A 144,179-nucleotide genomic window follows, 5' to 3' on the forward strand; every position below is an offset into this window, starting at 1 on the left:
GAATCGTAGTACTAGCAATCGCGATTTATCACTATCAAATAGGCTTAGTGGCCTTCTACTAGAGGATACGGATGTTGTGAACCGACTTGAGCCAGTCAAGCTTCTAACGATTGTGTTTTACGGAATGAACGACGTTCATTCCGTTCATTTTTCCGTTCATTCCGACGTTCATTTTTTAGTGCTGAAGGTTTACGAACTACTGGAAGCGGCCGTGTGCAAGAGTGATTACAACATTCGACTGGTTGGAGGTAAGAAGCTAAGATTAATTTCTAGGGACATCGAGGCGTACAAGAAGATTATACATGTTGTTTGAAAGCACGGTCTGATAGGTCATACTTTCACACGATAGGATCAATGAGCCTTTCTTGTTGCAATCAAAAATCTGCACCACTCTGGGGATGATAAAGGACGAAATCGAAGGCCACGGCATCGGGTGAAGGTCTTGATAAATGCACGCCACAGGATAACTAAGGAGCTCACATCGACCTTCTTCGTGAACCTGGTGCAACAGGAACAAAAATATCATCTTTTAATCAGAGTATATTGCAAATTGCAGAGTATCATTCGAGATGCCATGGAAGCCTACAGGCCTCGTGCAGTGCATGAGGTGTCAGCAATATGGACGCACTAAGAACAATTGTATGAGACCTTTCCGCTGCGTGAAATATAGAGAGGGCCATCGGACAGCTAACTATCACAGGAAGGACAGTAGCACTCCTGCTACCTGCGCCTTGTGTCAATCAGACCATCCGGCAAACTACCGAGGCTGCAGAGTATATCAAGAGATATTGGGGAGGAAGCGTAGGCGGAAGGAAAATTGGAACTCGCAGCTTGCTCAGACAGTCCAACCCGCTAGCTACAAGATGGCTGGCCCCGCGCTTGATGATAAAAACTTCCCTTGGTTGGGTCGTGGGGTGCTGAGGACAGTCAACGCGAAGCCTGATTCTTTCCATAAAACGTATGCTGCGGCAGCTGGGCGTGCTAGTGAGGGCAGTGTGGACAAGTTGGACAGGCTTTCATCAAATATAAACTTCCTGGTACAACAGATTGAAAGTTTCATAGCCTTGCTCACTCAGGTGCTCTCCAAAATTTGTTGATGTCCAGATTTCTACGAATCGCTGCATGGAACTTTAACGGCCTACTTTTTAAGCGAGAGGTGCTAGGGGTTATGGAAGGGTCCAATTCCCTGGACGTAATTTTGTTATCGAAAACGCACTTTACTGGCCGGAACTACCTCAGGATTCAATGTTATTCTGTATATGTGACGAATCACCCAGATGGGAGGGCCGGTAGAGGAACCGTGATTCTGATTTGGTGTTCTCTGGGGCATCACAAACTTTCAGGCTTCCGTACTGATCAGATTTAGGCAACCACGGTTGAAATTACAGACTGGTTGGGGGTCTATTAGGCTGTCCGCGGTGTACTGCTCACCGCGCCATACTGTAAATGACGAGTTGTTTTCCGATTACTTTTCGACTCTGGTTTCTAGATTTATTGCCGGAGGAGACTGGAAAGTAAAAAACCCATTGTGGGTTTCCCGGTTAACCAGCAGGTGGTAGATCGCTGAGGAGGTGTGTCCAAAATCTGCGCCTGGACGTGATGTCGGGATTCCAGCTGATGTACTGGCCTAAAAACCTGACTAAGATTCCGGATTTTCTTGACTTTTTTGTCACCTCGGGTATATCATGTACATACACTCTGGTAGAGAACAACTATGATTCATCATTGTTCCAGTCGTCCGTTCTACTTACATTGAGCACGACGGTGATAAGGAGGAAAGGGAGGCCTATTCTCCGTACGAGACGAATGGATTGAGTTTCTTACCAGGACTTTTCTTTTTCCTGTTTAGCTTCCTGTTATTACCATTCAGATAATACTTCAGAGGATGTATGAGGATGATATGTATGAGTGTAAATGAAGTATAGTCTTGTACAATCTCAGTTTGACCATTCCTGAGATGTGTGGTTAATTGAAATCCAACCATCAAAGAACACTGGTAATGTTCCGGTGTTTCCACTCCGTGTAAAAATAACGGACTTTACTAGGACTTGAACGCTGAAAATCTCGACTTCCAAATCAGCTGATTTGGGAAGATGCGTTCATCTAGTAGATGCGTTGGTCTAGTAGACCAACCCGGTGGGTTTTCTTACCAGGGCTGGATCGAAGAGAAACTGACTGACCCATTTCCACCCGATATCCCTGGGGATATTGATTACGGTCGTATCTTTTGACGTCGGTAATGCAGAAGGGAACATGGCGATCTACACCTGAAGATTTACACTCAGCCAAAGACAATACCTATCCGAGGGAAGTAACAAAACTAATTGTCTCGAAGCGGCGTCTGCGGCGGAATTGGCAGTATTTCAGAAGGCCAGAAGACAGCATTCTCAATAGGACGGCGTGGAGGCTGAGAAGGTTATTGAGGGCTATCAGGGACGAGCCATTCAAGGAGCACATAGAAAAACTTTTCACCTGAATGGGGACGGATGCTCCTTATTGAAGGCTACGATGAGACCGCAACGATCAGCAGGAGCACTCCCCACCCTACAGAGGCGTATTAGATCGTGGGCGAGGACTGAGAAAGGGAAGGCCGATCTGTTTGCCTCACACCTAGAGGTAACGTTCCCACCCCACGATGAAGAGTGCCCCGGTGATGAGGATGTTAACGACTTCCTTGAGAGCCCGATGACAATCAGCTTTCCGGTTAAACCGAGCTCTACAAGGGAGGTACTGAAATTAGTCAACCAAGGAAGACAACTAAGGAAGGCCCTGGGCTTTAACTTAGTGACGCACAAAATGCTTATCACGGTACCCACTTAAAGGCATCGAGTACATTAGTAATCTGTTTAACGCTGTTCTGCAGACGTTTTACTTCCCAGCGGAATGGAAGGTGTCGAAGATAGTGATGATTTGAAACCAGGGACGCCTGCACTGGAAGTTTCTTCTTACAGACCAATTAGCCTATTGTTGGTCTTATCTAAATTGTTTGAGAATCTACTACTACACAGGCTTTGGCCAGTGTTAGAGAGTAAGGGGTAATTCCGCACCAACAGTTTGGGTTCAGGTGTGACCATTCCACAATCGAACAATGCCGTAGAGTCATCAGTGCGTGTCTCTGGAGCAGCGAAAATTCTGTTCGCTGGCGTTCTTAGACATTCAACAAGCCTTTGATAAGGTATGGATACCTAATTTGCTATAACTTCCTCAACCCTACTTCCTAGTCTTGCAGAATTATCTTGAGGAGCGTTTTGTTCAGATGAAATGTAATGACGAATTTTCAAGATTCTTTGAGATTAGGTCGGGTGCTCCTCAGGGCTCTGCGCTTGGTCCTGCGTTTTATTCCACATTCGCTGCGGACATTCCGGTCCTGAATGTTTGCATCGTCGCCATGTTCACCGATGACACTGCTATCCTGACCGTTAACAAAGACCCTGGCCTTGCAGAACCTACCAATGGCGCTAGACCGAGTCTGCGCGTGGGAGAAAAAGTGGAGGATTAAAGTTAATCAAGGTAAGTCGAGACACGTCATATTTGCCATGCGGAGGGGCGACTGTCCCGGTGTGTACTTCGATGGTGTTTTGATCCCGCAAACGGTGACTGTGGGGTACCTATGACTTCACCTGGATCGATTTTTGACCTGGAAGTATCACCTGAGAATGAAGAGGAAACAGCTGAACGCAAGGTACAGGGAACTTCATTGGCTGCTACGGAGGAACTCAGGCCTCACGTTATCCAACAAGATCCTAATGTATAAGGCTCTCCTGCGCCCAATCTGGATGAACGGTGTAGAATTGTGAGGAACGAGCTAGGACTAGTAACGAAGAAATAATACAAGGATTCTAGAACAAAGTAGCGAGGGTAATTGCCGAGAATGAAGAGGAAACAGCTGAACGCAAGGTACAGGGAACTTCATTGGCTGCTACGGAGGAACTCAGGCCTCACGTTATCCAACAAGATCCTAATGTATAAGGCTCTCCTGCGCCCAATCTGGATGAACGGTGTAGAATTGTGAGGAACGAGCTAGGACTAGTAACGAAGAAATTATACAAGGATTCTAGAACAAAGTAGCGAGGGTAATTGCCGAAGCGCCATGGTTCACGTGGAATGATGAGATTAACGATTATCTGGAGCTCCCGTCGGTTCGTGACATTGCATAACAGCGCAGCGTCAAATACCTGCAGAGGCTTGAGAATCATGTAAACCACTTTGCAATTAATCTATTCAATATCAGCAGGGACGTCCGGCTGTTGAGATGTGTCCATGTACTCGACTTGGAGTCTGCGTAACAGTTTGGAATCTAACACCGTCAAGTTTAGCGGTGTTGTATCTAACTTTTTTTTTATATGGTGCTAAAATTAATGTTTTTGTGATTTATGACTGAGCTTGAAATTTCATATTGGACTTGCAACTGTTTATTGTGTATTATTTATTTTGGGGATTCCTTTAAAACTCCCTTATCATGTGCTTTTATCAAGAAACTTACATATGGCTCCACAAGAAAGCCGATTGTAGTTATAATTGTTATTGAGGAAAAATATTTTTTCATAAATAAAATTCAGATTTGTACGGTTGGTATGATTATTGTTCCGAAAATTACTGTTTGAGAGTAATTAATAGGCATTTTTAACCTGTTGATTATTTATCCAATTAATTTTCATAGGACGAATGCGTAAGTCGTTATCTGGTAACATACTGATCACCTAAGTTTTTCTACGGGTCTTCTTTTAGAGTTTGTATTATCAACTCCTATCCATAAACATAATTGGAAGTAATAACAGCGCGAAAAGGTCCCTCAGTTTAACAAAGCTACATTAGATATTTGTAAACTTTCAAATGTCGATTCAATCAATCAAACTCATTTATAACTAATTATTGCATTAGGAAACAAGTTAGTTGCATAGTGAAACTATAACTTACAATAAAAATAGGTTATTGGGAAGGTAAATTAAGGAAACACGAAAATTCGTTTTAGTTCTGGTCAGATTAAAAAAGGAAAAACTCACAACTTATGAAAGTTTTAAACAGAATATCATACATTCCTCATATTCAATTTATTTACTGACTTATTGATATTAATTGACGGAGACAACTGAAATAGCCTATTGTGCTTAAAGTGTTATAATACCTAAGAAATAATTAATCATATAATGTCAGCTTCGTAACTGAATTGATAGAAATATTGGCTGACATATAGTAGGACCTATGTTCTATTCTCGGTTCGAACTTTATTGTCCTCTACGAGTACTATCCCAATTAGTTTAATTAGGATAAGTTTTCATGAAGTTCCATTAAACTTGAAAGATTTTTCCCTCACGTAACAAATGACAAGTGACTAAAAGTAAAATATTGTTATCCTTTTAAAACTTTTGTTGTGATTTTAGATTTAATCGGATGAACATATTTTAGCTTTGAATTTAAAATAACTCGGAAATTGTTTCCAGAACACGCTGGATAGTCTGGCTGGATGTTTATCCGTCTTGAGTTGCTTTACTCTCTCTTATGAAAACAAAAGTTTTCTTCTCATAGATTAAGATCCTGATTAAATTTATCGTTATTTATAAGAGAAATAACTTTATTAGAATTCGTAGTAGTTGTTTTGTTTTCTTTTTTTAATAATATTATAGAGGCTTATAATCTTCGACGAAATTGATTAAATTTTATCATTTGTGAAATTTATTTCAATGTAATGCTGATATTACCAATTTCTACGATAATTTATATTGAATGAAGTCATTTTAAATGGAAATAAAGGAAATAAAATTATTTTGAAAAAAATACGAATATACCCAGGGTTAAACATATAATAGTAAATTTTCCATTGTTAACGTATTTAGAAGTAGAACGTCTTTATTTACTTATTTGCTAATGGACATTTCAAATAAAAAGAAGTTTCACTGATGTGAAATTTAATTAAATTTAATGATGTTAGTCGATTAAATTTGCGTTTAATTAACAAAATAATCCAGTCCTTTGGAAAATACAATAGTTATTAGTAGTAAATAATTCGCTTACATTTGGAGGAATAAATTTCATTATCTTGCAAAATCATGAAATAGTGATTATTAATATTGCAATTGAAATAACGATAACATTTTCATAATGAATTTTTTATCACTATCTTATTTTTATGGTTAGAAAATGAACTATTCCTTAAAACAATCTTAAAACTAAATTGTATCCAATGCTTTCAGATTTGCATAATAGAAATATTCAACATTTTAAAATAATTCAAGGATAGATTTTAAGACTAGGATATCGCTTAGACTAATTTTTAAACAAAGAATAATTGTGATTCATTAAATTTATTGTTAAGTTAGATGTTTAATTACTGTCCGTGGTTTTTTAACAATTGAAGAAAATCTTCTAAAAATTGTTAAATCGCTTTTTTTAATAAAACCACTTAACGCTACTGGATGCTACTTAAAAGCAATTGATCCAATCTAGAATTTAAAAAAAAATCTGTTTCCGTAAATAAAAATTAAGAAAAAGGGGGAAAATCTGAAAGATCATTAAAAAATTGGTATCAGTACATTAAGTAGATACCTCCATAGAGTACCATAATTCATTTCAGATTCGCTGCTGAACTTCTTTTCTTTTTCCTGTTTAGCCTCCGGGAATTACCGTTTAGATAATACTTCAGAGGATGAATGAGAATGATATGTATGAGTGTAAATGAAGTGTAGTCTTGTATAGTCTCAGTTCGGCCATTCCTGAGATGTGTGGTTAATTGAAACCCAAACACCAAAGAACACCGGTATCCACGATCTAGTACTCAAATCCGTATAAAATTAACTGGCTTTACTAGGACTTGAACGCTGGAACTCTCGACTTCAAAATTAGTTGATTTGGGAAGACGCGTTCACCACTAGAGCCTCCAGTGGGTCCGCTGCTGTACTTAATTTTCATTAGACGACTCATTTGTCGTCTTGATGTTCTTATTTTGCAGAGAATCTCTTTTTATCCCGTTTTTTCCTGTCATGGTTATCAGCTCTTTATGTGAACCAGGGAACAAATCTAGGAAGACTATTGATTGAAAATGAATGGTCTGGACTTGAATAAATGCAGTCTACATTCTTAATTTTATTTTGAAGAAATCAACTGAAGGGGTTTCTCACGATTCTAGTCAGTGTACGTAGTACACTGACTAGAATCGACTAGATTTGAATTTTATCACAAAAAAAAGTTTATCGGGTTGAATAGGTCACTATTGTGAAATAAAAAAGTTACATATTCAATGTTTGTGGAAAATTAGACAGGGGATTATTCTCGCAATTCAGATATTAACTAAAGCTGTCCTAAAAAAACGTCTTGATCACTGTGTATTATGGATATATTGGGTCACTCACCGATTTAGTAGAAGTTTATGGAGTTCATGTAGTATTTTTTTAACAAAATGTTTTCACACCCAAAAGCGTAACCCATTAAAAGTGACTATAAGAAGTATAAATATTTATACTAAAATAGTAATTTATTTTAACATTTGTTCAGTAATTAAATAAAAATAATATAATATTAAATATATTTTTAATTTCACCGATTTCTAGTACCAAACAACAAACTAAAACACAAAACATTGTATTCTCTAAAGCTTCTTGATCCTTTATATTATTTGGTAACAAATTGTACACCTATGTATCCAAAAATAAATAATAATATACAGTTCCAATTTTTGCAAAGGTATCATATATTTATCATTCTTACTTAAATTTATTCTTGACATATGTGTGCGTTACTCTACACGAACTAAACCTTTCATAAAAAAAAATGTTACAACTCTAAAAACATACAAATATTTTAAGGGCAATATGCTAAGTTTTTTAAAAAGTGGAAAAGATTCGCTATTCTATTTTTATGAGAAATCGTTTTTATTAACATGTTTTTGTGCTACGAATATTCTTTATATTAGAATAATACGTACCTTCCCGAAAAGTTGTACCAATTCTATCAAGGACTGATACAACAACAGCTTTATTATCTTTGTTGTACAAAGATTTTTTAATATATATGTATACTTAATCCGATTTCTTTTTTTATCTTATATTTTCCTTCCATGACAAATTCACGTCTAAAATTACTCCCAGATACTTAATTGTATTTACTTGCGGTATAGTTTGGGTATGTACAATTCAAATTTATATACAGTTTAAATTGTGGCATTTTATGCTGTATAACATTTCTGGGAGACATTTTAGTTGAAAAATTATATAATTCGACTTCATTACATTTAAACTTAGGCCGTTTTTGATTTACCCCCACCTAATCCTCATAAGGTCTTCCTCAATATTTTCCCTTATTTCGTACACGCTCTGAGCTTCATATTCTAATGCTGTGTCATCTGGAAGTGTTGTCACTCAACCATTAAAATTTCCACTACAGAAATCATTTATGTATGTAATAGAATTATAATTTATGCACTTGAAAATAGTTCCAAATACAGAATCCTGTGGGATACTGTACTTACCAGTAGTGCCTTGGGAACCCATTTCTTTCCCTAATTTGATGTGTGGAGATCTTCCCTTCAAATACTTTTCGAACCATTTATTGCATTTAACTCTTATTCAAGCCTTCCATAGTTCGTCAAGCAAAATATTATGATCAACACAGTGAAGGCCTGTTTCAAATCGAAGAACAAACCGGCTACTTGCTGACCAGTGTTTTACCTTATATTTATGAAAATAAAATTCAAAAGATCTCAAGTTCAGTATTTTTCCGTTTGCAAAACCCATATTGATTTTTACTGAGAAATTTTGTTTTTTCAAGAAAATCTATTAACTTAATTTTTCAAACTTTTCTAGAATCTTTGAGACCACAGGTAATAATGTTATAAATCAATAATAATTAATATTTTGTCTATCACTGCTCTTAAATGCAGGTACAAAAAACAATTTTTTAAATAAAGAAGGAAATCTACCTTTACTCAACTCAAATTAAATAAATAAGTTTAACATTACTAACAATATCGCTTAACTTCTTTTATTCTTTTAATCCCTATTCCATCGATTTCCGTTGACATTTTATTTTTCATGCTTTCACTAATACTAATTATTTTCTCATTACTTGTAGGTATCAAATTAAATGACTCGTTTGGTCCTTCAGAGAAAAAATAATTTTTAAGTTTATTATCAGAATGCGCGTCATTTGTTTCTGTTTCTTTCTTAATCTCCTCCGTTATCGTAAAAAAGTAATTATTACATTTTCCCGCAATTAAGCATTTGTCTCTTACAACCTCATCATCAATAAGTGTTAATTAGAGTTAATTTAATTATTTTTGAATCTGGCTATTTCTAATAAATTATTTATACACATCCATTGTTTTTCATTAGTTTTGGATATCCAAGTAAGATCACTAAAATATTTTTCTTTAACGATTCCTAAATCAATTTTTAATTTATTTTGTCTTCAGTCACTTGATTAGTTTGATGCAGCTCTTCAAGATTCCCTATATAGTGACATTCGTTTCATTTCGGCATACCCCTTACATCCTATATCACTAACAATTTGTTTTGTATATTGCTTACCTGCACAATTTTTCCCATCTGCATGTCCCTTAAAAATTATAGCATCATTCTAGAATTTGTGACCTATAAGTCTGTCTCTTCTTTTAACTATATTTTTCCAAACGCTACTCTCATCATCTATTTGTCGCAACATTTCTTCATTTGTCACTTTATCCACATATCTGATTTTAACATTCTTCTACAGTACCACATTTCAAAAGCTTCTGTTCTTTTTTTCTCAGGTACTCTGATCGTCCAAGTTTCACTTCCATATAAAGCTAAGTTCCAAAGAAATACTTACAAAAATATTTTCCTGACATTTAAATTAATTTTTGATATAAGCATATTATATTTTTAAATTTAAATTTATTTTTATATTTTACATAATAGTTTTTGATATGTTTATTACTTGGACTTCAGTCTTTTTGTTCACATATCCCTTTTTTCAATTCTACGTACTAGATTAAAGTTTATCCATGACTTTAAGGTATTATATTCAGTTTTACATTTACATAAGAGTATATGTGTTTTTATAGAATTTAAACACTCGGAAAAGACATTAAAAAATAAGTTAAACGCCTTGTCCACGTCTTCTGATTCCAATCGTTACTCCTATTTATAATGTTTTACTTTCAGCTTATCAATATTCATATAAATTTTACTAACTTTATACTTAATTATATTATTTGTTAGACAAAAACTATGAAATATTACTCTAATCAATGAATTATCTGTGTCTACATCAAGAATTTCCAAACCATAATTTCCACAAGTTTTAATGGTTTTCTGATAGCATTAGGTTTTCAGATATAAGCCTTGTAGGACTGTTAGTAATAAAACTATAACCATGTGACCTTGCATTAGCCTATTGCATAGTGCACACTATTTGTTTCATCGGCATATATTACATTTTCATTTTCAGTCGCTTGAAAATAATTCTCTAATTTCTGTAAACAGTTATCTTTTGATGCCGAATTAAATCCGTAGAAAGCGATCACTATAACCTTAAAATTATTTTGCTGAATTTCAATTCGTATACCATCGGCGGAATTAAAATTTATTTTAGAATAATTAATTCAATTTAGGTCTATCCAAATCATTTTGATATTTACAAATCGATCCGTATTTTTAAAAATCCGTATTTTGTAGGCATTTTTCCTAGTAATGAATGGGAATTCATTACTAGGGAGTAAATTACATAATTATCAGATAATATTTTTTTTTTATTTTAAATTTTAGTTTTTATCTTATTTATTTCTCATATTTTATTACGTTTTACGATTACCTAATATAGCGATTATCAAATGCACTTTATATGTTACTAGCCTTCATCAGAAAAGTTTCTGGACGATTGAAATGGATGAATTTCCTCCAAAAAGGCCAATAGTGGAAGGATTATCATGAATTTCAAACATTATTATTAGGAAGTTGAAGCTTTATGAAAGTGTAGTTTTTACTTCATTTAAAGAGATTAAAACTTATTTTTTACAAATCTGAAATATTAATTATTAAAAATTTGACTGAGGTAAAGTAGAATAAATGAAATCAGTTCGATTATTATATATTTAACAGCTAAATTAGAAAAAACCAATAATTCCAAAACAAATGTGCGCCATTTTTAAGTAAAATCTTCAAGGTTATTCAATTGTAATATTTTTTATTCGGTGCATCTGAAATCCGTTTTTGTTATCACAGCAAATTAATACATTTAAGAAATCAAATAATAAATTTAAGAAATGCTTTCCATACCGAAAGTATCTGTGTAATATATGAATGGTTCTTTAGATGATCGGCTTGATGGCAAAGTAATTTACCAAATAAAATGAAACTAAAACCAAAATGTTAGTTTACCTTAACTCTTTTACTTGATACTTGTACTTATAGATTTCATATTATTTAAGGGGATAATAACCGCCTATGTTATTATGCATCAAGTTTTTAAAAATTTTCTTAAGAACCATTTAAAATAAAGCTCTAATTTAAAAAAAAGTAAAAACATTAAACTTCAGCTTCTTTTTTGTCCACTATAGAAGCTTTATTTCTTATTTTGTATTTTGAATTTTTTAAGATTTTTTTATAAAAATAACGAATTTTTCCCGAAAAAAAACGAAAAAAATTGTAATTTTTTCTGTGAATAATTTCCAAATAATCCTGTAAACTAGCACATAATGAGCTAAAAGTGACATGAAAATTTCTTATCGATACCTCGAACGGTTTCTGCGAAAACTCGCATCACAATTTAAAAGTCTAGTTTTTGGTAAATTGAATTTAAAGATATGACTTTGTTTAGTACAATATACCTTAACAATAAAATTATTGTTAAGGTATATTATTATTATTATCAAAGTATTATAATATCCAAAATCAAATTTAGCCATTCAGTCTTTTCTGAACCTTGGCAGAAACGACTGAAATTCCAATTGGAATTTTCCTGTCAGGTTTTACGGGTGGGCTGCCATTGCCTTCTCAATGCGGTTAATTGAAACCCAACTACCAAAGAACACCGGTATCCACAGTCTAGCATTCAAATTCATATAAAAGCAACTGCCTTTACAAGGACTCGATTCGAATAGAACTCTCGACTTCGAAAATCAGCTGATTTTGCGATGACGAGTTTAACCACTAGATTAATTCGGCGGACTGATATTATTATTAATAAAGTAAAAATCTTGGGCTACAAGTTCTAAAACGAAAAGCGACGTCATATAATAACTTAATGTTCATGTGCGTAAAAATCAAAATACACCCAATATTAATATACTAAAACACTCAGAAAACTACGCAGTTTCATAAAACGCAAAAAAAACATAAAACATTTTTTTCTCCAGTTACGGTTCTTTTAAAAGTAAGATAAATATGTCTATTTTCATTTTACCAATTTACCAACCAGTACAAAAACCAATTATTATACTGATTTAGGTCGGGCAAGTCATACAGAAAATTACGACGATTCGAACGGTATACTATATTCTTTATGCATTGTTTCATTCAGCAGTTACTAATTTACTTCCTAAAAATTACAAATTGTAAATTGTTACGGGTAGAAAATAACAGCTGATTTTTAGAAAATAATTTAAAAATAATTTTCTTATATAGGTCGGCAAACAAGTGTCGAGGAAGTGGATTTGTGCCTGTAGTGTTTTATTGTAAATCACTATTATATAGAAATAATTATAAACAATCTTTTTTTGTTTGGCTTTTTCTGAGTGAAAAACTCTTCGGCGTTATCATCACCCGAACACGATAAAGATGATCTTTAACTAAATGTTAAAAATTCACTACTAAGAACAAAAAAATGTTTTAAAACAATTAAAATACACCTTAAGTTGAAAAAACCTGTAGCGTATGCTAAGTTCAAAATAAAAACACAATGATATATCACGCCATACATCTGATTAAAATAATAAAATTACAATCTGCTTTACGGAAAGCAGTATAAATAGCTGAAACACAGTAATTCAAATATTTGAATACAAACGGACGGCCCCAAGGAATCGTAAAACGTAAGATAACTTCGTTTCATTATCCCACAGAATAGTTCGCATGTTAGTCTCTAGTTTAAATTTGTGACGGAATGCCGCATAACCGATACAATTCACAAGAATGTGAGCACTGTTAGTTTGCAGTCACAGCGAGCATAAACTGGTGTATCTTGCCCCAGTCATCAGATATTCATGAGCTAGTATGCTCCACTCGCAAACGGCAGATAATAACCTCCTTTCGACGGTTACTTCTGCATAAGGAGCTCCACGGTGAAACACTGTCCTTAATTTGGAGAAGTTTATTGTTCATGGTAGCGTCCCACTCGCTTTGCCACTAATCATGAACTATCCTTTTCAAGAAAGAGACAAGATCGTTAGAAGTAACGCGACTGGTAAAAGGAGGCTGAAAACAAGCCTCTTTTGCCGCACTGTCTGGGCGCTCATTGTCTGAAATTCCTGTATGGTTGGGGATCCAGCAGAAGCTCACTGTTGTATTACGTCTAGTCATTTGCGAAGTGACATTAATTACTTGTTAAACACTCATGGAATCTGAGCAAACAAGAACATATCGAAATTCTGGGCTAACCAAATATTAGGCCTTATAATTGGTATACAGTTCTACAAGAATTAAAATAAACCAGCAATTGTGACTCCTCCGGAGTAGGGGTCGCATTGCTCCCTCCTGATAGTTAGTGCCCCGTTGTGGCGTATTCCTGCTAGCCTATGAAGCGTTAGCACCGAAAGGACTTCAGTAGACGGTCTGAAGGGGAATTACGTCGGGAGGACAGGTTTCATAAGCCTAGCCTTCCGCGGTCGGCCCATAAAATGGGTTCGATAACGGTGGTCTAACAACGGATTGGAATGCAATTAAATCCGTCCTTAAAATACTAAAAAATAAACAAAACTTGAAAAATTAGACCCGCCATTTAAAATAACATTTAAAAAAAAAACACGCCCGATTAGAATCATCCAGCAGCAAGGGACTCTGTCCAGCTTCTGCGATTTGTAGGGAGAAATAAACTCCCGCCAACTTTGCATTCCATTCCATTCCAGTTCTACAAAGAAAATACTGGTTTGCAGGGAAGACCAAACAAGTATATTCTGTTGCCAATCACAAAACCACAACCAACAGAATTAATGTTTCTAGAACCGTCTGTATAAACTGTAATATCAGGATTTATTATTTATAATAAAAAATTCGTTTTGCAGGATAACCGGATTTGTGTTCTTTTTATTGGTCTGACAATGATCAAAGCGGTAATTAACGAGAGAAGGCTGCCAAGGAGGGTAATAACATGGAGCAGCAGTAAGGACTGGAGGTAGTTGTATAGTTATAGCTGAGACGAGGCGTTGAGCTCTGATGCCTAGCGGAGCAGTAGATATTCACCGTTCCTGGTATCGATTAGCATGCTGGTTCGAGAATACCACAACAAAAGTTGGATGGGTTGGTTGTGCTTTAATTGCTAACCATGTAGGAGCATATTTGTGCTTCCGTCTGTTACAAAGGTTGGCTGATCACTGTCCACCAGCAGGCTTAACACGGGGCTAGAGCGAAAAGCACCCGTGGCAAGACGGATGAGTGAGTGATGGACTGCATCAAGAATTTTTAGTGCGGTGGCCCGCGCGACGAATAAGCCACGCAGCCGTAGTCTAATCGGGAACGGATTAGAATTCTGTAGAAGCGCAACTTGCATATACGATCTGCTCCCCAACGGGTATTAGATAGAACCCTCATCATGCCCAACAGTTTTGGACAATTTACCTTCAGATCCTTCAAATTCACCCACATTAGCCGTTGGTCTAACCATATTCCTAGAAATCTAACCCGCATGTATCCCTCAACTGGTTCACCATGTAAATACAGTTGAAGGTCTTCATGTCCCCTCAACCTGGAAAAGTAAATCCAATTCGTTTCTTCCGGAGAAAAAGTGAATATCAATTCAGTAGATATACAACACGATTCTAAGCGGGTTATTGTGTTTTGAAACAGCCTCTAACAAAAAAAAAAAGGAAAAATTGTAACAAATTTAAAAAAAATATAAAATAAAAACTGTTGGAATTGTGTTTAGAAATTGATTATAAAATAACAAATTTAATGATACAAAAAACAAATTGGATATAAAAATTTTCTCTTATGATTGTGAACCACATAAACCTACATTCTTAGAATTCATTATTTAAAATGACTGAAAGAGTTTTTCCCTTATTTCATCCTTGTAAACAGTGTACTGTAATTATAAGACATTTATGTCTCATTCTCCGAATTTTTTTTCTTTTTTGAGACATCAAACTGTCTCATTTTTTTTTTTTTGTTATATTACGCAGAAGATAGAATGACATTTTGTATAAAAAATTTATAAATTGAAAATAAAAAAAAAAAATAAAAACGTTTGTTGCCGTGTAGTCAAGTATTGCTATTTTTGGTGTTGTAGGTAATCTGTTAAAATATGGCTGTAGCATATCGCGAATAATAAAATGGTAAAATAAAAGATAATTTTTTCTAATTACTACTTTATTGTAAGTTGAACTCAATTGTATTACATCAATTGTATTGTACATCAAGTTTTACTGTAAGTTGAACTCAATTGTTATTTTAGGTTTATGCATTCTACAATTCAAACATTGTTGCAACAAATTTGTTCTGTAATCTTTTTTAAACTAAATTCAATTACTCTCGTTACACATAAACAAAACTACTAAAGAAAGAGCAGAACTAGAAATTCGGGAAATTTCTTCAGTTTTCTATAAAAAAAAAATTGTTAAAAAATGTATTACTTTGAACAATGTACAATAAAAGATTCAATAACGATCAATGTAAATATGCATTTTTATAAATTTATATTTATTTTATTTTTACATTAATTTTTTAATGTAAAGATCTATAACTAATATAAACGTTTATTGATGTATAATGCTAAATTTACGAATTGTTATTAAAATAAAAATTAGGTTTAGTCGTCCCTCAAGCTAAACCTTGTACTGAGAGGTATATTTTTAAATCGAGGCGTATTAAAAATATTCTTTTTCTTAAAGACTAGAAAAGAGTTATTATAAAGTTATACTCGTATGTTAGCATTTAAAAACTATATAAATTTTTACTTATTTTTATTTTTTATTTTTTTGTCTTAAGTCATTTGACTGGTTTGATGCAGCTCTCCAAGATTCCCTATCTATTGCTAGTCGTTTCATTTCAGTATACCCTCTAAATACTACATCCCTAACAATTTGTTTTACATATTCCAAACGTGGCCTGCCTACACAAAATTTTTTCCTTCTACCTGTCCTTCCAATATTAAAGCGACTATTCCAGGATGCCTTAGTATGTGGCCTATAAGTTTGTCTCTTCTTTTAACTATATTATTCCAAATGCTTCTTTCTTCATCTATTTGCCGCAATACCTCTTCATTTGTCACTTTATCCACCCATCTGATTTTTAACGTTCTCCTATAGCCCCCATTTTTTGTTATTATTATAATAATTCTCTTTGTGTATAAAATTTAATTTAAATGGTACTTCTGTAGAAATATTAGAAAAAATACTTAATTCACTACTTGATGATATTTTGACAGTAATTCTGGAACCCACTAAAATTCTTTTCTGAGACTTGTATACTGCTTTTCAGAATGAAATAGATTCCGAGAAGAGAACTTATATTCACATTTATAGCTGAAATATATTGAAAATCAAATAATCTGGAAATAAAACACATCGATGTGACAGAATGTTGAGCGAGGTGTTGTTGAAATTTTCTCATCGAATACCGTCTATGTAGTGTACTATAATAGCAATAATAATGTTAAAAGGTCTAAATAATCGTAATTAAAGTTGCAAAAATGATCTCTTTAGACGAAATATCACAGTATATGAATGTTAAAAGTATTTAAAAGTATTGTTTCACAAACCCAAAAAGCTTAAAATGACCAATGCCGAACATCAGAGCGTCGACCTCTTGCCTTAAATCAGTTACTTTTCGAAATCATAAAAAGTTGTAAATAAAGTCTTGCTTGAATCATTTAACTTGTGTAATGAAAATCAATAAAGTTTTGTGCTTTTTAAAACTAAATTTGTTCACTTTCTTTATAGTACATTAGCGATCTTTAATCATACGTGATCTACTGAAGGTTATAAAGGTTTACGGCCGTGGTTCCTTTTTTCTAGCATCACTTTAAAGTAAAATATTATCTTTTGTTAATCTCCCTTCTGTAAACCCCGCTAACTCCTCTCCTTGAATACCACCATTTTTTCTCTCAAATAACGTTATTTAAAGGTTTTTACTACACTCTGCCCATAAATGGGTATAACTAAATCACTGTAATTCGTTGGGTGATCTAATGCGACGTTTTTATGTATAGGTTTATACGACATGATCTCCATTCTGAAGGGGTATCCACATCATTTACACATTTTTCAAACAACAGCGTTATCATCCCAGATAATCTTTTATAATCATGTTTAATCTGGAAACCCTGATTCCTTGAATATAATTTGTGATACTACAATTTTTTGAATTTAAATTTTATTTGGTGTTTAAATATAATTTCCCGCGAAAGTTTTAGGTAAAAAAATCGACTCATAATCTACAGGTTGTTTTCAAGTATTATTTTTAAATAACATAATTACGTTTAATGTACTTCTGTAGTTATTAGGTCAAAAAATGTTAGTTTTATTTGTATTTCAGGTAGGGAAATTTAACAGTAGATGACAAAATATTATCTTATACAGTCAGACATACACGCAATTTTATGTACGTGTTACTTTTGTATAAAATTTTACCATTCTTTATTTAACAGCTAGTGCGAGGGTAACGTAAAGAAAGGGATTAATGTACCTTTTCTTTGGTAAGCAGTGTATTATTTACAGTTATTACGATGTTATATAAGTTGAAGTTATTTATTTAAAAAAATTATTTTTCATTTTGTAGGTTTCTTATTTTCTACAGCTTAGTGTTTTTATCATCAGTAAAACATTATTCAGAGTGATTATTTAAAAAAAAAAATTAGTTTTAAATTAAAATATAAATATTAAAAACAGTCAAAATTTTAGTGTTCATATTTCCCTTTCACTTAAAATACTTAATTCGGAAAAATTTGAAAGTTATTATGTATCGAAAGCGCCATTGCATTAAAACTGAAAAGGGAGGAATAAATAATTTTTTTAATAATTTTAAATTTGTTATTACCATGTAGATAATGTGTGTATGTGTTTGCGCGCGCGCGTACGTGTGTAATAATTTTCTACGAGAACGATTTAATATCTCAGAATATACTTAGAATGTTATTGAAAACAAATTACACTACATTTTGAAATAGAATATCAAAACTAATGAACAAAAATAAATATATATTTATATAAATTCAATTTAGTTAAAATTACAGAATAAAACTGATTGGAGAAACAAAATGACAGATATCAGAATTTCTTTTATGCTTATTTAAAGCAATGGGTGGGTGGTTGCTTACGAGATAAAGGGAAAAAGTAAAAAAAAAAAGAAGAGAACACAATAGGATAAAGGGGAAAAAAGCAAACGATGAAACTATGAACTACAACGAGCTGCAATTGGTGAACGTTTTTGTGACGTCATTCATTGAGTTTAGTAAAGATGACGTCACAGTAACGACGTGCACATATAATTCGGCGTCGCGGCGTATCGGAACTTGTTGACGCTCTTCGACGCTGCACAAAGTACTTGCTCCAGCCCGGTAATACCGCTTAAAAAAGTTAAGGTGAGATTTTTACTTAATAATAAAACACATAAAATGTGTCTTAATTTTAAATGTATTTTATCCATTTTTGAGAATTAACAACAAAATAAAGTTTTTTTTTATTAAAGTTACATACGAAAATATTTCTGACGCAATTTTTTTAACGTATAAATATCGGGTTATCTTTAAATAATTATTGACATTAAGAGTTATAAAGATATTCTAAAATTAAAACTAGTAATTATTTAAGTAATTAAGAGTATATTTTTATATAAACATACTTCATTTTAATTTAATAATTTCTCCATTAGTTTTTATTTTTTGCTGTAGAACAAAAATTTACTATCGGTTTCTCTTGACGAAACCATAAGTAAATAATATTTTTGTAAATTAATAACTATAAATAAATTCTACATTAATTGAACATTTTCTTGAACCCCAGTTACAGTAATATAAAAGTTGAAAAGAATCTTTCAGTAAAAAAAAAAAAAAATGTATTCTGTATTCATATTCTACGGTTAGAGTAGAAAGAGTCGATGATTTTTTTTGATTTTTGATTTTTTTGACTAATATCTATATAAAAAATTCCTCCTTTTTTAATACTTGCAATCCTATAAATGAATTAAAAATGTATAAAAAGGTTAATGTTGCAGAGAACATTCATTCAAATGTTAATAATTTATCATTACTATCTACAGTATAAATATTTTATTATTTTTATTATTACTATTACGAAAAATTTAATATTCAACGCCTTTTTTATTTATTACTCTTTACATATCTCTTTCGGTTTTATGTTTATTTTTAAGTGAAATTTACGAACAGATCTTTTATTAGAAATTATTGTTTTTTTTTCTGTTAATATTTTGAAACTTTTAAAGTTAATGTTTTATTTTTGGGCACGCAATTTTCTATAGAAACAATATTCAAAAATTAATTTTAGTTATATTTCTAAACTGATTTTTTACCTTTTTTCTGTGATATCAGCTTAAGTATTTTCCTAAAGGATTTACAATTATTTAAATTTATTCTAAAATAAAATTTTACAAGTTTTTTTAATTCACTAAATTATTTTTGAATATATTTTAATTTTAATTTTTGTTAATATATTCAAGACTATTTTGACTGAGTATTTTTAAATTCATAACCTCTGCTTCCAAATTGTTACAAAATAACCAATCAAACCGGTTGTTAATTCAATTTTTAATATGAGGTCTTTTATCTTTGCTTATTTATAGCATTAAATATTTTTCAAAATAATTATCAACGATACCGTTTAAAATTCATCTTATATTATTTATTCATATAATATTTAATCGATTGATAATTAATAAAATTTCTTAAGTATTTTCAAATAATTTTATTATTTTATAATTTTTTGTAATAATTTTATTATTAAATATTTCCATAATTATTTTTTATTAAATTATATACTTCTTAAAACTATTTTTCATGTATATTATTACTTTAGAATCCAGTAATAATTAAATATTTAAAATCCGCCTTATAACCAAGTTAAAAAAGGAAATTTTCAGTTAGATTCGCTTTTGGTGACGTTTTTATAATGTAAATACAACTGTTAGCTATCGGGCCAATAGTCTTTAGTTACTTTATAAAAGATGTTTTTGTTCCTCTAGTAGATATCCGTTTCAAGATTTTTCCAGAAAACTTTAGGTAAAGAGTTTTTTATTAAAAAACAATTACAAGGTAATAAACGATTACAAGGTATAAAGATTGAAAAAATTTCATAATATTAATTTTTTTTTATTATAAATGAAATTCTGTTATAGATTAAAATTTAATAAAATATTATGTAAAAAAAGTATAAGAATTTCGGAAATATCTATAAAAACTTTTAAAACATTTTTATTTTGGAATTCCTCTTGTATTGATCAATCAAAAAGTTTAAAGAATAATCTGTTTAAAAATAAGTTTAGTGAAATTGATTTTTCAACTTCATATAAATTTTTTGATCTGTAACCAATAAAAACTGAATTTTTCTTTTTATGTCATAGAAATTATCTCACTGTCCTTTAATATAATCGTTTATTTTAGACATTCATTCTATTTTAGAGAATTTTATCTTTTGTTATTCGAATATGGCACCGTTTGGTATAACAATTTTTTTTTTTTTTTTTTTTTTTTGCTAATTTTTACGGGCATCAACTACTAAGGTCATTAGCCCTCGTCACGTTCTTAGAAAGAAATTAGTATCACCATCAGGATCGTCATATGTAAGGGTGTAAAGGGCCCTTACATTTTATTTAAAAGCAGAAACTACACAGAACATTAAAACACAAATAACAAAGACAAGCACAACACTTACGGGGTGTAAAGGGCCCCGATATTAAAATTTGAGATAAGGTTCTCAAAAAAACCATGAAATTAAAAATACAAGTTATCAATACCATTATCTTCTTCTACCTGTCTCGATTATTTGTTAATTTTAGCACCCCCGGGGCTACCAGAACCGCCGTTGAGAAGTATATCAGTCGCGCCAGGGTGCCGTGGCAGTTGACTCCTCTTTATAAACAGGCTACAGGCATGCACCGCGCCACACCCATAGCCTCGCGCCCTCAACCCACCCTTGAGGGTCCCCTATGCCATCGTCGGAACACCCCGACTCACTGCTCTTGAATGCAGACGAGCCAGGGTGGCCTAGGCAAGAGGGCTACCTCCCGTCACTACATGTGCCACGCTTCCAGACTTCCACATTTAAATGAAACTACCTCTTAGAGATTCTTTTATCACAGCTTTAAATTTTCATTTTTATAAATTTTTAAGAAGTCCACTGGCGTGTAAAAATACAACTATCTTTTCTTCATTTCCATTATCCAGATCAGCAGTAATATCATTTCTAAGACAGAACCTCAGAAAGAGGTTCTGTCTTAGAAATGGTACACTCTTCTATTAGATTCTTGATTGCCAGTGTTTTATTACAAACACCGCACATTAGTCTCTCTTCGCCGGTTAACAAATATGAATTTGTCAATCGCGTGTGACCGATTCTAAGTCTGGTCATAGCTACTTGTTCACGGCAAGTCAACTTAAAGTCGCTTTTCCATTTATATGGAGAAGTTTTCACTCAGTTTAATTTTCTATTTAAACTCCTCCAATCAGTACTCCATTTGCTTCTTACTATGTTAGTTAGACGGTTTGTAACATCTGCCACTCTCACAGGAAATGTATCCAAATTATCGCAGACTGTTGCCTTTCTGGCAGCTTCGTCTGCGCTTTCATTACCTGTAATACCAGCATGCCCTGGAGTCCATACAAATACGCATCGCTGTCCTCGTTGATTTAAAATATAAAATGGACAGGATGTTTGCAATTAGGACATCCTTAATGTTCTTTTTCCGAATTGCAACAAGTGAACTTAGAGAATCGGAACATATTAGCACTCTCTCTTCGCAATAATGTTCTATGTAGCGAAGAGCTTGCTGAATGGCAGTAAGTTCTGCCGTGTAGACACTGGCCATATCTGGCGGTTTCCAACAATGGGTTTCTCCATTTATATATATGGAGCATCCAACACCATGTTCGGTTTTAGAACCGTCAGTATAAATTCTAATATATTCTTCGTAACTACTGGCGGTTGCCAAAAATTCCTGTTGGATGATAACTGCTGGCTTCTTTTTTATTTCTCCCTGAGAGAGATCCAATCTTGTATTTACCGTTGGCAAGAGCCATGGCGATATTTCTCTAGTGGAAATTGCTAATGTCTCTGGAATAGCAATTTCGTATTTCCTTTTTAATTCGTGGTACCTAATTCCGGCTGATCTGGAATAGGTAGCACGACGTTCGTATAATGCAGCCATAGGATGTTTGTTGAAAAGTTTGTTATTTATATGGGCAGGAAAAGCCGATATATTTGCTGCGTATCTTAACAAAAGGATCTCTCTTCTATAATGTAGTGGTATTATTCCGGCTTCAGACATTAGACTAGTCGCCGGACTTGTGAGGAAAGCGCCTGTCGCATTATATATAATAACTATTATATATAATTTTAAAAACAGCTTACCAAATTCCAATTTGATTTTCTCGAGCGCTTTCGGCTATTCTGCCATCTTCAAGAGAAATATAATTATGATTAACATATATAAAACTATAATCTTACATATTTCGATTATATATATATATATATATATATATATATATAGAAAACAATTGATCGTCATTTTGTTAAAATTCGTTGAAAGTTACATTTTTAAATCTAAGTGACCATGTCCGTATTGTAACAGTTTATCAATTGTTGCCTTTAAAATTTTATTTTTTTAAGCGATTATTGAATTATTAATCAGTTCAAATAAACAAAAAAACTTGGACTCATCATGGTTTAGCGTTTGCTGATAATTTATATCTGGTCACTTCTTTATAAGTAGCGTTTTAGTAGATAAATATTCAAGGTATTTGGTTTTTTTAGATTACGTTATTAACTTCATTTTTTCTTGTGTAAGACGGTTTCTCCAAGCATTGTCGATCGACTATTTGAAATAAATTAGCACTTTTTTACTGTTGTTAGCTTTTTACAGAAGAGAAAAATTAGTTTGTTTGTTAAAAAGACAATTTATTATAGAAGACATTGGAGAAGCAACAGTAGAATTAATTACTGTAGATAATTATTAACATACAAGGACTATCATACAGTAGATTGGAATTGATATAGTAGGCTAATTTTATTTAGTTTTAAATGAAAACCTAAGGCTAACAATTAAATAGAAGAAAATTACGTAAATATGTTACAAGAAGGTGAATATTTTAATTTTTTGGAAGGTTTAAAAATCTTATATGAAGAGTGTTTGTATATACAAAAATTGTTAAGATTAAATAGTTTAACATTAGCGCATGCTTTCCTGAGATTTTTGAAATGAACTTAAAAAATAATGAAAAATAAAATTTTCATTAAAAAAGAAGAAAATATTTAATAAAATTACAGCAATCATAAAAAGCAGAAACTTTTGAAACAGAGCTTTTTCAATTCATCTTTAAATTTTGACTCTTATAAGTCATTGCCAAATTAAACAATCTGATGTGATCATCACATTACTTCCTTGTACGGCTATTAAATTACATATACACATTTTTTAAAATGAAAAGTACATAAAATTTTATTTCATTAATATTTTTTTATTTCTTTATTGTTATTACTAAATTATTATTTATTGTAATTTTTTTTTACAATCGGAGGTTAATAATTGTTAATAAATCAATATATTTAAATTAAAAAAAAAGTAAAAAAAAGGAGATGAAATATGATTCGAACTGATGTGCCTTCCCCTTGTAAGAACCAAATATTTAATTAATTAAAATTTTATTTGGCTATAACTCTGGAACCGAAAAAAGTAAGTACCGCTTGTGATATATCGTTGAAATGACCTCAATGACAGCATATTACTGCAGTCAAGAAAAAGTCCAAAATCCAATTTTTTGGGATTTTGGGTTTTTTTTGGAGACTTTTGGTCCAACCGTTTACAATTAAAAGAGGAGGTGTACAACTTTCATGTTAGAACTGTCCTAAATCCAAAATTTCAACATCCTACGGCTAATTGTTTCTGAGTTACGCATCATACATATGTACGTACAGACGTCACGTCGAAACTAGTCAAAATGGATTCAGGGATGGTCAAAATGGATATTTCCGTTGAAAACCGAAATTTTTTACGATCACAGTACTTCCTTTATTTCATAAGGAAGTAACAATTACTAGCAATTGCTTCTTTATTAACCCTTAATTTTTTTTAAAAATCTAAATGTTAAAATGGAAACGTATTATTATTATTATTATTATTATTATTAAATATCTTTTAGTGGTTTACAAAGTTTGGTTTTATTTTTTTAATGATAGTTTTTTGAATTTTGTTTAATATTAACTGATTTTGTAAAGAAGAAAAATGTGCGACTAACCGGAACTTTGTATGAAATACAGAGGCGATAACAATTTGCCAAATAAATCGGAGTAGGGCTACATAAGTTCTACAAAAACGGTGCTGCCTATAATTACCGGTATGATAAAAAAAAAACATTGGTAAGAAAATCAAAAGTGATAAACTTGGAACTTGGTAAAAATGAGAAATTAGAAATCTTGTTAAAAACTATGAAACTATGAAATTATGAAACAATGAAAATACTACCGCGCGTGAGGTGAGACGCTCTGGAATTTGTATTATTTTTACTTTTTTCTTGAATTTTTATTACGAAAATTCTTTGAAAATCAAAATATTAGTAAATGTTTTTGAAAAACTTTATTATAATAAAAAATAATTATATTGTTCTTGTAAACATATATAATTTGTCGTTTAAAAAGTTTCTGTTTTAGTATCTGAAAAAAATTTCAACAGGACCGTCACAGGAATTTGCTGTGAAATAACAATAAATCATAAAATAGTTTGCTGAAGATTAAGTCTTGAACATACAAAAAATAGTTCTTACTGGTCGATCTGTGAATACTTTTTTGAAGTTGACTAGATAGTCAGTTTTATATAAGACACATAAAAAAATTCTTGCGCAGTACTGCACAAGACCGACTTTTCGTTATTCTATTTTGTATAATTATTTTGTGTAATTTTTGTGCAAGAAATATCAAAACTTATTAAGTTAAATGATAAAACTACGAGGGACAATTTTTTTAAATTTAATGTTAAAATATATTTTCTTTTTATAAAGAAATTAAATTATTATAACCATAATTTGATGAAATAATTAAAAATAACGAGTAAACCCAACAAATAAGCATCAAGATAAAACTAACTCACTAATGTAAATCACCGCATAAACGCGTATGAAAAACCTCACTTTAAACGTATAATCTCACTTGGAGGTTTTATTGACTGTCAATAAACCTCAAAGGGAGATTGTGTAGTATGTTGTCGACCATAAATTGGGCGTAATTCAGGAACAATTCAACCGATATACAAAATATGCAGAACTTCAGATACGCTACTACAGTATATCTAAATTTCAATGAAATTGATCAAGTAGTTTTGGAGATTTTCGAGCCATCAATTTTATACGCAGGCCTACATATAAGGAAATTAAATTTTAAGGGAATTATGTTTTCGCATTTCTAACACCTAAACGGAAAAAAATCAATTTCACCCCAAAATTCCATCGTGTGACTGAAAGTGTTATCGTACTTTTCTTCGAAGAGTAGGTAAAAAAAAAAAAAAAGAAAAAAGTTAGTTACTAACACTTTTAGCCTATCAAATTTTAGAAATTCTACATAAACGTAAATTGTTTCATAGTTCTCTTTCAGAATTTATTAAAAAATAATAAAATATCTATAATTCAAAATTATTTAATGAAAAAGTTAAAAATTCTTTTAAAAATTTTAATCCAGAGAATATCCCTGTAATTATGAATTTATTATTTTTTAACATTTCGCCTTCGATATTGATTTTTGTAGTATAAGAAAAAACAATTTTTATTAGAATATTTATATTAATGTTGGCCTTAAATTGTTATTTTATATATTCTTTTATAAAAAAAAATCTTTTCTTAATATTGACTTAAAATGACAGAATACTTCAACTAATTAATACGGTTTCTTTTGTTCCTTTTTCTCATTTGCAACTACCGAACAACGTAACTTCAACAAAAAAATTTTGTAAATTATATACCTTTTAAAAAATGGAAGTTATCTTTGCGTTCATCAAATTTCAGGTCATTCTGTATTTATTCTGCTGGTGTTGTTTTATTAATAAGATTGTCTCTTTTTCTGCCATAATTTTATTGAATACCTTTCTTGACAATAATTGTAACCTAATTACGGTAATTTATTTAAAATACTTTTGTCTAAAAAGTAAAGATTAAAAATTGTTTGTAATTTACAAAATTGTATTTTTTTAAACATTAAAAAAATTAATGAATTCGAATCTTAAATAATATTTTATAAAATTCATAAACCTTTTTTTTAGGGAAGGTATTTTTAAAACACTGGTCCAGAGTTCTTAAGTTGATTAGTAAGAGTGTTTTATTAGGTTACTTTTAAGCATCCTTCTCTTTGTTAATTGACGAATTGTAAGTCACCTACCACTAGGGTTGAAGTAAAACAGAAATAAAATCTGCTGGTTTCAATCTCTCTTAATTTCTACATCTTTTGATTCTGCTCTGCTGAAGTACGTACCAGCATTAATTGATATATTTTTTCCAATAAATATAACAATTATGAGTTAAAGTATTAATATTATTGATTTTTTTATTTATAAAAAATTAAATTTTATCGTATTCATTCTAACTGAAAAATATCTAAATAAGTATTTAGCGAATCTAGATGAGGAAAAATAAATAACTATAAAAATTTGTTTCTTGCAAGACAGACAGACCATATTCAGTAATCTATCTTGGCAGTTTTATTAACATGCAGGAAATACTCTGAAGCCACTCTTCACAATACTGACAAAGTTTCTGTACACTTATTTCAGAGGAGCTTATTTCTTTCGTTCTTAATTGTATCTATAATATCAAACGAAAAATCAGTAAATCTGGTACTTTATCCAGCATGTTTAAAAAACAATTTTGCATTTCTACTATGACAAAATATACGTAAACAAAAGTAATATACTAATTTACTTTACTATTTGTTTAAATGCAAACATATCATGAGTATGAAAAGAATTTTGTAATGTTTTGTAAATGTTATTATTCCTAAATGATATGTGTGACAATTATATTATGTAATTCTAAAAAAGAAAGTAAAGAAAAAATTACTAATAATGAAACAATCGTATATTTTATTTTCTAATATTTATTCGATCTCTAAATCTTCTAACTATAGAACTATAAGTATTTATTTATCTATAAATATTACGCGATATTATAACCGGAATTTAAACTATTTTGTCAATGGATTAGGTAGGATGTGATTTTGTAGCCAATTATTCTGAGTTCAGTAATATTTCTTAAATCATGTGCTGTCGAGCAAAATTGGGTTAATTTAATAAAAGTGGGTTAGTATGTAACACTCATACATATCATCCTCATTCAACCTCTGAAGTAATACCTGACGATGATTCCCGGAGGCTAAATAGGAAAAAGGAAAAGTTAATTTAGTAAATTTGAGTGTTCATCGTAGTTGTTTAGGTTAGTAACCCTCAGTTGGGTTACTAACTAAATATTCTAACCTGAGGAATTTGAACATTTAAAACATTTTATTAGAAAAAAATAGAAGCGCTGACCTATTACAAGAGTTGTCTGACGGCATCAATCATCATTGAATTCTTTATATGTAAAATATATCAAATTTATTCATTCGTACAACTTTTGAATACTTACCAAGAAATAAGAGATTTTTTAGAATTTTTTGTAATCAATTATTTTGTATCATCATGATGATTTCCAAGATGAAATAAAACGGTATATAAAAAAAAGGATTCAGATTCTGAAGGTTTTGTTGTGTTGAGTGAGAAATTTATGATCTAAGAATTTCATTTAATGGCTTAATTCATACGATATTATTGAAATTTCATGATATCTACTGAAGCATTCTTGATTCGGAATCCGAAGGCAGCTAGGATCCTTGTTTTTACAAATGAAAATACCTGTAGTTAAGAATATTTACGTATTACCAAATGAAAATGTTCTATTATTTAGAACCCAGTAACAAAATGGAGGTAACAAGGAGCCATTAGTATTAAAATAAATATAACTGGTACGGCTGGACCTCAAATATACAAACTTCCAGAAGAGTAGGCTAACTTTAACCGTCTGATACACTCCAAAAAACCTTAAAAATGTATAATGTATTAAAATATCAAAGTTCACAGTTTAAGATACAATTTAGATAGTCTGCTTAGATCAACGATAAAGCAGATGCTTTATAATATAACGGTTTTGGTGTTTTAAATCCACTTTAGGCTAGTTTACATCTTTAACGAATGCATGAGTTGTCACTCAACCCAGCTGTATAAAAAACTCATTTTCATTATCTAGTAAAGTTAAAGTGACTGGATGTGTTCCCACAATCACCACGTCAGTCTCAGTAATGTTGGCTATGTAACGTTAAATTACTTACCTTATCTTTTAAATTCTTCATGGGATAATCTTCTGTTCAAAAGCACTTCTGTATCTACATGTTGAAATTTACATTAAAAAAATCATATTACCCTTATACGAGTAGAAAAATTTTAACAAAATGATACTAATATATTTAGTATTACTACTAAAAAATATTATATAATATTATTAAATATTAGTAATATTAAATACTTAATATTAATTTAATTAAAGTTAATTTAATTAATTTATTAAACATATAAAAGGAGATGAAAATTTAATAATAGTTGGAGATTGGAATGCAAGCATTCGAAAAGGCAAAGAAGGAAATAAGAAGGAAAGTGGGTGAATACGGGCTGGGCAAAAGGAATGAAAGAGGAGACCGACTTATAGAGTTTTGCACGAAGTACAATTTAGTAATTGCTAACTCCCAGTTTAAGAATCAGAATAATATACACATGGAAAAAGCCAGGCGATATTACATGGTATCAGATAGATTATATTAATCAAAGTTAAGCAAAGATTTAGAAATCAACATGTCGACTGCAAAATTTACCCTGGAGCAGATATTGATAGCGACCATAATTTAGTGATAATGAAATGTAGATTGGGGTTTAAAAACCTGAAGAAAAGGTGTCAGATAAATCGGTGAAATTGAGAGAAACTTGATTAAGAGGAGGAAAAGAAGATTTTTGAGAAGGACATCGCAAAAGGTCTGAGTAAAAAAGATTAAGTAGAAAATGTAGAAGAAGAATGGGAGAATGTTAAAAAGGAAATTTTTTATCAGCAGTAACGAACTTAGGCGAAACAAGGAGAACTGGTAGAAAATCTTGGATTTCAGACGATATATTGCAGATGATGGATGAACGTAGAAAATACAAGAATGCTAGTGATGAAGAAAGTAAAAGGAATATAGACAATTAAGAAGTACTATAAACAGGAAGTCCAAACCAGAGAAGAGTGGATTAAAGAAAAGTGTTCAGAAGTGGAAAGAGAAATGAACATTGGTAAAAGAGACGGAGCATACAGGAAAATTAAGGAAAGTTTTGGTGTATATAAATTAAAATCTAAAAATGTGTTAAACAAAGATGATACACCGATTTATAATACGAAAGGCAAAGTCAATAGCTGGGTGGAATATATTGAAGAGTTATACGGAGGAAATTAATTAGAAAATGGTGTTATAGAGGAAGAGCTTTTCGGAGTATCTCTATTCTCAAAACTACTTTAATTTCACAATTTAAAATTTTTAAATATTACATCGGATTCAGTGTTTATTTTGTCATTAATTATCTCCTGTTCTTTTAATTTTAGCTTGAATATGATTATTATTTTTGAATATTTCAAAGTAAGGAATCAGAAGAATTAGTTTCAAGATATTGTATAACCGTTAGAGTGCGAGGGACAAAACGGAGTGCGAGGGATAGTAAAGATGGGAAGTGGAAGTAGCTTAACATTGATATTTAATCGTCAAACCCAACTCAGGAAGTTTTAATTCTAAAGGAGCTTTGGAAAATTGAGGTACTCTGAAAAGCGTCATCTACAGATGTTAGAATGGCAATACTAGGAAGGGCAAAAAATAAAAGTCAAATCAAATTTATATTTTTTAAATAGTTTTTTAAAAATTTTTATTAAAAATACACCAGAATGCATTCAGTTTACCTGACTGATGTAGTTTTAGCTTTCTGTATATTGGATACAAAAGAATATCTGATTCAGATTAATTAAAAATGTAACATAATTCAAACTTAATCTTCTGAATTAAGAAAGAATAGACTCATCTACTCTGGTGAAAAAATTTTAAAATTTCCTGTGAACTCAGAAATTGATTTATATTCTCTCTATTTATAGGGATTATTATTGGGTGTGGTGTTACCCATATCATTTCCTTGCGTATGGTTTTTTTGATGAAATGAGCTAATACTACCATCTCAGTCTTTCGTATAACTGGCTAGAACATGGATCATCAGTTTGTTTGGTTGAAAGAAAATTTATTCACTATTATTATATAATAATAGCGAGCAAATAATAATAATTAATAATAATAATAATAATAATAATGCCCCGGATAAGTCCAATCCCACGTCCCTGCAACAATATCTACGCAAACGTCCGGGGCGGGCAACTTCATGGTACTTCGGTACCTGCACTTATGTGAGCTCACGGGGAAATGGTCTTGCTCAGGAGCTCCCTGTGGAGTACGGTCTCGAGCTGTTCGAGCTGGTTGCGGTTGTGCTTCTCGGTTTCGTTGTTTGCAGCGGGGGAAGAGGCGTGACCGTGACCTGTTTGCAGATACTGGGCGGAGTGTGGATGTGGAGTGCCCATCCCTCTTCTCGGTTGTGGAGCCGGGTTGAGGGTGGGATGCTGTCAACTTGCTCTGCCGAGCACTGTCTGTCTTGCGCTGTCCAGTGTGAGTCAGTCGCTTCGGCCCTTGGCAGGGATTATCCTACGAGTAACGATATCGGAGCCTTTACTGCTACGTGCGTGCCCTAGGATGTCGGTATCGTGGGTCAGGCAGTACCTGACTCCCCGGCCCGGGTTAAATTTGTGGGAGGAGGTGACTTGGGGAACCCAGGTAGTGCCTATGATCCGGGGCATGGACAGTCTCTCCGCCAGCACCTTGTGACATGTCGACTGGCGACAATATAGGCTATGAATTCCTCACTTTCCATAACATCCGTGGCAGAGGGTCCACCTAAAATCTTTTGTTGTAGAGAGTATCTTCGCAGGCAAAGAGAAGGAAGAGTGCAGAATTTAGTGATAAGAATGATGTTATAGATCTGATAAAGAAGAAGGGAAATGGTAAATTTAGACGGAAGAATAGTGGTCCAGTACAGAAATATTTAGTCATAAAGAAGAAGGACGGCGATTTGTCGAAAAGTAACCCTTTCGTGATAGCTCATGGAATCACCGAAGCTGCTGGTGGACTGGTAAAGGATGTAAGAAAGACTGCAGTAGGACTCTTTGTTGAAACGGTCAACGATTTACAATCCTCACGTTTGTTAATCGCAAAGAAGATTGGACTACTAAACGTTGAAATATTATTCCATGGAACCTTAAATACGTCGAAGTGTGCTGTTGTGTGCAGGGATATGTTGAATTGCACCGAAGAGGAGCAGGAACTGCACTCAGTGAACAGGGAGTTATAGCTTGTCGTCGATTGAACACCCGGCGCAGTGGAGAAGTAAAACCCTCCGCGTCGCACGTATTAGTATTCAGCAAGCCAAAATTCCCAGAAGAGATAAAGGCTGGCTTTCACAGACTAGACGTTCATCGTTTATCCCGACACCAATGCGATGCTTTGGATGTCAGTGGTATGGGCATACAGCGATATGTGTTTGTGGTGAACCGCTCCATCCTGACGACCCATGCATGGATCCACCTATCTGCGTTAATTGTCAGGGAAATCATTCAGAGAGGTTTAGAAATTGTTCAAGAAGAGGTAGAAATCCAAGAGATTACGACCTTTTAAAAGATGAGCTACGTAGAAGCGGAGAAAATAGTAAAAAATAGATCGCCGAAGACAGTGTCATATGCACAAGATGTGTCATCTCCTGCAGCTTCCTTCAATGCAAATTATATGATTGCGGAACTGGCATCAACGTTAGCAAATATGGTTGAACGTATCGTCGTTAACAAACTTAGAAATCGTCCGACTAGACAGGGTAGCTTAAACCAAAAGAAGAAAACTCCAGCTGTTAAGGAAAAGTGTTCTTCTCCTTTGAGAAACGAACGTTTGAACACAAAGGACAGTGAATGCAGGCAAGAAAAGAAGACTGAACAAAAAGTCGAAATTACTAAAATCTTCGTGCAGGGTAGTAATAAGAGAGAGGTGAAAATCTTAGAAAAAAAAGATTTCGAACAAACAGAAATGGAGCCTTTAAAATCTCCGAGGCCTTTAGCAGAGAGGGTGAGGAATTTGGACGCTCAACATGTTCTGGCGATGAGTGCGTCCAGTAACTGTGATGTGCTTCTCACCGCGCCATTGGAGCCGGTGTCGTCTGATGTCGGCAGTAGAAGATCCTCCGCGATTTCCACGGACGGAAGGATCGATCTTAGAGCCTCAGATCCTTCAGAATTTGACATCGAAGCCTTCAGAAAAACGGAGAAGAGGAACAATAAGAGATGGTCTAAGGGAAACCTAGGCGATAGGCATTAAGATGAAGTTCGTTTTATGCCTTGACAATTTTTAAGGAATGGATGGATATTTTAATTTTGCGTAATATTATTTTTAATTTTTTTATTAATATGATAATTTTGTTGTGTATTTCTTGATGTTTTGTTGTAACTGTTCTGTGTGATGTTAAATAGCAAGGGCCCTTTACAACTATATCATATTGTGTTTAATAGACCTTTCAATGTGCGGTTTCATTTTCATCACACAGAATTTTGTTTTGACAGTTTTGACCAAATTTCGTAAGAAATGGCTAAAAGGTTTTTAAAATGGAAAGGGTCTTTACACCCTTGTTATGTTGTGTTTTCTGGGTTTTAATAACCGTTGAGATGTCTATTTTGAGATGCTCCTTTTGACAAGTCTAGTCTTTGACTATGTCACATGTGCTTTATTTTTAAGAGGAAAAGATACTTTTTCTATTTTTTCTTTTTGTTTTGATGTGGAAGAGGCTAATGGTCATAGAAGTTGATGCCCCTAAAAAATAAAAAAAATAAAAAAACTATAATAATAGTGAATAAATTTTTCTTTTCATAAATATAAAAAAATGTTCTGTTCATAAATATTTACCCAATTTTCTTTTCTGGAGTTTCTCATTTAAGGTTTTAAATAAAAAATAAGAAAAGTAAAAATGGGTAGATTTGTGTAATGATAACTAAAAGCGAGTGGTTTTGCTAAAACCCACTGAGTTGGTCTATGGTGAACGTGTTCTTTGGTGGTTGGGTTTCAATTAACCACACATCTCAGGAATGGTCAAACTGAGAATATACAAGACTAGACTTCATTTACACTCATACATATCATCGTCATTCGTCCTCTGAAGTATTATCTGAACGGTAATTACCGGAGGCTAAACAGGAAAAAAAAAGTGGTTTTGCTAAGAACTTAAAAAGTTGTATCAAAGGTTTTTGGAAATAAAGATGGGAATTTGTGGATAGATGGTAATCGAAATAGATATCAGTAGATTAACTTTATCTCATATGACATTTTTTATTATGAAATTTTTTTATTAAGAACCCTCAGATTTGAAAAAATAATATTTTCATTGGGTTTTTAATTAACAGCAAAAAATTGAAGTAATATGACACAAGCATTGTACACAAGTACTTTATTCGGATTCTCTTACCAAAGATCAGCTTTTCTATCTCATATACATTCCTGTTACCCGGTGATATTTTTTCACATGATATCACCTATACCTTTTTCTTTGCTAAAATTGTAGCTTGCTCGGGATCGAATAATGTAAAGGATACTTTGAGTTACACTATTAAGTATAAATATTGAAAAAAATGAACCTTTACCATAGATTAACTTAAAATAAAGTATTACTTTTTCGTGTAAATAAAAGTAAACTTTTAAAAATAATTATTTTTCAGTATTTGAGAAAAAAAGTTCCCAAACTTTTCCGAGTCGTGGCGCCCTTTTTCAATTAAAATTTTTTCATGGCGCCCTACCCTAAGTAAAAGTATGACTACTCGTAAATAAGAGATAAAAATGAATAAAACTTGTATATCTTTATTATTTAACTTTTTTTTATTAATATTAAATTAATAATTAATGAGATGGATGAGCCTACAAATCACTGCACATTTTCTCAAATCGTGGAATTAAACTGGACAAGGCCACCCTCATTTCCTTTACAAAAATTACAAAACTATTTTTCAAAGGCAACAAATAAAAAGTAATAGTAAACTAACTATACTGCATGAACTAATTTGTATCACTGTTTATTTATATAAAACGCTGATTTTAATTTCACTAGACTTAGACTAAAAACCGATTGAATGGATCGAGCCGGCAACGCTTGTTTATATGTTTTCCGTCAGATCTTTCAGAACAGTCCAAATCTCTTGCGAAGGGTCTACACACCTCGCTGTCTAGCGCGATCATAAGGCGCGATGGAGAAGGCGCAGCGTTGCCGGCTGGCGTTCGCTAGAATATTCTGCGCCGGCGACTTTACTTTTATATAGAGTAAAAAAAAAATCACACAAAAAATCAAGATATTTTTAGCTTCTCACTTTGATTTTTGTTTAGTTAGGCCAAATGTAAATGTCTTGGTTCAATTAATTATGAAGCTTTTACAATATTTTGCGGTGCCACTGTGAAGAGGCCGCGGCGCACAATTTGGGAATCACTAGTCCGAGTTTAAATTTTTTGAATTTCACATACTATTAATTTATAAATAATAAAAATTTAAGAAAAAAGTTAACTTAAATTGTTTTTTAGGATATTCAGTTTCAGTATTTTTATTTTATTTATCTCTTTTCTTCCAACATTTAGTTTTTTCTTTTATCTAAGTTGGTTTCCATTATTCCCATAGTATTCTTTTGTGTTGTGCAAGTTACATAAGCTCATCATTGAAGGAGCCATTTCATTGGCATCAGGCCAGTATAAACAGTCTACACATTATTTTCGGAACTGAACTTATTTATATATATTATTGTATAACACAAATGGGAATAACGTTTTGTTATTAATATATATTCTTTTTGTTTTTTTTGAGGATAAAAAATATTTGTTTCTTTTTCTTTGTTTTTTTTTTTTTTATATTAAATATTTAAAATAATTCCTAGTACTACACAATTTTAAAAATAATGAAGAAAATTTGTGCATGATTATTTTTCTGTTTATTTATTTTATTTTAGAGTTATACAATACAGCAAACAAATTTCTTTTATACACATTGGTGATTCAGAATTGGAAGGTAACACTGTACGAGTTTATTTCGGACATTTATATAAGTAAAAAGGTTCTTATTAATCATAAGTCTGGAAATATTTAGATTTGCGTAACGTTTAGGGAAGAATTTTGTTCAGATTTCTGTACCAAGGGTAAAATGAATAGCAAAAGAGAAATTCTTTATCCAAATTAAGTAGCAAATTTAGTTGATTTATATATTTATTGATCTTAAAAATTGAAAAAAAAAAAACAAAATAAAAACAGATTTAGATTTGTTAATTAGTTTTGTGTTGACTTTTGTCTTTTCAGTTAGTTTTTTAATTCATTAGAAGACTTAAAATAATTATTTCGAATTATAGCCTACTGTTGCTAGGAAGTAATTAATAACAGTTTCCAACTGGTTATTTTCCGTTTAAATTCGGCTACGGAGCTATAGCACACTAGTTTTGGAATAAAATTGAACTTATAAAAGTTTTTATATCAGCTGCTTCCGCGGAGAGAAACTTTTCGGAAATTTTTTTCCCTCCAGCAACGAATATTTGTTTATCTTTTTTTGTTTTCTTTTTGACTTTGTATGTTGTGTTAATATAATTATTATATTGCATTAATGTAATATATATATATATTTTTTTTTCTCTCTTTATATTAATATATTTAGTGTGTGTGTTTGGCATACTATTTTGCTGATATGTCTGACCGGAAAACGGATTCTGTGTCCAAGAAGTCTGGTGCCCCATCGCGGAAGCCAAAAACAAAGGGTGCTTCTGCAAGGAAGGCCAAGACTAGCGTTTCGGACAAGAAGCCTGTAACTACTGATGAGGTTATGCTAGGGGCAATGAGTTAGCCTCTAACAAGTGTCAGAAGCGATCTAACCAAGACTTCAGTGTGTCTGAGCTTTCGGACCCTCCTGGTGTTGAAGTTTGGTGAGAAGATGAAGCTGTTGGCTGCCACCAGTAAAAGGACTATCGACGGATCTCCGGCTACTGATCGGGAGCCGTCCTGCAAATCGGATCGTGTTGGGAAATCTACCCCGTTGGTTAGAAGGAACAGTCCACCGATCAAGAAACGTAAAGGTATGACCGGTACATGCTGACGGCAGGTTGCAGTTAGAGAAGGACGGACTGGGTTTATTAGACGCAGTTGATGATCTTTTCACGTTAGTTTCGGATGATCAGTTTCTTCGCAAGAATCTTGGCAGACTCATCCGGAATGTAAGACATCTGACACAGATTTTGTTGATCTCAGCTTAGAACTCGCTGTTGCCATCAATGGATGTGACAAGGGGGCCCAGACATCGAAGGTCATCCAAGATGATATGGAACGTGTCTCTGGAGACTGGCGACATTGATGACCTTACGGAGGTGGCCGGTTCACGCTGATGTAAAGAATCGTATTCGAAAGAGATCGTCAGGAAAGGCCTTCCCGAAAACAAGGTAGAGGGATATCATATCTTTCTCCTTAATGAGTCATTTTCTAGGCGGAGCACTTACGCCTCCATTGTTTGCGGTCGTGCTCCTGGAGTGTATAGAAGACTGAACTCCACTACTGCCATTCTCAGTGGCATTATACTTCGGGATTGTCAGAGTACGGACATGTTTTACGTTGAGGACGAGAACTCAGATACCTCAAAGGTATGTCCTAGTCGTCCAGGACGAGGATACTGAATTAATTAGATATACATTAATGACCCTCTCGAAGGTCCGGTTGGCCGAAAGTGAGAAGCTGGTGTTCTTTGCCTCTAGCAACACTGCTGGTGATCGTTTCATAAAAGTTTTGGAATACTGGTCCAGGAGGTTGCTGACATTGCCGAACGCTATATTGCTACACATTATTGAGTCCACAACTGAGGTGGACATGCCTAGGGGGCCAAAAACGGCTGTTGTTACAGTCCGTAGAGAAGGCACCAGGTATCCCGACCTCCTTAAACAGGTAATTCTGAGGACATTCTCTCTGTCTGTATGGGTCATGGTGAATCTTTGGAGATTAGAGTCCGGAATTTCGACTTAAAAGATAAATATGTGTAAAAGAGGATGGAAGAGAAACCTTGCATGGAGCTAGGTAACGGACCGGAGTGTAAACCTCCGACTGCTGTCTATTTTCGTTCAAGACCTGGATATTGATACAACTCCAGAAGAGGAAGAACAGACCGTTTGGAGGGAGTTGGGCGAGAGGATTTTTATGCGAGTCTCCCCTTTGAGGCTAGCTTATAGCAACACACTCCGGGCTTCTGTCCATCTGTAGCACAGAGAGGCTACACAACTTGCGGATAAATCTCGAGTGAAGATTGTCTGGCACTCGAGTGAAGTATATTTAATGAGCGAGCAGAATAAATGCTGTCGCTGTTCGGGTATTGGCTGACTGTAATAGGGAAGACTGTCGTGGCCAAGATAGATCCTTGCTGTGTTTCAACTATAGAGGCGGCGGTCACAAGGGTGTGTGCTGCACGGAACCTCGAAGATGCCTTGACTGTGGTGACTTGGGACATCACACTGGTGGCAGGGAATGTAAACACACCAATCGTCAGTTTAAGAGTTCTACTGTCCAATGTTAATAGATGCTCGCTCTCCCATGAACTTGTAGGACAGTTGGCCAAGGAGAAACAAGCTGATATTCTCGTAACGACTGAACCGAACAGGTCAGTCATGGTCGGTTGCAACTGGACTACGGACAATAGGGCTGACGTTGCATTACGGGATGTTAGTAGACAATTAGGCTGGAAAATTTGGAGAAGGGTGGATGCTTCGTCTGTATCGATCTGGCAGAAGCTTATGTTTCGTGGAAGGTTATGTTTCTCCTAACTGCGACTTGCCCTATTATGGAGCGTTCCTGGCACGACTGCATACGACGATTACTGGGACTAGGAAGAAGCTCTTGCTTATAGGCGATTTCAACTGCAAGTCTGTGGAAGTGGGTAGCGCTTGTACTGCTTGCAACAGAAGAGGCGAGCTGTTAGCTGAATTAATGAGTACTTTAGATTTATTGCGTGAAGGACTGTACGCCAACCTTTACTCCCCGTGAACACACATCAGTCCTAGATCTCACTATCCTCTACGGGAGGTAGAATCGTGATTGTTGTTTCTGAGGTGTGCTGACAAATGATACCGCCAGTGACCATCTGGCTACCCTGGTCGATCTTGGGGATGCCTCCTTCAGTCCACGGATTCAAGGCCCTCCTACACGACTGACATCTCGAGAAGTTTGTACCATCGTTTAAGAAGTCTTAGATAACGTACGTCGTAATCTAAACCTTACACCTGAAATCCTGCAGGACACTATTAAACAGGTGATTGCTCGGTTAGGTGTCAGACACCGCCGTCATGGGCCAGCCTACTGATGGACCCCTGAAATCAGTAATTTGCGGACGGAATTCCAGTGACATCGGAGGACTATGCAAAGAATTAGGTGACGTAGTGGAGATGCCTATGATCTCGCATCCCAAAATTATTTGCATTGCAAGAGAGCCCTTCGGAACACCATCAAGAATGCGAAGAGGAGGAAATGGCTAGAACTCTGCACAGAATTAGACCATGATATTTCGGGACAGGCATATCGACTGGTCATGAAGTTTTTTCAAGACGTTTACCAATTTTGACGGAAGAACGTGCTAGAATAGAGCTGGAAAGGCTGTTCCCGTATGTTGAGTGGGAGTTGTTAAGCCCCACCGACTACGAGCAACAACGGTACATATTGCCTGAGTCAACTATGGCCTTGAGCCGACTGCACAACTCCAGCAGGCCTGGCTCTGATGAAATACCAGCTGCAATATTAAAGGGTCTCCGACTAAAGTCCCTGTGGGACATGGTTGACGTTGCCCAAGGGCTACTAGCAGGAATTTTTCCGGCTTGCTGGAAAGAGGCCATACTGCTCTTCCTTCCAAAGCCGACCGCAGATCAACCCCTACCGGCCACTATGACTCTTAAATAGTATGGGTAAGGCCGTGGAACGCATGCGGGGCAAGTGGCTTGATGAAATTAACGCCGGCCTCCAGTCTACATAGGAATCAGTTTGGTTTTTGGAAGGGGAGGTCCTCTTGAAGGTCATATTTTTTCTCACATATATTCTTGTGATTCCGGTAAACTGGAACCGAATGTAAATTAAACAGTGAAACAGAAAAAAAAAATTTTTTTCGTAGTGTTCAGGTTTAGGGATATAAGAAATAAATGGTTTCATACGAATTAAGAATATTAAGAATAAGGATGAAATACTGGATATATCGAATAGGAATATTTTTTGGGGCAAAGTTGGTGGGTTTATAAGCGAAGTACAGGGGGAGTGTCTTATGATTGTTTTGAAATGCCATTTGTTTTAGGATAGCTTATTTTATTTGTTTTTGATTACTTTTGTTTTAGCTCGTATATAATTAGTGCTGTTTACTTCATAGATGCCCTCAAAATAGTAATTTTCTCCTGTGGTAATAAATTTTATTACGATTTTGTTAAAAAACCTTTACATTGCTTATTTGGAATTAAATTTTATAGTATATTTTAAGTCTACAAAATGAAACGTATATTTATAATTTTTATTAATTTTTATTGTAGTCAATACTTTACTTCATTAATCTCTATTTGTGACGATACACGCATAAATAAGACCTTTGAAACACAGAATGAATTTTTAAAACCTCGGTTGAAATATTTCTTAAATTATTTACTGTAGTTTACAAACCCTGTACAATTTAGGTATAATTTGTACTAAAGTGTACAAAAGTACATCTTTGTACACTAAGTGTGCTTTTTGCCATTTAGCAGTTCTTTGTGGCCGGATATATATCGTCCGTCAAAGACACGCATTGAAAGAAGAAGCAATTAGTAATAAATAAATTCTAAAAATAATCTTAAGTCTATTAATATTTTTAATTTTCGATTCAACAATTTTTAGTTCAAAGTTTATTGAATTCTTTATTGTAGATGGGTTTACGAGCCGTGTTAACATTGACAATTGCAGCAGTCCTTATCCTAGGAGCTCTGTTAACAGTAGAAGCAAGATATTTGCCAACACGTAGTCAAGAAGACCGACTGGACCGTCTCAGAGAACTCCTGAGGGATGTAAGTATCATAAATTAATTTTAAAATATTGATTTTATTTGTCACAAATAAGTTTTGTTCAATAAACAGAACATAGTATTTGCAAAAATTATAACATATGAAATTAGATACTGGCAACTAATTAATCAACAAAATAAAAAAATAAAAAATTCCTGAGTGATTTTAATATTATTGGGTTAAATATGTGAACAATTAAACCGTACATAAATGAGAATAGATCTACACGAATCATTTTAATATTCTAATACTGATATAAACCCTAGTAATAGAGTTACTATGAAATCTTTTATTAATATTTTTTTTTTTTTTTTAGTTTGAAGTTAGTTACTTGAATATGTAAATTATGATAATTAAAAACAAAATATTTATCGAAATCTTTAAAAGTACAAGACAATTCTTTTATGAAAAAATTACACCATTTATCAACGATTAATATTCGCTTTATTTTATTTGTATTCATACATATAAAATAAAGTTAAGTTGGACGTATGTAACAGGGCATCTGCATTTCAAGCAGAACTTTATGAATAGTCTTGGGATTTTCTGTAGGTTTTCAAGAAGTTTAGGATAGTTTAAAAAAACAATGATCTTGTAAATCATAATTTAAAAAAAAATTATCTAAACAAAATCAGTAAAGAAAAAATCATCTTTAGTATCCAAAACTAATATTTTATATTAAAATACTTACTGAATTTTCACAAAATATTTAATTTTATCAAACATTATTATGTCTCCAATACTTAAACACCCTATCTCACTAGGATCAATACTAATTTTTCAAACAGCTCTAACGTGCAGAAATAATTCAATAATAATTAAATCATCACGATATCTTTACATCATATTCTTAACAACAGTAGGAGGACTAATAATTATATTCATATATATATCAAGAATTCCATCAAACGAAAAATTCAAACCAAGAGCAAAAATTTTTTTAATCTGAATATTAACTATATTAATTTCCATTATATTAAGAAATTTAGATCCAACAACAGAAATAATTACTAAATTTAATGAAATAAAAGAAATAACAACCGAATTAACTGAAGAAAAATCAACAAGAAAATTTTTTAGAATATATAAAATAAATATTACACTTACAATAATATTAATCCTAATTATTACAATAATTTCTGTAAACAACAGTTATATTAGTTTTACCTAAGCAATAGTTATATTAGTATTCGTTTCAATTATTTTAGTTTCTATTGAATGCGAATTAAAACTGGTTGGTATCATGTAAAACGTTGACTGCTTCAAAATTCTAATATTTAGATAAATCTTTTATGAACGTTTTAAAAAGATATGAGAAAACGTGTGGATCATTTAAAACACAGAATTACTTTTTAAAATTAAAGTTAGGGATTTTAACATTATTAAAGTAAAAAAATTATAAAGTTATTCAAACAAGTTATTCAGAAATTGCAGATTCAATTGATTTGTTTTTTTAGCTAATTAATAATTTTTATTAAGGTACAGGTATTTAAATTGCAAGCACTCTTACGTGATGCACACTATAAGAAATTTTTTTGAGGTTGTAAATACAATAATATTTGTATTAATTGCAAACCTTTAGTGTTTAACAACATTCAGTTCTCATAAGATACATATTAACAAAACAAACTTGAAATAATGTAAACTAACTTTATAATGATATTTGTTTTTATTTTCACGTATAGACGTTTCCAAAAAAAACATACTATTTCGAATTTAAAAATTTGAAATTTAGTAGAGAATAGAATAATATTATTTCTTACTTTCAGAATTTTTTTTAATTAGTTGTTTTAACACAAAACTTATTTTATTTCTCTTCTTTCTGTATATAATGATTTTATAAAACTGTTTAGTATTTAAAAATGGTTTGCTATAAAAAATTTGAACTCATTGTTGTATTGAAAATTGCATCTACTTTTAAAATTTCAATCTTTTTTTTTCTGAAAATGTGTTGCAAGTAAGCATTTGAAAGCTTGTAAACAGCACATGTATATCTTTTTAATTTTAGTTGACCTCTCCTACATATTAATCGTGCGTTTAACATTATTTGAAATGCTTTTAAAATGATATAATACAGTTTTGAGCAATGGTATCTACATTCATTTTAAAAAATAAATGAAGGATAAATTTGCTACTATTTCTTTGAATTTTAATTTACTAGAAAAGAGAAACTAAGATTTGGATAGCTTAATAATCAAGTTTTTTTATCACTTATGTCATCTATAAAAATAAAAATAGTTGAAATATATATTAATTCATTCCTTCACAACATTTCATGAGGCTCCAGACCTAAGGCTGACTGTTAGGATAAGAAAGCCTCAGAAACAAAATACTTGTCTGTCTATATGTGAGACTTGCTTTATTTATATAAGCCACAAAAATATAAAATTTTGTGCTAGTATGAGTTTAGCTAGAGGTAAAAATTCTTTTGAAACAGTTAGTGCTGCTGCTTGTAATAAGAAATTGCGACCATAAATTCGAAAAATCGATCACTGTAAATTTTCGATTCCTTCTATTTTTTTGCTTATTTTTTACATTTTTCTTTCGGAGATTTTTTGGGACCAACCTTGTAATTAAAATGCTTTATAACAACCAAAAGTTTTTATTTGCAATTAGACTTCAACATAGACAAAGATGTAAAAATTCTTTACAAAGGAATGTGAAACATTTGATAGAACGAGAAAAGTAAATAAATCTTTTGAAAAGCTCAAAAGGCTGTTCGCTAAAATTCGAAATTATCAGTGTTCATTAAAATATTTTTCATCTTGCCAGTTTATTCTACAATAATCCAGACTTCTTTTTATTGATACTTTAAATCTTCCATCGTTTTATATTTTATTATTCCGTCCTTTTCTTTTCCAAGAGGGTAGATGTCATAATTGAACCTCGATTATGATTCTTTATTTTAGCCATAGTGACTGATTTATTTACCTTAAAATCCGAGTTACCTATCTGTGTTTAAATAATTTACTCATCATTTCTCACACTTATAACATCTGTAAACATTGACCATTTTTCTATTTCAAGGCAATGGTGTAAGGAAAAAGAATTTTGGGTATTAATATTTTGGATTTTGTACTAAAATTGTCCACGAAAAGTAGTCGGTCGAAGTATGAAATTTAGAATAAAAGATGCAGTGAAAATTAAGTCTATTTAATGTACTATGATCTTCATTTATCCAAGGAATGAAAAATCAAAATAAACTTATTAATCACAAAAAAGGGATGGAATACCTTTAATTAAACTAAAACAATTAAAAAATAGATAGCTTTTACAGATTTTTTTTCACAAATTCATTAACATTTTAAGCAGTATTTCTTGTTATTTAAATATTATTCTTCTTTACTTCATTAGGTGTTATAGAGGAAGAAGAGGAAGTTGAGGAGGATGAAATGGGAGAAACAATACTGAGATCTGAATTTAAGAGAGCATTAAAAGATTTAAATGGCAGAAAGGCTCCTGAAATAGACGGAATACCTGTAGAATTACTGCGCAGTGCAGCTGAGGAAGCGATTGATAGATTATACAAACTGGTGTGTATTATTTATGAAAAAAGGGAATTTCCGTCAGACTTCAAAAAAGGTGTTATAGTCATGATACCAAAGAAAGCAGGGGCAGATAAATGTGAAGAATACAGAACAATTAGTTTAACTAGTCATGCATCAAAAATCTTAACTAGAATTCTTATACAGAAGAATTGAGAGGAGAGTGGAAGAAGTGTTAGGAGAAGACCAATTTGGTTTCAGGAAAAGTATAGGGACAAGGGAAGCAATTTTAGGCCTGAGATTAATAGTAGAAGGAAGATTAAAGAAAAACAAACCGACATACTTGGCGTTTATAGACCTAGAAAAGGCATTCAATAACGTAGATTGGAATAAAATGTTCAGCATTGTAAAAAAATTAGGGTTCAAATACAGAGATAGAAGAACAACTGCTAACATGTACAGGAACCAAACAGCAACAGTAACAATTGAAGAATATAAGAAAGAAGCCGTAATAAGAAAGGGAGTCCGACAAGGATGTTCCCTATCTCCGTTACTTTTTAATCTTTACATGGATCTAGCAGTTAATGATGTTACAGAACATTTTAGATTCGGAGTAACAGTACAAGATGAAAAGATAAAGATGCTACGATTTGCTGATATAGTAATTCTAGCCGAGAGTAAAAAGGATTTAGAAGAAACAATGAACGGCATAGATGAAGTCTTACGCAAGAACTATCGCACGAAAATAAACAAGAAGAAAACAAAAGTAATGATATGTAGTGGAAATAACAAAGATGGACCACTGAATGTGAAAATAGGAGGAGAAAAGATTATGGAGGTAGAAGAATTTTGTTATTTGGGAAATAGAATTACTAAAGATGGACGAAGCAGGAGCGATATAAAATGCCGGATAGCACAAGCGGAACGAGCCTTCAGTAAGAAATATAATTTGTTTACATCAAAAATTAATTTAAATGTCAGGAAAAGATTTTTGAAAGTATATGTTTGGACTGTCGCTTTATATGGAAGTGAAACTTGGACGATTGGAGTATCTGAGAAGAAAAGATTAAAAGCTTTTGAAATGCGGTGCTATAGGAGAATGTTAAAAATCAGATGGGTGGATAAAGTGACAAATGAACAGGTATTGCGGCAAATAGGTGAAGAAAGAAGCATTTGGAAAAATATAGTTAAAAGAAGAGACAGACTTATAGGCCACATACTAAGGCATCCTGGAATAGTTGCTTTAATATTCGAAGGACAGGTAGAAGGAAAAAATTGTGTAGGCAGGCCACGTTTGGAATATGTAAAACAAATTGTTAGGGATGTAGGATGTAGAGGGTATACTGAAATGAAACGACTAGCACTAGATAGGGAATCTTGGAGAGCTGCATCAAACCAGTCAAATGACTAAAGACAAAAAAAAAAACTTCATTAGATATTGCTCATTATTTTATCTTAAGAAGAAAAAATGTATCTACAACACAAACTAGCTTAATTTTACAGAATTTTTATCTTAAGAAAACCTCATATCCTCATTGAAAACCTTAATTTTCATTAAATTTAAATGTAATTAAATTAAAAAGTTTACTTTGTTTTTATTGCACAATTTGGTTAAATAAAAATTTCTACGATTCGAGGATGTGTAACCTTTGGTGAAAATAGGATTGGTGATGATTGAAAGCACTGATGTTGGTTGAACATAGATTGGTAAGGAAATGGAGAAGCATTTATATGTGTAAAACATATTTATGTGAACAGAAACCTAACTGATTAAGATTTAAAAATTTATTTGTCTTGAAATTTAATTATCTGATTGAAATAATTTAACAATAACTGTTGTTTTACTTTTATTATTTAAAACTAGCAAACCCGGCAATGCTTCGCTATTGCTACATTCTTCGCCGACGCTACATCCATATGCTGTTTTTTGTCCAATAGGGTGATCAACTGCAACAGGCAGGGACAAGTTGTAACACGTTCGAGCTTGCCAGTCAGCTGCCAGAGCCGCTAGAGTGAGGTTGTGTTTATCGTGTCTGTCGCGCAACATGGATTTTGAACAACGCATTAACATTAAGTTTTGTTTTAAGTTGCAAAAGAGTGCCAAAGAAGTTGACGAAATGTCAGAATCGGTATACGGCGATAATGTGCGGAATTTTATAAGGGTGTACTGCAACGTTTGCGAAACGACGTACGAAGAAAGCGACCAGAAAAATGGACCAATGGCTTCCTTCTTCACCACGACAACGCGCCGTGTCACACCTCGCTTCTCATTCGCGAGTTTTTGGCCGAAAAAAGTGTTCCTGTCTGTCCACATCTGCCATACTCACCGGATTTAGGACCATGCGACTTTTGGTTCTTCCCAAAAATTAAAACTGTGCTTAAAGGAAAACGTTTTGACACCATTGCTGACATTGAGAGGGCCACGACCGAACAGCTGAAAGCCCTTCCGAAAGACGCCTTCCAGAAATGCCTCCAGTCATGGAGTCAACGTTGGGATAAGTGCATTGCTAGCCAAGGACAGTACTTTGAAGGAGATTAAATCGAATTCTATGTAACCTTATTACTTTTTTTAATAAACAATTATTCACCGTATTTTTTGATCACACCTCGTGTATATATATATATATATATATATATATATATATAGATTAAATGAACACGATTGAAAGTTTGATAAAACATTACAAAATTAACATTACGGAACTTTACAAAATTTCACCTTTCCCGTTTTCCCATTTCCCATTATATTTTTCCCATTTTCCTTTTTTCCATTTTCATTTTACCATATTCCCTTTCCTTTTCCCATTTCTCTTTCCAATATTTCTCTTTACTCTCCTCTCTACCCCTTAACCCTTTTATTTTTTCTCCTTTCCCCTTTCCATTTCCTTTTTCTGTTTACTCTTTTTCTCCTTTTTCCATTTTACCCATCTTCCCTTTTTATCTTTTTCGATTTTTCCCTCTTTCCCTTTTTCGGTTTTTCCCTTTCTCTCTTTTTCCCCCGCGCGTAAATCGGTCCAGTAGTTTTTTAGTCTATAGCGGTCACACATATCGGAAATATTGAATTGGAATCGTGAATTGGAATTTAGTATAACGTGTGTTGCTTTTACTTCCAACAAACAGCGCTATAAAAAAAAAACAACATGTTTTTACCTGTCACAGGTGTGACATCTTAGGTATATGAATAGTAGGTATATAAAATTACGCGAGTATTCGAATGCAACGTTGTGTCAAAATTTCAAAACAATCGGAAAAGTAATTTCGGTGATTTATGATTTTGAACAAACGAACATTTTCATTTTTATTTATATAGGTTACACGAAAATGATTAAGTGGTACATCTTTTATGTAAAACAATATTTGCCCACGGTGTAAGATTAGAATTTATACGCTTTCAAGGAAGAGGTTTGTGAATTCTAAACCACAGTGAGAGTTAAGTAAGGAAACAAAAATAATCGGTTGCATTTTAAGTGAAAAAAACTATTGTCAGCGTAAACCATTGAATTGAAAGAAATCTATGTAAATAACCTAAAAAAATTGCATATAATATTGTGTTCAAATTTCTATTAAATTATTTAAGCGCTAATACTTTGCAAATTTGAAGTACACAGTTATTATTAGAGTTATAGAAGACAAGATAATAATCCAAATTGGCTGTACTTTATTTGAATAAGAGTAATTTTTTCCCTCTTTACTCCCTTTTTATTAGTACAAGTTATTTTCTGAGTTTTATTACCCACAAGAATTGAAACAATCAGAAAAGAGTACACTCATAAAAAAAAATTTAACTGTATAAATTAAAAATTAAAATGATTATAGTTAATCCAGTTCATTCTATTATGAGTTAAATTATATATTTCTATTATTACTTTAAGTGTTAATAATTTAATAAAATTAAATTAAGGCGAAAAGAAAAAATTAGAATGACATCGCATGAATAATATTTAATCATGTACAGATTATAAACTGAATTAAAATGTTTTAGAAAATATTGCAGTACTCATGAACAAGTCTTTGTCAGATCATTAAATGTGACCAAAATAGTTTCATATTATACAGCGATTTGTTGATTAATCTTGATTAATTTGATTTGATCCTTTTTTTATTAATCTCTTCCAATAAAAAAATTGATTTTAAATCACGTCCTGTTGATTTGTGTAAGCCTGCGGTTAAGGTCTGTAAAGCCTTTTGTTTTTATATTTTTTTTATAAAGACTTCCTTAAATGTTAAATTCCAATAAGATTTTTTTTTCAGATCAGATTTCTTTGTTATTTATCAGATAATTATATAGCTGAAACTTTAACAAAATTCTTATACGTTTATATATACCTTCCTTACGATCAACTTGCCCTTGTTGCACTTTTATGAGAAAAGTCAGCGTTATAAAAAGACCAATTAAATTGAACTAATTTTATATTTATAAAAAAACAAAAACATTTAATTCAATTTATTAATGATTTTTTTTCATACTTTTATATAAATCGAATGATAAAAAATTCTTTTTAATTAATTAATAAGTCTTTGTCACGAATTTCTATTACGATACGTTTAATATATAGATATAATTATCTAATATATTTTGTTTACAAACCAGTAGTAAGGAAACACACTATTATTATATCCTGCTACGATTACTTAAATGCAGCGGAAAATATTTGCCGTATCAGCCTAAACAAAAAAATAAATATAGACCAGAATTACGAAATAACAGTCACATCCCTCACACTTTCCTAAATCCCTGACCTTAGCAAATAGAAGTTTTGTTAAAGGGTTTACTCTTATCTCCTTAAAACCCTATGATAAATGTTAAAAATAAATAACGCTGAATAGGGATAAGCTCAGAATTTAAATTTTAATCACAAAATTATAATTCCCATATTTTTTAAACAGCTGGAAAACAAGAATTAGTGCAGAGATTTAATTAATTTATAATTCTACTGAAAGAGTTAATGATAAATTCTGGTTTGTATTTAATTACTTAAAATAGTAACGCAGGATTTCTTGATTGTTGTATTGGTTTAATGATTAAATTAGAAGTAATTGTTCCTAAGATACCGTAGAAAGCAATGTAAAATCTGTAACGTTTTAAACGTAATTCAACTGCAAATTGTTGTACTAATATGAATATGAAATATCTTTCACTGAATTATTAAAGCTTGAGTGATGTAACAATTTTTTAATTTAGTCTTAGAGAACTGAAGTTAAGCGCTGAGTTATTTATACAATGCCTACAAAGAAAAAAATGATTAATTTCATCCTCAAAATTTGAGCTTTATTACTAGTGTTGTAATCCTAAATTCTTGATATATGGAGAGGTTCCAGATCTTGAAATTACATAATTTGTTTAAAAAAAATTTTTTTTCGCATTAAATATTTATGAAGTACTACAAATTCCGCAGCAAGGGTCAATCTATTTGTTAGTAATTGATAAACATAATGCGAGCAATTAAGTTAACCCACCGGGTTGGTCTAGTGGTGAACGCGTCTTCCCAAATCAGCTAATTTGGAAGCCGAGATTTCCAGCGTTCAAGTCCTAGTAAAGCCAGTTATTTTTACACGGATTTGAATACTAGATCGAGGATACCGGTGTTCTTTGGTGGTTGGGTTTCAATTAACCACACATCTCAGAAATGAGAATGTACAAGACTACACTTCATTTACACTCATACATATCATCCTCATTCATCTCCTCTGATGTATTATCTAAACAGTAGTTACCGGAGGCTAAACAGGAAAAAAGAGAGAACAATGAAGTTAGCAAATGAAAAATGTTTTTATTTTAATTTGTCTGTCTGACTAATTTTTATTGTTAGTGAACGGATTTTATTTCAAAAGAAAATTCTTTATCAATATCAAAGATATTTGCGCGTTCAATTTTTTTATATTTTATATAAGATAAAAACCATGTTTATTCATTTTGTAAAAGATTGTACGATTTTGAACATATGTATCCGGAGTAGAAATCTAATTAGCGGTTTCTTATTAGTTGTGTTTCTTTTAAAATTACTTTATGGAAATTTTATTATGTATTTAGCGGAAGTAAAAGTTTGTTATCAATAGCCGATTAATTTCAATGTACGCGTATATGCATATTTGATAAATAATCGTGTGACATTGATTTCATTTGAACGTGAGTACGCTTCATGTAAACGTAAAAAATTAAGAAACAGTTTAATACCGACTGAAAAATTAATCTAACTTAACGTCACAATTGTAAACAATTTTAAAACGAACAAGCGAAAGTTCGAGTGTCGCAGCGTGAACTTGGAAAATCATCACGGCCGTGGAGGCATCTGACCGACCTTCGTAATGAACATTCATCGCAGGTACTATTTCAGTAACTCACCTGTTAGGACAACATTCGATTTCACTTTCATACAGCACCTGTTATTCGATAATAAAAAAGCAGTTGTTACTGTACAATTTTTGTATGTATTTATGCACAATCTTTTATAATACATATCATTATGACTCAGCCGTTATGACAGAAAAATTGTTTCTTTTGTCCTAGTATTATTAATATTAATTTAAATAAAAATAATATTCACGGGCGATAAAGAAAAAGTACCGCTAATGGTACGGTTGGATCTTGAAACAATTTCTCAGTTCCGAATAAATTTATTTTTACTAAACCTTTTCTAATTTATTTTCTTTACAAAATATACGATAGCGTACATGACCCGATTAACAACTGGAATTGAATCATAAATCGAAAAGAAATAGACCCGTGATTACTTTCATCATATACTATTTTATTATTAGACAATAAAGATTAGTTATTATTACAAGGATTTATTTTAAACCTGATTATAACACTAGTTTGTATTTTGTTAATTATTTATTAATAATTCCGGTTTAAATTGTATTTCATAAGTACTTAGGGTTACCGTGTATTCGAGAGGAGGTTAATCTAGTTGCAATATATAACTAAAAACATGGCAATTTACACGCTACAAAATTGCCATTTTACTTCATCCTCTGAAGCAATATCTAACGGTAGTCCCAGAGGCTAAAAAAAAAAAACCAAAGACCTTCTTAGGCACTGGTGAAGATGTAAGGCGGATAAAGCGGGTTCGTTATTGGATCGTGGGACCTAATAGTGATACTCAGGACGAAGCCTCTCTTAAGTTGTGCATCATCAAAGTATTTTTGTTATGTTTACAATCATTTATATTTCTAATGATATTTGTTACTATTATTCTTTTTATGTTGTAGTTTTATTCATAGCACTGGACATCATTACGATTTCTAATCTATTATCTGGCTGGACTTTATTAATGATTATGCTACCATTGATTGATATTGGTTGATATCTTGGATGTAATTAAGGGGTTTCAAGGGAAACTCCTTTATAACTTTATTATTGTGATGAAATTTACGGTTTCTAATCTACGAAACCGATTGTAAATATAATTTGAGATACAAAAAAAAAAATCGATTTACAGTAGTTAAAATTTATGTTTTACTTTGTATTATGAACATATAAAATTTACTATATTTTTATTACGTCTTTCATCTTCATTTGAATACTTCTATCCGCTTCGAAATTTAAACTCCACTATCCGGTTAAATTATTAAAAAAAATAAAATAAAAATAACAAACACGCGGCATTGCAGTGGTTTTATGAAATATAATCATGATAGGCATATAATCTGGATGTACAGTACACGTTGTCATTTTCTTAAAATTCTTTAAATAGATTGTATTTTATTAATGGATGAGCCCATCACTCAAAAATCTATTTATCTTACTCGAGTTTACTTTTCTTACTAACAGGATAATAGAATTTGATATATTATCAAAACTTTTCTTTATTATAACAACAATTTGATTTACAGTCTATCATTCGTATACTAAATTATATAAATACATTATCGGTCAAGATTCTTTCTTCGAGGTGTTCTTATTCTTTTCCCTTTATTTTAAGAGTTCATTTTATTTGTACTAATTTTTATTAAAATGTTTTAATTAAAAGCTCTCTGTTTAATTGATTTTTAAAATTAATTTCTCTAATCGCTGCCAACCTCTGCGACGGGGCAGTCATCGTCAACTTTAAGGTTTTCATACGCTACAGATATTTAATATTATTTCCTACTCGTAAGTGTTAAAATTTTTTAGTGAATAATTCACGTAAAATTATTAGTTCCAATTTTTTGTTTGATCTATAAAGTTTTCTCTTTTATTCTAATTTTTTCGATGTTTCTTTAGGATCAAAAACTTTACTGTTTATTACTTACTAGTATGTGTTGAATGATACAATAATTTTTTGTATTAATCTTTGTCCGCCTGTTATATTAAGAGTAATTCAGTAATTTATTCTGAGGAGGAAAGAACTGATCGTTCAAAAAAATAACTTTAGCTATTATTCATTGCTTGCATTTCCTCTACATTTTATGAAAACTAATGGTGAAATTTGTAAAGGTCAAACCATCTTTTAAGCTGATATACGTGAACATTTATCAAATAAATACAGACTAAGTACATTTCAAGTCGAAATAGCTGTTCACATGCTAATGACAGTACAGAAAGTAACACTACATTACATCCAATAGTGATGTAATTTGTATGAATAAATTATATATATAGCATACCGGAGATTACTGGTCAAGCCTAAGGGATTCATTCAGTCATAAAAATAAGAAAAAAATGTTTGTGGGCAATGCTCATTTCAGTTTGGCCCTAACAACCGTTTTCTGTTTTATCAATTACAATTTTATCTTAAGAACAGACAGATATTTAAATACTTTTAGTTAACATTTATTCGATAAATTTTCTACAAAGTAAATAAATTTGATAATTCCAAAATGATGGTAATTAATTATCTTTAATTATTGTATAGAATCATGTTTTGTTAGATAAAACGTTAATCCTATTATTACAAAAATATTATTAGTTTTTTTTTTTCAAATCGGTTGATAAACAGTTGAAATATTTCTGATATCTGTAATGTGGATCCCAAAAATTATGTAGTCTAACAACTTTTTGCCTGTTTTTCCTAACTAAAAATATATAATATAATATAATAATATAATGTATATTATATTATTATTATAATTCAACTGCAGAATTATCTAAAGGAATAAAATTCGTTTAATTTTTAATGATGTTGAATACTTTGTTTTATAATGTCCATAGAATTGGAAGAACGTAGCTATTTTGAGAAGAAAATAAATAAACTTTTCATTTTTTCTCATTCAAAATAAACAAAATTTTCATGTTTGAAAAATTAACTTAATTATTTTAAAATAATTCTAATAGTAATTTAAATTAATTTTAATGTTAAAAAATTAATGTAATCTTGATTACATTATTCATTTCATTTTTAATATTGATTAATTGATCAATTGAACAAGATAATAGAGTTTTCCTTTAGTTTGAAAAAAATAAAAAATAAATTTGTATAACAATTTTACTTCCTTTAATAATTTGGAAGACTGTATTTCCAAACAACTATAAAACAAGTCCTTTTATTTGTACATGCATTTCCAAATAACTTCAGAAAATACTCCTGTAAAATAAAAACAATAGACCGATGGAAAATCGACTGTAAACACAATGAAACTGTATTTTAAGTTGTGGCTCTCATACTCTGTAAATAATTATGTCATTTCCCGCGTATAAGCCTTGAGCTTATACGTAAAGTAATTATCTAAATTAGGTGGATCTCGGGGTAGGCTAATAGGAAAATGGTGTATGGTTGTAAAAAATTGAAATTGATACTAAATTTCACAATAATGACTCATGTATTTTACATTAAAAATTAACGTAATTTTTCCTAAATGTTAAATTACAACTGTAATCCATTGTTTTTTTTTTATTTAACTCCGGGTTCGCGGTCAAGCAACTATTCCCGCAGAGGATGAGATGAGTGTTTTGTAGCGTGTGTGAAAAATGCCACGCCTGACTGGGATTCGAGCCCAGGACCTCCGGGTGAAAGGCCGAGACGCTACCACTCGCGCCACGGAGGCCGGCATTGTTTGTTACTTTACACTTAAGTTTAAATATTAATAAATAAATAAATAAAACATACGTTTATAAAGGTACGTTTAAAATAAATATTAGAATACTATGGTGTAGGAGTACATTTATTATAATTTATTGTTGAGAAATGGCTATAACTCTGGGTTAAAAAATTCTTTATTATCAATTTTATGTGCTTGACTAGTCAAGCAAAACTGAAAATAATTTATTTTGAACGGTAAAACTACGAGTGTACTTAAATTGTTTCTTACATATATCAGGCTCATTTACATATGTTTATTTGTGCTGTAATAGTTTCCTTCAGCTACACAATTAAATCACAATAAAAGTATGTTAGATATCATTGGTAATACGGGATTAAATATATTATGTATATGTTTGTGTAATATATATAAAATGCTATTTATGTATATAATTATGTTCATAACTAACTATACATAAACTACATATACACATAAAATTATTTATATGCATCATTAGTTATGTACATACAACTACAGTATTTAAAAAAAATCATTGTTAATAAATAAAATTTTTTAATTTTAGGCATACCGTAAAAATTTACGAAATCTAAAAAAATATTTAAATGGAATTTTTCTTAGTCGTTAATAAGATGTATATAACTAAGGAGTAATATAAAAACCAAGAATTTTTTAATAACCATCTTATTTTTGCTCAATTCTGAGTAATAAAACTTGTAATAATTAAATAAAAAAACTAATAAAGAAGTTATAAAATATTGTTTTTCAACCAAACTATAAAAACATAACAATTTTCGTTAATAGTAATTATAACAGAAAATATAGATAAAAAAAATAACAAACAACAGGCTAGTTATATTCAAAGAGGTGTAACAAACAAGGAATATAAATTTTCTTATTAGTAATATCGAAAAATTCACGGTAGGTTTTTACCGTAATACTACATGAATAAAAATAAATTGATGTAATAATAGCATTCATAACACGCTATAGAACCAATCTATCACTATTGTAGTTATTATTTGTGTTTTCATGGATAATAAAATAGCTGTTCATATGGTAAAAATATCAACCGTTTATAATATTATATAATTTGTACATACAATTTTTATGTTAATATTAATAAATTATTTTCAACTACCAGCTGAATTTTTATTAAAACAATGGAAATGTTTTATTTTAATATATAAATCATTATTTTAATATATAAACTGCATGCACATTCTCGTGTTTTACTGTTAAATTTACCAATTTACCATGAATATTAAATTCGATGGTATTAGAAAACTTAATCTTGTAAAGGCTTATTCATATAAAAGTTGTAACGGATTTAAGTATAAACTCTGTATAGTACTTTATTGGATATCGCTAACTTTATAAAAAAAAAAAAAAAAAGTAAAAAGTAAAAAGAATGCTGTGTTCACAGCTATAATCCTTGTTTCAAATCAAATAGTGATAAGTTAATATTAAAATGCTCGTTAATAGTAATTGTAATAAAAAATAACCATAAAACAAAAAGAATGATCCTGTTATATTCAAAGCGATACTAAAAAAAATATCGGGAATCCAGGAAAGCAATTTTTTTGTTGAATTAAAAAATTATTGATTTTTAATATAACAAATTTTGTCAATCTTAATTCTATGACATCAGTTTGGCTTTTGAGAGAAATATGCTGGATTAAATCAGCAGTAACTGACCTATTCTCTATGAACAAAAAGCAATGATAAGGAAGTATCCTTTACATTGATTAGTTCATACATACCTTTAATTAAAAAGCAATGATAAGGAAGTATCCTTTACATTGATTAGGCCATGGATTAGTTCATACATACCTTTAATTAAAAGGCAATGATAAGGAAGTATCCTTTACATTGATTAGGCCATTGATTAGTTCATACATTCCTTTGATTAAAAATTAATGATAAGGAAGTATCCTTTACATTGATTAGGCCATTGATTAGTTCATACATTCCTTTGATTAAAAAGCAATGATAAGGAAATGTCCTTTACATTGATTAGGCCATTGATTATTTCATACATTCCTTTGGTTAGCTGTTGATTAGTTCATACATCATAATCAGATCATTTTTACCAAATAAGCTTGTTAAAGATAAATTTCAAACTGTTTGCACATCATTTAATCCGATATAATAGTTAGCAAATGAGGTGATCAAAGGCTGTTTTTGTACTTTATTTGGTGTTGATCTTTTAGAAAATAATAAACAGATTATTCCAATGTATCCTGATATAATTTTATATTCGTGACGGATGAATTCACCTCCAAAACTTTCAGAAAATTTTAGGACCATCTCAACAAAATTCAAGATTGGAACATAGGTGGAAAATTAAAATATTAACTTATATAAATATTTGCGAAAATACTACTTCAAGGAAAGAAAAATTCCCTGCAATACTTCTATACGTACCTCAATCTGATGAGATAATACTTGGTTAACCATTTACATCACTGGCTAATATGGAATAAGTATATTTGCTTTCTATTATTACCGCTTTCGTAGAAAGTGGTTACGTTTGAAATTATGAAATCAATATTGAACATGTATAAAAGATCAAATTTATTAAAATAGAAAATGGTACTGTTGTACTTAGAACTAAGAATACTAAGAACTATTGGTCTCTCGGGATACAACTTTGAGGATCAGTTTTTAAGCATTGAAATATTGTAATTATCCAATCAACATTTTTGAGAATGATCACATTCGCTTCTGAAATGATAAAATTACACAATATGTAGACTTGCACATAAAAATTATGAAAGAAGGAATTCGATTTTTCTACATAAAATTACAAAACAAATTGAAAAACCGTATTCATTATATTCACGTAATTGGTATTCACTGTACTAGGCAATAGTTTCTGTTAATCTCAAGAAAGGAACTAACAGTTTAGACAGAAACACACTGTAGATACAACGAATAACTTTGTTTCACTCTATTTCATTAAACTAAGTTAAAACTTTTTCACAGTCTCTTATTAAACTATAATTTCTTCACGGTTGGTTTATTTTTTACAAACTAAACTTAATGTTAAAAAAGCAAATGAAAATGTATTAATAGATATATAAATAAAATACACATTAATGCTAAAAACAAATTAAAGTATCAGTGGATAAATTGAGGAAGCTTTCTCCAAATAAATGTATACCTAATTGTAATTTTAAAAAATAATACTGGGCTAATATAAAATGAAATATAAAATTACACCGAGAAAGAAATAAATAAAACTCTAAAATTTACTGAAATCATGATTGATTATGCCGTGAAATGTTAAAAAAAAGAAAAATATAATATACGAATATTTAAATTAAAAAAAAAACAGTTAAAAAACAAAAGGAGATGAAGTCTGATTCGAACCGATGTATCTTTCCCTGTAAGATCCAAGTATTTCATTAATTAAAATTCCATTTGGCTATAACTCTGAAACCGATGAAAATAATTAGCACTTATGAAACATAGTTGAAAAGATCTAAATGAGGGCTCATTACTGCTGTTAAGAAAACGTCCAAAATCCAGAGTTTTTGGATTTTGGGGTTTTTTGGACACTTTTGGTTCGGTGGACTGCAATCAAAAAGGGAGGTGCACAACTAGATGTTACAGCAGTTCTAAATACAAAATTTCAACATCCTGCAGCTAATCGCTTTTGAGTTATGCGACATACGTACATACCTACGTATAGACGTCACGCCGAAACTAGTCAAAATGGATATTTCCGTTGAAATTCGAAAACCGAAGTTTTTCGCTATTACAATACATCCTTATACTTCGTAAAAAAAAGTAAAAAGAAATAAACAATTGCCTTAGTATAGCTAGCGACTTACAACACAGTAATTCATCAAAATAAAAATCCTTAAATTAAATATCGACTTTAAACGCTATAAAAAAGTGATTCACTGACAATAAAAAGTATAATACCTTATTTCTAGTCATCTTATCCTGAGATATCGTTATCTAAATTTCTGAATGTTGATTGTCAAAATTTTGTAACAATCCAGTAAATCTTTCAAGGACTATTTCATAACATCTACATATTTAGAAAAGTGGAATATCACCACATATTTCATCACCGTATTTTAACGTCCTCAACTTAAACACACAATAATGAGCTACTGCTATTATCTACCTGACATTGATGTTTTCCACGTTATCGACGGAGAAATTGTATATTTTCCGTATTCGATTTTATAATTGCAGTTAAATTGAAAAATCATTCATCTGTTCTTTTTTTCAACAAATTTTCAGTAAACCTATGTCAATCAAGTCCCTTACAATAATTATTACTCGACAGAAGCAGGTAAATTTATTCGTTGATTTACGCTATCTACCAGCCTTTGTTATGGCTATTCCGCTTGTAAGATACAAGAGACACTAATAAGAGTTGCGATCTCCAAGAGTAATGACACTCTACAACCAGTCTCTACGGTGAACCAGAGTGAAGGTATCACTTATAGAGCCAAATATCTTCTCAGTTTTAGTAGGCTCGGTAAATCAATGTGCATCATTATATTCGGCTCAGTGAAGACAGCGGAGAAAAAATACTTACTCCTCGCTTTATTTAGTAAACCTAATAAGGAATATTTGATCTTCTCAAGAATGGCTATGACATGTTCAAGAGTGAACTATATTTCATGTCTATAACTGTTACGACTCTAACATACATATGTCTAACGGGGAAGTCAAACTATAATAGTGAAAGCGTTCTTTTGAATAGATGCAGAATTTTCTAATACTACCGTACAGAAACAAGCTTCTTTTTATCATATTATCACACAATAAAAATGACATAAATCTTAATTAAAGAAATTAAACCATTAAAATTAAATGATCAGTAAAATTTATTACCTTTTACAAATTTTAATATTTCATTTTGAATTTATAACACAGAGTTATTGCGAATAATGGGCTAACAGTAATTTTATCGAACTTATTGTTTGATTATTTAGTGCGACAAAAAAGTATTTTGTTAACAATAATTGTAATAAATGCGGGTCTAATTGGTTGGAATTCGATATGTAATGTTCTTCGCTTTGATTGGAAATAGATTATTAAACAGGAGAAAGTTATGAACAGGGGCAGGCACATTGGCGCATTAGGGACGGTTTACAATTCCATTTGCTTTCTAATACCTTGAATTTTTAGAAGAAGAATAATAATTGTCTATGACGGGGATGTTATACCTAGTAGTTAAAAATAATTGTGTTTATCAACTGTGTTAGAGTCAAGGTTAGAATTGAGTTTTATTATTATTACCATTTCATAGCCAACAACCATTAACATAAACTACACAAAATAAGAAGAAGAAATAAGTGTGAATGATTTCTACAACATGTAGGCTACTTGTGTTTGTACTAAACACTAACTAAACGCTAACTAAACGCTAAACTAAACGCTAATTAAATTAATTATCCGAATTTCACAAAATAGTCTTTCATTTGTGTTACTTTTTATTTTATACATACATATATATAAAGATATATATATATATATATATATATATATATATAAAGATATATATATATATATATGTGTATATACGAGGTGTGAAAATAAAGTAATGAGATTGATGTGAAAAAAAAAAGTTGCTTACCGTTTTAGTCATTGTCGTTTTAGTGTTGTCTCCTTCAAAGTAGTTCCCCTCTGATTGCATACACTTATTCCAGCGCTTCTGCCATTGATGGTAACATTTCTGGAACTCATCTTCTGTAAATCCTCCAAGACTCTCGTCACAGCTTTTTGGACATCTTATGTTGTTTGAAAATGGTGTCCCTTGACCGCCATTTTGACTCTTGGAAATAGAAAAAAGTCGCACGGAGCGATATCTGGTGAATAAAGTGGCTGTGGTAGTACTGAAATTTGTTTTGAGGTTAAAAATTGCTGTACTGACAGAGCAGTATGGGATGGCGCATTATCGTGATGCAGAATCCAATTATCAGCAATGTTGACACGGACACGAAGAATTCGTTTACGAAGTCTTTCTAAAATTTCTTTGTAGAAATATGGGTTAACTGTTTGTCAAGGAGTACTGAACAATTCCCTTGGAATCGAACAAGCACACAAGCATGCATTTCACTTTGACATGCGAGCTTTTCTTGGTCTGGGTGATCCCTTTGAGCACCATCGCGAATTTAGCGTTTTGTCTCTGAATCGTATTGAAAAAACCAACCTTCATCACCAGTGATAACACAGCTCAACAAATCTGGATTGATTTCCGTTTGCTCTAACAGATCGGCTGCCACATTTTTCCGTGTTTCTCGCTGTTGTGTGAGATTTTTGGGGACCATTGTTGAGTTCTTCTGTAATCATTTTCACGGATAATCTTCGATCAGATCGTACAATTTCACGCACCCTGGTCAATTTGACATCTGTCCGTGAGTTGATGGTCGTCCACTGCGGTCTTCATCTTCAACATTCGTTCTGCCTTCACTAAAAATTTTATGCCACCGAAAAACTTGAGCTCTTGACAAAACCTCCTCTCCAAAAGCCTTTTGAAGCTTAATATAAGTTGTCGTCGCGTTTTCACCCGATTTAACGCAAAAAGAAATGGCATATCGTTGCGCAATATTTTGCGGTTTCATTTCTGTGACGAGAGACACAAACACGTGTTCACATATTACAGCACAACTCACGACTGAGCAGTTGCATCAATGTGCCGCTTGGACTAGAAGTAGCTTATAGACCAAGGTCAAAGATGGTATGCCTACGCAAGCTGCAGGGTTGCCACATCTTGCAAAGAAAAATCAGTCTCATTACTTTATTGTCGCACCTCGTATATATATATATATATATATATATATATATATATATATATATATATATATATACTAGCATGAATGTCGTGGCTTCATTACAAGCGTTTCCTGTCGCAGTCAGGGGATGTTTAGTTGGTTAGGGCTCTTCCTTTTGGACCCCTCTTATTAAACTCATGCTTATGTTAATAATAACGATAAATAAAAATTAAATAATATCCAATTTATAAAAAATATCAGTGTAATTTCTTAGTTGTCAGATTTCCGATGGGAAGTACATTATCAGCACTACAAACATAAATTACCATCACATGTTAATAAATCTCATAAAAATTAATTCAATAGGATTGCCTAAAAATGGCAAAATATAAAAAAGGATTTATGCTTTTACACCCCCTAAAATATTAAAATTCAAAAATCTCCAAAATTTTTTTTAGTTATCTTTGTATCCTTAGTTGTCTTTAGTATTTAAACGTTATTTTCATCCCAATACGAGTGATTATCTCATGTAGTGTAGATGGAAATAGGGAAAATTTGCAATCATTGTTAAAAATTTTTTACCTTTCTTCACCTCTTTCAAGGTCGAATTCCAAAAAAAATGTAAAAATTGTTTTTTAGATATTCAAGTTGATTTTGAAAATAAAAATTTCTTTTGTTGTAGAAAAATAAAAATAAAAAATAGTAAAATTTAATGTTACCCCATTTTAATCCTTAAATTCGGAACTGTTTATTTTTAAATAATTATATGAAGTTTACACAGATCATAAATTAAGTGGATAACTTCATTTGTGGCCGAGAAATCAAAAATATAGCCGTGTTTAAAAATATCCAAAAACCCATTTTACCCTTTAAAATCGGAATTTCAAAACTTCCTTTCTTATTCTGTACTTACTCCGTAAGATGAACGTGTACTAAGTTTTCATCAATTTTCATGAATAGCTTTGCTGGCCGTTGACATGTCTTTATATATATATATACATAATTTTTTTTCTGATAAATAAAGTATTACAAATATTTTATTGTGAATGATTTAAAAAACAAATCATACATAATATTCTTTGTCAGGCAACCTACTAGGCGATTGTTATCGTGTTATAGTAGAATATTAAGGATTTTTGAGTTTGATAAATCGAAACCAAAATAAGTGCAATTATAATAGTGTTATTAATAATAAAAGGCCAAGAATAATTTTGAGCTAACAACATATTATTTTTAAAATAACAATTTCTCTGAAATAAACGTCATATCAATATTTTTACATAATTATTTACCTCTTGCATCAACATTTATCCTGTATATTACTGAAAAAGAGAGTTAAATAATAATGAACCTTTTGTAGTTGTAAATTTAGTTTATCATGACTGACCTTAAAAAAGCTGATATAGTGAGTTTTAGAAAAATTGATAGACAACATTTCTCTCAAGAATGGAAACAATTGGTTACAACGTATTATTTAAATTTATCAGTTAGAATTCAAATATTGAAAAATAACGGCTTTTTTATGTCATCAATCAGCTAACAGCACTGATATATAAATTTTATACGTTCTCTGATTCATACTTTCTTCTCCATTCTGAGTCAATTTGTTAATATCTGCATGTTTTTTGCATCTTAGATATCAAGTACCAGTTTTACACTCGTTAATCTTTATATTTTTGTACAGTTTTTACCTCATACAAAATAAAATGTTAACAAACTTTAAACTTTTTAATAACGGCCCCATCCACTTGGCTTATCTTTTACAAACATTCACCAAGTCAACATTGGCATACCTATCTCCCTATCATTTTTAATGTATTCCTCTCAACCTAAATTTCAAAATCTTTTCTTTGACTTCTGGCTTTCCGATTTTTATGTTTCTTCATTATAAGTCGTTATGCTTACTATTTCATACACTGATTTTGTCCGAACAGAAAAATAAATTATAAACGAATAAATAAAAAAACGAAAATTAAAAAACGAATTATAAATTATAAAAATAAATAAACGAAAAAAGACGTATGAACTTTCAAAAGAGGCCTGTACTAATGTACTGTATTGCAGTATTGCCATATTGCTGTCGTGAACATCCACTACAGTAGAAAATCAGTCGTCATTCATTACTTAATAATTTATGGGTTTACAAACAGCGAATTCAGTCATAAATTGTCGTTCCTAACACATATTCATGTGTTAGATCTCTTCTTTGAGAACAGTTTTTTGAGCTGTCAATGATCTAATTATTTTAGATCTTATAGTATTTATTAAGGTAGTGCTTATCATCTGTTAATGTATATTGAAATAGAACGTATTTAGTGAATTTCTTCTTATTCCTCATAATTATTCAAATATTATATAAAATAAAATCGTTTTGCTCCATTTATCTTCTTTCGATTTGCTAGGTGGTTCCATTGAAATCGGACAAGCTTCATACTCCTTCCATGATTGTTGTACAGTCATCGAAGTCCGAACCCAAAAACTGAAATTTTCTTTGTCCGTCGGCAAAGAATCTAGGTTTGTAAATGTAAACGAACAAAGAGGAATCTATATGCCTTTTTTCTGTAGGGATGAAATCACATTGGGCGGGAAGTAAGTTTAACACCGATGAAATATTTTTAAGTATTCAGAGTTTTCAGCAACCAGTACGTAAATAATTAAAATTAAACATATGATTTGACAGATGATTTTGAAGGAAAATTTCTTCCTATCAATATATTGACTGAAGTTTTGAACAAAGTACAGTTTCAAAAGGAACGATTCAGTCAGGACCAGCATAAATTTTCTTCCACTTTTCACCCCACTATTGTGTATTGTAACTTAACAATTTTCGAAATTAATTATTGTTATACTGTTGAACAATTTCCGAAATTAATTATTATTATACTATTGAAAACCACGAAGAAACGGATGAAGTATTTTTTTTTTTAAATTTTAGGCAGAATGCCGAATTTTATTCTCGTCATTTTAATGTTATACAGAAAATAGAACAAATTATGTTTAATTACTGTGGTGAATTTTTCTTGCTTCAATATTATCTTCTACATTTATATAGAAGATATCAGTAGACCTTCAACAAAAAGTTTAAACTGATTAATTGGATTTATTTCTTCCCAAAAATAATCCCAAAATTGTAACTTCCGAAAATAATTAAATAAGTATTTTAGTTGTAGAATAAGAGTTTTATTACGAATTCTGTGGAAAGTAAATGAAACTTTTCCATGTAAATTTTATTTGCTATTTATTTATGTCTTGTAATTGTAGATTCATCAGCTATCAGAATATGCAGAAAGATGTTTGGAGAAAAGTTTCTTGCAACTTGATGTTGCATTTAAGGCATTAACTAGATTCAATCCTGTCTTCATTATAAATTCCTGTAATTCTTGAATGGGATCCTGAATAATCATATCAAATTTCTCTCAGTTTCAGAATTCAAATGATTTTTTTTAACCAAGTGAATATATCTACATAGATAAAAACTGAATAACAAGGAGTACCTATCTATTTATACCCATTTGTTCTGTTTAATTTTTTTTTATATATATACTACATTTTCAACCTTACATATAAAATGTTATTTCATAGGAAGGTATATAACTGATTTATTAACTGTCCATAAAGAGGTTGTCTGTTTTACGATAAAACAAAATTGAATTGAATTGAATTTTGGAATTGAATTTTTTTTTTTTTTGATTTTTTTGTTTCTATTTCTTATTTTTTTATAATTGATAGGATTTCATATATTTTTTGTTGCTTGAGTATTTGAATTTTTATTGTTGTTTTGTTATCTGTTTATTTACATTATTATTTTGATTTGTTGTCTAAGATTTATATTTTTTGTTTTCATTTTTTATTATTTTTTTTGTTTTTGGATTTTATTGTTATTGATTTTTTTTATTTTTATTTTTTCTTTGAGTGTAGATTGATTCCTTTATTTTTATTAATTTTTGGGTGGGGTTATCAGCCTGAGCGTTTAAGTGCGGGATTTTTTTTAATTTTTTATACTCTCTTTGGTTCTTTTCCCTTTTTATTTAGAATTTTTTATTTGAATAGTTTTTATGGTTATTTTAATTATTTATTTTTTGATTTTTTGCTGAATAATTATTTAATGTTTATTATTTTATTTTCTTTTTTGATTAAGTTTCCTTTATTTGGATTTCATTTGTGGTTGCCCAGGGCTCATGTTGAGGCACCTACTTCGGGTTCTATAATTTTAGCTGGTGTAATATTAAAGCTTGGTGGTTATGGTTTTATTCGTTGTTTAAGTTATATTTATTATTTTTTATTTAATTATGGTTATTTTTTTGTTAGTGTTTGTTTATTTGGATGTTTTTTTGTAAGAATATTCTGTATAGTTCAAAGAGATTTAAAGGTGCTTGTTGCTTATTCTTCTGTCTGTCATATAAGCTTGGTTATTTGTGGATTATTTACTATATCTGGTCTTGGATTCATTGGTTCATTATCCTTTATAGTTGCTCATGCCTTTGTTTCATCTGGTCTTTTTTTTTTAATTGGTATTATTTATGATCGGTTAGGAAGCCGAAGATTTTTTATTGTTAAGGGTTTACTTAATTATTTACCTTCACTTAGTTTCTTTTGATTTTTGTTTTGTGTTATGAATATATCTTGTCCTCCTAGATTGAATTTATTTTCTGAAATTTGTTTAATTATTTCTATTTTAAGATGAAGATTTTTTTCAGTTATTTTTTTGATGTTTATTTTATTTTTTTCTGCTTGTTATAGAGTGATAATTTTTTCTTTAACTCAGCATGGTTTATATTCTGGTGATTTAATTTTAATTAATTCTTGTTGTGTTCGTGAATTTTATATTCTTCTTCTTCATTGTTTTCCTATCTTTTATATAATGTTTGACTTATTTTATTTTTTTATTTTGCTTATTTATTTTAATTTAAAATTTTGATTTGTGATGTCAAAGATCTTTTTGAGGATAGGCTATGTTTTTCTGCTACAATCTTTTTTTTTTTTTTTTTTTTTTTTTTTTTTTTTTTTTTTTTTTTATTGATTTTATGTTTTTATTCATTTAATGAATGATTTTATGTTAATTCTTTCTATGGTAAGTTTATTAATTTGTCTAATGAAATTTTTGAATGTTTATGAAGCTTCTTTATTTTTTATCTTTGCGATTGATCATTATTCCTTTTTCAGGATTCTGAATGAAGCGTCGTTTGATTATAATTGGAACATCTCAGTGTTTATAAACCTGTGGAACGCGCCTCCCTAGGGGGCGGGGTTTCGCGCGAGCATGCGAGCATTTGAAAAGGGAATATTATTAAAAAAAATTATTAATTTACTGAAAGGAAAGCAACACAAATTATATTCTGATATAATAAATAATAAAATACACATTTACACAGATATAATACACTTACGAGAATAAACATTGTTTCAGTACTACACAATGTATTTAATAATTAACATGCCAGTACTAAATTAAAAACAAGTTTAATAATTATTAGTGACTTCCTGAATATATGGCCTGTCTTGCAAAGCAAAGTTTTTCGAAGGAAGGTTTAATATTAGAAATAGACACTCTTGCGTTCTTTCTCTATATTTAGATGAGATCTATATATCTGTCTTTAAAGCAGCTACCGCAGAAAATCCAGTTTCTAAAGGTAGGATGTTGAAAGTGGTAATAGTATACGAAATGTTCTTCTTTCCAGTGCAGAATAGACATCACCCATCTTGCCCAAAATTCGAAGAGTGATTTATTACTAAATTGTCTTTTGATTTCACCACTTGCCGTGAAGTCTATGAAGATTTCTTTTTCGATAGTTGAGAGTCCTTAGAAAGTATTTTGAAAAGGATCCCTCACCCACTTCTAACTTGCTACCAAGTTGTCGTCAGCTAGAAAATATATAAAAAAAATTCTTTGCAAGCATGGCTAAATGATTTACAATAGTTAGAAAAACAACTTTCACATGTTGTTATTCAGACTTGTAAGTTTTAACTCATTCATCCACATTTGCAAACATGTCTAGGATTTTTTGCTTTAAATTTCTGTCCCACTATTCCAATTTTCTACAAAAACTATTAATTTTAATAATTGCGTCCAACATACGTGTATTTGCTCGTTGGAATTGAAGATTCAAGGTATTTAATTTCTCGAATATGAAGACCAAGTAGCTCAATTCCATCACAAATAAACCGCCTCAAAACTTCTCGGCTTCCAGTAGGTTTTTCTCTTTTAGAAAAATGGCTATTTCATCTCTTAATTCATAGATTCTTTGTACAAATTTCCCATGTGATAAACATCTTGCCTCGCAATAAAATAGTAACGCTGAATGTACTCCACCCATGTCTTTACGCAGTGTAAAAAAAATTCTTGATTTTAGGGGTCACCTCCCTATATAATTTTATATAATTAACTACAATTACAACCATCGTTAGCACAGAATTTAGATCAGGACTCATTTCTTTGGAAGCCAGAGCTTCTGTGGATCATGCATTGTGTCAAAACGCACTGTGCAGATTTTTGTTGCACAAGTGCTTGTATAATTTGAATCTTCCAGAACGAGCACCATCGGTGCATATTCCGATGCAATTTTTCCACTCTAAGTTTGCCTCGTTTATATCTGCAATTAAGAAAATAAATTATGCGAGTACGTTGGTGTTGGTGTGTTGGAATGTTTATTGGTTTGTAGAAAAGTATTTCCGCTACTGTTGACATACCATCACAAAATCAAACATAGGCAATGAAATGAGCATCTTCATTGTTATCTATTGCCTTATCCAGCTGAACTGAAAACATTTTTTCACAATTTCCCGAAAACCAGATGCTGTACATTTTCAGTATATCACCAGTTCGACGGGCAACAGTATCATATGATAGAGGTACGTACTGCAATTATGTGGCAAAATTATTTCCAAATATATTTTCTATCATCTCAAATGCAGCTGGCAAAATAAGATCTTCACCAATGGTGTGAGGCATTTTACATCTGGCTATTTTATATCAACCTTTTCAAGAAGCTAGTAACGCTTTTTCATTCATAAAGATTTTTTTTTTTTTAAATGATGTTTGCTTTTCATATGATTTCAATTTTAATTTGAAGAATTCTCGGGGTTTCTTAACGTATTCACTGTGAAGCGTTTCCAAATGTCGTTTAAGTTTATTAGGTTTAATGCTGCCTGTTGCCAAAAAGTTTTGACCGAATGACATACATGGGCTTTTCTTCATCATTTACTTCAGTATTGGTAAACCCGATTTTTTAAGTATTCTTGAGGATACTTTCTTGATTTTATTTTCAAACCGCGATCGTCTGTGCACTTGCTGACACTTCTCTATCGTCTAATGTTCGTTACGCCCGCTTAAAAATTTATACATGATTCTGTATAAATCTATTATCATGAATATTTAATACCGTGAATTGCAATTAACAAAAATTACAACATACACATTCACGATAGATTTGATAGCGGTAGAATGATCAACTCAACTGAGAATGGCTGGAATTGAACGAGGTGAAACGTTTATACACGTTTGCTCAGAGGATCACGCAGACATTCCAGAACGTTTGAGACAAATCGTAACTTCTCACGAGCCGCAAGAATGTCCTATATGATAGACGTAATACAGAGAGCAATAGAGAGGCACCGATTCTGGCTTTGTCAATGCAGAGGATCGGTGTTGCCAAATATCAATAAATTTACTTATTCTTGGTAATATGTAAGGTTTGTAATTAAGGACGTAGTGTAGCTTTAGCTTACATTTACACGGATTTGAATACTAGATCGTGGATACCGTTGTTCTTTAGTGATTGGGTCTCAATTAACCACACATCTCAGAAATGGTCAACCTGAAACTGCACAAGACTGCACTTCATTTACATTCATACATATCATCCTCATTCATTCTCTGAAGTAATGAAGTAATGAGTAACCACTAATGAGTAAACATTATTATTGTATATATTGTTATTATATCAGAAGGGGGCGATGAAAATTACCAAATTTGGTCGCAAATTCTTAAAGGTTGAGAAACGCTGCCTTAAATCATCATTACATTTAATATTATCGATACATCTGAAATAATTTGGTAGTTTAAAAATATATGTTTACGAAACTTTCAACGGTAATATGAAGTGTATTAAATAAATTTAGATTTTCTTACATTCCTAAATAATAATTATTGTTAGTTTTGAGGTGGAGTAAATTGTTTATCATGAATGGTTAAAAAATTACGTGACTTTCTAAATGCAATAATGGTGTGAAATATATTTGTTGTTAAAATATTTAGTAAGTAAATATAACCGATAATGATTTTTAAAACGTATTTCATAATATAAATTACCTTAATAACTATTATTATAAACATGCACGTAACAACAAAAAGTTACTACGACTGACTGGGAGAATTTTTAACTTTTTCTGAAACTCCGTATGCAACATCTGTTGAAAGTTTGTATGTATTACTTATATATAAACATATAAGGAATATGTATTAAACAAATATAATGTAGTTATTCACTTCTTTGCAGTTATTTTAATAATTTTATGTACTTATTACAATAATGTATTTACTGTTAACATTAATCCACAACGTAAACATTTTTCCGTATACCGTATTAATTTTACAATAAAACATCTGCACGAATAAGAACTGATATTAGCGAACCAATTTAAACGTGACTTCGACATAATGTATCTTCTTAACAGTAAAAAACGACAGTCAAGTCACGATATGATAAGCAACGTAAACCGGTGGTTAGCTTTTGCTTCTTTCTTATTTTACTTTTTCCTTCTTGTTATTTCATTATCGTGTGATTATCTACTGAATAGATAATATAACCGATTTACACTGAATAAATACCATAGATTTATGAAAATTTGGAAATATCATTAAAAATGCTTTATTTTAATTTAGTCGATTAATTTTATATATTTCACGAAAAAATTATATAACATCTATTACTATTACTAATGTAATAGTTCGATTTATGTAATTTGATTCACAGAATAATCGATATGTTTTTTAATGATAATCTTTCTTTTAGAGTGAAATCTTATTATATAGAATTCGAATTAAAATTGTATAGAAGTATTTTAAAGCATTAATACGTCCTAGGTATTTTAAATATTCTGACAATTCAAATTCCAATTTATTTACTTTAAAAAGATAGTTAATACAATGAAGAGTACAAACAGAAGGAGATTTACCTTTATGTAGAAAGGTAAATCTCATAAAAATTTAGTCTTTTTTAATTTATGATGAAAAAACGATTAAAAAACATTTCGATTTAAGTAACCTCTCAGTATTTTTAAAATGCTTTTGATATATCAGTAGCATAGTCAATTAAGTATATTTGATCTTGTTTGCGATCACCATTGAACACTTTGGATTAAAATTTTATTTTCTGATTAAGGAAGCTTGTATAATTACATTGTAACAATTTTTTTATTATTTTTTAAAATTTATTATACATATGTTTATATTTTTGAGAAAACTTTCATTAAGAAAGTAATGTTATGGAATAATATCTTGAAACCGTTTATGTGTACAAAAGTATGTTATAAAAAAGATTATAATCATAAAATACAATCTTTCCTAGTTTACGTTACTATGTAGAACTGGTTTCATCTCCATTCCTATAAAGGAATGAAGAATAAGAAACTAATTCCTCATTCTTACAAATTATTTCCGTTCAGTTATGATAATAATTTTCTACTTATTATTACTATATAAATTGTTTTTAATGAATTGACACACTGGATTCAGGGTAATACAACATTATAATTTGCAAAATGTGGTATCTAGAAAGCTGAAATATTGTATACTATATAAATTACTCATGTATTTAAAAGATTACATTAAAAAAGTTATATTCCATCACTACACCTAGAAAACATAACGAAGTTTAAACTGCACAAAGTTGTTTTCTTCTTTAAGGACAAAAGAAATTTTTAGACACCATTGTCAAAATTTTTCTCGTATACTACCGAAATAAAATAATTTTTCTGAGTAAATGGATAATTTTGCCTGAAAATTACTATATATATAATATTAATACAAATAGTAGTTGGTAAACTTCCATAACAGTTCGTAAGAAATAAAATTAAGTGGTTCTTTCATCAAAACCCTTTTAGAGTCAATATAAAACTGAGGGATTTTGTAATAGAAAGACTGAAAACAGAAACAATCCTATTTTTTGATAATGACTTCAAGCAACCTAACGAAATGAAATGAATTTACGAAAATATAGATTTTAAAATAAATATCCTCTGGTTGTTGCATATTCCTTTAATAAAGAGTTGAGACTTTTATTGAAATTTCATGAAACTTAAGAAATATCCATGATGATTCTCATAAAGGAGTTGAGTTGACTACTTTCATTCAGTCAGAATGATTAAATGTATTAATGTGTAAATTTCTACCGTCTGTAAAAAAAGAAAAAAAAAAGCGGGAATAAAATGGTATACGCATTGAAATACCCTAATATTGTCATAACGAAAGCACAATTTGATTCGTATCCGAATATTTGGAGTACTTTTAAACAAAAATTATGAACATACTCTTATATATATTTATACATATTTTATATTATATCTTTATTTATATGTATAAAGATATACATATAAATAAAAACAATTTATAAATAAAAAACAATTACATAAAAACAATTTATATGTATAAATTTTTTATTTATACATATCGAGCGTTTAGATTACCATTTATTTCAAACGAAAGGGCTTGTTAGAAATTAAAGCATTAAATTTCCTTCTATCTCATTAAGGCTTGGTGAAAAGCTTGATCCTTTTTCAAGTCTAAATTTTTTACTGCTTTATATTTCTTTTTGCGAATAGTTATAATTTATTTACGTCAACATTTTGACGGAAATATAATTAGTTTAATATTCACCTTTTACGTGTAAGGAATAATTTACAATTAATCGCAAGTATAATAATCGTATTCTTTCATATTATATTCAACTATGTTGCGAATAGAAATAGTTTAACGATCAGAAACAGAATAATGTACTTCAAGTTTGCAAGCTTAAAAGGATTATAAATGTGATGCTTATAATATTTGAAAACCTTAAAAATAACGATCAAGACGTTAATATGTGTCAAACTTTTCAATTTTATTTTAATGTAAATTAAAAATATTTTCCCGAAAATATAAACATAACATGTACCGATGCAGTCTTTTTTTTAACTACGAAACTGTGACTACGCGGATACTGTCTTGGTAGTTCAGCCATTAACATCACTGACTGATAAGCTGAACGTCCTGAGGGTTTGATTCCTGACAAGGATTTGATTTTTCAAAGCTTAGCAGAATAAACTTATGAAATAAACAGAAAACACTCCCCGTTAAAAAATAACCCGAAACTTTAGTTAGAAAGTCTGGTATAGGATGAGCTGAAACTCCTGTAAGCAATTTTCTATTGAGATTCAGAAAATACGGCCTGCTATGATGGTATGCATGATGAGCTACCAAGACGTTGGCTTAAGGAGAAAAAGAACTGGAAAAAAATTAGAAAAACTTACAAATCACGATGATTATTATGATAACCTTTCGATACGATAACGATAATTCTGTCGAAGGAGTTTAACTAACTCAATTTTTACAAAAATTCCAAACATTATTAAACGTATCCCCTTGTGTAATCAAAGCGTGCACTAGTTCCTTGGGAAAATGATAATTAATGTGAAGATGCACAGAATCATCGGAGGAGTCTACATAACTGTATAACACGTTTTTGTTTCGTAAAGAATTACTTCCTGTATGGTGCATGGTATTTTAGATATATTTTACGCTGAACATGACCATATATATCATTATATTATCCTTTTAAAGACGTAAGAGTATTTAACTTTTTAAACATAGTTTGTATAACGAATCAAATTTGTAAAAATATATATATAATTAATAATTCGTTTCACCAAATAACAAATTTATTTAAGTAAAAAACAGTTATACATTTCATTACTTTTTTTAAAATTTTTATTATTAACATCCTAGGGTACTAAACACTGCGGCAAATAAATCAATTTGCATTATACATTTTTAAGAATATTATATTGTTTTTACTGTTTTATACTAAGTAAAGTAAGTATTGTATTCGCAAAAAATTTCGCTTTTCAGAATTCAATTGTAATATTCATTTTGACCATCCCAGAATCCATTTTGAATAGTTTCGGCGTGACGTCTGTACGTACATATGTATGTATGTATGTGTGTGTGTGTGTGTGTGTGTGTGTGTGCACGTATGTATCTCGCATAACTCAAAAACGATTAGCCGTAGTATGCTGAAATTTTGGATTTAGGACTGTTGTAACATCTAGTTGTGCACCTCCTCTTTTCATAACAATCGACTGCTAAAAAAAGTGGCCAAATAAATCCAATCCAAACTTTCTTTGGATTTTGGACTTTTTCTTAACTGCAGAAATAAGCTCTCATTGAGAGATTTTCAACGACATATCATAAGTGGTACTTATTTCCATTGGTTCTAAGTTATAACCAAATCAAACTTTAATTAATGATATTTGGATTTTACAAGGGAGAGCACATCTGTTGGAACAGACTTCATCTCCTTTTATTTTTTTAAATTTAAATATATTGGATTTAATAATAATTATTAACCCGTTGTAAAAAAAAAACTTTTACCGTAAATAATTATTCAATAATAAAACAAACAAAAAAAAGAAAAATTACTCGAAATTTATAACTGAAATAAAATTTTATGTATTATAAAATGTGCATATGCAATTTAATAGGCATTATTATGTATGTGTATGTGTAATAGAGTTGATGAAATATCTGGTTACTTAATATTAATTGAAAATTTTAATTTAGAATCGTATTATTTTTATATTTCCTAGTTTAATTTCTGTTTAATTTTATCTGCATTAAAGGTGATTAAAAATGCACACAGTGATTGAAAAATAGATCCTCACAAGAACATATACAGTGAGTCATACATGCCCGATCTTTAATAAATTTCAAAAAATTTGTATCTCTTAGTTTATTACTTCTCTGTTTGGACAATATTCTACCCAAGAATATCATTTCGTTTGTTTTTTGTTGCCAATCATTAATTCGCTCTTTGGTTTGATATACTAGTAATTCTTTTGATCTTAATTTATGTACATGTTCTCTAGTTTTCACATTTTCTTTCTTTTTATATTCATCATCCTCTCGTAATTTTTTTATTCTTTCCTTGGTCTTAACGTTTTCTTCCTCTTTACACTTTTTTTTTGTCTTCAGTAATTTGACTGGTTTGATGCAGCACTCCAAGATTCCCTATCTAGTGCCAGTCGTTTCATTTCAGTATACCCTCTACATCCTACATCCCTAACAATTTGTTTTACATATTCCAAACGTGGCCTGCCTACACAATTTTTTCCTTCTACCTGTCGTTCCAATATTAAAGCGACTATTCCAGGATGCCTTAGTATGTGGCCTATAAGTCTGTCTCTTCTTTTAACTATATTTTTCCAAATGCTTCTTTCTTCACCTATTTCCCGCAATACCTCTTCATTTGTCACTTTATCCACCCATCTGATTTTTAACATTCTCCTATAGCACCGCATTTCGAAAGCTTCTAATCTTTTCTTGTCAGATACACCGATCGTCCAAGTTTCACTTCCATATAAAGCGACACTCCAAACATATACTTTCAAAGATCTTTTCCTGACATTTAAATTAATTTTTGATGTAAACAAATTATATTTCTTACTGAAGGCTCGTTTCGCTTGTGCTATTCGGCATTTTATATCGCTCCTGTTTCGTCCATCTTTAGTAATTCTACTTCCCAAATAACAGAATTCTTCTACCTCCATAATCTTTTCTCCTCCTATTTTCACATTCAGTGGTCCATCTTTGTTATTTCTACTACATTTCATTACTTTTGTTTTCTTCTTGTTTATTTTCATGGGATAGTTCTTGCGTAGGACATTCATTTATATTTTGTGAAGATATTATTAGCTAATTATTTTCTACTTTCATTAGTTTAATTTTTCAAACACTATTCCATATGCCTTCTAATTTTGAAATCAATTTTAAATATCCTGCGTTTCATTTCCTAAAAAAAAAAAATTATCATTTGCAAACGTTATATAATTAATTTTCTTTTCTCCACTGATTTTTTTATTAAGATCCAGAGCATATCATCAAAATATATTTTAAACAAGTTGGTGGTAGGAAATAGTTTGTGTTATACTTCTTTCTAAGTCAAAATACCTAATTTCAGCGTTATTTATACTCATAGCCATTTTCTGATAAGGCTCTAATATGATATAATTAAATATTTCTAACTTTATTTCTTCATTAATTCCTTTCATCTTTTAAGTATAGAACACAGTATTAAGAAAAATAAATATTTTGAACAATACACTAGGAACTATTCTTTCCAGTAAGGAAAAATCTAAGTAAAAAAACTTGTCCAATATAATATTAGTTTTTATAGGAATAAAATCCCTTTCTCCGACCAAAATAAGGCTGAGAGAGAATGATTGACTAATTGAATGTCCTTCATTTAAGAGAGAGAATATAAAAAAGTAAACATGCGTTAAGAAATTCAAAGTGTAACAGAACAGCATCTTTGAGAAAATTATTCAAATCACTATATTAAAATTTGACAAAAGACGTTTCGAAAATTTTAAACAGGTAATCCTGAAAACATAGTTCGTGCGAACGCGTACAAATATATTTATTTGGCAAGTGATATTATTTTTATTTGGGGGCTAGTCCCAGTATGAATGAGTGAAAGTGTGAACGTGTCCAGGTAGATACAGTAGAGTGGGCCAAATGCTATTATGTAATATGTAGAGCCTACGTTGCAGGCTGATGAAACAAAACGGTCCCGGAACCTCCGTTCATCCATCTCTTTACCACCACAATATACGTGATGTATTCTTACAGTCACCCGCTTCTAATATCACAGTCGCTTCTTTTATATTAAACCTAGATGTGGAGTTTAAAACGATTAAAATAAATTTTTTTTTATAATTACATAAAAGAGTAAATTCTGATAATTTTAACATATACAAATGAATGCCCAATTTTAGAAAAAAAAAAAACTAGCATTGAATTTTAATGTTTAACTCGGTCCAGCATTTTAAATTTGATTCTAATTTGTCTTAATTAAAATTCAAGTTATTAAAAATTTTTAACCACCATTTCATCCAGAATTATCATATGATATGAATCAATCTATCTCATATTATTTTTATACAGAACCATTAATTATTATATTTTATGTTATATACATTAAAGCTAATTTCTATTTTGCTTTTATTAGCTGTCTAATTTTCTTGATTTTTTAACTTATAATCTTAATTTATCTTTACACACCAATAGTTTAATTACCTCTTTCATTTCCTAAAGAAAAAAATCTTTGATTGGTAGCTCAATTATTCTGAATAAATACGAATGTTAGCAATAAAAAAACAACGTAAAAGCAAAACCTTAAATTTTCTAAATATTTATCGAAATTTTAATCACAAAACCCTTCATACATTAATAGCTCTTTTCATACATTTCTTTGAATGAAATATTTTTTGTTTTTTTTTTGCTTTATAGATAGATTAAAACCTTTCTTAGAGCTAGGTTTTTGTCTACCCCTACTAAATTAACTAACTAAATTAATACTACCCCTAACTAAATTAATAAGGTACTAAAACATTCATTCCCTTCCTTTTTATAAATAATTTTATTCTATATAGCGTTAACTTTTATTCGGTGATAGTAATTTTCTGATTGTATAGTTAAAATTAAAAAAAAACAAAACAAAACACCCTTACAGTAATAAATAGTTTTCCTCAATTTATTTCTAAATAGAAAATGTAGTAAATATTAATTTTAAAATAAGTCATTCGTAAAATTATTGCAAAGTTATTTTCTTTAATTATATTTCTAAATATGTAAAAAAATTAATTAGTTACTTATTAACTAGTTAGCTATTAATTAGTTACTTATTAAAGTAACCTTTCTTTTTATTTTTCCTGTTTAGCCTCCGGTAACTACCGTTCAGATAATACTTCAGAGGATGATATGTATGAGTGTAAATGAAGTGTAGTCTTGTACATTATCAGTTCGACCATTCCTGAGATGTGTGGTTAATTGAAACCCAACCACCAAAGAACACCGGTATCCACGATCTAGTATTCAAATCCGTGTAAAAATAACTGGCTTTAACTATGACTTGAACGCTGGAACTCTCGACTTCCAAATCAGCTGATTTGGGTAGACGCGTTAACCACTAGACCAACCCGGTGGGTTTATTAAAGTAACCTTTTTTTTTTTTTTTTTCTCTCTCAGCTCCCCTGGGCCGGACCGACTTGTTGGTATTACGCCGCCCAGGGGAGTGTCTTTAAACTCAAATAGGCCTCCCCACCTACCGGCTATATACCGGCAAGGCAGGTCGGCCTACCGGTTAGCTCTTTTTGAGAGTTCTTTATTAATATTGCCCTTTTGGAAACTACGCCAGACCCAGTTCGCCGCGACGCGGCGCCGGGTCCCTTCAGTATTCAGTGTGCTGTTGCCTGACTGTTACCCGTGGAGTCCTTTATTAAAGTAACTTTTTTTTTTTTTTTTTTTATTAAAGTAACCTACAGTACTATAACATAACTTAAAAATATTTTTATAATATAAAACATATTCGTAAAATTTTTTTCCGGTAAATAACTTACTGCAATAAGTTTCTATGAAATCAATTGTAATATTTTTGTTTGCGATGACGTACGCAGACTAATTGTAAGTAGTATTAAAAACCCATGTTAATATAAATTATGGTGAGGAGAAGAGAACCAATAGAGTTACAATTAGGTTGTCAAACCTATATGTTTCTAATTTTATAAAATAAATTAATTTTTTTTGTAGATATATTTAAATTTCGCTAATATTATAATATTTTTTCTAGTAATATTATTTTCTTAAATATAATAATATTTAGAACTACTTTTTAAAAAAACATTACACATTACATTATTTTATAATATAAATTTAATGTATTTATCATATTTTAATAATATTTTTTTTAGTAATATAACATTTTATAAACAAACACTATTCTTAATTAAATATTTTTTATTTATAAATAAATATATTTGCTATTAAAAGAATATTGCAAGTGAAACCGCGACGGGTAACGCTAATATATATGTATTTATATATATATTTTGGTCTAAACATTTCTTTTTTTTTTTTGAGAAGCAGTAGATATTTTTAGTACTTTTACAATAAACCCTTAAGAAAAGATTTTTCTACATCTTTTTACAATTATCCATTTACTGGAACAAGTTGATTAGGTAAATTAAATGTAGCAGCGTATTGCTTCACTACTGTATTTGAGTGCTTAATTTATCTTTAGTTTAGATAAAAAAATGAAAATAATAGACGTTAGGGTTCTTTATTTTTAAGATCGTAGAATGTGTTTGTTGTTAATGATGACTGCCGTCAACATAAAAAAACGTAGAAATGGCTTTGTAAGACGCAGAGAAATGTCGCTGTCAGGTCAACGGTATTCTCGTTAACAGGTTGTCCTTTACGTTCTTTAAGGTTAGCGTGAAAATGACCTTGACCAAGAACCGAATGGAGATCCAATTCATTTACCTTGATCAAAGCAAATGAATTAGAAAGGATAACAAAATGGTTTTCCTTCAATTCATACAACTTTGCAGAGCTCAGCTGAAAATTTATAGTCTCCTCGTAACGTAAGAATATACTGTTATGAATAGTGTTAAAATTTTTTTTCATTCCTTAATGATCGCTCCCAGAAGTTCTAATTTAGTACTTTTTCTAAGCAGTATCAAACATTTACTCCGAATTTATCAGTCAACAAACTTGGTAAAATAGAAAAGTGGTTGGTTTGTTGTAAATAGTTAAACTCATCTTTATTTATCAGGGTTTATTATTTAAAGCTCTACCACCGAAATAATTATGATAATAGTAGAAATAAAACAAAATGTCTTTTTTCTGGATATCTAGGAAATGAGTGTCAGCACATCCAATCAGATCAAATTCTACTTCGATGCATAAGTATATATTTTTTAAATATATTTATATTTTTATCGGGTTCCTTGGAGCTAAGTAGAATTTTTCTTAGTAAAATTTTATGCAGAAGAAGGGATCCGGATAAGATGAGTAGCTGTTTGTATTTAATATTTGGATTTTCCGTACCGTAATATATTCTAAATTTGACTGCAAACTTATATTTCCCAATATACAATTAGATTTCTGGTGAAGTAATAGATATTAAATTCAATTTAAAAAGTAAACAAAATGGAAGGTATCATAAATAACTTTTTTTGTATTTGTATCTAAGTAGGTTAAAATATTTATATTTAGAATTTTCGGTCTAGACTTTGTTCAGAACAGACTCAATTGCTCTACTTGTTATTTTGTTTGTAGATATTGTTATTCAGGTAACTGAACGATATAGTTTTACAATAATGTGAAATTCCATCATATTCTGAATGTTAAATAAATTTGCAGAAGTGCCAATAATAAAATGCATTTTGCATACGAATTAAACTTGTTTAATCTCAGTGCCAAAATGTTCAAACCTCAACACTGAAGAATAATATTTTTTTTTTTTGTCTTCAGTCATTTGACTGGTTTGATGCAGCTCTCCAAGATTCCCTATCTAGTGCTAGTCGTTTCATTTCAGTATACCCTCTACATCCTACATCCCTAACAATTTGTTCTACATATTCCAAACGTGGCCTGCCTACACAATTTGTTCCTTCTACCTGTCCTTCCAATATTAAAGCGACTATTCAAGGATGCCTTAGTATGTGGCCTATAAGTCTCTCTCTTCTTTTAACTATATTTTTCCAAATGCTTCTTTCTTCATCTATTTGCCGCAATACCTCTTCATTTGTTACTTTATCCACCCATCTGATTTTTAACATTTTCCTATAGCACCGCATTTCAAAAGCTTCTAATCTTTTCTTCTCAGATACTCCGATCGTTCAACCTTCACTTCCATATAAAGCGACACTCCTAACATATACTTTCAAAAATCTTTTCCTGACATTTAAATTAATTTTTGATGTAAACAGATTATATTTCTTACTGAAGACTCGTTTCGCTTGTGCTATTCGGCATTTTATATCGCCCCTGCTTCGTCCATCTTTAGTAATTCTACTCCCCAAATAACAAAATTCTTCTACCTCCATAATCTTTTCTCCTCCTATTTTCACATTCAGTGGTCCATCTTTGTTATTTCATTACTTTTGTTTTCTTCTTTTTTATTTTCATGCGATAGTTCTTGCGTAGGACTTCATCTATGCCGTTCATTGTTTCTTCTAAATCCTTTTTACTCTCGGCTAGAATTACTATATCATCAGCAAATCGTAGCATCTTTATCTTTTCACCTTGTACTGTTACTCCGAATCTAAATTGTTCTTTAACATCATTAACTGCTAGTTCCATGTAAAGATTAAAAAGTAACGGAGATAGGGAACATCCTTGTCGGACTCCCTTTCTTATTACGGCTTCTTTCTTATGTTCTTCAATTATTACTGTTGCTGTTTGGTTCCTGTACATGTTAGCAATTGTTCTTCTATCTCTGTATTTGAACCCTAATTTTTTTAAAATGCTGAACATTTTATTCCAGTCTACGTTATCGAATGCCTTTTCTAGGTCTATAAACGCCAAGTATGTTGGTTTGTTTTTCTTTAATCTTCCTTCTACTATTAATCTGAGGCCTAAAATTGCTTCCCTTGTCCCTATACTTTTCCTTAAACCAAATTGGTCTTCTCCTAACAGTTGTTCCACTCTCCTCTCAATTCTTCTGCATAGAATTCTAGTTAAGATTTTTGATGCATGACTAGTTAAACTAATTGTTCTGTATTCTTCACATTTATCTGCCCCTGCTTTCTTTGGTGTCATTACTATCACACTTTTTTTGTAGTCTGACGGAAATTCCCCTTTTTCATAAATATTACACACCAGTTTGTATAATCTATCAATCGCTTCCTCATTTGTACTGCGCAGTAATTCTACAGGCATTCCGTCTATTCCAGTAGCCTTTCTGCCATTTAAATCTTTTAATGCTCTCTTAAATTCAGATCTCAGTATTGTTTCTCCCATTTCATCCTCCTCAACTTCCTCTTCTTCCTCTATAACACTATTTTCTAATTTATTTCCTCCGTATAACTTTTCAATTAATTCCACCCATCTATCGACTTTACCTTTCCTATTATATGTTGGTGTACCATCCTTGTTTACCACAAATTAAATAATTTAAAATTAAATAATTCAAATATAAAAAAATAAAGAAAAAGCATTAAATTAATATTTCGTTTCTTCTACGGAATAATTTTCTATTTCTAACTATTTCCTGTTTTCCTTTGAAAGAAAATTGCAAAATTCAACGGTATAACTGAAAGAAAATAAGTATATCTTTTAAACGATTAAAGAATATATTTTTTATAGAATATAAACGTCAAAATTTTGGTGTATTTTAAGCAAAAAATCTACTTATAAATAGAGTGCCTTATAAGAAAAAAAATGTATTTAACTAAACATAATGATTTTTTGTTTACTAAGTTTAGTGAAAACTGTCACAAGTGTTCAAATTATCTATACAGATGTAATATTGAACATAAAATTACAATTCATGAAATTTTACAAACTTTTAGAAGCGGTTTTTACTTCTTAAGTATTGTGATCGAGAAAAATTTCGGTTTTCAGATTTCAACAGAAATATCCATTTTGACCATACCTGAATACGCATTAACTAGCTTCGGCGTGGCGTCTCTATGTACATACATATAAACTTACGTTTATATGTATGTACGTATGTATCTCGCATAACTCAAAAACAATTAGCCGTAGGATACTGAAATTTTGGATTTAGAACTATTGTAACACCTAGTTGTGCACCTCCCATTTTGGTAGCAATCGACTGAACCAAAGTGTCCAAGAAAACCCAAAATCCAAAAAATAATTTTAGACTTTGGATTTTTTCTTAACTATAATAATACGCTCTCAATGAGAGAGATTTTTAATGATATCATAAGTGGTAGTTATGTCAGTTGGTTTCAGAGTTATGACCAAATGAAAGTTTAATAAATGAAATATTTGGATCTTAGAAGGAAGGCACGTAGGTTCTAATCAGACTTCCATTTCCCTTTTTTATTTTTAACTTTTTTTAATCTATTTTTTAACTTTTTTTAATTTAAATGTATTCATTTATTCATAATTACCAACCTATGATCGTAAAAAAACACATTTAAAATAATTAGTAATTCAATAATAACAAAAAAAATATATATATATATATATATATTTAATATACATGAAAAAATTCAGAAGTTATTAGTGAAATAAAATGTTAGGTACTTTAAATAAATGTGTATATGTAATAGATTTGGTGAAACATCTGGTTATTTAGTATTAATCCAAGATTATAATTTAGAATCGTATTATTTTTACATTTTCTAGTTTAATTTTATTTAATTATTCTGAATTTCTGTTTAATTTTATCTACATTAAATTCTCTAATTTTCAAATTTTCTCTCTATATTCGTCATCCTCTCGTAATCTTTTTATTCTTTCTTTGGTTTTAACATTTTCTTCCTCTTTGTATTTATCATCTTCTCATGATGTTAAAAGGACTTTTATTCTATTCTAATATTTCATGTGAGATTGTTGAATTAATAATTGTATAAATATCTGATGTTAATAAAAACTAATATTTCAGCAATTGTGTAACCGTCCAATTTCTTAAAAAATTGAAGGAACTTATCCCACTTTCAAATGAAATAAGTATAGGTTAAGTGTAGCCAAAAATGTGTATGTGTAATTTAATATGTGTAAAAGGAGTCATGTGATGTCTACCTCAGAATTTTTTTAAATTAATGCTGTAAAATTACTGACCTGATATCATGCTAGAGTATGCTCCTATGAATATGTTTTTTCTAGCGTGCTGTTATACTTTTTTTTGTTGTTAAGTTTGGAATAAAATTCTCTTTTTCATTACGTTTTCTAATTTCTCGATATGGAATTTTGAGAAAAAACTGGAAGAATATAATACAAAATCACATTTATAATCATTAATATTTAGAGCAAACATCATAAAGAAGTTCACAAAAACATCCAAAAGTGAATGAACACAACATTTTTTGCGATATCGTATTTTAAATGTTGTTTTCCAACAAAATTCGATTGTATAGTTCTAAATGAAAAGGTGAAACACTTTTTATTAATTGATAGAAAATAATCTGAAGTAATATTAGCGTATTACAAAAAATTATTTTTGTTTTGTTAAAACTTAAAACCTTCTTTGCTTTCAAATTAGCGCAACTTGGGTTGTGTGATATGACAAAAACTCTTTATAGTCAAGTTTTCGAAACTATGGTTGTAGCCATTTAGACACCTGTTGATAATTATTCCAAAAACGTATTCATCAAATGAAAACAGTAAAAAAACAAAGTAAAAAACATAAAAGATTTTCACTTCTGGAGTTTATTTGCGTCAGTCGAATCTTAACCTCCTTATTTGTGTTTAGATTCTGGGTTTGATAGGCTTGGGAATTTTTAAAAAGTACAAAATCATTATTAATTATAAAAAAGACGGATGTACCTGTAATTATGCGTCAGCCTTAAATTGACGAAGTAAATTACGAATTAATTTTGTTGTTGTATGTATCAAATAGAAATATAATTTGCGGTCGGCTCGTCATTCTAATATATTTGGAATTTCAATATAACAGAAATATCCTGATTAGAGAAAACTATAAAAAAGGATTTGAATATTTGATGATACTTATCTGAAATACTTCAATAATTCGTTCTGCTATTCAATAATCTTTAAGTAGTTATATTTTTATTACAATCAAAAGTGAAAGGTTTTTGTTCACACGTAGAAATAAAAACAAAACCATAAGAGATGAAATAATTATTTAAATTGATACTTATCTAGCTGGATGGTTTTACTTGATATTGTTAAATTTTTAAGAAAATAAACCGGTACATATAAATAGAAAAATCTACCTTTCACAAAATAAGTAGTTGTTTGGTTGTTTTTTTTTTTTAAATAATAATTATCTATTATTTATTTAGTTTATCAATTTTAATTATTTTATTATAATTATCAATTATTTATTTTAATTATTTAAATATAATTATCAATTCAAAATTGAAATCCTTCAAAAATGTATTAATTTGAAATGTTTTGATGTGTTTACAGATGTTCACTTTAAAAAAGACAGGAGATTTAGAAACCAAAAATATCTAGATGCAATTCGATTTAATTAAAAGTAATATTAGAAAAAAATCATACACAATTAGTATTTTTTTTGCATTAACAAAAGATTTAAGGCATTAAGGGTTTATAGAATAACGGGAAAATAACTTCGTTAAAGTATATCATATGTAATTTACTGTTCTTTAATATGTTAAAGTATACGATTTTACTCAACTTTTAAATTTTGAAAACTAATATTTTTAAACGTGCTTTACGACTTTAATTCTCACTAAACATCAATAGATATTTTAACTCCTCGCTCACATTGTATGAAATCGCTTTCTTTGCTTATTGTTATCAATACCTTTCTTTCTTTTACTGTTTACTAGCCTCCGGTAGCCTCCGGAATCAGCGCAAGATATTACTTCAGAGGATGAAGTGTAGGATGAAGTGTAGTCTTGTACAGTCTCAGGTCGACCATTGCGTAGATGTGTGGTTAATAAAAACCCCAACCACAAAAGAACACCGGTATCCACAATCTAGTATTCAAATTCGTATAAAAATACTGCCTTTACTAGGATTTTAACCTTAGAACTCTCGACTTCAAAATCAGATGATTTGCGATAACGAGATCATCACTACACCAACAAATCGGTTATCAGTAACTCACAAAGAATTTCTTACCTTATTTACCACTCACAAAATAAGAATGCAACAATGTTTTGTTAAATATAATAGATACTTAAATGTATTTATCAAATCGATCGATAATAGGTAATATTAATCAGATACTTCCAACTCTCAAAGCAATTTTGGAAGGGCTTTGATGCCCTTCAGAACTGTCCTCTTATTTTGCTTTATGTCATCATAATGAGTTCCTAAAAATTTTCTATTCGGTGGGTGAATATGAAGGCTGATTTCAACTCATTTATTTTTTTTTTCATCTAAAATCTATTACTGGAGGTGGAAAATATTTTGTAAAATCCACGACTTGTTAATGAAAGTTACGGTAAATTTTCTTCCAATCTTTTTTGAGACAATCTTTTCATCACTTTTAAATAATAAACGTGATTGACTGATTGATAACATTGGGGATAATAACAGGGAAACTATTGTTTAATATCAAAAATGTTAACGACATTGCTTCGAGTAATGAAAATCTTTTACCAATAGAGAATTATTAGCCTTCCGTCATGTACTTCTCTGTGTAACGGAATCATTATGATAAACTCATATTATCCGTGATTAAAGTGTTTAAGAGTAAATTATTGTTTTAAAGATCTTAATCAATTTTAACTCATTCTTGACTGTGTCTCTTAATGAACTTTTATTTCAAATGAAAGGAGTTGAAATATCTCTCAGTACAACCACTATGTTAAAGGGACTATTATGATGATAGAAAAAAAAACAAAAGGACAGTTACGTAGGCCATACAAACACTCTCCTAATAAGTAATGAAAAAAATCAGTGAGTTGTGAACATATTAGTACATAACATATTTACTTTAAAATCTTCATTAAATTATATTTTACTGAGAACCAGTAGCTTTCCATTTTCTATGCTTATCCTTAGTCAGTTTACGGTTTTATCTAGGTTTTGACAAAACTTTTTTTTTCTGTACCGGAGGGAAAAAATAACCTCCGGTGGTAAGCTAGATAAACAGGCTGCGCAAAGCATATAAGAAATTTGGATTACGAAGCCAATAAAGATGTGCTGAGAGCAGTCAGGGAGGCCTTCCCACCGGAAGAACAGGCAGACGTTAAGGTTATTTCCGTTAGACCGGCCTTCGGACAGTTGAAAAATGCGGCTGTCACCGAACCTAAGAGAGCAGCTAACCACTTGGAGGTCGGAGGAAGAATCCATATAGGATGGCAATCCTGTCGGGTGTTACTAAGAGAGGAAGACCCAAGAGGTGTTTCTAGTGTTGGGGAGAGAGACACCGGGCTTCGACTTGCACCGACCCCGACAGGTCAAACTTGTGCTTTTGTGTGAGAGGCTTGGACACAAGGGAAAGCAGTGTGTCACAGTAGCACACTGTGCATTATGCGGTGTGGAGGACTACCTATTCAGGAGTTGTCTCACCGCAAAATGAAATACCTCACCTTTAATGCCAACAGGTTCAGGGATGCTATGGATATCTGCTGGGTGATGGGCGAGAGAGAGGCGGTGGATGTTATTCTCATCTCAGAATCCAATGTGGCGGCGGTCAAGGGACCACGATGGCTAGTGGATCAGGCTTGAGGAGCTGCGATCGGTTTACCGATAATAGACATCATGCTGAAAAGCCAGTACCACTTTGAAATAGTCGCAGGATTCGTGGCACGGGTCCTGCAAACCAAAGTCCGGGAAGAGAGGAACTGATGGATTTTCCAGGTGGTTCATTTAGAGAGTAGCACATTACAAAGTTCTCAGACTGAGGTGGAAGAACATGACCGAAGGGTGAAAGACACGTCCACGCCTGCGTGTGTGGGCGACGGTGATGAAGCACGGAGGCTCTGGCCCCTCTGGACCAAAGATACCTCCTGGAGACGTGCAATGCTTAATTGGTAACTCGACCACGGAAGAGGAGGATCGGTGAGATATGATGTTTAATCGGTAGGGCACAGACACATATACGCTTATAACATAAAGTAGAACCTGTTAGCGAGTCCGACACTCTGCCCGTAAATAGGATTCCTTAGACTCATCGGAAAAAAAGAAGTGTTTTCAGTTATTACGTTTTTGTTAAATTTATATATGTATATATATTTATATAAAATCTTGTTATTCCAGAAAAAAAATGAAGCTTGAATAAGTCAAATTCTTTATCTCTTACAATTAAAACTAGCCTAAGTGCTGTTGTTTAGCATGATATTAGGTTAATGTGGTCATAGATGTATTGAATACTAGATCGTGAATACCGGTGTTCTTTAGTGGTTGGGTTTCAATTAACCGCACATCTCAGAAATGGTTGACCTGAGGCTGTATAAGGGATTTATACATGTTCACTTCATTTACATTGATATGTATCATCCTCAAAAGTAATACTCAACTGTGTTTTCGGAGGCTAAACAGATAAATAAAAGATCATGCATGTAGCGCCGGCCTACGTGATATGAACGGTAGCGTCTCGTCCTTTCATCCGGAGGTACCGGGTTCAAATCCCGATCAGGCATGGCATTTTCATACGCTAAAAAATTGCTATTTCATCTCATCCTATGAAATACCTAACAGTGGTCTCGGTGGAAAAAAAAAAATATAACACTGCTACATCGTTTCCGAAATGCAGTATAAATTGCAAGAAAAGAAATATTTCATACTAGTTTTCGCAGTCTGTTAAGCTGTTTCTGATATAACACTTTTCAACTTAATTTTGATTTAAATTAGTGAACAAATTTTAAAAATATTAGTAAGTAATGGTTGATCAGTTAATTTAAGTTTATCAACAATTCCAGGTTTAGAGGAAACTAACTAATAAAAATCGAGTCAAGAAAAATCAGTAATATTAACATATAATTGAAAATAATCGATTATTTCATAAAATAAAAAATCTAGTTTCCATTAACACTGAAAGTTTTTATTCAGAAACCCAAAAGAAAACTTTTATAATAATAATAATAATAATAATTAATATTATTATTATTATTATTATTATTATTATTATTATTATTATTATTATTATTATTATTATGTATGTAATATCAATTACATATTCAATATCATTATATCATTATAATTCAATATCATTATAATTCCATAATAATTAATATTATTATTATTATTATTATTATTATTATTATTATTATTATTATTATTATTATTAGCAATAATATTAACAATAATAATAATAATAATAATTATTATTATTATTATTATTATTATTATAAAAGTTTTCTTTTGGGTTTCTGAATAAAAACTTTCAGTGTTAATGGAAACTAGATTTTTTTATTTTATGAAATAATCGATTATTTTCAATTATATGTTAATATTACTGATTTTTCTTGACTCGATTTTTATTAATATATAATTATTATTATTATTTTATTATTATTTTTATTTTATTATTATTATTATTTTAAAAATTAATTATTATTATTAATAATAATAATAATGCCCTGAGGTAGATAATCCCCACGTCCGGAACACAACATCTATGTTCCACGTCCAGGGCGGCAACAGCTGTACCTTTGTACATCACATATAGCTGGCTAACGGGGTTCCGAGTAAATTCCTCGGTTATGCCTTGTTATGTTTGACCTGGTTCCAACTTCAGGTCACTAAACGGACTGGATTTTTTGGCTACCTGCAGGAAATGGAATAACAAACGATTTTGGAAATGGATTCATACCACTCTTAGAGCTGGCGATGTGGCGGCCAGGGTCAATGTTATTGCAGGTGTAACGGAGACCCTTCCGTTGTCCACATGCCCCCTGCGATGGCAAGCATGTAGCAATGGTGCCCATGTATGTCGGTGCATGGGAGCTCTGAAAGCTTCGGTGAGTAGGAGCCTGGAGTCAGTGCAGAGACTGCGCATCCGCTCTCTGCCAGGACATATGCCGGTTCCACCGGAGTACCGGATCGGACCTCCAAGGTTAGTAGCCCTGGAGTGGGGGTGTACCCCGGCGGCTAGCCTTGCTACAGAAGGGATCCACTGTTCATGGATATTGAACAATCAAACGTGGCAGAGGGTGCACGTAAACACCCTCGTTTAGAAACCTCCGATTCGCCGCAAGCGAAGAGGAAAAAAAGTAAAGAATCTGATAGGATAAAGAAAGATGCTGATAGAATCAGTAAATAATTAAAGAAAAATCTATTTGGCTATAGCGCACCAAAGCCAAGATTTTTAATTATTACAAGGGAGAATGGAAACTTTCAAAAAGTTAGTCCATTCCTTATCGCAAGAGAAGTTACAAATTGTGCTGGTGGTCCTGTCAAGGAAATTCGTAAAACTTTTAATGGATTGCATGTCGAAACCATCAACGACATGCAAAGTCAGAAAGTTTTGGCGTTGAAGAAGATCGGTGAATTTGCGGTCTCTGTCCAACCGCATAGCACACTGAACTCATCCAGAGGAGTTGTTGTTTGTCGCGATCTTCTTAATTGTACAGAAGAAGAAATTGTACAAGAAATGTCAAGTCAGGGAGTAACTCAATGTCGCAGACTTACTATGAGAAGAAATGGTGAGATTCTTCCTTCGGCCTCGCATGTTTTGACATTTAATAGGCCGAATCTTCCTGAAAAAGTACGAGCTGGCATCCATCGGCTTGATGTACGAGCTTTCATCCCGCAGCCGATGAGATGTTTTAAGTGTCAACGATTCGGACACACAGCAGCAAGATGTGAAGCGCAGGAAATATGTATATGTGGAGAGAAAACACATGAGGGTTACCCATGTAAAGACCCTCCAACCTGCGTTAACTGTAAAGGGCATCACAATTGTCGTTCAAGAAACTGCCCTACATATAAATTAGAAACAGCAATTCAGGAAGTTAAAACGCTTCAGAAGGTAAGCTATCCTGAAGCAAAGAAGATTGTTAATAAGTGTACACCACGACCATCGACTTCTTATGCAGAAGCAGCGGCTGCCCCTTCCACATCTAAAATTAATGTGGAGCAGTTGCTTAACACGATGGCACCAAGTCTTGCGACGATGATTGAAAGAATCATTGATTCAAAGATTGAGTCGACTCATCAGAGAAAACAAAGTAAAGATGAGAAGGCTCATCCCCGGACTGATGCCGTTGACATGAGAGACACACCAGCGCCGTTTAAAAAACCAGCTAAATCTGCGATTGTAAAGTCACCAACTTGTGTAAGAATTAAAAATCTTGATTTATCTGACAAAGAGAAACAGATCGCTCCGTCGTGTAGTCACAAATCTAAAGAAATTGTGACAAGAAAACCTGAATCTGCGGAAACAGAGGTGCAAGTTATTATAGAAAAAGCACCAGGCGCAGATGAAATAAAACCTGTACCAATAGAGCCTCCCAAAGCGCAAAGACCAGCTTCGGTGAGGGCATCTATTTCAGCCGGACCCAGTACTGCAGTAGAGATAGAGTCCGGCTCATCCGCCGCGGAGACATCATCGCACATTAATTTAGATTCTTTAGCAAAGATGCTAACAGCGCCGGCGAAAGTTTCATCAACTGACGTCAGCCGAAGAACGTCACTGGCATCCGAAATAGAGGAAGACGATGCCATGTCTGAGGCCTCAGATACGCTGTCATCAGAGGTTGAGGCCGTCAGAAGGATGGAGAAACGTAAAAAAGGATGGCCGAAAGGAAAGCCTAGAAAGTAATTTTATTGGATCAGAAGTTATAAGAAAAGTAAAATTTTGATCATTTTTTGACACATGAAAATGTGAAATTTTGAACCCTTTTTTTATTTTTTTTTTGAAGTGGGATGGGGCTAATGACCAAAGTAGTCGATGCCCCTAAAAACCTCAAAAAAAAAAAAAAAAAAAAAAATAATAATAATAATAATGACTGTTATTACTGGTTGATAATATTATATTTATAAAGAAAAAATGTAAAACTGTAGTTAGGGAGAAGAGATTTACAATCAGGAAGGTCTTCTCATTGTTTTCGTTTCTCCTTGCTATATAATTAATATGTAATGATCATGATGAAAGTCCTTCATCATGAAAATATCAATAAATATATTGCTGCCATTTTAATACATAATAACTAATTATTTTATGTGCATTTTAGTCAATAACTCAGCTTTTTCCTCATGAATATTTCCTAATTTATTATGTTATTTTATATATTTAATAGAAGAAAGTAATTCAAAGAAATGTTTTTGTAGTTGATTCTTTTAATAGGATAATAAAATAAAAATGTAGTACAGTGGTCTAACGAGTTATTCCAGATTTCTAAGGTGAATTCTTGGTGCTTTAAAACGGTAGAAGAGCATCTAATATTCATTAACTAATGTATTAACTAACCTATTGACCCATGCGAGCGCATATTGGGTAACAATAATGATGATTATTATTAGCCTATTATTATTATTATATTATTTTAAAAAAAATTATCTTTATGCCAGTATCTATCTTGACCCGTTGCATCATTTGTTACGCAAGTCTTTTAGTATTATACGATGATGTGATCTGCCAACTCATTTTATTTCTAGTTTAATATGTTTGCGTATACCATTAGCGGTAATAATTTATTTAGCTTGTAACAATTTAAAAAAAAAAACAAACATGATAGTAAATTAATGCAAAATTAAGTTGCTAAAACGAATTAGGTATTTATTTATTTTTTTTTTAATTATTGTTTTAGTTGTTAATTAAGAGAAATTTAATTTGATTTTCCTTAATAGAAATATTTGGAGGTATAATTATTATAAAACATTTTATTGTTTCAATTAATGAGAAGATAAAATGAACTTCAGTTTGTTTACTTGTATAAATGACCAATCAGATCTTTCGAAATAATTATGCAATAAATTTTTTAAGACAATCAGAATATGAAAGTTAAAGTAAAATTTAAATCTGTGAAAGTAAAAAAAAGAAAGAATATAATTCATAAAATAAATATTATAATAAGTTTTATTAAGTATCTATAATTAATTTTCTTTCTTGAAATAATGTTTTACTGAAGAGACTAACCGAGAATAATTAGAATTGCTGGTTAAATAAAGTTTGATTAATTTTCTACAATTTTCCTGATCAATAAGTTAGTAATTTTAAAATTATTACTTTGTTACTATTTTAAATTTCATTACGAAGAAGCTATTTCTCTATCATAAAAATCGTGTTGAATAAATTTAATATTACTGCTGCTTATACGAGTATATGCTATCCATAACATAAAAAAAATAACGATAATTTTAATAATGCGCATTTAGTGAATGTTAATAATTGTATTACGTAATAAGTTTATGTTGTAATCTGTATGCAGTTATAACTTACATACTAATATTTAATCCTATTTTAGATGGAATCCAAAAAAAATTATGGTAATAAATTAAACGACTTATTTTTTACGTCATGAGATCGCAACTCCCAAATCACTCAGGAGCTCTGATGAGGAAAGTCAATTTAAAAATTTGAAAGGTTCGGACTGTGATACATCGTTCTAAAAAGCAATGAGAAACAAAATTCTTCTGACGACAATCCTTACTTAACTGTGGTCATTTAATGTTATTGAAAGCTAGTTTCACAGTAACTATGAAACTACGTTTAAACCACTTTAAAAGTGTACAGTATCTCTTAAATAACTGATCAACAATGAAACATTACAGATTTGAAACGCTGAGATTTGGGGTGTTCTGCAGGCCACTAATAAAATATCTGTGAAAAATACCAAATAGCTTCCAATAAAAAATATCAAATAACCTTTTTATTAAGGATATCGTAATTCTTACGTTTTTCGTGGAAACTGTTATTTTTCAGTACTTAAAATTATGCTTCAATTATACTGTTTCCGTTTAAAATTTGTTTGTTATTCACCTTCCCTTGGGGATTTGAGGTGTGATTTTATACTGAAAAATCCATCGTTTAGAGGTAAAAGCTTTTGCAAGATTTTATTTATGTTCAACTGTTTATAAGTTATTTAAGGATTGACACACTATCAGAACTCTGTCTCTCTGTTTCTATTTATGTATATGAATATATGTGTGTTTTGTACACAAGCTTGTTTTTGTACTCGTACCTTTATCCAAGGGAATTTAATAACATATAATCCTGTCAACAGTAATAAGTATGTAGAAACATTTCTATAAATCTAAATACCAACTAAGCGAATAAACTACAAACCATTTACGTCATGTACAGATTAAATTAGATTTAAATTCTATACAGTATATGAGACAGAGAGTGAAGTGTGTGAACATTGCATATCAAAACACTCGCGTGCTTAAATACTTCTGACTTATTTCCAAATCCTAAATCACTTAAAGTACAACTAGTTAAATATATATGTTTAAAAATATATATATACATATATATATATATATATATATATATATATATATATAATATAGGTTTATTTAACTTTAAAAAATCATAACATATTAAATATATAGGGTTGAAAATGAGTAAAAATTAATCATTTACTCACTGTTCGTTTATCTTTATTATTGCCATTACACATTTAAAACATTTAAGATGTTGATTTTATTATATATAATGATGCATTTCTACAGCTAGTCTTTGTAGCGGAAGGTTTCTCCACTAGTTATAGTTATTTTATAACTCTTTGAAGAGTCTAACTTTCAAAGTGATCGGGAAATATTAAAAATATATATTTAAGAGTACAAACATACATTCAACTTTTATACAAATTTTTTATTACTTTTATTCAAATTTTATAAATTTTTTTTTGTCTTCAGTCATTTGACTGGTTTGATGCAGCTCTCCAAGATTCCCTATCTAGTGCCAGTCGTTTCATTTCAGTATACCCTCTACATCCTACATCCCTAACAATTTGTTTTACATATTCCAAACGTGGCCTGCCTACACAATTTTTTCCTTCTACCTGTCTTCCAATATTAAAGGACTATTCCAGGATGCCTTCGTATGTGGCCTATAAGTCTGTCTCTTCTTTTAACTATATTTTTCCAAATTCTTCTTTCTTCATCTATTTGCCGCAATACCTCTTCATTTGTCACTTTATCCATCCATCTGATTTTTAACATTCTCCTATAGCACCGCATTTCAAAAGCTTCTAATCTTATCTTCTCAGATACTCCGATCGTCCAAGTTTCACTTCCATATAAAAGCGACACTCCAAACATATACTTTCAAAAATCTTTTCCTGATATTTAAATTAATTTTTGATGTAAACAAATTATATTTCTTACTGAAGGTTCGTTTCGCTTGTGCTATTCGGTATTTTATATCGCTCCTGCTTCTTCCATCTTTAGTAATTCTACTTCCCAAATAACAAAATTCTTCTACCTCCGTAATCTTTTCTGCTCCTATTTTCACATTCGGTGGTCCATCTTTGTTATTTCTACTACATTTCATTATTTTCGTTTTGTTCCTGTTTATTTTCATGCGATAGTTCTTGCGTAGGACTTCATCTATGCCGTCCATTGTTTCTTCTAAATCCTTTTTACTCTCGGCTAGAATTACTATATCATCAGCAAATCGTAGCATCTTTATCTTTTCACCTTGTACAGTTACTCCGAATCTAAATTGTTCTTTAACATCATTAACTGCTAGTTCCATGTAAAGATTAAAAAGTAACGGAGTAAGTTTATTTATTTAATTTCTTATTTTTTGAATAAGAAATGAAATAAATAAAATTATATAATTTTTGCTTAGTGACTGTTTATTAAATAAAATAATTAACCATTACTCTATCAGACAGTTCAGTTGTTTTTTCCGGTTCTGAGGCATAAGTTCCCTCTTGGAAAAGAATCATTTCCTCAAACAGGAATTTGAAATGTGACGGAATGTCAACAAAGGAAACTTAGAAATATGTTTATGATAATCTGGATTGTCTTATTCAAAATATATTTTTCTTCACATTTTATCATAATAAACAAGTGATATTTAAAATTATTTTACTTTATAAAACTGAATTAAAAATTTTTTTTTTTTTTGAGATGTTAAACCAACAACAATGTCTTTCTACATAACCTTATAATTTTTGTGTAGATGACCTAGACTGCTTTTTTCTACGTTAAACTGATATAAAAATAAAATTAAATATATATATTAAAAATATAATAAATAAAAAAATACTAGTTTGTCTAGTGATTGATTGAAATGAAAGGATGAAGAACAGAGATAAATCCTGAGGTGCATAAAACAAGCAAGGAAAGGTTAGGTTTAGTTTTAAATTTTAACAAACATGTCTAAGATAAGCAACTTGCTTTCATTTTTATTTTTTAATATTTTAATATAAAATTTATTTTTTTCGGTTAACGTCATTTTGGTGAGCTGAGATTCTCCTTAATTAATAAATTAGTTATATGATAAATTAATTTTTCATTTATCATATAATAAATAATAAAACATTAAAAAAAAAATAGTTGAAAATAGCATATATAAGAGAACAAATTTGCACCAGGATAAGTGAAATAAAAAGAAGGCAAACGTAAACACAAAATTCAGTTGAGATGAAAATCATCCTTTTTTATCAGTTACGGATAAAAATTGCTATTGGGTGTGAATTATAATAATGTAAAATAAGCGGGGAAAGTAAAATGAGAAATAAAATAGACTGTTGGTAAGTATGAAAAGAGACCAACGGAAAAAAGTTACATCCGCATGAGAACTCATAAATTTAAATGGAACTGTTCTACAATATTAATAGGCTGTTGTATTCTTGATTTCTTATCATGCTTATTTTTTTACTGTATTAAATTGTTTTTGTCCAACATACATGTAGTGGAAATAAAGAAAGGATTAATAACAGATTTTTTTTATTTGTTTTTAATACAATGATAGCCCAGAATATTTATAGCTCGTCATGATCTAAAAGATTTAATTACATACGTATGTAGTATTTCTGGATTACAGAACAAGACTTTCTCTGATTGTATCATACCAGTTTAAATAATGATAAACACACTGACAACGTCCTTGGAAGAAAGTTAACTTACCTTAACGGGGTCTGGGTGCTAGCTGCTTGTGCGACGGATGAAAACACATCGTGCAACGCTGATTTATTGTTATTGATATTTTAACATAACATAAATCGAGAACATTTATCTTAAAATGAAAAAAAAAATTAATTTCTTTATGGTGATAACTTCTGTTTTATAAATATATATATATATATATATATATATATATATATATATATATAAAGAGGTCAATTCTATTAACTCGTACTCAAATACATTTTCTCTCACAAGTTAGTCCTAAGATTAATTATTCATTTATGTAACTTGTGTTATAGCATATGTATTAAATGTAAAGAAAGCTTAATAATTACTTAAAATATATCTTTGCTGAAATTAATCGGTTGATTAACCAGACGTCTGAATTATTTTTCGTTCAAATTAAATTAGATGAAAAAACTCAACAGTATAGTTATTTTTTTGTCAATGACTTAGACTTTCCATTTCACCCAATGATTGTGTAGAACAAAGAAGATGGATTTAGTTTTAAAATATGTTATATTATTACCAGTTCCTTTGTCCAATTTTAGCTCTAAAAGAGGGCTACTTTCTGCGTTATAGGAAAATCAAATTCAACATGTACCTTAACATTAACCTAAATCAGAGCGACAGAAAATAATATTCAAATTATTCAGGGGGAACCACGAAAGAAAGACAAAAAGAATTATATATTCCATGAACTGAAACTTATTTTATGTAAATTGTAGTAATTTATGCGTGATAATATTTATTTTAATTATGCTTTTATTTTTATGACTAAATAACTGATTTAATGAAGTCATCAATAGTATAAAATTAATATTACATCAATCATGACATACGAATAATAAATAATTGCTTGTTTCTAAATTATTTTCTCCAGTAGGTTATCGCACAACTACTTACAATATTTTGTTTTTAATTAATTTAAAAATATTCTTAAATAAATTTTTAAATGAATTTCTAATAAAATCTATGCAATGCATTATATTTCTAAATTTTTCTATTTTGGCAATCGATGAATACTTTACCAACAGTAGTGAATATTTTTTTTTTTAATTTATGAAAATTGCCTACAGCTGCTAAAAGTAAAACAAAATTCAACACAAGAATAAAAGATTTAAAAAAGTTAAAAACAAAGTTGTAATATTTTCCTGGCACTGGTTACTTATTCTTACAGTGAAAAAATAATGATATATGAGAAAATTTACCTAAGATATCTTTTTATTAATCGCGAATTTTTATTGTAAAACTGTCATTGAATGTTTATATAAACCAGAAAATGCTTAAAAAATTAAAAAAAATCGAAATTATTTTTATTTTTTCATCTCTCCCTCTTCCAAAATCACCTTTTCATCCTTTGAAATGTATTTCAATTTATTTTACGTTTCTTTTTAACGATTTAAAGAAACGATGTAAGAACGATGTAACGATGAAAGAAACGTTTTTGATTTTTCTACGTTGATTATGTTAAATGGAAGAAACCAAAACAAATTCCACTGAAAAATTTTTAACCAGTAAAAAGTTATAAAAATTCCTTTTTGAGAATGGGGGAGAATTATCATAAAATTGTATTATAATATCATTATTTATAATCAAATTTTAAATAAACTAAAAATAAGTTTAAAAAATTCAAAAAATTGATATCTTTAAACTTTTATCGACCTTCCAGCCCCAATATTGACTTTAAAGTATTATTTTTGGATCAGTTGCGCTACTATTATGCCCAGGAAGACATAACAAAAATCTAGTTAAAAAAAAATCAATAAATAAAAAGCTAGCTTATTTGATTTTTGAGGAAGGGATTAATTTTGAGGCAACAGCTTTTTAGAAATGATAAGGTAAGCATACACGTAGGTACTGAGCTTAATATAAGGTGGGATTATGTTTTCACAATTTTTAGAAAATTTCCCCAAATACACGAGCCTCGGTATAAAATTTACTCAAAATCGGTTTATCTAGTCAAAACTTATTAAAATTCAAACACACCAACACCGAAGATACTTAAGTACATATGAACAACATCCCTCCATTTTTTTTTGGTTTTTGGGGTCCCTGGGTCATGATACCTGGAGAAATGAAAAATGCCCCATACTCCATTTTTTGACTGATTACCATACTCTTCTTCTTGCAGCATAGCTCTAGAGGTATGATACTAGAAGAAGTAAAATTAATTATGTATTTTAGAATAAAAGTAATCTCTGTTTTGCTTCTATTTTCCATTCCTTTGTTTTGTGTTCATCTTTTAACATCAGAATAATTTATCACACCCTACATTATTGTTTATCAGTTTTATATATTCCAATAATTTTTTTTTCATATTTATATCATATAAAGAGATATTTTTATTATATACAGAGTGTATCACGAAGTTCTCTAGGAAATATCATAACATATTATTGTTATGAAAATAATGAATAAAGTTTATATAAACATATGCCCAAAATTTCTTCGTTTGTGAGTTACAGCTAGTGAAAGATTTCACTTGGATTTCAGCTACTCCGGTGAAATGAGGTCATACTGAAATTTTTAGAACGTTAATTAAGAAACAGAGTTATTGATTACTAATGGTTTTGACATTAAAAATCGAATAAAATAATTGTCAAAACTGTATCTGCAGTAGGTTTTGAGAAATAAAACCAATAAATTTTAGTAAAAATCCTGTTTCTATAATTTGATGTACAATAAACTTTGTTAAATGGGTAATAAACACAAACACATAAACATTTTAAACAAATCATGTAAAGAATTTAATTCTGAACAAAATGGTGTAAGATAAGTTGAATAAAATAAAAAAAGGTAAGAAAAATTTGAATTTATTTAGAAACGGTACACTGAACCGTAGTGGATTATACGTACCAGTTTATAATAAATGTTCAAAACTGGGGCCGCCATTTTTAACCCATTTCTTGGTACGCTTCTGTACTGATTTTGTTGCTATTTTTAGTTTTTCAGGGCTGTCCTTAAGTTAATCAGCCGTATTCATAATGCGGACAATTAATTCTTCACGAGAATGCATTTTTATTTTGTATAAAATATTTTTCATCCATCCCATTCAATAAAATTCTAAAGGTCAAGCAATTTTGGTGGCCAGAAATGTTGACCTTCACAATCTATCTATTTCTCAGGAAAAGATAATTTAACTGAATGGAAACGCCACAAGAGGATTGAGAAGTTGCGCCATCGTTCTGAACGCATATTTTGCGTCTCAGCGCTAGAATAACATCTTTTAGCTGTTGCGGCAATTCTTCTTGAAGAAAGTGCAAGTAGATCTCAGCATTTGAGTAGAGGTCAAAATACAGAACTTTCTGGTAGAGTTGTAGATTTGTATTCTACCACTTGCAGAACTTCACGCGAAGCGGACCGTCTTCTGAGTGTAGATGTTGAACTGGCTGTTTATAAGAAGGATAAAACTTATTTAAGCCCTCCAAATAATCGAATGCAAAATTCCGATCCACTTAGAAAGCCGTCGTTTATTGACGCCTGTACTGCGTTGAACTGCATCGGTAATAATCTCATCAATAACAGCGTTTTGTTGGACATATCGTTTGTAGTTGGTACAAATAGTAGGCAGTAAACTTGTTTCCCGAAGATTGCGAAAGTTGCGCTAATTATTTGAGAATCTGGAATCCTGCGATTCGGAAAAGTATTTCATAATCTCCTGCAGTAGCTGTAGGACCATTTGCTGTTGTGTGTGTACACACAAAATGAATACAATATTGTACATTGATTGTACATTGAATACAATATACATTGTGTACACACACAAAATGAATACAATATCAGCGTATTCCACTGTTGTAAATAAGTACGGCATTACTTGGTATGGCAAACCGATCAAACTAAAATTCACAGAAAACCCTTTAGTAACGACAGCACAATTCACAATACCCGATATACTTAATGTACCTTACAGTATGATTTATATACTAATGCAGTACTGCGCATTGTTGATCAGCTGTTGTTATTTTATTGCTAACTTTGAAATAATAACTTTTCAAATAATTTATTGTATTTCTGTTATTAATAAAAAAAATATATTATCTAAGTAATCTTTATAGATTTATTTTTATATTACAATTGTTGAGTAATTTCCATTTAAAAATATTTTTTTAACAGCACTCTTTAACAGAAATTAAAAAAAAAAAATTTCACATTACCAAAAAAGGATTTAATTTTGTTTACATTAAACTTTACTGACAAACGTAATAATGTACTGTTTCAAATAAAATTCGAATTTTTTTAACTTTTCTTCGTTTTACTCAACTTATCTTACACCATTTTGTTCAAAATTAAATTCTCTACAATTTTTGATTAAAAGTTTTATATGTTTCTTACCCACTTAACAAAATATTTTACGTCAAACATAAACACAAGTTGTTTCCAAAATTTACTGGTTTTCAACCCAGATTTGTCAAAAACTACTGCAGATACAGTAATGATATCTATTTTATTCGATTTTTCAGGTCAAAAACCATTAAAAATCAATAACTCTTTCCTTAATTAACGTTCTAAAAATTTCAGTACAATCTCATTTCACCGGGTTAGTTGAAATCCGAGCGAAAGTTTTAACTAGTTGTTACTCGCAAAGGAACCATTTAAAGGCATTTGTTTATGTGTTCTTTTTTCAATTTTTTTACAAGTAGAATAGGTTTTGAAATTACTGTAATATATTCGGTAATTATAAAAGTATTTTAATTATTATGTATTTCTTTTGCATTCTTCTACAAGTTCTATTTCCTATACATTCCTGTTTTACAAAATAAGGTAAACCTGGATTTCTTAATACATATCGTCTGCAAATTTAATTCCTCTCTTATAAAATTCTCTCCTCATCTATTCATCCGAACGCCTCCTCATTTCGTATTTCATCAACCCGGTTAATTTTCAATAACCTCTTGTACACCACATTTCGAGGGTTTGTATTTTTTCTTTCTGTTTTTCATGTTGTCTATATTTCATTACTATAAACCCTATACTAAAAAATATATTTTTATAATATCTTTTAATTCCTTCAGACCAAATCAGATTCTTAGACACCATCAGACCGTACCATAAAAAGGGGAAACTAAGGCATTCTTTAAAACTATAAACTCATAAAATTTTTATCAAAATTATACCAATCGTTTTGGGGAAAAGTGAATTTTGAAGCTTTGCAATTCTAATTCTCCTAGCGACAGTTAAAATTCATACAGTAGCAACCTATTTTTCCAGTTCTAATAATGCCTGTTATGTAAAAATTAAGATTTTTTATCTGTCAAGGCTGATGTAGATCAGTTTTACTTCAGTTAAAAACTGATTATAGATCAGTTTTATTGTTTGTCTTGTTTTTAAATTTGCTTTTTTTGAAGAAGAAACTTGTTTTAGTTAGCTGGTTGGCGGTGTTAAAAAATATTCATTGAGGTACTAAGAAAGGAGGTGTGTTTAAAATTGTATAGGAAAATACTTATTTGTAAATTATTATACTGCTATAATACTATGTATAATGTTCAATAAAAAATATCTGAACACTTCATTTTTAAAATTCATGCAGAAAAAATTGTTCAAACAGCAAAGAAATAAATTCATTTCAGCCGGAGTGAAAGTACGGCATTAAATACAACAGCATTAATATCATCTCATTCTGAATAATACACCAGCATTACGAGAAGAGTTTTTTCCTTATTGTCATTGTACAACAAACATTTGAAAGTCAAAGATGTACGAGGTATTCAGTAATGGCCGTATTCAGTGATGGGCAGTCAATAATGGCTGTGGAATGATACTTTTATGTAACCACTATCCAATTACTGATGATATGATGTATTCTTAATAAAAGAATTATGGCATGGCAATAACTAACTTCAAAAGCCTAGTTTACTACAAGATTGCACATGTTAATTATCGTTTTCAAGCCTTCATCGTATTTGCTTATCATCACCGTTTAAATTCAAATTATGTGTGCGAGATTCGTACATTTTATTTATTTTTTCTTATGATTTAGTTTCAATCATTACATGTGTGAAAAATTTCATAAACGTGAACTATTTCTACGAAATGACAACGTATAAAATCGTCATAAAGTAGACCGTATTAGAGGAGGATGTTAAAAATTAACAATAAAGCCCTTTTACGAAAAAAAAACATGTATTAAGCTTTATTAAGTTGAAGTTGACACTATTAATATAGTTAATAAATTAATTATATTTGTAAAAGAAAACTTTTGTGATGGAAGGAGAAATAATTTTCATTAAACTACAAAATACATTTCATAACAAAAAAAAGAAGAATTATTTGATTTAATTTTCTTTTTTCCATACATTAAACCGTATATTTATATTAACAAAGCCTTAACGACGATTAAAAATCATTTGACGCTTGATAAAATGTTTTGAACTTCTAGTTTTTAAGTTTGTAAATTGAATTCATTTCTTACTAACCAATGAATCCAGTAATGATATCATTTTGTAATATCTCTGTTAAATCAGTTGCTTATTATTCTGTGTATTCTATGGTAAAAGTTAAAAAAATAGATTGTACTTTGCTGTTGATTGTATTGTATGTTAAAAAAAAAATAATTTTAAATAATGCTTTATCTTATAAATTGAATTAACATTTCATGCATGACTAGCTAGTGTTGCATAAGTCATTAACTTGAACATTTATAATTAACTACTTTATAAGTTTAAAATAATTTTAGGTGTTTTACGTTATGAAGAAAATGGTGTCGGCTCTAGTTACATATCTTAATTTAAATTAATTATCAAAGTTTCTATCCGTAATTTACACTAACGCGATTAAGATAAAATATTTTACATCTATTAAGTAGAAATAGTGCAAACATTCCAAAATTACAATGGCAAAAAACACATACCCAAAACAAACTTCCAGGCAAGTCTTCTGGAAGAGTCTGGTAAAATAAAATGTACGAAAATCAATGAATTGTCAATTGTGAATATTAGATTAAAGAATATAATCGTTACTTTTCTTTGTAATAAAACTACCATTTCTTTTTTCTTTTTCAATATGAGATCTATGAATAATTTTTTAATTGATAAAGTTTTTGTCACAAGTATATTTTTTTTATTTATATCAAAGTTAAAAAATGTAAAAAGTAAAATATTAAAAAGTAAAACTAATGTAATATAAATGAAAATCTTGTAGGCATTACTCTTACGCTCTCGTGCACTCACATTTTATATAAATGACTGCATAAAAAAAAATAATTTTTTTAGATAGATAAATAGAGAAAAATTTCTAAATTTATCACGTAAATTTGAAATATTCTAGTGATATAAGCATAGATGTAAGTTGGATACCAATATGAAATTGTAACATACGATAAAAATAAAGTTTTCAGTACTAAAATTTATTTGAAATGTTCTACAAGATTTATCTGAAAAAGTATGTGTAGTAAACTACTCAGAAAAAAGGTAATAATAAAATGTAATATATTATTTAAAAATAATATTATTAATTAATTACGTAATCGTAATTATTTTCTTCGGCATTTCAGACTACAGTTTTTATTGTATTACGTAATATTCTTGTTTCTCACAATAAATTAGGAAATACGTTCCAAAATTACTAAAATTTGACTCAAAATAAATCTTTTGTTTGTCGTGCTTAAGGAATTTGTATTAAAAATAAATTAAATAATATCCGAGTAGAGTTTTAAGTTATAAGACTTTAGAACCTCCTTTTAGAGTATGTTGATGCATTTTATTTTCATCTGTACTACCATGATGAGTTATCATCCTATGATATGCTTCACGGGGAAGTTTGACAGAGAAAGAACAACGTTTAAGTTTATTACAGCATTTCTTTAAAAGGCTTTCCCTGCACTTTATTGATGGTTATAAAGAGAATTATTTTAATAGGAAACGGGAAATAACAACCTCTTTAAAAGATTCCTTCGGAGTGGCTGGGATCGGTATAGAATTGTCTGATGAAATTCAAAGAATCAAAGGTATTGGTGATGGAGATGGTGGATATTGGAGCCGGTATTATTGATAGTAGTATTTACACTATAGTTAGAGTAATGGAATATTTAGATTATAGATTTGCTGTTAAGTCCCTTTTCAAAATTATTACAGATAATTTTCTAAATGTTTCCTTTTTGTAATTTTGAGTGACATACAGAGTAAACTATTGAATTTCGGCATCCAAAGAAATGTGAAGATGTTATGATGAATGAGTCCTTTTTAACTTCACGGAATCCATTATTCAAAATGACGCCAGTGGAATTATAATATTTTAGACAATTCAAAACGCCTTATTCCTACTATTTAGGAAGTGTGATTCTTTAGCTCAAATCTTTATTTGTTTTTTTGGCCGTTGACATTTTAAAATAAATTTTTTTTAGGATGTTTCTTGGAGAAGTGAAACGATTCTGTAAAATCTCCATTTATAAGATTATGAAACAACAGTTTTAGTATTTAATGCATTGCAGTAATGTTAATCTTATTTTTTTAAAATTTAGGTAGAGGTAAGTATATTCCATATTTGGCTTGAATAAATTAATAGTGTACCACTTTAGAAATGTGTTCTCAAGTTCAATACTACTTGTATGTATATATATATATATATACATATGAGTATATTTCAGTAAAGCTAACGCTATAGATTTAAAATATGCTAATGTTTTAATATAAATAAACGTATTTTTACATTACTTTTTTATGTTAATAAATTAAAGAGATGAAATAGAATATTTTCTGAACATATAAATAAAAAGATAATTAGATTTGTGTGCTTATGCATTACACGCGCATTTTATTACCATTTTATTTGTATAATAAGTCTTCTAATTTAGTTAAAATATTAAATTTTCTTTAATATAATTGATGCAAATTAAAAGATAAAAATTTGTGTTCTTTAATATGGTTGGTGTTTAGTAAAAGATACAAATAAATAACAGTCTTACATTTTAGATATAATATTAATAATAAAAATACATACAAATTTAAGAGAAATCAGGTTTCAATAAAAATAATTTTAAATTATTATTTTATACTTTATAATTTTTTTATATAAAGTGATTTATAAATATTTGTGGTAAAAGAAATCAGAAATTTATGTTAAAAAAACAGATTAACATATTTTTTTTAGATATTTTAATCCAAATTATAAATATTTTAGATAAAACATTACGATAAAAAGAAATAAACATAACTGGCGTGGAAATCCAGTAAGAAAATACAAGAATACTCATATTTTATAATGTGAAATCTTCAGAAAATAAAAAAAAAATTATAAGAAAAACTGTTTGGCTGAACAATGATTCCAAGAATACTGGAGTAAAACGTTATTGAAAAAAAAGTACAAAAAGCGAATTAAAAAAACGTTCTTTTTAACAAAATTTTGTAAATTAGTCTTTTTTTGTATATTTTCTTAATTGTTTCGTTGATGTAGGTAAAGCATTTATAAAAAAGTATTGGAATAATGGAAGTATTTGTTTTATGATATATCAAAGAATAATGTTCAATTAAATGAGGATAATAAAGTTAAATTGGAGATTGAAACGTTAAACGTATAAAGGGGAAAACTTAAAAACCAATACTAATAGAACTACAATAGATTGACAAGAAACGAATATCTGGAAGTCAAATACTGAATAATATAAAAGAAAAAAAAAACTAATAGGAATAAAACAAAAACTAAACAGCAGAATTGTTCCGGCTACGGCACGGTTAGGATGTAAATATTTAAGATAGAAGACTAAAGTTTATTTAAAAACAAAGTTACGAAATCAGGAGTAGGTGTTAAGAAACATACAAATGATTGCCTTTGTTATTTTTAGATTAAAAAAATAAAAGTGGAAATGAATTATAGTGATTTTTTTATTATTAAAGTCACCGCTCTATAATTTATGATAATTTATATCGAAATATATCTTGATGTTAATTAAGTTAGCGTAGAGTATCAAACACCGTAATTTAACTGCTAGAAAGAAATGTTTACAGTACAAGTAATTAGATTAGTATCATTAAAATATTTTTATTAAAATAAGACGTAACATATAATTTAAATTTCTTTTTTTTAATTTAATTTGTAAGTAGTTATTTGAAGAACAAAATTATGATCTCAATCTCAACGGAGACAATTGTTTTATTTATATGTATATTATATATACACATATATTTGGTATACGGAAGCACAGGGTATTTATGCTGTAAGCCTTTTTAATGATTTATAACTTAATAAACTTTCGCTGTTTGTTGCTTCAACGTATATAGCTCAGTAACTGCTTCTGAATTATTAATGAATATACCAGTTTAAACTAAAACAAGCACACGTACATAAAGCTTGTGTCGTACTTACAAAAAAGTTTATAAGTACACTACTAGGAAAGAAAAAAATTGGGAAGGTAGCATTACTTGTTTTTAAACTAAATTTATTCTGAATTATTAAATTGATTAATCAGTTAGTTGACGGAATAAGCCAATCTGGTAAAAAAATATAATTAAATAATTTTTGTCTTTAAAACAATTTTTGATTCCAATTTTTCAAGTAAATCAAAAGTCCTAAAGCTTTTCTCACTATATTTTTCTTTTAGATTAAAAATAAAAAGTGTACAACAAAAAAACGTTAAATTTTTTAATAGTTTACCCGTTGAGAGAATCGTTTATCCAATAAATAAAATCTAAAATTGGTAATCTAAACAGCAAGTAGACTAGATTTTAAAAAGGAAATTAAAAAAAGATTAGGAAAAAACACACACACACACATATATGTATAAAACTTTATTTTTATAAGTTCTGTGATATTTCTGAAAAAAATAAATAAATAATACGTTGTACGAAGCATAGTTTAATTAAAGAAAAGTATTATTTTATTTACTTCACTCCCAGGTTTTTAGAGTACGGAAAGGTTTTTGACTGAAGTTTATAATTTTCAGTAAAAAAATTTGTACAAATAAGCCAGTAAATTACAATAATATGATTTAATTTAGTTAGCAGTAGGTTATTAAATCGATATCGTATGTGACAGTAATATATATATATTTTTTGGCTCAAAGATTTAATTTAAATTCTGTTTTTTTTTATAAGTGGCTAACTTAGGTAATCATTACTTTTTACGACTAAGATATTCTTAAGCTTTATCATTTAGCTTATATAATACAAATCATGATATATCTTTATCGTTTTGTTTGAAACTTAGCGATTTTCTTTATAATAACGATAGAAATAGCCGGTTGTCTTATTTATTACATATCTGCTTTTAGATAAACTAGGAATTTTCATTCCATTACCGAAGTTTGTTGTCATCAAAAAGTGATCAATAGTGCTCATTTATTTTCAATCTAATAAGAATTTATATCTGCATGAAAACCATAAAAATATACCACATAAACTTCCAGTTTGGGTTTTTCTTTGTTGTTGAAATAATAAATATTTCAGTCAGAATTGATTTATTTAAATAAATATCAATTTAAAGAAAGTTGGCCGTTTTGAAAAGCAAAATATGAGAATTTAATTAAAAGGACGAGAGTGGATGAATTGATATTTGAAGGGATAAATTATTTTGAAAAAATTGAACTACTGCTACAAAGGAAAAATAACACGGAACACATTGTGAATTTCTGCATATGACAATGTGCCGGGTACATTGTCCACTCTAGCGAGAAACACGTAATTGAATTTTTGTTTAAAAAATCACTTCATTCATGAAACATTATAATGATAGTTTATATTAGTATTTAAGTTTTTAAGCTAAGCTTATCACGGCAAAGGTAGCGGGTTTATTTTAAGTAAATGATTATTGGAATGCCATTAATTCAAACGCTCAAAATTCTCGAGAACAAAGAGAGAAAAGATTAGCTATTAGACATTTAATTTGGGTAAATAAACATTACTAAATTTCTTCTTGAGCGTTTCACATAGACAAAATTCGAGTAAAATCTAGTCAAAAAGGGTACATTTTATTGAATATTCATAATTTTATTATTTTTTTTGAAAAATTTTCCATTGAAACAAAATTACATAGAATACAGAAAAAAATGTGTATAGGAAAATCTCTTCATCCTCAATATTTTTTATTAGAAGATGAACTATAAAGTATAAAAGCATCAAGATACAGCGCGACTAGTAGAGGTAAAAACATCTATAAAACTTGTAATTTACTTTCTTAAATAATATTTGTAAAATGTTACAAAAGCAGAACATAAAGTTTAGAATATTATTATTTGTAAATTGTTAAATGTTATAATATTTGTGGTTATAAAATGAATGAATAAAAAATTAACTTTTTTTAATGTAATTTTTTTTAGGAAATGAAATATTGAAAATAAATTATGTAGTATTTAAAATATTTGAAAACTAGATTAAAAATATTCTTCATTTATACAAATCATTGAAGATAAATTTTATTTTTATAATAATTATTATTTTATAAAAAAAAAAAATAAAAATGTTTGTAACTAGGAATTCTTAATAAAAAATAAAACAAAATATAATAAAACCTGTAGGAGGGTCTACAAGGAGACTATCCTTGCATAAAACGTAGCCGTGCATAATAATTCAACATTTTCGTGCTTTCTCAGTTAAGATTGTAATCGCGAATGACCCGTAATCTTGCTACAAATATAACAATGGAAAAAATGCACTATTTAATTGTATGTTGAGCCGGAGAAAATTTTATTTGTAAACTGTTTGAAAAAAGTCTACTGTTTTTTCTTATTTCGTATTAAAAATTGAGTACAGGAAAAACTCAGTACCGTACAGGACGTTTTGTAGATTGTTTCCGGAAATATGCCGCAGGTGACACTTGCCGGTCACGTTTTACATTTCAACATTGACAATTTGTATAAATTATGCTGCATATACATTACTCTATTTTATTCACGCAACTGTAAAAGACTTATTTTTATTTCTACAGTTTGCTGTTTTATTCAGATAATTTTATCCGTCGAATGACTAGCTTGGGCACAATTGAAGTAGAAAGACTATTCTAATTTTTTTTTTTTTTTTTATAGATACGGTGCTTTTGTAATGAGTGAACAGATTTTTTTTCTTTTTGATTTGATCTCAGTTTCAAGTACACCAAATACCCTTCCACCATTCATTGATCAAGGTTCGTTTGTTTAAGGACATTATATATAGAGTTACGCAACAAAAAATATAATATTAAGATGATATTTATCAAGCACAGAAAGGTGAAAGAAAACTCAAATAAAATATAATAATATTACTTTTTTTAGAGCGTATAAATATATATGTAATTATTAGATGAACGTATTCTCATTTAATTCATGAAAATTTTTTTTGTGAATTTTCTGTTATTTTAAATTGGACTATTAATTCTATTTTCATATTGTTACAAATTGTGAACTGTTTTAGCATGATATTTAAATTAATTAGAGCATAATACTACATTGAATGATATCAGTAAATTACATAAGATCGTAGCCTTCAATGTGATTTGACGAGTTTAAAAACCGGCTAGTTTTTATAGAAAGGAAAAACAGATAGATTTTGAACTTCATTCAAACGTTTCAATTAATATTGTCTATTAAACTATTAAAATACGTTATTTAAAAATTAATTTAAAAATTAATTTAAAAATATAACATTAAAATTTTTCTTTTCATCTTTGTGAAAGACAAAAACATTCACTTGGGTATCCCTCACACAAACACGCCGTTTACACTCAAATACATGCACACTCACACATAAATAAATATAGTTGTATTTACATATTAAACTTTCTAACTACAGCATTCTATTTATTAAAGTACTTCCGCAATATATGAGTAGCATCTTACAATGAAATTTATTTTATTAAAAATACAAATAATAGGACTGGTATAACAAATATACTCGTATTAGAGATATTAACGTGTTAGAATTACGTATCTATTGTTTACTGGTTTCTGTAAGGAATTCATCATAGATATTTTCGTTTATTTAAGTCTGATTGAGGAAGTAGTAAGTAGTACGGTAATCATTGTCAGCAGTTGAAATGTAATTACAAACAGTGTTTCTTATTTAATATCGGGTTATACTTCACTGTTATCTATAGAGAATGATTAAAATTGCGTTTAGGCTATCTAGGATTAAAATGCCCATTACATAGTTTCTTTTTTTCAACAAACAATTACGCCTAAGCAATAAGTCGTGTCTGTTCACTCTTTGCTTAGTGAACAGGTTCTAATAAGACAATGCTGTATACATTAGTTTTTATATTTTAATAAAATATTTTATTTTCAATTAACACATCACACGTCTCGAATTTTTAATAATAGTAAATATAACATTTTCAGTGAGTGTAACTTAGCTCGTAGGTAACAATCTAGAAATGTACTTCAAGAGTTCAGCCTTCAAAACGTAAAGAAATAAATGTTGAACTGATAAACCGAATTACGCTATAATTTACATTTCTTTGTGTCAGTTAGTCAAGAATTTCTACATAATATTTTAACATCACTGATTACTCGTCTCATGCAATCTCTAATTATGGCAGCAGTTTTTTATCGAAAATAAAATTTCATGCTAATTTGTTGAGTGGTAAAATACTAATGTTAGGAGAGTGCTTATGAAAAAAATTAAGAAGCTTTTATAATAACTTTTTTTTTTTTTAATTCTTCACTAACATTAATATCTTTTTTCAATGTAAAATAATCATTTTGGATTTTTTTTCATTAAATTTTTAAAATCTTGCTGATGCAAACAGTAAACTGTAAAGAAAATTACTGAACCTGGTTTTTTTTTTGTAGTATTAATAAATTTGAACAAGATTACAACTTACTGACATAGACAGAAAGTTGTAATGAATATAACTGACAATTAAAATGAACTTATGTGCACAGTTTGGATCCAATGACGTAAATTAGATTGACAAAAATTGAAAAAAAATCAAGGAAAATGTTAAATCAGATAAATAAAAATTACAAAAGAGTAATTTCCAAACATACGTTTATAACTTTTAGAAGAATATAAGAATAAGAATTTGAAGTTAAAGTATATAAGATGTTGTAACCAACTAGTTGTCGGCAACTTACAATGAGACAAAGATCATTTTAAAATATCATACACATTTCATTAAAATATTTACACAAAGTTTAGAAGCTTTTGAAATGTGATGCTATAGGAGAATGTTAAAAATCAGATGGGTGGATAAAGTGATAAATGAAGAGGTATTGCGGCAAATAGATGAAGAAAGAAGCATTTGGAAAAATATAGTTAAAAGAAGAGACAGACTTATAGGCCACATATTAAGGAATCCTGGAATAGTCGCTTTAATATTGGAAGGACAGGTAGAAGGAAAAAATTGTGTAGGCAGGCCACGTTTGGAATATGTAAAACAAATTGTTAGGGATGTAGGATGTAGAGGTTAGACTGAAATGAAACTACTAGCATTAAATAGGGAATATTGGAGAGCTGCATCAAACCAGTCAAATGACTGAAGACAAAAAAAAACCCAAAAAAAAACAAATTTCCGGGGATACCAATAATCTTATAGATTTATTAGGAAAAATGAGGAGTGAAGTAATTCCGCGTTGAATTCTTTTCTGAGCCCAATATACTTTCACGATTTGAGCCCATCGAAATGCGTGGACTACATACATTTCACTCTTCTCACACCAGGATGATTGGCTGTACAGTGAACTCTATTACTCCCAAAGTAAGCCAATTTTACCTAAGTTGCTTTACACATATCACAGCCTTTAGAAAGACTGGAGCAGAGAACTTTAAAGCAACAAGTTAATATGTATGTCTTTTTATAGAAAACAACGTACTATTGCATTATATAAATACTCTATATTATTTTTTTTTTTTTCTGAATTTTTATGGGCATCGTCTGCTAAAGGTCATTAGCCCTCGTCACAATCTTTAAAAGAAACGACTATCACCATCTGGATCGTCATATGTAAGGGTGTAAAGGGCCCTTACATTTTATTTAAAAACACAAACTACACAAAACATTTAAGACATAAAGACAAGGACAATCACAAACACTTATGGGGTGTAAAGGGCCCCAATATTAAAATTTGAGATAGGTTCCCAAAAGACCATTAAATTAAAATTAGAATTAAAACTTATCCTACCATATCTTTCTTTCTTCTACGAGTCTCATTTATAGTTTGTTTAAGCACCCTCAGGGCGACCAGAACCGCCGTTGAGCAGTATATCAGTCGCGCCAGGGTGCCGTGGCAGTTGAATCTTTCTTATAAACAGGCTATAGGCATGCACAGCGCACACCCACAGCCTCGCGCCCTCAATCCACCCTTGAGGGTCCCCCATGCCATCATCGGACACACCCCGACTCACTGCTCTTGAATGCAGGTGGGCCAAAATGGCCTAGGCAAGAGGGCTACCTCCCGTCACTATACGTGCCAAGTTTCAAGACTCCATTATGTATATATGCATACATTTAAAATTGAAATTAAACTTATCAATACCATTTTTTCTTTATATATATATAAACTACCGCTTAGAGTTTCTCACAGCTTAAACTTTCATTTTTATAGACTTTTAAGAAGTCCACTGGCGTGTAAAAATGCAACTATATTTTCTTCATTTCCATTATCCAGATCAGCAGTAATATTATTTCTAAAACGGAACCTCTTTCTGAGGTCCTCATATATGGTACACTCTTCTATTAGATGCTTGATTGCCAGTGTTTTATTACAAACACCGCACATTGGTCTCACTTCGCCGGTTAACAAATATAAATTTGTCAATCGCGTATGACCGATTCTAAGTCTGGTCACCGCTACTTGTTCACGGCGAGTCAACTTATAGTCGCTTTTCCATTTATAAGGAGAAGATTTTACTGTGTTTGCTCTATATTATTATAACATTTTTTCTTTATTTTACTTTTATATTTTTATTATAAGAGTGCACACAATATACATTTTAGATTTATTCTCGAAATGAAGGACAAAATATTATTGTCGGTGTAAACGGAAAATGTACATCATTATATTATTAAATATTTTCTTTTGCTGAAAAATTAATTATAACTAATGATGAACTACCAAAGAAGAAAATGCAAATTTATTTGCAAAATATTTATCTTACTATTCGAAGTATTCAGTTACCATACCATAAGAAAACTAATAATTAAAATTCTAATGTGGGCATTACATGAGTTCCACCTATTAAATTACACACACACATTTTTTTAAAACGAAAAGAACGTAAAATTTTATTTCATTAAAAACTTCTGATTTTTTTCATACTATTTTTTTTCTTTTATTATTGAATTATTATTTATCGTAATTTTTTTTTATAATGAGAGGTTAATAATTATAAATAAATCAATATATTTAAATTAAAAAAAAACGTTATAAAAAGGAGATGGAGTCTGATTCGAACCGATGTGCCCCCTCCTTATAAAATCCAAATATTTCATTAATTAAAATTCCATTTGGCTATAACTCTGGAACCAACGAAAATAAGTACCACTTATGATATATTGTTGAAAACTCTGAATGAGGGCTTATTACTGCAGTTAAGAAAAAGTCCAAAATCCAGATTTTTTGGGATTTTGGACTTTTTCGGACACTTTTTGTTCATTCGATTGCAATAAAAAGAGAAGATGCACAAATAGATGTTAAAACAATCATAAATTCCAAATTTTAACACTCTACGGCTAATCTTTTTGAATTATGCCATATGATACGTTCGTACGTACATACATAATTACGTACAAATGTCAAGTCTAAACTAGTCAATATCGAATCAGGGTTGGTCAAAATAGATATTTCCGTTGAAATCTAAAAACAGAAATTTTTTGGGAATACTATACTTATTTTACTTCGTACAAGGAAGTAAAAATTATCGCATATGTGTTTTTTAACCGTAGGAAGATTTAAACATTTTTTGTTACTTAATAATTAAGTTTACTCTAATATTACTGAGAACAGTTTAAAAAAGGGGAAAAAATTATTTTGGTGGTTTATTACATTTATTTATTTCATTAAAACTACTTAGAAAAAAATTGGCAGGGTCTAATAATTTAATTCACAAGTTAAAAACCTTTAATTTCTTCCCTCTTTCTCCTAGATTTAAATGTTAAATACTTAAACTGCACCAAGTATAAGTTTAATTTATTTATTAATCCTTATCGATTTAATTACATCTTTAGATTCTTAGAATATCTTTTTTTCTGGGATGCGTATTACAATTTATATTTAGATCTATAATTTGTAAATTTAGATTTATTTACTATGAACTTTGTTAAATAAATTATTATAAAGGTTTTATGGCCCACTTCCTGCCTTTCAATAGGAATAACATGTATAGACATCTATAATAGAGACCATGTCATGTACTATTAAATTGGCGCTGTAACACTAATTTGGTAATCTATCTCGGCAGTTGTATAGCAGACAAAACGTAATCCTGTTGGTTGAGTAACCTCCGAGAATTTTATATTTCATGTTTTCTTGAGTAAATACAAACTTTTAGTTAAATATTTTGTGTTTATCGATATGTATGTATATACGAGTATGTATTCATATTTCTGGCTTATGTATGAATGGAATTTATTCAGGTTTACATTTCAAGAATGGTGCAACTTAAATCATAAACTCCTAAATGATAGTACATGTTTTAAAGGGTTATTTATTAAATGTTTAGATATCAGATGTAAAGTGGAAAATAAAGATGAAGGTGCAAGATCTTTAATTAATAGAAATTTTATTAGTTGGCCGATGGTGTAAATTTTATAAGTAATAGAAATAAAAGTAATAATTAAATGTATAAAAAGTAATTAAATCTATCCTACAATTACAATTATAGATTTTTATAATTATTTTTTTAATTCTTAATTTTAGAACTTATATTTAATTTTATTATTATTATTTTATGATATATCAAGATACCAAAATATCATGATGGAAATATTTTTTGCCCTTACAAATTGATTTTAGGAAGGATTTTTTAAAACCAGCTAAATATTTACAATCTGTTTCCCCAGGAACAGAGAATAGATGTGTTGAATGTCGAAATAATTGACTTGAAGAATAGAAATCCCAACAACAATTATTAACTCCTCTCTATCCGTTATAGCCGGCATCCTGTAACAGCTGCCGATTAATAATAATGTTATATATTAGTATTATGTAGAGGAAAAGAAAAATTCCTTAATGGGACTCAAACCCACACCCTTCGGATGAAAGGAATTCAAGCTGTAATTCTTCCATGGAGATGAGCATGGAAGCTTTTAAATAATTTTTTATAACTAAAGTTTCATTATTTTAGTTTTTTTTTTTACACCATATTTTGTTTGTAATGCCTAGACTATAAATAAAATGTATCTTATCCTTATGCTTACATAACTATTAGGTGGAATTTGTAACATTTTACCGAATAAAACAGTCTAGGACTTTTACATGTTTATTAGAGTAAAACTATTGTAATTTTTATGGCTATTTGAGAGGTTAAATTTTAAAATTTATGAAAATCCCACTGGAATTGAGCACCATCGTTTCACGATTTTTTTTCTATGAAGTTGGCTAGGAAAAATTAATTAAATTTGTATAACCGTATTAAACAAAATATACGGAAATAAAATTGCTGGAATGAGCTTTTATACGTAAGTCGTATTGTTCACAACCATAAAAAGTTTGAAAGATTTGACATGGTAAACGATCTATTTATGTGAATTAATTGTTGTTTTTAATGAAAATACTGTGAAAAACAATAATCTTATTTATTTAGTTTTTGTAGTAATTTGTATAATTTTATACAAAAATATATAGTTTTATTAATTTTAACACCGGTATACTAGATTGTGGATACCGGTGTTCTTTAGTGGCTGGGTTTCGATTAACCACACTTCTCAGAAATGGTCGACCTGAGACTGTACAAAACTACACTTCATTCACATTCATAGATATCATCCTTTCATCCTCTGAAATAATAGCTTAGGTTAGTTCCGGAGGCTAAACAGAAAGGTTTATTAATTGACCATTTGAGAAATTGACAAATTCATAACTTATTTCTTGGCAATGGTGGCAGAAATATAATAATGAAGAAAAATGATTAATTTATTTTTTCATAATGAATAATTCACAATTTCACCCTCCTTGGGGATGAAGAAATAAAGAATATTTTTAATATCTTAACCTTCAAGGAAGCTAGGCCAAGATCGGTGGCTTAAAAACTTCCCCTGGGATAACACGAGTATATCCTGCAAGTTTGAAAGTAATCAACCGATTACTTTCCGATTACCAACTAACCGTTGGTTCTCGCGTGATGCGTTAACATACAGACAAAATTTTATATATATATTTTTTATATAAATAAATGTATAAAGTTAAATGTATTTATATATATACACACATTTCCGAATAACACGATCAAACACATCACTGTTAGATCGAGAGTGTACCTAGATGGATGCAGAAGTTAGCCTTCAACCTAGTAACAAATACCCCGTTTGAATCTTCAAAATTGGACAATTTTTCCAGAGATATTATAAGAGAACCCCATTGCACCTCCAAAAACAGCGTGCCCCAGGGGCATGCCGTTTGTTATCAGTTAATGGTAATGATACGTCTAGCCTCCCACGAGGTGCTCGCATTACCTCACCGCTGTAGCCTCACACGAATTCCCCAACGGAAGCTCATTATTGGTAAACAGAAATTCTTTTAATCTATTTATTATTTTGCTTGTATTTAATGTAAATTTAATTCTAATACTTTCGTAATTATTCATTCGATTTATTCAGTTCAAACCCTGCTCACGTAGTAATAGAGACTCACTGTCTAGAGTTGATTAATTCAATAAATTAAAATTTATGCTTCAAACGGAAAATCTCTGGTACAACATATATATATATAAATTTTTTTGTTGAGATTTTTAGAGATGAAATACATCAAAAATCTTTCTCAGTAATGCCAAGAAACATAGGTAAAAATTTGGTTGCGATTGATCGAGTATGTTTTTTTGTTTATTCCGAACTAACAAAAACCATCTTCCATTCATATAATTGTGTATATTTTATATATATATATATATATTACATGTATAATGTTTGAATTCAAATGGAATAATGTATAAAAAATTTAACTAAATAAAAAATTCGGAATTGTTTCAGTTGTTGGAATCTGAAGGCGAAAGACCAATTGATTACGATCGAAGAGGTTTCTACAAGAGAGAAATGCCAATGACATCTTTGGATCAACTTTATCGTCAAAATTAATAAATAAAAGAAAAATATTGTATTAAAAAAAGAAAAAAAAACATGACAAAATATATTACAGATGTATATGAAAAACTTATTAACTAATTTTAATAATCATCACATCGATAAAAATAATAATTATATAAAATAAAATTCTTATTCAGCTGTAAATTTTTCAGTAGCAGGATTGTTATTTTAAGTTTTAGGTTGATGGTGTAAGATAATAGGGTTTCCTTTGTAAATAATTTATGAATTGGTTATAGTAATTATGTTAATATTAGTTAATAATATATTACGTACAGCGGATAAGTCATCCCTCCATGCTTAATATAAGGAATCACGTATAATAATTTTATATTATAAGCTGTATTGCTGTGTAAATTTAATTTAAGTAGTTTTTTAAATGATTTGTTTATAATAAAGATTAATTTTAAAAAATCAATATATTGTAATTTTATTTTCATTAAAAGAAACATTATTTACTGTCTCCAGATAGTACACGGAAGTTCAAATTTTATATAGGTTGTGTCCGAAAAAAAATTATTAATATTAGTTTTTTCTTAATTAAAAAAAAGGAGGTTTTATATATATATATATATATATATATATATATATATATATATATATATATATATATATAATATATATGCCGAGTTAAACGAAAGATTTAATAAATAAATAAATATATATAAATGTCTGAAAAGATTTAATTATTACTTTTATTTTATTATTATTATTTTTTTTTTTTTAGTAAACTTATTTCAGAAAAATATATATATAAAATGATTTCCACAAAATCGTCAAAGTAATTTAGAATATATCAATTAGAAATTAAGTTGTTGCCGGTACTTATGGACTAAGTTGTAGAAGTAATTAAAAAAGATTAAGTTAAATACAAAATCAAAAAAAAAAGTTACAACATTTTATACTACAAAATGGAAATACATAAAATATTTAATATATATATTTTGATAGTAGTAATAAAAAAAGAGAAAAAAAGACAGATTATTATTTAAAATAAAACAATTTAAAAAAAAAAATGTGTAGCATTTTTATAAAGTTTTTTAAACTAACTTATAAATACTTACAATTAAATACGATTTTTTCATGATTTAAAATTCTATGATTGCTTACAAAATTGACTCCCCACAAATTAAATGTCAAATTAGTGATTAATTAAGAAAATAAAATAAATAATTTTAAACTGAATCCATTTATAAGATTTTTACGTTAACTGAAGATAAAGTTTAAAAACTATTTTAAGAATAATATAATTAAGGCAATTTAAAAAGAATTTTATTACCGTATTATTAGTAATTTATTGTATAAAGTATATTATTATTTATTTTTTGGAGTGATAATTTAATTTTTTTATTATTTTGAAATCGTATGAAATGTCAATAAAGGAGTTTATTTTAAAGTTAACATTTTTTGTTAATATTAATTATGGTTACTTTTCTTGATCATTGACATCCAGAATGGAATTTTATTTATTGGTTTGCAATCTAAGTATACATTTTATCTATTGGACAGGAGATATTTAATTTTTTAAATTATATTAATTTTACTTTAGTGACTGATTAAACAAATTACGTAAGAAATCGCATTATAAAATAAAACGTATAAAAATATCGAATTACAAAATAAAAGGAAACAATTTATTAGTTTTTGTAAGTACTAATTATCACTTATGAAACAGAATAAGACAATAAATCGAGCAATAAATTTCACGCCTTCATTGTTTTAAGCATAAAACAATGAAACAATTAAAAGTTATAAAGTAATGGCTTGATTTTTAATTATGAACCTGCTAAAAATATTGGGACTCTTCCAGGTGATAATAGTTAAGCCTGTTATGTTTGATCGAATTAAAAATAAGAAAGCTTATTTTGTTTGTTTCAGTTAATTAAAGTAAAAATTTATTGCTACTTATCGTTTTAGAAATCTCCTATTAAATGATTTTTTAAATTATCTTCTTAAACTGTACAAAACGGTTGGAAATGTAACAAAAGAATGATAATATTTTTAATATCCTAGACAAGATTTTTAGTTATTTGTACGTTTTATACGAATTTTTCATAATGCTATTAAACATCTTTATTAAACAAATACCTATTTATATTATTAATATAATTAACCTAATTACTATCAACTGTTTCAGTATAAGGTATATGCTATAGCAATAACTCAAAGTCGGTTTTATTTATTGATCGATATATTAGATTTTCACTTAGCTAATCTTTGGTTTCCATGCCAGGATGTTTTTCATCTCCGTTATCATTAAAATCGAAATAAAAACTTGTTTGGGGCATCTGTGTATTTAATATTGCTAACAAACAAATAAATAAAATAAAATTGATCTTATCTGTCAACTGAATGTATATCATCCGCCTAAATCGTTATTAAGTATTTAAAAAAAAAATTGGGGGTAGATAATAATATTAATAACATTGCATAAACTCTTTAATTTTTTTGTAAGTATAAGAATACTGTTTGGAAATTTTAGTATGGAAATATTCAAATTGATAGGAGGACATAACTTACAACAAAATTATTGAACGCTGTATTTTATGTATTTAAAATTTTAATTTTTGTGCAACTTAGTGAAAAAAATTATAACATTTATGTTATAATTATTTATGTCTGGGTCAAAAATTTGTATTAATTAGAAAAAAAGTAGCAATCATAAAAGATAAATTTGTTTTTTTTACTCTTTTGGCTTTAAATAATTTAAGAATAATTCCATAAAATATTAAGTATAATAAAAAAGAAAATTAATTGTAAAATACGAAATTAAATATAATTTCTAATAAAATTAACTGTTATCTTTCATTTACTGTTATTGTTGATGTTTGTGTGTTTTTTCTTTTATTAAATTGGATGCATACAGTAATATTTATGTGTTACAAATATTATTTTACCCTTGATTAGTATTATGATAATTCTTGAAATGATAATTACCAATAAATTTCGTTTATTTGATTCGATTTATAACTGGAATAAATATATTAACCGTAAAATAAAAATGAGGGATTATTCAAAAATTTCTCATCAATCTTCATGGGTATGACTTCATTTACTGGTATAAAATTACTGATTATAATTAAAATATTAGAAATAGCCAAGAGACACCACCACCTTCTGGAGTTAAATAAGTGGTACAGTTCAAGTTCTTGTGAAAAGAAAAAAAAAATTAATTATATTCTATAGTATCTTTTTTTGTCTTTTTTTTTTGTCTTCAGTCATTTGACTGGTTTGATGCAGCTCTCCAAGATTCCCTATCTAGTGCTAGTATTTTATTTCAGTATACCCTCTACATCCTACATCCCTAACAATTTGTTTTACATATTCCAAACGTGGCCTGGCTACACAATTTTTTCCTTCTACCTGTCCTTCCAATATCAAAGCGACTATTCCAGGATGCCTTAATATGTGGCCTATAAGTCTGTCTCTTCTTTAACTATATTTTTCCAAACGCTTCTTTCTTCATCTATTTGCCGCAATACCTCTTCATTTGTCACTTTATCCACCCATCTGATTTTTAACATTCTCCTATAGCACCGAATTTCAAAAGCTTCTAATCTTTTCTTCTCAGATGCTCCGATCGCCAAGTTTCACTTCCATATAAAGCGACAGTCCAAACATATAATTTCAAAAATCTTTTCCTGACATTTAAATTAATTTTTGATGTAAACAAATTATATTTCTTACTGAAGGCTCGTTCCGCTTGTGCTATTCGGCATTTTATATCGCTCCTGCTTCGTCCATCTTCAGTAATTCTACTTCCCAAATAACAAAATTCTTCTACCTCCATAATCTTTTCTCCTCCTATTTTCACATTCAGCGGTCCATCTTTGTTATTTCTACTACATTTCATTACTTTTGTTTTCTTCTTTTTTATTTTCATGCGATAGTTCTTGCGTAGGACTTCATCTATGCCGTTCATTGTTTCTTCTAAATCCTTTTTACTCTCGGCTAGAATTACTATATCATCAGCAAATCGTAGCATCTTTATCTTTTCACCTTGTACTGTTATTCCGAATCTAAATTGTTCTTTAACATCATTAACGGCTAATTCCATGTAAAGATTAGAAAGTAACGGAGATAGGGAACATCCTTGTCGGACTCCCTTTCTTATTATGGCTTCTTTCTTATGTTCTTCAATTGTTACTGTTGCTGTTTGGTTCCTGTACATGTTAGCAATTGTTCTTCTATCTCTGTATTTGAACCCTAATTCTATAGTACAACAGACATAAAATTCAATCTCGTTTAATAAACTTAAATAGAATAGTTTTAAACCAAAGGATATTGATGGTAATAGTAAATTTAATCCGTTTAATATATCTTAGTCTCCGACGGTGGGTATACGAGACAGTTGGTACAAAAAATTATGAATGATCTGCACTTTTATTATGAACTTTTAATTATGAACAGCTCACGCTTGTATTACCAGCAGTCACAGAACAATACAACTTTAGTAAGTTAGTGATTTCGTGATTTTGGATGGGATTTGTGGACTTGGATTGGGTCTCCTTCATATGAGATACCACAGCATTAATACCAGCTGGAAATTCTTGTAGCAAATAGCTCTGACAATACAATTATCACTGAGTTTCGACTGATGTGATGACGGTAATTATATCAGATACTGCCTAAACTTTTCTTCCTCAACAGTGGAGCAAAATAACTGGATCTTCTCCCGCTATCTGTAACACGTTATATAAGGTGTGGTATTAGATAACGAGATAAAGCATTCGTTTATTTATCTTATTTTTTTAATTGATGATTAATTTACTATATAAGCACAATGCTTTAGAATACACAAAAAAAATTGAGTTCATGAAAAATGCCATGACTGATATGAATTTAAACCCGGAACCTTATGGATGAAAGGCTGAGCGGTACCAGTCCACCACCGAGCATGGTGGAGTGTTTTATTATTACTTTTCCAAAAATTTAAGGTCTTGGCATCATAATTTTTCTTATACCGTTATTTTATTTATTCCGGCAAAGAATGAATCTCTTCACCCGGTATTAAGTAGGAAAGTTAATTTTAGTTTTCTTGTATTCTATGCTAGTTATAATTTCACTTTTATGAGCAACTTTGAGTTACTATTTCTTGAATGGGAGAAAATCATTAGCTTTCCTTTTTTAAGTGATTTATGTACGTATAAATGCAATGCTTGAAAAAGCTCAGATTTATTATTAATTATATTACATTTATCTTATTTTTGTGTCTAAATGAATAAATAGCGCCTGAAAGTAGTAAAAATCTACTCAACCTTTAGCAATAAATCTATACATCCATAGTAAAACATAAATTTATGGAAATGCGAAAAATTTAATGGGCTTATACATTTTCATGATGAATTTCGTTGAAAAGAACTGTTTTTATTTTGATCTAGAAATCCAAGTTGATTTTAAACAATTTAAAATATAATCTAATATAATAATTTAACATAATATGTAATATATTTTTTTTCTTGAATTTTTACGGGCACCGACTACTAAGGTCATTAGCCCTCGTTACGTTCTTAGAAAGAAATTATTATCACCACCAGGATCGTCATATGTAAGGCGGTGTAAAGGGCCCTTACATTTTATTTAAAAGCACAAACTACACAGAACATTAAAACACAAATAACAAAGACAAGCACAACACTTACGTGGTATAAAGGGCCCCGATATTAAAATTTGAGATAAGGTTCTCAAAAAACCATGAAATTAAAAATACAAGTTATCAATACCATTATCTTCTTCTACATGTCTCGATTATTTGTTAATTTTAGCACTCTCGGGGCTACCAGAACCGCCGTTATGCAGAATATCAGTTGCGCCAGGATGCCGTGGCAGTTGACTCTCCATATAAACAGGCTACAGGCATGCATTGCGCCCACCCATATCATATCATATTTATCATATCATATTATATGATTTATATTGTAATTATTGGGATTATAATTTAACATAATAATTTTATAAGAGAAAAAGATTTCATATTTTAAATTATATGAACTTAGTCACTTTAATTATATTTAGCAATATGAAATCTATTACAACATTTCTCAAATTACTGATGTATATTTTTTCAATAAATTACTAGTAAAAATCAGTTTTTAATAAATAGTCTTTAGAAAAGAATTCAAACAACGATAAAGATTGCATAAGTTTTCTCGCTTCACCAGAAAAATAGGTTATACAAGTCTTAAACAAGTTAAACAGTAGCATAACTTATAATGCTAAATAAAATTACTAATAAGTCCCTAAAATTTAATAAGAACGTGGTTTTGCTTTGGCTAATACTTTAGCCTAATCTTATAACATATTTCGTTTAGAAATATGACATTCAACTTTCTGTTTTGTTTTTTACAAAGAAAGTTAATCGATGTTTGTATCTTCACATCAGCAGTAGAATTTCTCTAGTGGGATTACAAACTGTAAATGGAATTAAGATCCTGGCTTTATTTTGCAGTTCTAAAATGTTAAATTCCTGATCTTTCGAATAATTCAAGACTGATTTTGCTGTATGCTGATATTACTTTTGAAAGATAATATCGTTTTTCTCCAGTGAGTAACTAACTGTATATAATATTCATTATATACATCATTATAATAATTATTACTAACTGTACGTGATAATCTAGATTTAAAAAAATCTAAACACACATCTTGATTCATAATTTAGATTTATTCCCACAGTTCACTGGTGGCTGCTTCTTCTATTTCTTTTTCCTAAAATGTTTTATTGTTTCTGTAACGATAGCGTTTTCTTTGTTATTAGCAGACGAGCATGTTAGTTTAACTTAAAGTAATTATTTATTCAAGGCTAATATAAATTAATTTTATATAAAAATTACCCATTTACTTTGTTATTTCACTCAAAATTTTACGATACGTACAATTTACATATATTGTTAACAATAAATTTCGATATTTTGGATAAATAGTGATAATGCTCCACTCCCTTGAACAATTGTAATAAAATTTAATTAGAACAAAGATCGTTATTCAAAAGTAGAAGTATAAAATTTCATAAAAATTAATCAATCTAGTAAGAAGATATAAATCAAAATGTAATTGATGAAGAAAGGCAAAAGAAAAAACAGCTTACTATCCACATCCATGAATGGGATTGCCCAAATACATAATCAAAGTGATATACTAAATTAAGTGAATTTTAATTTTATCAAATCATGGCCCGTTGGTACTGATATATAATTTATTTACATAATAGTTTCAACTTGCCAACAACTTTAATAATATGTTCGAGCTCTTTCAGATTAATAATCCATCCTCAGGAACATTCATGTGTTATAATTGTAATTACTTACTTCAAATATCATTAATTAAAATAACTTGAATGTTTAAAACAAAAATTTTAAATATAACAATTGATCGTCATAAAGGAAAATAATCTAAACGTTATCCGTCATGTCAGTTTGAAGATCTCAATTTTTATGTGACATAACAATTGTAACATATAAATTAATTATATTATATTTAGGACTGAGACCTTCATACTGATACTGACGTGACGGATAACGTTTACATTATTTTAGTTACATTTTTTCTTAGATGCTAACAAATCCCTAAATAGAAATTTGATTAAAAACATTCCTAGGATAATAATAAGTGTTGGCAAGAATCATCAAATAATTCTCAAAACCTTAATAATAATCAAGCATACATTTTTTATATGTTTAGGTTTTTTATTGCTTATTTATTTTTATTACATTTTTTATTTTCTCATATTCATAAAGTCGTATAATTTACACCCTAGGATTTATGAACTGAAGAAATTTAAAAGCTATTCAGACCCTTAAAATGTTAACTATATGTAATTCTTATTTTTACCTTTTTTTTATCCTAAACTCGAGAGTATTTTTATAATCATCATCTAACAAATAAGTTAAAACCATTTCTACTCCCAAAGTGTAAAAAAGTAATAAAGTTGTGTTTTATATTCTAATACGTATTATTTACTACAAAAAAACATCATTTACTCTAACATTAAACACATCTATCTTTAACAAGAAATAAAAATAATTTACCAAAATTTATTGAATCAAATTTCTTTTCCTTTCAGGAGCCTAATTAGAAACAGAAATTATAGACAATTGAATTGACCAGATAACAAATGAATAAAATAATCAAATTTAAACTTATCATAGTTTGATACTTTTATACGTATTTATTATCCCAAGATAACAATATTTCTACGGGCTACATTCATGAAAAGAAAAATTGAGAAATAAATTTTGTTTGTTTTTAAGAAAGAAGCTAAGAGTTAATTCAATTTAGATGACAAGCAACAATAAATTCATTATTTTCCATCCAAGATCGGTAAACGAAATAAAGGAGTTAGCTTGTACTAATTTACAAAATGAGGTCACTACTTCTAAAGTAGAATATAAGGGAAATCTGATGTAATTTTAGTAATATTCAAGGACTTTCTTCTATGTATTATTTTCATTTCAAGTGTAGACTTAGGTTGTTATAGTTTCTCTTATAACTTGTCTTTCTCTATAACTTGCTTATTTCTTAATCTTTGTTGTATGTTTATATCTAATTTTAACCATAAAAATTAATTATTTGTTGAAATATAAATTAAAATACAAACATTTAGACTGTGTTTAAACCAAGAATATTGTAAAGTGAGAGTTGTTAACATTATAAAGCAGAGCATACAATTATTGACACAAATATTTTTATTTTTTTGCACTGGTTAATCATATTATACAACATTATTAGAAACTCAATTTTTCGCAACAGTTTGACATGGATAAAAGTCTGATACTAAAGTTTGTACGGACGGCTTTAAAATCGTTAATTCTGTTTATTTTGCTTTTGTGATTGGTAACAGAACATTCGTGTTTGGCCTTCCCAAACATAATAATAAGGCCTTAAATATAATTAGCCCAAGATTTTGACATGTACTTCTTTCTCAGATTCCATCAGCGCCTTACAAGCGATCAGTAACGTGTACTCCAGATACCATATTGCCTGTGAAATTCAGTGTGTTATTTTGCAAATGACTCAACGTAATACAACTGTGAGCTTCTCCTGGAACCTCAGCCATATTGAAATTTCAGGCAATGAGCACGATGATGGTGTGGCAAAAGAGGTTTGTTTAACAGCCTCCTTTCTCCAATCGCGTTGTTTCGAATGAAAAGAGTCTGTTTCGTGAAAAGAGTGGGAAATTGAATGGAATGCTACCATCAATAATTTTAAGTTTAACTCAATTAAAAACACTGTGTGAGGAGCTCCACGGTGCTCCTCATACAGAAATAACCGTTGAGAGAAGGTTATTATTTGCGAATAGGGCACAGTAGGCTCATTCGTAGATATATGATGACTCAAAACAGATACACCCGTTTGTGTTCGCTGCGAACTGCCAATTAACAGTCCACTACATCTTTATGGATTGTATCTGTTATGCGGCATTGCGTCGCAAGTTTAAACTAGGGGCTAACATGCGAACTCTGCTAGGAGATAATGAAATGATACTATCTTACGTTTTACGACGCTTTGTTGTGCTCCCAGAAAAAATAAAAGTGGAGGTTACATTGTTATTGTTGATTCACACATTTAGTGGGCTAAGTGTTTAATATTTAATTCCAATAAATAGAAGTATTGGATTATAGTTGTAGTAGATATGTTGTCCACTGTCGATGTTCTGATCATTATCAGTGGTGTTGCACTTGTATATGATGATTATTCGTCCACGGTTAATAGGATTAATAGAACTTTGAGTTGGTGAAATCAAGTAACATAAATGAGTGTTTGATGAAATGCATCGGTTAAAAAAACTGAAAAATTGGCTTCCTCAGTCCCTTTGACTTAAAGGGACTGAGGGACTTTAAATTTATTTAAAGTTGTGGATTTTCCTTTTTTGACTGCGGTGTGGCTTAGAATAAATTTACACACTTATTTCTGTGTTAATATGTTTTTTTTCCCTACTCTCCCCGACCGGATATCCAATTAAGTATGCTCAGTCGGGGAGAGTGTCCCCCACCCGCCGGCTATACGTCCGGCACGGCAGGTTGGCCTCCCCGGTCTCGGATCTTTTGTTTTACATTGCCTGCCTCTAATCCCCCGCTTTAGAGCCAAGGTCCGGCTATGCCGTCCCCCAGCGCCTCAGCAGGGAACCGGGACTCGGTCTTTACGCCTTTGTCCTCTAATCGACAGCGCCGACCCCACAAAGAGCCTAGGCTCCCGCAGGGACGACCCCGCCGACCGGGACTTGGTCTTTTATTTTAACCCAAACTCAAACTCCCCTGGAGTTCACCCCCTTCTCAGGTACCCGCACACCAAGGCGTACAGGTCCTCCATGGAGTGACTGTCCGCCCTACCCTACTGTTTATACTCCCATTCTTCTGTCTTCATCCTCTTTGGCCCGCAGGACCTCCCCGGCGAACCCAATGTTAATATGTTGCGTGATTGTATGTTATTTTGTTATTTGCGAGAGAAAATGTGTATTTTGTTATGAGTGAGAGCGAGCGAAGGAGGAAGGAACTGGATTTCAGTTATTTTGCTGTTAAGGTTGTCGTCAGAAAAACAACTATAAAAACAAAATAAAACCTACCGTTATTCGTTACGAAAAAGAAAATTAAATAAATATTAGTGTTAATCCACACCTTAAATGCTGCCACAGGAGATGATTTACTGTGTAATAAAGCTTAATGCAGAAGCTCCTTTAAAACGTACTCATCCGATTTCTTGTTGCTTGGTTATTTCCAGTAATATGTAAGAGATATTTTAATATTAAAATAAGGAAAACTGGTCTCCTAACTAGTAACTTATGAAAAGTTACAATTATAACAAAATTATTCTTTTTTTTCAATTTTATCAAATTAAGCTGTTTAAGGAGCAACGTTGAGCAATCCCTCCTATTAACTTATTTAAACTAGACAAAATAGTTTTTTTTAAATACTATAATAGATTACTATATAAGGGCATAAATAGATCAGTAACCACTGCAACTCAAAATTCTTTGTTATTCAATGTAATTGTTTATTATTTTTATTTTTAAAATTTCCCAGAATTGCTAAGACTCAGCTTGTTCTTACATTTTACAATGTAAATTACAAACACAGAATTTTTCTTTTTTATAAAAAAATTATTCAATAAAATTATCATTAATAAAATGTTTTTATGAACGTTTTATCAATTGAATAAAACGTACTTGGTAACGTTTTGCTACCAAAACAGGTAATTCACTACACAATAAATTGAAGTTACAGTATATTGATGTTTGTTGCAGAAGCACCTTTAAAACGTACCCGTGTAATCTCAAATATTTCTTGACATACGTTTAAATCAATCACTAATGATTGTATAACATCTTCTGGGTATGATCTGAATTTCCAGTATCCTATAATACTGGCAACTTGAGGAAAAATATCTTAGTTCTGACATTCATTTGCAAGTTCCTTTTTTTGAGGTGTTTCGGTACTCTCGGATATTATAGAACTAGGAATTGATGAGTACGAAGAGTATGTATAACTGACCTGACATGACTATTTTACATCTGCAATATTAAAGACGTTGGCGGGTAAGTAAACTCGTCGTTAGCTATTGAAATTTGAGTGCAATAAATTTTGCAGGATTCGAAAGATCTTTAGGAAAGATCTTTAGTTTTACTTGCTTTGACGCTTTAGTAACAATAAAACTTTTGTTCAAAATTAATGAGGTGAAATGTGATAATGAACCGCTATGAGTTTTTAAGAAGAGTGTCGTCCTGATTCTCATTAAGTCAAGGTCGGTATGAGAACTAACTCTCACAAAGCAACACGCGACTGATCTATCCATGTCTTCTTTTTTTCGTAATCTCATATTATATTCTTGCAGAAATATGGAATAATACTTTCCTTTATTTTATAACGGCATAAACCTGAGTTAGCAATATAGATTCAGTAATCTTATTATAAATAAAAAAAAAATAAAAATATACATTTCTTCTTAGTTACAGTATTTTTATAAGTAAACTTCAATGATAAATCAATTAAAATGTTATGCTTAAATAAATAAATAATTGGTAAAAAATATAATGCAGGCCTATTTCTTTAAACATGTAGTACAGATTTATTATCATAAAAATCATAAATAATGGACAATTTTATTTATTAAGCAGTATGACTTGTGTAGTTAAACTGAAATGTGATTATGCCGATAAATAATCCATGAAAATACTAGAGAGGGAAAAAATAGGTCATCATCGGTTTTTTTTTTTTTTTTTTTAAAAAATAGGTCATCATCGGTTGAATGTTAATAGTAACTAAAAGAAAGTGAAAAAATCACGCTTTTTAAGATATTCTTTATAACTAACTACCTTAAAAACCCTTATAACTATCTCTACCCGTTTCTGTTATTTCCAATCGTTGGTTAATGTACTTGAACACATTTGTTAACTCCTGGCTATGTTCTCTTTTAAGAATAAAAAAACAAAATTAAGTTTGTTATTTCCTTTACCAGTACATATATGGACGGATTAGTTCATTTGGGCAAGGTATGAACAAATATTTTCAAATTATTGTGTAAGAACCGACCGATAACGAACATTTATAAAGGACTTTTCCTTATACCAAGCAACATCACTGAAATTCTCCTACGATAGATTAGCGAGACTTTGCTATAGCAATTTACATTTATTTAATACAACATATCATTAAGTCCATCTCACAGTTTTGAAAGTTAGTCCGTGATAAAAATAAGTTAAGATTGACATTACACGTTTTTAAAATTTTTCTATTTAAATATATTATATAATATACACATTATCAGATATACACCTTTACCATAAAAGTAAAGATATTTTTTAATATTAAAAATAAGGAATTTCATAATCAATCGGTCCATCACAAACAGTACAATGCATCTATCGACATTTTATTTTACATGAATCTAGAATGCATATTAGTAAAATAATCAATGGTTAGAGTACGGGAATCATTTTAAAATTATCCAATTATGAAGATGTATAGGTTAAAAGGTTAAATATTTTACACAATTTAAATACAATACGAGTACTATACATACCATATCATTAATATTTTATAAATAATTTGTAATTGCTATTTTATATACAATGTACACATAGAGGGCCCATATTTTATAATCTCCAAATACATATTACCTGTAAGTAAATGTATATGTTCATATATTTCCATTAGGCTTTATTTAAAATTATTTTTACGAGTCAATTGTCAACTTTTATCGATTGTAAGTCAATATATCCAATTCTGGACCCCCAAAAATAAACAATTACATAATTGTTTGATATTTAAGAGGTAACGTATATAATATTTGTTAGATCATTCATTATTAAATTCTAGTATTGAAAATAACTAATTTTTAAACATTTTTAGCCTATTTTTATTACCTATTTTATTTATATTATTTAAAAATAAAGGTTTTTGGAAGTGTGTGTTTTTTTATGTCTATGTTAGTGGGTTTTTCTGATTATGTATGTTATATCATGTTTTTCTGCTATTAACGAAAAGGAGAGGAAGAAATTTGAATTGATTTATATTATCCCTAAGGCTTATGTTTTACAGACATAAAAACAAAAAAAAAAAACTATCATTATTCATTAATAAAATAATAAGTAAATAGAGATTATGGTTATTCCTCATTCTAAATGCTACCAAAACAGGTAATTCACTACACAATAAATTGAAGTTACAGTATATTGATGTTTGTTGCAGAAGCACCTTTAAAACGTACTCAAATATTTCTTGACATACGTTTAAATCAATCACTAATGATTGACGCAAAGTTACAATTACAACAAAATAATCTCTTTTTGTAGTTTTAAAAAATTAAGCTGTTCAAAAAGTAACGTGAGGGAATCCCATCTAGCAAAAATTTAAAATTCACAAAATAATGCAAAGCTTATTTCCCAAACCTTTAACAATTAAGTTTAAAATTTCAATTTCGAAAGTCTATGCTCGTTGCTTCAACTCCAGGTCTAGGTGTATGCGGTTACGGGAGCCGAATTTGCAGACTGTTTGTTTACTTATTACTGCAGAAGATGTTGGATTAAAATTAAAACCAGAGAGAATTTTATTTCATAAAATTAATCGCGAGAGAGTAGAATTTGGTGACTACCATTACTATTTTCCAGAACGATAAAAACTGTTAGGATTTTATGAGTATTTTGGAATGAATATTGAAAAGTTCATTACATTTTATGAAATATCGGTACAGTGTGTTGAAGAATTGGTACAATCATAGCCACAGAAGATTGTTTAGAAGAACGTCGTAGAAAGAAGTTGATTTTTGATTATAATTGTACGTATGGTTACCTGGCTTCAACCTTTGCGGCAGGGATATTAAAATAATTGGAATGTTAATAAGAATATATCAACAAAAATCTGTAACTTATGGGAGGATGGTTGGTTACTGGAACAGTAGAAGTAAAACGTTGAAATCTTGGAAATTCCATGAAAACAGTGTTTCAATATTTTACACATAAATCAGCCGAAAATCGGTTAAATATTAGTTACTAGTATTGGTAAATGAACTAAACTGTCCATAATGTATTATTAAAAAAACACTGTAATGATGCTATTATCTCATAACAACATTAAAATAGCATTACTAATATTATACTACCAACATTGGTTATTATGAGGATGTTCAGAAAAGAATATCAGGAATTTAATTTAAGGCTAAATTTTATAAGGTGTGATTTAAGACTATAATCAAAAAGGAAAAAATGACAATTTTAGTTGCGCGCAGAGTAATAAATTGATTTCTTAATTTTCACAACAGTATCGCTAACAGCGATGGCAAGAGCTGAATAGAAAGTCTTCTGTGTTTTGCAATTTTCTAAATGTGAATCTATAGTTACAGTTCTAGGTTCCGTAAAAAGTTTAGTTGTGATCCTCCAAGTGACAATAACGTTTGTCAATGGCATAATCATTTATAAACGACCGGATGTTTTGGAAAGGGAAGAAAACGAGACCACCGAAGATATCTGAAGAAAATGTTAAACGTGTCGGGTGTTTTTCCTGCGTAGTCCTAAAAAAATCTGTTTGGGAAACCAGCCGCAAACTAGCAATATCGGTGATGAAGTGTGCAATGTTTTAAGGAATCTCTGACATATGCATCCGTATCTTTTACAGCTGTTACAGGCTTTGAAGTCTCTCGACTACGATATACGTGCCGACTTCGCAATCGAATGTTGCAGCATTAAATGACTATTTTCTTTATCGTAATCTGTTTAGTGATGAGTCAACATTTTATCATTTTGGAAAAGTTAATACGCATAATGTCGTTATCTGGAGATAAGAAAAACCCTATGAATTCTTACAAAATTAAATGTTTTCTGTTCATTACTTCGACCGCAAGTTTAGGGGCTATACTTTTTCGCTGAAGAAAGCAAAACAGGAGTTGTTTATTTGGATATGCACGGCTATTTCCTCAACTGCAAGATGGACTTATGTTCTGGTAACAAGTTGGTATGCGTTCTCATAAACATTACTGTGTACGAGATTGGTTGAATGACCTTTAACCCAACCATTTGATCCGTCAGCATGGACCCGTTGACAGAGCTCATTTGGCGTGTTCTCCAAGGTCACCCGATCAAAGTCCATGTGAATTTTTTTTGAGGTCTTACAAAAATTTTGTGCACTCGTACACAGTCGTTAGCAGTCTAATGATATATCCGATTTGAGACGCAGCATTGAAGCAGCTGCCACTTAATTTATTCTAGATATGCTAGCTAAAGTATGAAACGGAACTCTCCTATCGGTTGGATGTGACAAAAACTGTTCACATTGAATTCTTTTAGAAGAAACCTATAAACTGTATTGTAAGGGAAAACTGAGGTTACTATTCCATATTATTTGTAATATTTACTGTAAGTCAAAGTTAAGAGATATTAAATAGCTTTGAAACCTGGATTTTTTTTTGTATATGCTGGATTAAGTAAATGCGATTCGAATAATTTTATGCAGAGTACAATTAATCAATCATTTTTAAAAATTATGAAAGGATTTGAAATGAAATGAAAGAAGAAATAAACAATTTGAAAGTGATTATAGTTAAATGACCGATATTTTGCTATGTTTGTAGGAATAACTTATTCCTATATTAGGCAGACACCTATCTGCCATACGTCTGCCTATTTAAGTTATCGTAATTTAGATCATCATTAGGATAGCATCCGGCTATAATTGTATGCCCTTCCTTCTTAACCCAGAAAAGTCAAAAATAAAAGGTTACAAAGTAAAACAATAAAAGTGCAAAAGTTTATTGGTGCTTTTCTCTTAGAAATTCTTGTGGTGTTGCTCAAAATCCATAACTAATGATGCGTTATAAAACATATGTAATTTTAATAAAATTCGTTCACGTTTAAAAAATTTATCAAGATAATTCTGATAATTTATTTATTTAAACAAAAAAATTATTTATCTACTTTTCGGAACGTTACCTTTCTATTAACTAAGCAGCATAAGATATAACTTATTAATCAGTTAATCTAACTGATTAATAAAAATAAAAAAAAAGCGAATTTTAATTAAAAAGTAACATTTTATCAAATGAGTAATTAAAATTCCTGACAGAAAAATATTTTCTGCGAAGAAAATGTTGAAGTTAGTCCACATTTAAAAGGAAGAGACCACACACATTTATTTTTGATCATCACACCACTTATGGACTTATGGATTTTTACACCAATTAAGTTCAATTCGTTGTTTAACGTGTAATTATAATTAGTTATTTACGTTTACTTACCTTATACATACTACTTATAAGTACTGCTTACCGTATGTTTTAGTAATTATTCTTACATTGCTTATATGAACGAATGCATTGTTTATATGTGTTATACAATTAATTAATTCATATATGTATTAATGTACTATTACATAGAAAATTATAAGATATTAATTAAGATTTTGACACAGCATTAAGTAATAATGCTTTCATAAATTAAGTAATAATTTTTTTAATCCTATAGTTATGAAATTGTAAAGAGTTTAAATTCTAAAGTGATTAACCTATCAATTTGTGTTACATTTCTACAATGCAGTGAATATTTATGGTCGCATTGCGCATGTAATTATTACCTGAAAGTTAGATGTAACCATGAAATATATAAGTTTACGACTCATAATGCAGATAGATAATATTTATGGATTTATTTCTGAGGTCATTCATATGAAAACCGTTTTTGAAAATTTTCTTGCCGATTATATTACGATAATTTAATATCTAATTCGAATTATAAATTTAAAACCATGTAGGCAGTTATTAAATGTGATAGCAGAATTGAAAATAAAATAGATCAAATAAATATAAAATTACTACTTTTCGTCATAACATCTTCTATTCAGGTAGCAGAGAAACTGAATTTATTTTCAGGATTTCGTAAAACCATAACAATGTTGATTGGTTTAAACACGGTGAATGGTTTTATTGATGAATATTTTATTTAATTGTATAATTGTATTTTATTTTCTTTTGATACCCAGGAGAATTATAACTTTATTTTAACTGAAAAGAGGATTTCTTGGGTGTTGATTTCTGCTAGTGCTTAAAAAGGAGATAATATTGTTATTCCCTTTTCAAATTTAAATAATGAATTTTTAAGCAATGGAGTATTCACTAGCTACCTTAAGCCTTTTTTTATTCCTCTCCTTAAGAAAGGTTCATTCAGCACATAATTTACAAAATTACTCTAAACTCATTATTGTATTTTTCTGAATGATTTGAAAAAAATTATGAATCAACTTTTAATTTTTCTTGAAAAGCATCTAATATTAAGAAACTTGTAAGTAAAAACATTTCTACCGGTATATTATGTTTCAGTTTTCAAAAGTGTTTAAAATTCCGTAGATAAAAAAAAACCTTTTAATTTTGGGATTTTAGTAAAGCATCTGATTTAATTCCACATTTTTTACTAAAGAAAAAAGTAACAATATCAGAGAAGCTGTTTACAAGAAGTTAAGGTTGCACAACACCGTAAATAAGGAGTTAAAATTACATCTTTGGATAAGAACACATGTAAAATTTAAATCTTCACGTCAAGATGTAGTTCACAGAATTGTTCTCGGTCCGTTGCTTTTTTTAATGTTTATTAATATTTAACCGGCCTCAAAATAGCCATTTGTTGTAATACTTTTCGCAGCCTACACAACTATAGCTACTATTTTTTTTTTTTTGTCTTCAGTCATTTGACTGGATTGATGCAGCTCTCCAAGATTCCCTATCTAGTGCTAGTCGTTTCATTTCAGTATACCTTCTACATCCTACATCCCTAACAATTTGTTTTACATATTCCAAACGTGGCCTGCCTACACAATTTTTTCCTTCTACCTGTCCTTCCAATATTAAAGCGACTATTCCAGGATTCCTTAATATGTGGCCTATAAGTCTGTCTCTTCTTTAACTATATTTTTCCAAACGCTTCTTTCTTCATCTATTTGCCGCAATACCTCTTCATTTGTCACTTTATCCACCCATCTGATTTTTAACATTCTCCTACAGCACCGCATTTCAAAAGCTTCTAATCTTTTCTTCTCAGATACTTCGATCGTCCAAGCTTCACTTCCATATAAAGTGACACTCCAAATATTTACATTCAAAAATCTTTTCCTGACATTTAAATTAATTTTTGATGTAAACAAATTATATTTCTTACTGAAGGCTCGTTTCGCTTGTGCTATTCAGCATTTTATATCGCTCCTGCTTCGTCCATCTTTAGTAATTCTACTTCCCAAATAACAAAATTCTTCTACCTCCGTAATCTTTTCTCCTCCTATTTTCACATTCAGCGGTCCATCTTTGTTATTTCTACTGCATTTAATTACTTTTGTTTTCTTCTAGTTTATTTTCATGCGATAGTTCTTGCGTAGGACTTCATCTATGCCGTTCATTGTTTCTTCTAAATCCTTTTTACTCTCGGCTAGAATTACTATATCATCAGCAAATCGTAGCATCTTTATCGTTTCACCTTGTACTGTTACTCCGAATCTAAATTGTTTTTTAACATCATTAACTGCTAGTTTCATGTAAAAATTAATAAGTAACGGTGATAGGGAACATCCTTGTCAGATTCCCTTTCTTATTACGGCTTCTTTCTTATGTTCTTCAATTGTTACTGTTGCTGTTTGGTTCCTGTACATGTTAGCAATTGTTCTTCTATCTCTGTATTTGAACCCTATTTTTTTTAAAATGCTGAACATTTTATTCCAGTCTACGTTATCGAATGCCTTTTCTAGGTCTATAAACGCCAAGTATGTCGGTTTGGTTTTCTTTAATCTTCCTTTTACTATTAAGCTGAGGCCTAAAATTGCTTCCCTTGTCCCTATACTTTTCCTGAAACCAAATTGGTCTTCTCCTAACAGTTCTTCCAATCTCCTCTCAATTCTTCTGAATAGAATTCTTGTTAAGATTTTTGATGCATGACTAGTTAAACTAATTGTTCTGTATTCTTCACATTTATCTGTCCCTGCTTTCTTTGGTATCATTACTATAACACTTTTTTTGAAGTCTGACGGAAATTCCCCTTTTTCATAAATATTACACACCAGTTTGTATAATGTATCAATCGCTTCCTCACCTGCACTGCGCAGTAATTCTACAGGCATTCCGTCTATTCCAGTAGCCTTTCTGCCATTTAAATCTTTTAATGCTCTCTTAAATTCAGATCTCAGTATTGTTTCTCCCATTTCATCCTCCTCAACTTCCTCTTCTTCCTCTATAACACTATTTTCTAATTCATTTCCTCCGTATAACTCTTCAATATATTCCACCCATCTATCAACTTTACCTTTCGTATTATATATTGGTGTACCATCTTTGTTTAACACATTATTAGATTTTAATTTACGTACTCATCTGAAGATAATTATTTAAATGGAATTGATAATTTTAGGATAGCAGCTTAAAAAAATATTCACGAGATGTATTGTAACCATCTGACTTTAAATACGAATTGCGCTTCTCAGGTAGATGTAAAATTGCTGATAGCGTAGGTAGAATTCTCATAAATGAAAACTATAATATTTCTGTTGCCCACAAAGTTAAATTTCTGGGTGTTTTTAGATTACAAGTTTTAGGATGATAAAATTGATTTCGTTTGTAACATAATCAAGCCGTGCTGTATGAAGGACCTCAAAAAAGTTTGTAATCATTATTAGCTACTTATCTTACTCGTACCTACATGTATCTTCCAATCAAGTATAATGTCATCTCCTGAAGCTCCATCAAAACATTTCGGTTTTTAAAGAAAAAAGAAAAAAATGATCTGTGAGATCATTATCTGGCGCCCAAAAATATGGATCGTGCAGACCTATATTTAGAAAATTAAACAAGCTAACTTATTCCTGTGTTTATATTTATGAACATGCATTATTTGCTAAAGATAACGGTCACTTATTCTTAAAAAAATAACAATATCGACTTTTACCACACCAGAGAACGTTACTATTTTCGTAAAACTAAACACGGTGTTTAAATTTACGAGAAATCTCCTTATTATGCTACCGTTACAATTTTTAACAATTACCGAACCATTTTAAGAAAATCTTTCCAACAATTTATTTAAAATACGATTAAAATATTTCCTTTTACAGAAAAAAATATTATTCTGTTTAAAACCTGGAAGTAATAAAACATAAAGATAATAATAATAAAAAATAAGTAATAAAAAAATAAGTTTAAATAAGTTATAAGTTGTAAGTAGGTATAATAAATTTAAATTATAATTCTGCTCAAAAAACCTTTAACAGCGGTTTCTGAGTTGTAAATTAATTTATAGTAATTTTTTTTCTAAACTACTAGATCAATTTCACTGAAATTTAAATACGCTGTACTGGTGTATCTGAAGTTGTGCATGTAAAGTTTTATGAAGATTTGTTAAGTTATTCTTCAGTTACGCTTAATTTAATGACGACAACACACAATGTAACCACAAATTGAGCTTTTATTGACTTTGTATTGATGTATTTTTCACACGCGTTTATGAAGTTAGTCGTCATAGCGAGTGGGTTTAAACCTGATGTAGGGTCTTTCGTTATTTTTAATTATTTAATCAAATTACGGTTATAATAATTTAATTTTCTTATAAACAGAAAATATGTTTTAATATTAAATAAAAAAAATGTATTTCTTACAGTTTTCTCATTTAATCTTTGTTTTTGGGCAAAAAATTACACATATACAAAATAAATTAATGAAAAGTCGGCATTCTTTCGCAGAACTACCCAAGAAATTTTTATTTTATAATTTGTTTTTAATATTTATACTTTATTTTATAGTGATATTAACTACTAGTATACAATGTACTTTTAAGTTCCAATCAGGGTACGTTTTCGTTTCTCCCTCCTCCCTAAAGATTACAAGCTTTTCATCTGGAAATAACGGAAAATAGCAGGAAGTATACAACAACCAGGTTGGAGAAATAATCGAATAACCCAATATTATCATTACCATTTTAACATTACCGATATTACCATTTTTATAACCAATTATATTTATATATTTTATAACTACAATCTAACCATACTTAATCTACGCTCGCTTCGCTTGCTAATCGACTAATTAACAGTAATATTTTGAGTATTTAAACTATAAATTCTGTAAATATTGGAATTATTTATTATTGAAATAATCAAAATATTATTGTTAATTAATCGGGGTTAGCGAGCGATGTCAGCGTAGATTAAGTTTAGTTAGATTATATTTATAATTTATACCCATAATTATAAACAATAATGCTTATTTTTTAAATATGCAAAATATGTTTTATATAGAGAATGTTTAAAATGACCGGTATAAAACAGCATGTTAGTTTGTTATTGGATTATTTCTACAACCTAGTTATTGTTAATATCAATATTTCCTGAAGACCGTAGTCCCGGTGGGAGGACTCCCTTGGCTCCCCTCATTAGAAGCATGGTAAATGATTAAAGACCGATTTCCGGCTACCTTGGAGAACCTTAGTTCCTGCCGAGTTAGTTTGAGGCGATGACACCCCCTGGAGCTGCGTAAAAGCTTAGTTGCGGATTCGGCTCCATCTACCCATCTGTGTAGATAAGAGTGTACCCATTGTACGTCTTGGTCATGCTGTTAATTTGGTCTCTAACAGACTGGAAACCTGTGTTCCGTTTACGAATTCAGGATTGTAAGTATACGGTCTCTGGAGACGTGCGTAACCAAGGGGCGCCTGCCCCGAAGATCCTTGAAAAAGGGAATAGGATGCGGAACAAGATACCTCACTAATTCCTCCTACATCTACATTTAACCTGTCCATTTCCCTCTTTAAATTTTCTAACTCATCAACCTTTTTTAGACTTCTAACATTCCATGCTCCGACTTAGATCTATTAATTAATTATACCAATTTTATCAATTAATTAAATATTTCGCCAAAATGCGGGCATGGATTCTACAATAAGCATCTACACTAACTATAATTTCGTTACATTTTTTCAGTGTCATTAAACCAAATTTGGCAAATGCTGATCGTGTACAGTGACTAGTAAAGAGACAGTATAACACCTTATTTCCTTTGTAGGTTCTATCATTATATTAGCAGTATCCTTTGCTAATATTAACTGATTAGCAAAATTAAAATAAGTTAGTTGAAGAAACCTTTCCTAAGCCAACTAGCAAATTTTAATCTTTCAGTTGATCTGAATACACCATATAAAGCGCTACTTGATAAAAATCACGCAAAAGTATTAGATAATTAAAAATTCAATCCCTTATTTGCTACCTATTACAGAAATAACATTTGCACTTGAATTTAAGCTTTAATAATAATAATTCATTGTTAATAAGTTTTTATAACACACTTCCAATGTTTAAACGTGCAAAAGAAATCATACATTTAAGGAAACTATTACAAAAAAACATAATTACAACTAATATAAAATCATAAAAATTATAGATATATTATTTAATCATTTATTTGAAGGATATTTTGAAACACTTAATGACATCCCACCTAAGAGTTATGATTAACAGCAATAAAAATTAATTACTTGATGGTATCACATAAGCTTCAAGCTTGAAAGCTTGTACTTGGGATATGCCTGACCGGGAATCGAACCCGGGACCTCCGAATGAAAGGCCGAGACGCTAACACTCGCGCCACGGAGCCCGGCAATAGAAATAGCAAATAAATAAACAAATTTAAATATTTATTTTATAATAAATATTTAAATAAGGTAAACATACAAAACCTAACAAACAAAATATTTAAGTAAGGTAAACCTTTACTTTCCTTATATAAACAGCCTCTTTATTTAAACAACATTAAGAGGCTTTATATTGTTCTTATCAAAATCCTTGGCTCATAGTAACAAGTAATCGTCTAATATCATCTACACTTTAAATGGGTATCGATTCAAGGTGGAATAAGTATTTTCACAGTTTTGCTAGACATTCTTGGAAGAAAAAAGATAAGTGTAATTTCAATGATACTGGGTTCTAAAAGTTTTTCTACAAATAATTTATCATTAAATTTTATGAAAGATTTGCTTAGCTTAAAAAAAATATATTTATATATACGATATATATTTTCATAGCTCAATTCTTTCTACTTACTAAGACGAAAGGCGGGACTATTAGAGAATCCCCAGCACAGTTGTTTCGTCAGCTATCAGTTGCTTTCATTTTTATACCATTACTAAAAAAAAGAAAAAAATAACACAAATATCTGGAAAATAAATGGATTGCAAGAACTACCTAAATTATCTCATATATAATCTAATTTATTATTGAATTGAAGTTTTCCACCGAAGACGATTAAAGTAATGTTACAGAGTGAATGATAATAGTTTTCAAGTATTAGAGGTGTAAAGTTATCCGAAAGCAAAATGCCATAATGGGAAGTACTATCAGTGCTGAAGAATAACTGATTTCTGCATTGCTGGTTTCAGCAACAGATTTCAGATTTTTTTTTAGGATCTGAAATTCTGGACATTTATTGATAATGTATTATCGAACAGAAATATCGTGTTGTACTCCGAGTACAGTCAATTATTTGACGGGACGAAAGGTTTCAATTTAATTATTTGTCTTCAGGCATACCAACTAAAGCCTGAGGTTCCCGTTTTTTGATCGTTTAATTACAGGCCATTGCCTTCTGGCAAACTGCGCTCCTGAGGTGAAAATTTGTGTTTAGTAAATTTCCACATCGATAATTACAAATAGTGGCTATTAGAAGTATTTTCTTCTTATGGAATTTTAAGCTCGTTGGATGAACAGAACACATCACTTACGCATACAATAAAGATAAGTGGGTGTAGTGTCGACTGATAAACCCCCTCTTATCATTGTAACCTTATCGGCATCACAGGGTTAAAAGTCAATCTGAGATTGTTATCTCCATGATCTTGTCAATTTTTACAGTTTTAAATATCAAACAACCTACGAATATAAAAATAAATATTTTATAATTGAACAATAATACTTTTAAATAATAATTCTGCTGCTTACAATGCTAATGAAAACTCGTTTGCTTATATTTTACCTAACGTGTATAAGAGAATCATTTCCCCGTATATTTAATACATACGCCCTAATTACTTAGTCGCTCAAAACTAAAACTGCTTAAATAAACGGGTTAAACGGCTTAAATAAACATATTTTTTAATCTCTTTTTCTTTTCGCAGTTTTTTACAGCTTTTGTTCCCTTTTCGCTTTTTACGCTTCGGCTTCCTACCATTTTTATGGGGGTTTCTATTTCATTCGGTGGTTCTTCAATCATGTTAACGAAGCAAAATCATACAAATTGTCTTCGTTGATTATCAGTTACATTTTCATTTTCTTCCTTATTTACTATTTTTCTCCTTCTGACCAACGTTGTTTTCTTTATGAAACAGCCTAGAAAATCCAACTTCGTTGCCAACAAGTGGTTTTTACATCTCTTATTTAGGTTTCATGCTCAAGTCCTTTAATATCACTTAATTCCAGATAATCTTCTCCATCCAGTCATTATTTTTAACATTTTTCCTTTCCATTCCAACATTTACGTACTCACACATATCCATCTTCACAACAAACCAACAAATACTCTTCTTTATATTTTCCGTTAATAGAGCTCGAATTGTTTTTATCTTACAATCAAATACAGAATAAATATCTTCTCTTCATTTAGTGGAACTATCCGTACTTCCATATTTTTAATGTCATTTCATTCAAATCGAACTAAGGTGTAATTTATTGTTGTCGGAAGTACGATTGTCCTGCCCTTTGGTAATATTGAACCTATCCATCATCCTCTTCCTATTTAAATACCCATTATTCCTTCACTCTGTTCTTTATAACCTTATTATTTGGAAATTCACTTATTTAATATCCCTTATTTTGACTCATTTAAGTAAAAATAAAGAATTTTCATTTTAACAACCCTAAAATCTATTTTTTCTTATCGTATTAGTTATGTCTCTGATATTGATAACTAACTGCAGTCAACTAAATTGTAAATTAAACCTACATTTTACTAATTTAAAAAGTAATAAATTATGTTTTATGAGTCAGCGATATCATACTAGAAGCGGAAAAAGTAACATTATTTTTAACTTATTTTGCAACAGTTAATAAGTAAATAGATAGATAAAGATTAGTAGAAGTAAATTCCACTGGAAAAATTTGTCTTTGTTTAAATATATTTAAATAGTAATAAATAAGAAAAAACTAATTAACCTAATTACCTAAAAACCTAATTTTTATCACAGTTGAAATTATTCTTCTAATTTAAATATAAAAACAATTAATATTACGATTTTAGTGTATATATATATATAAAATAATGCGTATGGTAAATGAAAATAATTTACTATGAAGTGGTTCTTTATGTGCTCATTGTTTTGATTACATTCATCTTTTTTTTAGTAATTGTTTAAATCATTTTAAGCTTCCCAAACTTCTTTAGTACTCTGTCTATGATGTATTCTATTAGATGATAACATTTAGGTAAATGGTGAATAAGCAATGAAAAGATTTTGGAAATATAGGTAGTTATTAATATCTAAATATTGAAATTCCTTTTTAAGAATTTATATAATTGGATTTTCCTATTAAGTCTCTATACATATAAATTAAATTAAAAATGTTAACACGCCTGAAGTAGAAAATGTGTTAACATTTTCCACTTCAAGATGCCTTACAAATTTTTTTATTCCTGATGTATACGTTGCAATCTGTTCAAATAGTGAACAATATGCAATCCCCCAATGTCCAATGAGGTGAGGATGATATGTAAATAAGGTACAACTCAGGCTGCCATTTCTGAGATGTGTGATTAATTAAATACTAACCAGCAAATTAAACTGTTATCCACTGTCTAGCGTTCAAAACCGTATAAAAGTAACTTGATTTTACTAAGATTTGAATCTCAGAACGTTCTACTTCGTCTAAACCTTCGTCCAGAACCTTCTAATTAAATTTTTGTAATAAAATTCTATATAATGCAGTTGACATTGTAATTTATCAGCTGTATTATAACGCAGCAAACGTTGTATCGCAGCTAAGATCGTAATTTGTATTCCATTTATTGCATTCAAATTTTAGTAGCTATATTGTGATATTGGTTGTATAATTTTAGAATGCAATATAAAATGAATATAATATTCCCTGATATTTTCAATTCTGAACAAGTGACCAGTTGAAATAAATTTAAACCAAAACCCTAATATGATTTGAGTTAATGTTATTTTTATTTCGTTAGATCTTCCTTTCTTTCTGCCTTTTTTCCAACTGTGCATTGGGGTTTGGCCAGATGATTTAAATGTTTGTCCAGTTACTCTCCAAATATTTTGAATTAATATGTTTCACTTTACCTAGTAATAGATATGAGAACAAATTGGTGTTACTAAAAAAAATTCTATTAAAAATAATATGAATGAAATTAAAAATAACATAAAAATAAATAAATCAATACCTCAACCTGGCTACTACTACTAGAATTTGCATAATGTTTAGGTCTACTTAGGCTTTCAGTGATAGAGAATTTTCTTTGACGAAATAAATAATAAATCTATTAAACATTTTATATAATAAAATGTTTAAGAATTATTTTTTTCGATTTAATATTAATGAAAGTAACATTTATTAGAATGTACGAGTATATTACTCATCTATTCTTAAGGCATTCCAATACTATAGTTTTTCTTTTTATTTTAAATGGCAACAAGTACTTTTAGGTCAGTTTATATCGCTACAAAATTGTTAAAACAAAATAAAGTAAAAACAACCTTACCTGAAAGTTATTTTACGTAATTTTACCTGAATATTTTACATAGAACATTCGATTTTTATATACTAAAGTGGCTGATATACATTTAATTAGTATGTTAAGGGCTTATATTGATCCATTATCTTACCCAGATACTAAAATGTACCGTATTTAATTAACATTGAAGGTAAACTATTCAGTAAAGCGGCTCTTTACTAACGATATGCAAGCTAGTATTAACTCATTTAATCTTTCATCATGTATGCAGCCAGATTAATTAAACTAATCCAATTTGACTTTGTGGTTTCCAACACATGCCTAACACAGAGGTGTAGTTTCAAATTCAAAAAGTAGATGGTTTTGTTTTTTTGTTGTTTTTTTTGTCTTCAGTCATTTGACTGGTTTGATGTAGCTCTC

At 30.0% G+C, this 144,179-nt stretch overlaps 1 protein-coding gene across 1 annotated transcript; it reads left to right on the forward strand.

Moving 5' to 3' along the window:
- Nucleotides 1-18,597: 18,597 nt before the first annotated feature.
- Nucleotides 18,598-117,141, forward strand: Proc (Proctolin). Its single transcript, XM_075354567.1, has 3 exons — nt 18,598-18,702; nt 40,429-40,566; nt 116,478-117,141. Exons 2-3 carry the CDS (start codon nt 40,429-40,431, stop codon nt 116,580-116,582), a joined length of 243 nt encoding a protein of 80 aa, XP_075210682.1. The 5' UTR covers nt 18,598-18,702; the 3' UTR covers nt 116,583-117,141.
- Nucleotides 117,142-144,179: the final 27,038 nt, after the last annotated feature.

This window comes from Lycorma delicatula, chromosome 1 (genome assembly GCF_047948215.1).
Source record: "Lycorma delicatula isolate Av1 chromosome 1, ASM4794821v1, whole genome shotgun sequence".
Taxonomy (NCBI): domain Eukaryota; kingdom Metazoa; phylum Arthropoda; class Insecta; order Hemiptera; family Fulgoridae; genus Lycorma; species Lycorma delicatula.

What these genes read in the sequence shown, in the direction of transcription:
- Proc (XM_075354567.1), top strand. Translation starts at nt 40,429, where the DNA reads ATGGGTTTACGAGCCGTGTTAACATTGACAATTGCAGCAGTCCTTATC. An exon ending in TCAGAGAACTCCTGAGGGAT is followed by an intron (nt 40,567 to 116,477) that starts GTAAGTATCATA and finishes GAATTGTTTCAG; the next exon opens with TTGTTGGAATCTGAAGGCGA.